At 43.0% G+C, this 142,476-nt stretch overlaps 8 protein-coding genes across 8 annotated transcripts; 7 read left to right on the top strand and 1 right to left on the bottom strand.

The window, feature by feature from the left end:
• Window positions 1–4,616: 4,616 nt before the first annotated feature.
• ctf1 (cardiotrophin 1) lies at window positions 4,617–19,026 on the bottom strand. Its single transcript, XM_062984481.1, has 3 exons — window positions 18,910–19,026; window positions 8,458–8,585; window positions 4,617–6,939 (listed from the first exon to the last, which is right to left on the bottom strand). The coding sequence occupies exons 1-3, from the start codon at window positions 18,923–18,925 to the stop codon at window positions 6,487–6,489; spliced, it is 597 nt and encodes a 198-aa protein (XP_062840551.1). The 5' UTR covers window positions 18,926–19,026; the 3' UTR covers window positions 4,617–6,486.
• A 16,080-nt stretch (window positions 19,027–35,106) lies between these two features.
• On the top strand, window positions 35,107–47,643 carry bcl7c (BAF chromatin remodeling complex subunit BCL7C). The gene is made up of 6 exons (XM_008115387.3): window positions 35,107–35,938; window positions 40,187–40,265; window positions 40,360–40,468; window positions 41,653–41,814; window positions 42,415–42,500; window positions 45,354–47,643. Exons 1-6 carry the CDS (start codon window positions 35,847–35,849, stop codon window positions 45,504–45,506), a joined length of 681 nt encoding a protein of 226 aa, XP_008113594.2. The 5' UTR covers window positions 35,107–35,846; the 3' UTR covers window positions 45,507–47,643.
• A 12,729-nt stretch (window positions 47,644–60,372) lies between these two features.
• On the top strand, window positions 60,373–91,025 carry LOC134292382 (uncharacterized). Its single transcript, XM_062957097.1, has 13 exons — window positions 60,373–60,705; window positions 61,311–62,554; window positions 62,976–63,102; window positions 63,901–64,014; window positions 65,727–67,255; window positions 68,852–69,238; window positions 69,611–69,706; window positions 70,051–70,284; window positions 71,049–71,071; window positions 71,159–71,283; window positions 71,929–72,318; window positions 82,877–82,978; window positions 84,520–91,025. Exons 2-13 carry the CDS (start codon window positions 61,430–61,432, stop codon window positions 87,690–87,692), a joined length of 7,425 nt encoding a protein of 2,474 aa, XP_062813167.1. The 5' UTR covers window positions 60,373–60,705; window positions 61,311–61,429; the 3' UTR covers window positions 87,693–91,025.
• Window positions 67,260–73,911, top strand: LOC103279561 (E3 ubiquitin-protein ligase TRIM69). Its single transcript, XM_008115385.3, has 6 exons — window positions 67,260–69,238; window positions 69,611–69,706; window positions 70,051–70,284; window positions 71,049–71,071; window positions 71,159–71,283; window positions 71,929–73,911. The coding sequence occupies exons 1-6, from the start codon at window positions 68,885–68,887 to the stop codon at window positions 72,477–72,479; spliced, it is 1,383 nt and encodes a 460-aa protein (XP_008113592.1). The 5' UTR covers window positions 67,260–68,884; the 3' UTR covers window positions 72,480–73,911.
• Window positions 91,026–93,383: 2,358 nt separating the features above from the next.
• On the top strand, window positions 93,384–99,383 carry LOC103279562 (zinc finger protein 3 homolog). The gene is made up of 2 exons (XM_008115386.3): window positions 93,384–93,558; window positions 95,224–99,383. Exon 2 carries the CDS (start codon window positions 95,248–95,250, stop codon window positions 97,396–97,398), a length of 2,151 nt encoding a protein of 716 aa, XP_008113593.2. The 5' UTR covers window positions 93,384–93,558; window positions 95,224–95,247; the 3' UTR covers window positions 97,399–99,383.
• Window positions 99,384–99,530: 147 nt separating this feature from the next.
• mapk7 (mitogen-activated protein kinase 7) lies at window positions 99,531–115,305 on the top strand. The gene is made up of 7 exons (XM_003223886.4): window positions 99,531–102,727; window positions 105,029–105,262; window positions 106,272–106,437; window positions 107,321–108,465; window positions 109,450–110,363; window positions 110,613–110,740; window positions 111,337–115,305. The coding sequence occupies exons 2-7, from the start codon at window positions 105,043–105,045 to the stop codon at window positions 111,488–111,490; spliced, it is 2,727 nt and encodes a 908-aa protein (XP_003223934.2). The 5' UTR covers window positions 99,531–102,727; window positions 105,029–105,042; the 3' UTR covers window positions 111,491–115,305.
• Window positions 115,306–127,432: 12,127 nt separating this feature from the next.
• LOC100553653 (zinc-binding protein A33) lies at window positions 127,433–135,661 on the top strand. Its single transcript, XM_003223885.4, has 6 exons — window positions 127,433–128,474; window positions 130,740–130,835; window positions 131,040–131,276; window positions 131,800–131,822; window positions 132,630–132,754; window positions 133,494–135,661. The coding sequence occupies exons 1-6, from the start codon at window positions 128,040–128,042 to the stop codon at window positions 134,042–134,044; spliced, it is 1,467 nt and encodes a 488-aa protein (XP_003223933.1). The 5' UTR covers window positions 127,433–128,039; the 3' UTR covers window positions 134,045–135,661.
• A 200-nt stretch (window positions 135,662–135,861) lies between these two features.
• LOC103279560 (olfactory receptor 10AG1) lies at window positions 135,862–139,581 on the top strand. The gene has a single exon (XM_008115384.3). It carries the CDS (start codon window positions 137,478–137,480, stop codon window positions 138,447–138,449), a length of 972 nt encoding a protein of 323 aa, XP_008113591.1. The 5' UTR covers window positions 135,862–137,477; the 3' UTR covers window positions 138,450–139,581.
• The last annotated feature ends 2,895 nt before the right edge of the window (window positions 139,582–142,476 follow it).

The following is a 142,476-nucleotide window of genomic DNA, read 5'->3' as shown; positions in this document are numbered from 1 at the left end:
AACCTGCATTACCTCTGCAGTGTAGATATCTGGACCAAGACCATGTTGGAATTTACAGGAACGTTACCAGATTTTTTGGAAGGAGCTTGAAAAGATCATGGAGCATTGGAACAACGAGGCTCTTTTGTATCCAACCCCAGTTAAAATTCTGGCTGTAGTTCTTTGGACCACACACATTGCTTTGTGATATTAATTGTCTATCACGCTCTTAAAGGAAGCACACGCTGACAGATTTAAGATGGGAGGATGTTTTCCGAGCTGAAGTTTCCGATCATTCTTCAAAGGCAATGTTACTGTAATTGCAATGGAATGTAATTCTCCGATGTTGCATCTCGAAATGTTGTCGTCATTCCTCCCAACTCTGCTTTCTCTAGAGTCCCGAGAAACGAAATTTCCAGGTGGCCACTTGATGCCAAAAAACATAAATGGAAAATACATGCCCGGGGGCCTTAAGGGGGTCAAGATAGGTTTGGAAATTAGTGAAACACAGTGTGGAAAGGATTTTGGGTGTACCTACACAGTAGAATTAATGACATCATGTGAACTGCCATTGCTTAATGCTGTGGGCTCCTGGAAGCTGTAGTTTTACAAACCCTTTAACCTTCTCTTCCAAACTCCAAATACTAAGGGCTCTGGCAGTGAAAGTGAAGTCCACTTGCATTAATTCTGCAGTTTGGGTGCACTGCTGTTTCCAACCAGGATTTTAGGAACCTAGGCTTCAAGTCCCCGCTCAGACATGGAAACCCATTGGATGATCTTGGGCAAGTCACTCTCTCTCAGCCTTGGAGAAAGGCAATGGCAAGCCCTCTCTGTGGGTTTGAATGCAGAATGAATGCAGTTTTTGCCCCCACTTTAACAGCCATGGCTCAATATTATGGAATCCTGGGAGTTGTAGTTTTACAAGTCTTAGTCTTTTCTGACAAAGAGTCTTAGTCTCTCACAAAACTATAATTGCCAATGATTCCATTACATTGAGCTATGGCTATTAAAGCGGTCATACATTCATTCTACAGTATAGATCAGGCATGGGCAAATTTTGGCCCTCCAGATGTTTTGGACTTCATCTCCCACAGTTCCTAACAGCCTACCAGTAAGCTGCTAGGAATGGTGGGAGTTGAAGTCCAAAACATCTGGAGGGCCAAAGTTTAGCCATGCCTGGTGTAGATGTATCTTGAGTGTCCAGAATATTATTTGTATTTCTGATAGTTGTCATTCACTCTTCAGTATTCGAATGGATGAATTTGGTCACTTTCTTTATATTGTTTAAACCATTGTTTATCTGCTTGATTTAATATATCATGAACCCATATTGTTATCCTATAATGTTTTTACCAGTGCAGTCTGATGGTTTGAGTATTGGACTAGGACATTGTGAGTCCAGGGTTCAAATCCTTGCTTGACTGTGGAAAGCTACTATGTGACCCAGGACAAGTCACACTCTCTCAGCCTCTGAGAAAGCCATGAACAAGAAAACACTTTAATAGGCTTGCCTTAGGGTCACCGTAAATTGGAAATGATTTGAAGGCACACAACAACATGGGCTGAAAATTTAACAATTGATGCAATACCCATACTGTTCTCAGAACTATCAATAGGATTAATTTCATTGTGTGTTTATTTGGTTGCATTCTGCAAGTCGCTTCTGGTATGACAGAATAGGCCGTCTATAAAGACGTTGCCCAGGGGGTGCCTGGATGTGTTACGATCCTACAGGGAGGCTTCTCTCATGCCCAGTGTGGACTACATCTCACCACATTAAAACAGTGGATGTGGCTCTTAATGAGACATGCCGCATTATCACAAGATGTCTACGCCCAACACCACTAGAGAATTTATACTGGTATTACACCACCTGACATCCATTGGGAAGTAGCAGCTAATAGTGAAAGGACCACGGCAGTGACATCTCTGGCCCACCCTCTGTTCAGATATCAGCCAGCATGCCAATGCCTTAAATCAAGAATAGCTTTCTAAGATACAGCGATACTGGCAGGAACACCTCAGCAAGCAAGAGTCCAAAAGTGGCAGGTTAAACCCATAACCTCAATCCATGGCTGACACCAGATGAGAAACTTCCTCCTGGGCACATAGAAGACTGGGAGACTTGGAAGGCGCTGAACAGACTGTGCCCTGGCACAGCGAGGTGCAGAGCCAATCCCAGGAAATGGGGTTACAAAGTGGAGTAACAAGTGTCCACTAAATGGAATAATAACAATGTATTAAATATCATTAAACATTGTATTATACACAATAAACGATTATAAATTTCAGATAAATGGTTACAAAAGCCAATCAAACTGTTGCATTCACAGTATGATAAATGGTAGTTTTATGCACAATGTAATCAACTTTCTTGGTTATCCACTTATTTCTTCATTAAAGAAGAGTAGACCCCTGATCCACAACTGGTTTCGACTACTTATAGTCTTTGTTTGGTGGTAGGGTCTGTAAGTATTGGGTAACATTAATACAATTGTACAAAGTGTTTTCTGGCTTGGTAAAATTAACAACTACTAATACATACTACTTACTTTTGTTATTTAGTTCAAACAATTCAAGCATGTACTCAATAAACCGTACAGTCATACATAGATACCGTGGAACCTATTGGGAACATAATGTGGCTTACAAATTGTTCTCTTGATACATTAAACAAAGAATGGATAAAAATAAAATAAGGAAAATATATTATGTCTATACTTACAAAGCGTTCTGTTTCAAATCAAAGATACACTGCATTCAGGTTTTATTCTACTGCGAGTATGAGCCTAAATGGCTCAACCTGTTGTTTAAATAGTCAAGAATCTCACACAGGTATTCTACAAAGCAGTGTGTAACATTGAACTCATGAGTTGCATTTAAAGAAATACAACAGATTTATAAAAAACAGTCATAAGAGTTGGTATTGTTTAAATCTTTAGGGAATTCTGTTTGGAGAGTGAAAATCCAAAATGATTCACATTGTAATAATTTGGTCTGAAAATCAATACCTTTAGAAGGTGTAACAACTTCTGGAATCTGGACCCAAAGTGACTCAGGGCTATGGTTCAAATCTTCAAAATGCTTGGAAGAATAGAATCAATTGAATGGTTTCTGACTTTACTTTTATGTTCTGTAATTCAAAGTTTGATTTCCCTGCCTGTCTGACCAATATACATTAGCGGGCAGGAACAAGTGATAGCATAAATAACCCCTTTAGTGGTACAGGTAGCAAAATGATGTATTTTATATTCAAAATTGGTGTTATGATTCTTGAAGAACTTGGCCTGTACAAATTGTGGGCATATGGAGCAGTGTCGACATGCAAAGTTATGGAATGTCGTTTCGGGTCTATATCAGAATGTATTAAAATATCTCTAATATTGTGTGTTCTCCTATGGGCAATAAGAGGGGGATTCTCACATCCTGGTACGTCACTCACCAAGTTCCAATATTTCCTCACTGTTTTTATTGCATGTTTAGATAGATTGGTCTGATATAAACCCGGAACAACATTCCATAAAATCCAATCTGGTGGGTAACTTTGCATGTCCACTGATCAGGAATCGCTCTCACCTCCAATAAAGTTCCATATTCGGATGGCAAAGCCATTCCAGGATAAAAGCCTTGTCTCAAAATATCCATAAATAATCTTAAGACTGGTGGAAAGTTGGCCAATATGTTCTTGGTATGTGGGCAATAGGCCAATAGTGGAGAAGTTTGTACGAGCTTTCAGTTTCCAGCAACTGCTGATATATCATTTAAGAAAGGATCACCAACTGAGTTCTTTGAGCCAAAAGCTGCCCCTCAAAAGGTTCTCTCCTGTTACAAATGGCAGGATATTTGCAGCAGTAGAAAGAGTTGATCTGTGATGTTTAAAGAATAAAAATATCACTTTTTATATTTAGCACATGTTGAATATTCCTTCTTCGGAACTCAGAAATCCAAAACAAAAATTATCCAAATGGGTTGCTGAGATAGTGACATCTTTATTTTTGGGTGGCTCTGCGTACATAGACTTTTGTTTCATCCACACTTGCTCAAAATGTTGTTTAATATTACCTTCAAGTAGCAGTTCAAAAGCATGTAAATGTGAATAGATTAATAGGCACCACTTTGGCGAGAAGATAATGGCGCTCCATGCAATCGTGCTGGCCACATGACCTAAGAGTTGTCTACAGGCAACGCCGGCTCTTTGGCTTAGAAATGGAGATGAGCACCAACCCCCAGAGTTGGACACGACCAGACTTAATGTCAGGAGAAAACCTTTACTTTTACTATGTTTTATAAGGTGTATTTGAAACTATAACTCCCAGGATTCCAGAGCAGTGGGCCATGGTAGTTAAAGAGATGCCAAACAGCATTAGTTTTAGTGTTGATGCACTCTTGATCATCCATCTGTTTTAATGTCACTCACTATTAGCAAGCCAGGTGCCAGTCTCTGCACTTCTGAGTGTAGCTTCAAAAGATTATTTCATGCACTACAATTCCCAGAATCCCTGGGCTGGAGAAAGAAAGAAACAAACTGATGATGTCTTAGTGAATTTGCTTTGGTTGCTTCCATAGGCATCATTAAATTAAATGCTTTGTGCAAAACATTTCATAGACCAGAGGAGAAAAATGATGACAACAACACATCCTACTATAAATAGCTTTATTAAGAATATTAATATAGTTTTTATATAATCATATTTATATTTTACTTTATATTAATATAAAACCAAAGCATACATTACAAACTAAAAGTCAACAGTACAGGAACAAATGCCCTAAGAGAGAGGCTATACAAACCAGCATCTACTTTGTTGACTTAATATCATTTTAACTGCTGTGGCTCAATGCTTATAGAATTTGGGGAGTTGTAGTTTGATGAGGTAAAACTAGGACTCCCAGGCTTCCACAGCATTGAGCCATGGCAGTAAAAGTAGTGTCAAACTACATTCATTTGGTGATATAGATGCGCCCAGAGGGTGGATCAAAGATGGATAGGGCAAGAGACCTCCCAACCTGCAATAAAATGGAGTGGCAACAGAGGTTTGCAAAGGTCAGAGCTGGTACTGAAAGAGACGTAAAGATGTCTTACATTCTTTTCAACTGAGTAGGCAATTCTGTAAAATCATTAATTCAGTGCTTACAGATGAGACTGCACACGGAAATGTGTGTTCTTTGTCCTAGGGTTCAATGCAATCATGGGAGTTGTAGTTTTCCAAGGTCTTTAGTCTTTTCTGTCAAAGAGTGCTGGTGCCTCACCAAACTGCAACTCCCAGGAGTTCATAGCATTGAGCTATGGCAGTTCAAGTGGTGTCAAACTGCATTAATTTTACAGTAGAGATGGGTTTTAAATTGAGTGAAAATAATGCCTCTTGCTCTTTTAGACTAATGTTCCACTCAACTTGCTGATTTTGTGTCTTTTGCCAAGGACGATAGGCCAAAAGGAACAACCCCTGTTGCATTTTTGAGTCTACTGCCCAAGTGCTCAATGGCACACAGACTAAACTGGAAAGACTACCAGCCATCCGGTGTCTGCTCCCAATCCACTCCATATAAAACCTATTCAGTGTCTTCAAATCAAGGCACCATGTCATGCCATTCAAGCATAAGATGGAGAAGGACTCTCCCTTCCTTCAGGAAGCTAGGATCTGTTTGAATAGTTCTGACTGACTGCAACCAGACACCTTGGCACCCTTGTCCCGTTCTTCATCAGTCAAAGGAATGCCATTTCCAGTGCTGGCATGCCTTCAAGAATGGAGCTGCTCTTCCCTTCCCGCACTGAGATGCCAATCTACCTCTCAAAAACAGCTGCTCTTTCCAAAGCAGCTGACCTCCCTCATCTTTCCAGTCCCACTGTCTATAAAGCCTGGTCCGTCTGAGTCAAAGGATAGAACTTTTTCATTGTGCACAAAGGAACAGAGCGGACTGGCAAGACACATCGTCCACTACATATGAGAGCAAAGTGACATCTTTAGAAAAACAGGATAACCTGTGCAACACACACTGGATACCCTTCAGTGGCATGGCCAGGGTTCAGCCATAAGAGCCAAGGGGTTGCTGTTGCTATCCACTCTGAGGCAGTTGCTTCAGGATGTCTAGTAGTATGAGTGATCCTATGGCAACCCTGTGAACAATTCCACTGAATACCCTTCAGTGGCACAGGCAGGAATTTAGGCAAAAGAACCAAGGGGCTGCTATTGCTATCCACTTTGAGGCAGCTGCTTCAAGTCACCTAATAGTATAACCAATCCTGTGCCACTCCTGAGAACAATTTTCCATTCATATTCAAAGGAAGAAAAGAAGAGAAGATGGAAGGGACCAGCAAGACAGAAAGTTCAGTTTTGCACCGGTAATGGCACAGTGTCAATACCATTTTTACCTCAAGGAAAGGGCTACCAGTGGGTACTTCCTTCTATTTACTCCCACACAAACCCCTGCAAAATGACAGCCAGCTTGGGCGAAAAACATGATGAAAGCCACCTGCCTCAGCTGAAGGATCAAGGGCAGAGAAAAAACTCAAGCAGGGTATTTGGCGGCCAGGAGGGCCATGTCCTTTTGGCAACGCTTGACCCAGTCCCGGTAGAGATGGCAAATTAGGTAACCAGTGAATTTCATGATGAAGGCGTCCTCCATTCCTGGCGGCTCGGCTGGAATGACAGGGCCAGGTAAGATGCCCAGGGGAGCCATGACGGCTTTCAGGTTGTTTGTGAGACCGAGACACTGTACGCTTGAAGTGTCGAGCAGGCGATGCAGTTCGGAGGCTTCTGGGTTCAGATCGGTTTGCTGGCGCTTCACCGCGGCTAGATACTCCGGCAAATTGGAGAAGGCCCCAAAGTTCTGCTGCAAGCGTTCGGGGTCGCTAAGGTCCAGCCATGCCACGGTTGAAAGAGTAGGCAGTGGCAGCCCCGGAAAAGGCTGGGGAGAAGGGTTAAAATCCGGCTCCCCAAAGGGCTCCTCTTGGTGAAATGCCTACAAGGAAGCAAGGAGAAACCCACGAGACAGTCAGAAGTGTTTGACCGATTTTTGACATTTGGACCCCACCCATCGTCCAAGGAACTTGGGAGTGGGTGGTGTCGGTGCCTGAGGCAGCCACATTTTTTCTCTGCAAGAGGCTTGTCAGATTGTTTTACGTTTGTGTGAAATACGGTGACCGACCGTTACAAGGTCAGGGAGGGTGGGGAACACAAGGCCTTCCAGATGTGCTTGGAACACTGACATCTTCCAGACTTCAGGGGACTATATACATGTGTATACTTGCTTTCAAACTATGTGTCAACTTCTGGTAAGCCCATTAATCATGTAGGGTATTTCTAGACAAAGAATACTCAGAGATGGTTTGCCATTGTCTCGCCGTCTGAAACATAGCCTTCAGTTGTGTCAATGGACTAGAGTTTGTGGCTAGATCCCAATACTGCTGTTTCTCTTCAAACCTCTCTTTGTGATATATCCACCAGCTCCAGTCTATTGACAGTGGGTTGAACAGAGACAATGGTTTCATGGGACATTACACATACTATAACATAAGTTAACAACCCAGCCTCACGAGGGTTCTCTTGCTTGTTTTATCACAACTTTCTGGTTCCCAGCCAGCATCACATTATATTCCAAAAACTCCCTCCATCATTGATCTGGTTATCTACCATAATCATCTTGGTTATAGTCATCTTTTTCCTCACCCTTTTCCCCAGAACAGCCATTGTTAAAACTGAGCTGGTTACCTCATCATCATACCCACAAGTTTTGTATTTCTATTTTCACAAGCATGACTGTTTATCCATAAATGTCCCTAGGCACTTTACTCCGTGCATCTGATGAAATAAACTCAGCATCTAGACTGTAGAATGAAAACAGTTTGAGACCACTTTAACTGCCAAGGCTCAGTGCTACAGAATGAGGGAAATGGTCTGCCAAGGAATAGTAAAAAGGTAAAGGTTTTCACCTGACATTAAGTCTAGTCGTGTCTAGTTGTGTCTGACTCCGGGGGTTGGTGCTCATCTTCATTTCTAAGCCAAAGAGCCAGCGTTGTCCGTAGACACCTCCAAGGTCATGTGGCTGGCATGACTGCATGGAGCACCGTTACCTTCCTGCCAGAGTGGTACCTATTGATCTACTCACATTTACATGTTTTCGAACTGCTAGGTTGGCAGAAGCCGGGGCTAACAGTGGGAGCTCACCTCGCTCCCCGGATTCAAACCGCTGACCTTTCAGTCAGAAAGTTCAGCAGTTCAGTGGTTTAACCAACTAAACTACGGGGTGCCATGGCATTGAGTCATGGTAGTTCAAGTGGTGTCAAATTGCATTCATTTTACTGTGTAGATGCACCCATAGAATCCATAGAACTCAACACAGACATTTCTGGAGAGGAAAACAACTATATTTTAAAGAGCTCAGAAAGTGGAATAAGAATTCAGGGCTCAATTGTTGCAAACACACATAAACACAAACACACACCTCTGTTAAAGAATTCGGCACACTTTGAAGACTCACATAGTTTGACAGCAGCTGTTCTGAGCCCTCTTGCATGTAAAGTGTCATGTTGCGTGCTTTTTCTATTCTGAGTGCTATTTCTTGGTGAGATCGAGAAGACGACGAAGAGAGGTTTTTGGGTACATCCACTGCAAACAAAGAAATGGACTAAAGGTTAAGATATATACAAACACCTGAATTTGCTAATAGCTCCAGGTTGTTTTTCATAGGCAAAGGGACTTTGGACAACTGCTGGTGGAGAAGAGTATGAGAACCAGGGAAAGAGTAGAGAAAACACAACTAAACCAATCTTTGTGCCTAACTTTTACAGTAGCTTTGATCTATTTTCCTCCACAAGTCCCACTTTCGTACCACTACTTACTGTAACAGTTTTCTTGCATATTTATTTGGGCCCGGGCTGTGGCGCAGGCGGGAGAGCAAGCCAGCTGCAATTAACTGCAATGAATCACTCTGACCAGGAGGTCATGAGTTCGAGGCCGCTCGGAGCCTATGTTTGTTTGTCTTTGTTCTATGTTGAAAGGCATTGAATGTTTGCCTATATGTTTAATGTGATCCGCCCTGAGTCCCCTTCGGGGTGAGAAGGGTGAAATATAAATGCTGTAAATAAATAAATAAATAAATTTCTAGTGAGACCCCAAAACATAATACTGTTATTTCCACTCCAAATGTTTCTCCACATTTGCGATTTTGACTTTTGTGGATTTGATTATTCATGGATTTGAATAAAATATCCTTTCTTTAGTTCCTGCAGTGTTCTCTCATCATGATGGAGGACTTAAGAGATTTTTCGAGAAAACATCTGTCCAGTGCAATTCTATGGTCATCATCCAGCAGAAGTCAACCACAGAGTCATGCTGGAAAACCTGGAAACTTCTAGTTCTACCAGCATGACTCCTTTGGAATATCCTTTGATAGAATCACATTGCAGAGCCTAGGGATTTCTAGGGTGCTTCCAGACAGCCTCATAATCTGGGACAAATAAGTGAGGCAAAAAAATCACGGTACTTGACAGCTGTCAGGTACACAGAGCTGTCAACTCCGGTCAATGCTCCTCCGGCATCCTGACACATTTGTTTGTAGAGAATTTTAGAAATCTGCAAGATGGACCCACCAGAAGTTTACTCTTAACTTTTTAAACTGATACCCTGAGATCTGCTGGACTTTATAAACATTGATTCAAATATCTGAATTTGCACACAAGCAGATTTCTTATCATCTCTCCTTAACCTCCTGCTGCCTTTACTTTTTCCCTCTTGAACACCGTTTCCCTTTGGGGTCACTTGTCTGCCATGCTGGTGCCCACTGTATAAATTCAAGTTGTGTTTAATTTCATAAACATCAGAACAAAGGAATGGTTGCAGAGAGTTCTCACAGGGATTGCTTTCTAATTGTGCTTCCATTTAGCCATCTGTGTGTCCATGGCTCCATTTGTTTACAGCTGTTTTGAAATTTTAAAAACATACACATTCACAAGAACAGTCCACACCAGTGTATAGGGATTAAGTCATGTGTCTTCCTTGATTGCAGGGATATACAGTAATGCAAATATATATATTTTTTGCCCAAAATCAGGTTATCAGTGCACCTTTTTAACCTGTGTTTTTTGGCTGTTAATGCGATGCAGTGTGCATTTTTGGCAAACATCATTTAGCCACTCTAGCTTTTATCCCAGTTTCTTCTTCATTTTAGGGCATGTGTAGAAGGGCCCTTAGAGCAGTGGTTCTCAACCTGTGGGTCCCCAGATGTTTTGGTCTTCAACTCCTAGAAATCTTAACAGCTGGTAAACTGGCTGGAATTTCTGGGAGTTGCAGGCCAAAACACCTGGGGACTCAGGTTGAAAACCACTGCCTTAGAAAGATGTTTCCTTTCACAATTCTGGGATCTTTCAGAATAGACTCACACTGGAGAACCTAGAGATGTCAAAGAGATAACATCAAACATGTAAATAATCAAATCTGCAATCCTCAGAACTACAAAATGTGGAGAGATAACATTACTTGACCAATGAATAAGTTGACACAGGTTTTGAGGATTGATTTATGAGAAAATGCCTAGGCTTACACATGAGTATGTACAGTACCTGTCATAAAGAAATATGACCCGGTTCTTTTCCAACCACTTGAATCTTTTCTTTGACTAGCTTTGCTCTATAACCTCCCCCCCCCCCCCCCGGCCAATCTTTTTTACTTTCAAATATTTAGTCTGAAGGGTTAAATAGAATTTATAGGGATCCCTTGAGGCTACGTGTGGGGTTTTTCACCCACTGAAAATGCTCAACTTGGAGAGAGGGCACGGGCATTGGGTTACAGTCAAGTCACACAGTCTTTCCATCTGCAACCGTCTTTATTTAGAGACTTCTGTTGCCCTTCAGCTCACAAGCTCCCAAGGCAGCTTTCAAAGTCATAAAACCAACTCCAACAATGATAACGATCTGTTAGGTTTTACGACAAACAAACAATAACAAAGTGCTTCAGATTTGCAGCCCACCACACAACATGTGTCATATGAGAGGCATGGGTCTGTATTCATTACACCAAATTTCAAAATACTTTAGAATTGAAATCCATCCCCTTTTCACCAAATGCCACCCAGCTTTCTCCTTAAAAATCTAGTTGAACAGCATGCTGCTTTGCCATACATACACATTTCAATAACATTTTAAAATATTATTTAAAAATGGTTTAAAACACAGCTGTCCCTCCATATTTGCAGATTTAACTTTTGGGGATTTGGTTATGTGATAATTGGATTCATATGTCCTCCTAGGAATCTCTAGGCTCTCCAATTTGACCTTGTGGTCAACTTCCAGTGTTAGATCAGCATGCAAAGGAGATTCATCTGATGGAGTAGATTTAAGTCCACCAAAGCTTATGTTACCAACTTTTTTCAGTTTCAGTAGTACTGCAAGAGCCTCTTGTATATTTATTAAAGTTACCGACAAGTCAAACTTTATAAACTAACTAGCTGTGCCCAGCCACGCGTTGCTGTGGCATTTTCTGGTGGTGTTGGTGAGAAATTGTTGAGTTAGTGGTGGTATTGAATGTCTGTTGTATGGTAGTCTTTATGTTTAGTATGTACACTGAAGTGGATTATATGGCAGTGTGGAGTCAAGATAATCCAGTTCAAAGCAGATAATATAAGATTCTAAATGGGTTATATAGCTGTGTGGAAGGGCCTTGAGTCTATACTGCCATATAATCCAGTTAAAATCTGATAATCTGTGAATTATCAGATTTAAGTGAGGCCTAACTGTGCCTGTCCCCTGGGCTGAGTAGGTTGCTAGGAGACCAAGTGGGCGGAGCTTAGCCTTCAAACTGGCAGCAATTGGATAAAAACTATTATTCCTCTCCCTGTAATTAGGACTTTATTTTTCTTTTCTTTTTGTTGTATCAACCTAGAGCCATGAATAATGGATTGTGTTGTTAAATTTCGAGGTTGGGGGGCCTGTAGTTTTGTTGTTTTGTCCGCTGCCCTGATGCCATCACTCTTTTATATATATAGATTAATGAAATGTTTTTGCTTCTGCACGCAAATCCAAAGGGACGCTGGTTTTCATTTCCTTAAAAAGGTTAAACAATGCCCATAACAACCTATTCCAAAGGATCATTGACACACTTGGATTCTTCCAGCAGAAACAATTGCTAATCCTTATTTTTGGCCAGAAAAAAAACAATAGTATTGGGAGCCTGGAGGGGCTGAGGCTAGAAAATCAGCTTTAGGGAGATGCCCAACATGCCAGGGCTTGTCCTTTGTCCTCTCCATCCTTATGCCCTGCTGGGAGATTCTTGGCTGTTCTGGGAAACCAAATGCTAGACAAGAAATGGACTTTGGATCATCCCCGGAAGCATTCTTCAGTGCCACTCCCTGAGATCCTTCAATTGGAAAATCCAAAAACTGCACCTGGCTGAGCATTTATGCAAAGCAGAAGCTTGGCATCTTGAAAATCTCTTTCAAGTTCCCAGTAAATAATTAACTCTCGCTTCAGGTGCCAGGGTGGAAAATACGTGCAGAGATGAACTTTTCATTCATGGAAAGATTGGGTGCGGAGAGGAAAGAATACAATATTGGACTTTTACGGTTAAGGAGCCAATGAGGTGGAGAAGGCAAAGGGATGGGTAGAGCAGTTTAGGCTTTTGTTGTGAAATGTGGAAAGAGAAAGAAGAGCTGAAGATTAAGGTATGTGAGTGTGTATCAAAGACAAAGGTAGCCCTTGGCAAGTTGCCATGGAAGAATAAGTCGCTGTATTCTTAATAACTATAGAACAGAGGTGAGAATGATAGTATTCTCAAAATGTTCTTGGACTGCCATTCCCAGCATTATTGAGCATTGACTATAATGTCTAGAGCTGCTGGGCGTTACAGTTCAATGAAGTTTGGGGGGCTTCAGGATCCACTGATGCATTTTGTTTCACTTCCACAGAATTCTGCACATTTGAATTCTTGTATTTTTTAATATCCATTCATAAATGTCCACCCAAGCAATTAAGGAAAAGCTAGATAATCTTTCTGTCAACTTTATTGCTGTTGTGTGTCTTCAAATTCTTTCTAACTTAAGGCAGCTCTAAGGTGAACCTATTACAGTAGTTTATTGCTAAGATTTGTTCAGAGAGACTTTGCTTTTGCCGTCCTGTGAGAGTGTGAGACATGCCCAAGGTCACCTAGTTGGTTTCTTTGACAGAGCAATGATTTGAATCCTGGTCTCCCAGAGCCCTTGTTCAATTCTCAAACCACTTCACCACATTCGTTCTTTGGTAAACTATAAAAAGCTGTATCTGTCTCTCCCTTCTCTGTTTGTTTGATGACTGCCCACAAGTGGCATTTCCTATTACAGACCAGGCAATTATGAGATTTTGTGGTTTCTTTGTGTAACAATGGGACTTTGTCTGACCTCTCAATGCTCTTTGAATTTTCACCGGCTTCAATTCAAACAAGTCATCATGGCATCAGCCACCTCGTTCCCACTCCAATGTATTCCTTGCTTGCTTATGCTTCTCTCCATTGAGACCCCGAAAGAGCTATTATTTACCTACATTTCCAACATGCTTCTAGCTGTTCCTATAACTATACCATGTGAATCTGGAGCAAGGGTAGGCAACTGTGATAGGTCTAGCAGAATCATCTTTTTTTTGCCTCTGGGGTCCTTTGAAGGCTGCATGAATGGCCAAAAAGGCTTCCCTTAAAGCCAGATGCAGCCAGAAGTCCACTTCTGGGTTTTGTTGTTGTTGCTATTGTTGCTATTGCTATTATTATTATTATTATTATTATTATTATTATTATTATTATTATTATGTTATTTATACTCTGCTTTTTCTCCCTAAAAGGCTATAAGCCCCACCTAGAATCATAAAGTTGGAAGAGACTGCATGGGCCATCCAGTCAAATACCCAGCCATGCAGGAAAAGCAGAATCAAAGCACTCCCGACAGATGACCTTCCATTTCAATGCCTCCAAAGAAGGGGTTTTCACCACACTCCAAGGCAGAGAGTTCCACTGCTGAACAGCTCTTATGATCAGGAAGTTCTTCTTAATGTTCAGGTGAAATCTCCTTCATTGTAATTTGAACCCAATGCTCCCAGTCCTAGCCTCAAGGGCAGCAGAAAACAAGCCTACTTCCTCTTCCTTATAGCATCCTTTCAAATATTTAAACAAGCCTGCTTCCTCTCAGCCTTCTCTTCTACTGGCTAAACAGACTCAACTCTTTATGCCACTCCTCTGAGGGATTCACGATTTCCAAATCTGGTTTGTGGAACATAAAATACGTGCTTTTCAAAACCCAGAAGTGGGCTGGATTTTGAAAAAAAAAACAGGCCAATTGTTGCTTCTGGAGGTAACTGGGAGAAACAGGTCAGATTCTGCAAGTCAGAAAAAAGTGGAAATCTAGCAGGCCCAAGGTCCAAAGAATTATCCTTGGAGAGGTCGCATGTAGTCATTGCTTGCATTTTACCCAATGTTGCCGTAACACAATGGTGCATGAAGGCTTTGTTAGCATAATCTGTGATTTTCTGAACACAGCTAGTTAGTCATGCAGGATGGCTTGATAAGTTTCCAGTATGTAATGATGCAGAAGCCAACTAATTTTTTTGAATGACTTGGGGGCTATTTGTACCTGGCTGGTTAGCTGGGCCACAGGTTGGACAGGTCAAACAACTTCTATTTCTGTTTAATTTTTTTGAAACCCTAGATTGGAATCCTCCATGTTTTTTTGGGAAGTATAAAATTGCACACAACTAAGTAGCAGAGGTGGTTATAACCTGGTTATTGAATTGCAAAGATGTGTAACCAACACTTAGGTAAAGGTTTTATCCTGACATTAAGTCCAATCATGTCTGACTCTGGAGGTTGGTGCTCATCTCCATTTCTAAGCCAAAGAGCCAGCATTGTCTGTAGACACCTCCAAGTTCATGTGACCAGCACGACTGCATGGAGTGCTGTTACCTTCCCGCCGGAGCAGTACCTATTGATCTACTCACATTTGCATGTTTTCGAACTGTTAGGTTAGCAGAAGCTGGGGCTAACAACGGGTGCTCACACTGCTCCCCAAATTTGAACCTGAGACCTTTTGGTTTGCAAGTTCAGCAGCTCAGTGCTTTAATACGCTGTGCCACCAGGGGCTCCTACACTTACCTGATACATACTGGGACCAACCTTACTGGTGTCTCATTGCATATTGAATTTTTTTGATGGCAATGCTATGTAGTTAAGAAGCAACAGCCCTTCACTCAATATGTACATTATACATCTTTGGCATTCTGTTTACTGCACTTATATATATATATATGCAATGCCTCAATAGTATTCCAATGCATCTTTTTGTTCCATAGGATTCAGGAAGGAATATAAATTTCTTCCCATTCATAGATATTTTTCTTTGATAAAGTCCAGTGCCAGCTGGCCATTTCAATGTTTGTGGGATGGACAATCCACATTGTGTTTTAGTGTGAACTTTACAGGAGCTGTATCAAGCACTGAGTCCTAGCTCCCAAACAGGTTCAGAAACCCAGATAGTTCTTTTAATGACCAGACTAAATCCAGAGCAGGTTCTAATGTCCCACTGCTATTGAAGCTGCCAATGATTCAGTTGAATGAGGAATGGAACCTTGTTTTGCACAGTCCTATTTCAAAAGCTCATAAGGCTTATCCTCTCAGTGCATATTCCTTCAACTTTCACATTCCTTTTGAAAACATGATTTTATGCTTCTGCAACAGAGTGGTGCAGTGGTTTGGGAATTGGACTATGACTCTGGAGACCAGAGTTCTCTTCTGGGTGAATGAATTATCCCACAATAGAGTCTCTTTAGGGTCAGAAACAACTTGAAGGCACACAACAACAAAGTATTCTGCATAGATATTCCCTTACAGGGTTGCCAACTGACCAGAAGACTTTCACAGCTTTTTTCTGTGCTTGGAGAGAGCAATCCCTTCTCATTTGAGGGTGAAATTAGGATCAGGAATTGATAACGCTCAACACAGAAGGGGAGCACTGAATGATATGACAATGAAAATCAATCCTAGGTTTCAAACCAACTTGAGAATTAAATGTTCAGGGTGGGAGAAAGAACTCTTGTCTGTTTGAGGCAGGCGTGAATGTTTCAATTGGCCAGCTTAATTAGCATTGAATAAACTTTCAGCTTCAATGTCTGGCTGCTTACTACTTGGGGGAATCCTTTGTTGGGAAGTGTTAGCTGGCCCTGATTTATTCATGTTTTCTGAGTGGCGTTCTTTATTTACTCAGTAACTCCTCCAAATAAAGGTTTCCCCCAGGCAGTAAGAAGCCAGACCTTGAAGCTGCAAGTTTATTCAATTCTAATCAAATTGGCCAATTGCAAAATTCACACTTCTCTCAAACAAGAGTTCTTTCTCCCACTCTGGATATTCTACAGATGTACAAACCCCACTTGACTGGTTTCCAACATACCTCACAACCTCTGAGAATGCCTGCCATAGATGCAGGAGAAACGTTAGGAGAGAATGTTTCCAGAACACGGCCACACAGCCGGGAAAACTCACAGCAACCCAGGATTATGATAATCAGGCAACAGTTACCATTTCTAATTTTTAAAAGAGGCTCAGCTCTTTCACAAAGTCGAAGGGGTAGGATCTAAAGTTCAACATCAGGGAAAGAAAATGTCCTTATTTCAGTTTCATGTACTTTGGCTTAGATATAGTTGCCGGAGCGAGTCCAGCAGTTTAAAGGGCATCTGCACACAATAGCTACTGTTATCCTTATGCCAACCCTGCAAGGTGGAACCATTTAGCTCCAGTTTCTTGTCTGCAACTGGGATCCCATCTACATTGCCACATAATGCCGTTTCAGAATGCAGTTTAGCTGCATTGAACTGGATTATATGAGTCTGCACTGCCATATGAAGCACTAGAATGCAGTTAAACAGCATTCTGAAACTGAGTTGTAGATGGGGCATACAAGGTTGCTATCCATGTCTGGGTAGGAAAGGCCTCCCTTTCACAACTTTGTCTCTTGGGCATTAAACTCGTCTATGATCTAGTCTATCCTGTCTAAAGTTCAACCCTGCTGAAAATCCTGAAAACTCCGGGATTAACCTTTGTTTTCTCTTACAAGTCTAATGCTTCTGATACCCTGCTAAAATCAAAATATTGCATAAAAGTGTCCAAGAGCCTATGATGTAAAATGTATTTATTGGATTGTTTTAAACTGATTGTTTTAATTGCTATGTTTTATTTTTGTACTGTATACCGGCATTGAATTTGCCAGATTGTGAGCCGCCCTGAGTCCCTTCGGGTGTTAGCTGGCCCTGATTGTTTCATGTCTGGAACCATGTAGAGCCAGCTAACCCCTTCCAACAAAGTATTCCCCCAGGCAGGAATCAGCCAGGCTTTGAAGGTGCAAGGCTATTCAATGCTAATCAAGGTGATTAATTGCGACACTCACACCTGCCTCCAGCAGACAAGAGTTATTTCTCCCACCCAGGACATTCCACAGATATATAAACTTCGCTTGATTAGTTTCCAATACACCTCACAACCTCTGAGGATGCCTGCCATAGATGTGGGCAAAATGTCAGGAGAGAATGTTTCTGGAACACGGCCATACAGCCTGGAAAACTCACAGCAACCCATTGATTCTGGCCATGAAAGCCTTTGACAACATATTTAAACATTTCCTGCACACTTCTTTGGCTGCATCTCTATCTGTATAAGTTACCTATCTTTACACCCTTACATTTGTCCAATGTTATCATAGGCTCTTGGACACTTTTATGGAATATTTTGATTTTAGCAGAGTGTATCAGAAGCACTAGACTTGTAAGAGAAAGCAAAGGTTAATCCCAGAGTTTGCAGGATTTTCAGGACAACACACTTCTGATACACTCTGCCAAAATCAAAGTATTGCATAAAAGTCTCCAAGGATATCTGTTGACATTGGACAAATGTAGGTGTGTGTGTTTTAAAAATAAGTAACTTATACAGAGATGCAGCTGAGGAAGTGTGCAGGCAATGACTAAATACAGTAGAGTCTCACTTATCCAACATAAATGGGCCGGTAGAATGTTGGATAAGCAAATATGTTGGATAATAAGGAGGCATTAAGGAAAAGCCTATTAAACATCAAATTAGGTTATGCTTTTATAAATTAAGCACCAAAACATCATGTTATACGACAAATTTGACCGCAAAAGTAGTTCAATATGCAGTAATGCTATGTAGTAATTACTGTATTTATGAATTTAGCACCAAAATATCACGATATATTGAAAACATTGACTACAAAAATGTGTTGGATAATCCAGAACGTTGGATAAGCAAGAGTAAGTGAGACTCTACTGTAGTTGGAATTCCTGCCTGATAGACTTCCATCAAAGGCAGGGAAGACTTAATGTGAAAAGAAGACATCTCTCACTTAGTTGGCACTGCAGCCCTACACTGTAGAACTAATGCAATTTGACATCTCTTTAAGTGCCATGGCTCAAAGTTAGTATCGAATGCACTTTGACATCGCTTTAAGTGCCATGGCTCAATGCTATGAATCCCAGGTGTTGTAGTTTGCTAAAGGCCTTGCACAACTCTCAGGATTCCAGAGAACTGAGTCAAAACTGCATTCATTCTCAAGTGCAGATGCACTCAAAGAGCGGTGGCATCCTTACAAAACTTTGGTCTTCCAGGTGTTTTGGACTTCAACTCCCACCATTCCTAACAGCCTCAGGCCCCTTCCTTTTCCCCCTCAGCCGCTTAAGCGGCTGAGGGGGAAAAGGAAGGGGCCTGAGGCTGTTAGGAATGGTGGGAGTTGAAGTCCAAAACACCTGGAGGGACCAAGTTGGCCCATGCCACAATCACAGCACTCCTACCTAGCTTCTGCATACAAGAAACACTTCCAGAGCAGACTCCAGACTACCCCCTTGCCCCCCAACAATACAAAGGGACAGCCCTGGCTTGGCCTAAGGGTTCAAGGGAAGGGTCGGGGGGCGGTTCGCCCTACCTGGGAGCACCTCCATCGCGCTGGGTCCGGCTTTGCGCCGCTTGTTGCGGCTCCTTCCCCGGCGCGGGAGTTTTATAGCGGGCGCCGGGCTTCCTCCCCTCCCCTCCCCTCTTCCTCCTCCTCCTCCTCCTCCTCTTGCCCGGGGACCAGGCATTCCAGGCGCCTGACATCACCGGGTCCTGGCCGCCCGCCTTCCCGGAAAAGGGAACCTAATCCCCTTCCTCCTCCTCCCGAGGCTCACCTCTCCGGAGCAACTTGGCACCCAAAGGCACCGGCCAGGAGCGCAGAAGAAGGGGCCGGCGGTGGGGATTAAGGGACAAAGCCGGAGGGAAGAGAAAGAAGCCCGTGTGACTCATTTGTATGACTCTACAGTGCTTTCCCTTCTTAACTTTAAGAGAAGCCCCCCCCCCCAACTACTTTTTTATTTATCGTATCAGAAGTTTTAATGTATTTAAAACTATAAGCAAAGTCAAAAACTTGCCATTATACTAAAAGTTCTTTGACCAAAAGCTGTCCACTTGGAATGCCTCTGGTGTTGCTATAACAGGCATGGGGAAACTGAGGCCCCGGGCCAGATGTGGCCCCCTGGGTGGTTGCCTCAGGCCCTCCTCATATTCCTTGTCCTTGTCACACCTCAGGTTAGCTACACCTTGCTAAATACACCAGGTTATAGTCTTTTGTAGGTTTTCCCCTGATGTTAAGTCCAGTCGTGACCGACTCTGGGGATTGGTGCCCATCTCCATTTCTAAGCCGAAGAGCCGGCATTGTCCGTAGACACCTCCAAGGTCATGTGGCCAGCATGACTGCATGGAGCGCCGTTACCTTCCCGCCGGAGTGGTATCTATTGATCTACTCACATTGGCATGTTTTCGAACTGCTAGGTTGGCAGGAGCTGGGGCTAACAGCGGGCGCTCATTCCACTCCTGGGATTTGAACCTGGGACTTTTTGGTCCACAAGTTCAGCAGCTCAGCCCTTTAACACACCGTGCTATCACGGACACCTGTAGTTTATTATGGTAAAGGTAAAGGTTTCCCCTGACTTTAAGTCTAGTCGTGTCCGACTCTAGGGGTTGGTGCTCATCTCCATTTCTAAGCCGAAGAGCCAGTGTTGTCCATAGACACCTCCAAGGTCATGTGGCCGGCATGACTGCATGGAGCGCCGTTACCTTCCCGCCGGAGCGGTACCTATTGATCTACTCACATTGGCATGTTTTCAAACTGCTAGTTTGGCAGGAGCTGGGGCTAACAGTGGGCGCTCATTCATCTCCCGGGATTTGAACCTGGGACCTTTTGGTCCGCAAGTTCAGCAGCTCAGCGCTTTAACACACTGTGCCACCAGGGGCTCCTGTAGCTTATTAAGGTAAAGGTAAAGGTTTTCCCCTGATGTTAAGTCCAGTCGTGACCGACTGGGGTTGGTGCTCATCTCCATTTCTAAGCCAAAGAGCCGGCGTTGTCCGTAGACACCTCCAAGATCATGTGGCCGGCATGACTGCACGGAGCGCCATTACCTTCCCGCTGGAGCGGTACCTATTGATCTACTCACATTGGCATGTTTTCAAACTGCTAGGTTGGCAGAAGCTGGAGCTAATACAGTAGAATCTCACTTATCCAAGCAGTGGCCGAACGTTGGATAATCGAATATGTTGGATAATGAGGGATTAAGGAAAAGCCTATTAAAACCAAATTAGATTATGATTTTACAAATTAAGCACCAAAACATCATGCTATACAACAAATTTGACAAAAAAGTAGTTCAATACGCAGTAATGTTATGTTGTAATTACTGTATTTACGAATTTTGCACCAAAATATCATGATATATTGAAAACATTGACTACAAAAATGGCTTGAATAATCCAGAAACTTGGATAAACGAGGCTTGGATAAGTGAGACTCTACTGTAATTCTTAAAAGCAAAAGTAAAGTTTCAAAAGATTGTTGCAAAACCGAAGCTATTGAGAATAATCCAAGAAAACATTAGGCATAAAACAAGGTTCCATGAATGCATGACAAGGTCCCATGAACTTGAATACACAAAACTGCAAGGAAATTCAGGAAAGCAAGAGATTGCTTCTTGACTCCAAACGAGACATTGCTTTTGACAAAGGTTTGTCTCTCAGCACACTCTTTAATATTCCCTGCGTAGCATGAACACATTTCTTTGGCCTCTGACCTCTCTATTTTTTGCTATTCTGACACTCCTGCAAAACGGCCAGCTCGGTCCAGAAATGCTGTTTCGGCAAGGCCAGACAGCTCGTTAGCAGCAGCCTCTGCATGCTATCTAGCTGGGAGCTGTCCTCCCTTTGCACCTGGCTAGCTTCAGTATCATCAACATCATTTCCTGCAGTAGGAATGCCTCCCTGCTCCTCATCTCTCACAGTAGGGACACTCTGAACCTGAATCCCATAATTCCCATCCAAGTCATCTTGAACCTGAATCCCATCATCTTGAACATCTGGAACCTGAGTCCCACAATCCCCATCAGAGTCACTCTGAGACTCCAGCTGAGTCACATCAGTCCTCTTGGCATAAAGACACGGTGGCCCACGGTATCCTTATGCCAAAAAGATGAGGGAGGACGGCACGCAGCACCCGAGAGCCTTCAGGAGTGCTCTCAGCCACCAAGTGTCTCGCTTCCTCCCAACAAAAGGATGATGCGAGTGGCCCTTCTTATGCCAGGGGGATGGCTCGAGGAAGGCATGAGGCAGCTGAAAGCCTTTTGGAGCACTCTCTGTCACTCTCAGCCTGCCTCGCCCTCCTCTTGGCATAATGCCAAGAGGGCAGCTCGAGGATCTGGAGGAGGATCGGGGCAGTTGCTGCGTGTCTTGCCTTTTTCCCAGAATAAGGATGGGGTGAACAGCCTCATCCTTATGCCGGGAGAACAAAGAGGGCATGTGGTGTTATTTGGAGTAGTTCATAGTTCGCCAGGGACACATCTGGATTGTAGAATGAACACTACAACTCCCAGGATTCCATAGTATTCAGCCAGGGCAGTTAAAGTTGGGCCACACTGCATTCACTCTACAATGCAGATGCAGTTTTAGTCAGGGCTGTAACTACAGGAGGTCTGTGCAAAATGAAAACATTCTCCTCTCCAATAAGAATTCATCCTTAGCTCCCAAATTTCTAGCATAACAGTCACTTGAGATATCAGGTGGGCATTTTTAAACAAGGTTGAGACATTTCAAAGAAAAGGAGCAGGCAAAAGGATGAAGGAAATGCAAATATATCAAAGACCAAAATTCTAGATGCTAGTGAGTTTCAGTATCTCACTCTCTGGCATAAGGTAGTGAATCTGTTCTAAGTCTAAACAGAGATGGGGCTAGCCAAGATGATGGACCTTTTTGAGGGGAGTAATAGTATTGTCACTTTGGACAGTTTTTTATAGTTCAGACTAAAACCAAGGGTGGATTCATTACTGCATTTATTTTGGAGGCAGCAGATGGCCTACCAATGTGCGTTGCCAATATGTGAATGAATTATCGCTTTGTTCTTTGCAGGTGAATTGATGCCTTGATGCAGGAAAACCAAGAACTGAGTCTCAGTAAAGCTGGAAGAGGGTGGGTGCTTTTCTTGCAAGAGAAAAATACTTATTTTGGAGCAGGGTTACCATTTGCCCCTTCTAAGCAGATGTGGGAATCTGCCTAGGGATGTGTTGTCGAAGGCCTTCATGGCCGGAATAACTGGGTTGCTGTGAGTTTCCTGGGCTGTATGGCCATGTTCCAGAAGCATTCTCAGAGGTTGTGAATGGCAAGCATTCTCAGAGGCTGTGAGGTCTGTTGAAAACTAGGCAAGTGGGGTTTATATATCTGTGGAAAGTCCAAGGTGGGAGAAAGAACTCTTGTCTGTTTGAGGCATGTGTAAATGTTGCAATTGGCCAGTTTGATTAGCATTGAGTAGCCTTGCAGCTTCAAGGCCTGGCTGCTTCCTGCCTGGGGGAATCCTTTGTTGGAAGGTGTTAGCTGATCCTGATTGTTTCCTGTCTGGAATTCCCCTGTCTTATGAGTGTTTTTCTTTATTTACTGTCCAGGATCTGGTTGCCAGTTTTAAAAAACTCTAAAACCGGGACAGTAAATATAGTACAACACTAAAAAAAAAGGGGGAGATTCCATTGTTTTATTCCTGGTTTAAAGAACCTGGCTTTTAGTTTGGGAACAGTGGAGTATTGAGATGGAGTATTGAGATATCATTGATGGCCCTATCTAGAAAGAGAGTCTTCAGATACAGTACTCTGGCAACTTCTTATCTGGGGGCTCTTCTACACTGCCATGAAATCCAGATTATTATCAAAGCAGATAATCTATAGTATCTGCTTTGAACCGGATTATATGAGTCTACACTGCCATATAATCCAATTCAAAGCAGGTAATCTGGTTTTTATATAGCAGTGTAGAAGGGACCTATATTAATGAAATCATACTTTTGAATTGTTTCAGTTTAACAATCCAGATTAATCCTCTCTCATCCCACTTTTTTAAGATGCTTCTAATATGTCCCAGTTTCTTTCTCCTTCCACTATTCCGCTTTGTTATCTGGTTACTTCGATTGCTGCAAGATGAGTTTAAGCTACCAAAATTGTTTGTATTCTATAAGTCAGCAGCAGGGAAGGGACAAATGCTTGCAATTTCTTGTGGAGTCAAATAAAAAATTGTAAACTACACCAGCCTCTCCTAGTTTCTAATAATTTTTGCCATCTTGAACGCATTTGGATGTTGCTTGGCCACACACGACAGTTTTTGCCTGAGGAAAGTTAGCAGCATGATGAAATCCTGGATGTTGCCTTTGAAATTGGTGTGCTTAGAAAACAGTTGGGAAGGATCCCAAGGATGATCTGGTATTCTAGTTCATTTTCCTGTCATATTTTAACTGGTCTAACATGGGGCTAGAACAGGCATAGGCTGTTAGGAATTGTGGGAGTTGAAGTCCAAAATACTTGGAGGGCCAAAGTTTGCCCATGCCTGTGAGACAGTATATGTAAAGAATGCTTTCCTGGAATATGCTTGGACTTTTGGAGAATTGAAACATATAAGTTTTGCATAACCAGTTTAAATATTGACCAAGGAATTTCCCCAAATTAAAATAAATATACGGAACAATATAAAAACTGCAGGTTGGAACGACAAAGACTAGTGTGAAGAGAGCCTGGATTTCCGCATTCCCTTTCATTAGCCATTGAAAGCCAAATAATGTTGGGGACCAATCATGTGTGTCTCCAAGTGTCCCATCAAATGATATAAATTTTCTCCCCTGTGATGACAGGCGGCTGGGAATTCTGCTCCTTGATTTTCACAAGGAAGTTGGTTGCATGCTTGGGGTTTCCCCTTCTAATTGCTTATACAATTCTTTGGGCGGAGGAAGAATGGAAAGTTTAGTCTTACATTTGCAAAGAGACAAAGGAGGGGCTGAATGAGTCTCGGTTAAAATGGACCCCCAGGGAGCAGGAGCCTCACACAGATTCTGACGTCAATAGGAGGCAGTCTCAGTGCAAAATGAAGCTTTTGTTTATTCTCAATTTAAAAAGAACAAAATCTTACCCTGAAGCAGGGATTATTATATGTAGCCTTCAGCTGTCCTGGAACTGTACTTCCCAGCAGCTATTCCTTGCATAGGCAGTGGTGGAGAATGCTAGGAGTTGCAAGCCAACCAAAGGAAAGATGCCTGGTGTCTAGCCTTCCTCTAAAGCAGTGGTTCTCAACCTGTGGGTCGTGGCCCAGCAGTGGCCCACAAAAACGAAAATCTGGTCCATGAACCTCCTTCCTCTTTATTTATGTATTTATTTATTTTATTTCTGCTCCTTTCCGTAGAGCTGACCATTGCATTGGATATACCACATCTAGATTATTAAGTATTATCTTGTGGGCATGCAGGTGGCAACTACTTGATGACATATGTTCTGTGTCAGAAACTAGAGCTGATGCAATTTTATGAATCAGCACCCCAAATAATCAAACTGAATCTAAAGTTGACCAAAAACTGATTCGTAACCCTTTTGGTACTATTGTTGGAGAATGGTCGCTGGTCAAGTGGGCCCTGGTCAAAAAAAGGTTGGGAACCACTGCTCTAAAGAATAAATACTTGGCAGTAGACAGTGATTGTGTTGTTGAAGGCTTTCATGGCCGGGATCACAGGGTTGTTGTATGTCTTTGGGCTGTGTGGCCATGTTCCAGAAGCATTCTCTCCTGACGTTTCGCCCACATCTATGGCAGGCATCGTCAGAGGTTGTGAGGTACAGGCGAATCAGCCCCATTGAGGCAGCAAAATGACACACAGAGCTAATTTGGTTTAATGCAGGCCAAGGTCAACTTAACGCAGTCTTGAATGAGCTTAACAAAGTTGTGGGCCCCAAATTCTCCCTGTGAATCTGTAGCAAACTGCAACTTTGGGCCTGTGCAAGTAGTTGGGCCAGTTCTGAGATGGAACTAACGACTGATGTTTATAATGCCATCCTGTATTCCTTGAGCTCATGTGGCCCAGGGACATGGGATGGCTCTCACCATCCTTCTCTCCTCCCATTGATGTGGTAACTAACGGATTGGTCACTCATTGCCTGGAGTGGTCTTAGTTAGAGTGACTCCCTCCACTTCTTCTCTGCCATTCTGCTGAGTTAACTGAGGGCACATCTATACTCCAAATTCTCCCCCAAAAATTTGGAGCATAGGCCCGGGGACATGGGGTGGCATTCACTGTCCATTTGTTCCCCGTTCTTGTCATCATCGCAGGGGCCAGAGGATGCACTATAGCTAGTGTCTGTCACTTGTCGCTTGGAGTGATGCTTTGAAATGGTTGAACAAAAGCTCTCCAAAGCTTTATGTCCTCTTACTGCCTATTGCAGGGGAAACCAGCTGATTCCTAATCTATCTAGCTAAAATGCATACGTGTGCTTTTCACCTTAAAAACAGACAAGCATCTCGAGCTCTGAGGATTACCTGGGAAAGAATCCCATTGGAGCATTGCATTGCAGCACACCAAAATACTTGGGAGTTACCCTAGACCGTGCCCTGATTTACAAGGAGTACTGCTTGATTATCAAGCAAAAAGTGGGCGCTAAAAACAATATCATATGAAAGCTGACTGACACAACCTGGGAATCACAACCAGACACAGTGACGACATCTGCCCTTGCTCTTGCTACTCTGCTGCTGAATACGCATGCACAGTGTGGAATACATCTCACCAAGTTAAAACAGCAGACACGGCTCTTAATGAGACATGCCACATTATCACAGGATGTCTACGCCCTACACCACTGGAGAAATTATACTGTTTAGTTAGTGTTGAACCACCTGACATGTGTCGAGAAATAGCAGCCAGAAATGAAAGGTCCATGGCAGTGACATCTCTGGCCTATCTCCTGTTAGGATATCAGCCAGCATGCCAATGCCTTAAATCAAGAAACAGCTTCCTAAGATCTACAGAGATACTCTCAGCAAGCGAGAGTCCAAAAGTGGCAGGCTAAAACCTGGAACCTCAATCAGTGGTTGATACCGGGCTCCCTCCTGGGCACACAGAAGACTGAACAGACTGCGCTCTGACACCACAAAATGCAGAGCTAATCTTAAGAAATGGGACTGCAAAGTGGAATCTGCAATATGCGAGTATGGAGAAGAGCAAACCACATACCACTTACTACAATGTGGTAGAAGTCCTGCCACATGCACAATGGAGGACCTTCTCACAGCAACACCAGAGGCACTCCAAGTGGCCAGCTTCTGGTCAAAGGAAATCTAGTATAATGCCAGGTTTTTAACTTTGTTTGTGTTTTTTAAAAAATACATTATAACTGTATCCTCAATTTGCCTCTGATACTATAAATAAACAAACAAACAAACCATCTATTGTGTTTTCAGGACACCTTATAGGGTAGATGTGCCCTATGCTTTAGTAGTAAGGCCAACCCTACCATTAGGCAAGGATTTTTGAGGTCCTGAAAGTATATTAGATGGTGAATGGGTTACTTTGCAACTGATGTACTCTTCTCACTGCCAGAAGATACAGAAGTGCCAAGGGGATTTCCCCCCTTGTGTGTCAAAATAATATGGACTGATTTTAAGGAGGGATCAAAAAAAAATCAGACATGGGCAGAAGGGTTTGGGTTGCAAAGTTCAGCCGGTAATAAGTTCAACTCCGGAGTCTGTAAAGTTCAAATTTGAGTATGACGGAGAGCTTGCGGCCACCACTTCCTCTCCCTCTTGTGGCAACAGTAGTTTGGCAGTTAAGCAGCAGAAAGAAAGAAATCCATTACTCAAAAGCAATACTGCCCAGCAAACACAGGCCAAGGGGTCCTGTAGCAGTTTGTGTTTACCCGAGGCTACTGGGAAGGCAACATTTTGCCTCTCTTGTTCTTGCCCTGCCACTCAGTTGAGTGCAAGCTACTATTACATTTTGAATTAGGCAGCAGTAACTGGGCCAGTTTAGAAATAGGTGGAAAAGTGAGATCATAGAGGATTTAATGGAACTCTCCCTGCAGAAACAGTATAGTATTTGTCTTGATGTTTGGATTTCAGTTCCTATATGTTCCAGTCTTCTAGGGGCCCTTCCAGATAGGCCCTATATCCCAGGATCTGATCCCTGGTTTTTTGTTTATCCCAGATTATCTGGCAGTGTGGACTCATATAATCCAGTTTAAAGCAGAAAACTTGGGCTTTAAGCAGCTGAGGGGGGAAAGGAAAGGGCCTGAGGCTGTTAGGAGTTGTGGGAGTTGAAGTCCAAAACTCTTGGAGGGCCAAAGTTTGCCCATGTATGTTCTACAGTATAGATGTGAACACACATCAGATGCAGTCTTAGAGCCTTTAATGGGTATGTCTTTAAAATTAGAGCTTGTGTTTGGGAATGGGAATGTTACATTTTGGGCTACAATTCCCCTTAGCCATGCTGACCTGGGATTTGGGGAGATGTGCTCTAAAGTGGAACCCTCTCAAGCTTTGCTTAGTGAAGGCACAATCATCAAGTTTGCAGACGACACAAAACTGGGAGGGATAGCTAACACTCCAGAAGACAGGAGCAGAATTCAAAACGATCTTGACAGACTAGAGAGATGGGCCAAAACTAACAAAATGAAGTTCAACAGGGACAAATGCAAGATACTTCACTTCGGCAGAAAAAATGGAAATCAAAGATACAGAATGGGGGACGCCTGGCTTGACAGCAGTGTGTGCGAAAAAGACCTTGGAGTCCTCGTGGACAACAAGTTAAACATGAGCCAACAATGTGATGCGGCTGCTAAAAAAGCCAATGGGATTCTGGCCTGCATCAATAGGGGAATAGCGTCTAGATCCAGGGAAGTTATGCTCCCCCTCTTTTCTGCCTTGGTCAGACCACACCTGGAATACTGTGTCCAATTTTGGGCACCACAGTTGAAGGGAGATGTTGACAAGCTGGAAAGCGTCCAGAGGAGGGCGACTAAAATGATTAAGGGTCTGGAGAACAAGCCCTATGAGGAGAGGCTTAAAGAGCTGGGCATGTTTAGCCTGCAGAAGAGAAGGCTGAGAGGAGACATGATAGCCATGTACAAATATGTGAAGGGAAGTCATAGGGAAGAGGGAGCAAGCTTGTTTTCTGCTGCCCTGCAGACTAGGACACGGAACAATGGCTTCAAACTACAGGAAAGGAGATTCCACCTGAACATCAGGAAGAACTTCCTCACTGTGAGAGCTGTTCGACAGTGGAACTCTCTCCCCGGGGCTGTGGTGGAGGCTCCTTCCTTGGAGACTTTTAAGCAGAGGCTGGATGGCCATCTGTCGGGGGTGCTTTGAATGCGATTTCCTGCTTCTTAGCAGGGGGTTGGACTAGATGGCCCATGTGGTCTCTTCCAACTCTACTATTCTATGATTCTATGATTCTATGATTCTATGAACCGTCATGGTTGATGTGCCTAACCTCATGTGATGAGTCTGCCTGGGATAAGGGAAACAAAAGGCAAAAATATCCCCAAATGCCATTACTCACTTTATACCCAACTGACCCAGCACTTGCATGAATGCCCCTCCGCCTGAGCCTATGGTCTTCCTGTAATCCCAAATCCTTCCTGCCCCAAAATCACGTGGGCCTCTCAAATACTGACTCACCAAGACCTTTTCCCCGCCGGACACCCCGCAAAAAGCTCGTGCTGATGGTGACCCCAACTAACGCCTTTGAGTCATCCTCCCTGTGAACGGAGACCATGGGCTGAGCTGCTCAGCTCAAATCCCCGGAAAGCTGCTTTCGAAGATTACGCGGGCCTGTCTCACCAGCTTTGTAAAAAGGGGGTGTGTGGGAAGGTGTTGTGAGATGCTGGGAACCAAACAAACCCTTAATTATACAAAAATCAAATAAACAACATTACAGATTACAGAATGCTTGTTACTGGAAAAGTGCTCCAAAGTGGTCCCATGGTCACGTCTCTGTTCCCTTAAAACAGTGGTTCTCAACCTGCCTAAAGCTGCGACCCCTTAATCCAGTTCTTCATGTTGTGGTGACCCACAACCATAAAATTATTTTTGTTGCTACTTCATTACTGTTATGAATCGTAATGTAAATATCTGATATGCAGGATGTATTTTCATTCTCGTAACTCAATTTGGCACAAATACTTGATAGACACAAATTTGAATACTGGTGGGGTTGGGAGAGAGATTGATTTTGTCATTCAGGAGTTGTAGTTGCTGGGATTTATAGTTAACTTACAATCAAAGAGCATTCTGAACTCCACCAACGATGGAGTTGAGCCAAACCTGGCACACAGAACTCCCACGACCAACAGAAAATACTGGAAAGGTTTGGTGGGTATTGACCTTGAGTTTTGGAGTTGTAGTTCACCTACATCCATTGTGGATGTAGAACATTGTGGATTCAAACAATGATGGATATGGGTTGCTGTGAGTTTTCTGGGCTGTACCAGAAGCATTCTCTAGTGAGATTTTGCCCACATCTATAGCAGGCATCCTCAGAGGTTGTGAGGTCTGTGGGAAACTAGCCAAGTGGTGTTTATATATCTGTGGAAGGTCCAGGGTGGGAGAAAGAACTCTTGTGTGTTTGAGGCAAGTGTGAATGTTGCCGTTGGCCACCTTGATTAGCATTGAATGGCCTTGCAGCTTCAAAGCTTGGCTGCTTCCTGCCTGGGGAATCCTTTGTTGGGAGGGGTTAGCTGGCCCTGATTGTTTTCTTCCCCTGCAGGAAGCAGCCAGGCTTAATAATAATAATAATAATTTTATTTTTATACCCCGCCGCATCTCCCCGAAGGGACTTGGGGCAGCTTACATGGGGCCAAGCTCAGGTCACAAACAATATAAAAACATAACAATAAAACAATCAATCAACAATAAAACAAGTCATAGGTCAAGATACAATAAATATACTATGATAAAATCCTGGGTCAGCTTTGAAGCTGCAAGGGCATTCAATGATAATCAAGGTGGCCAATGGCAACATTCACACTTGCCTCAAACATACAAGAGCTTTTTCTCCTACCCTAGACATTCTACAGATATATAAACCCCACTTACCTAGAGAAGGACAGGCGGAGAGATCTTCAACCTTCTCTGCCAAGGGGGTTCCTAAGACCATCAGAAATATGTGTTTTCTGATAGTCTTTGGTGACCCCTCTGACACCCCCCTCACAACCCCCCCCCCCCAGGTGTCTTGACACCCAGGTTGAGAAATGTTTCCTTAGTAAATATTGCTGAGCTTGGGCAGAGAGCATGTTCTTTCTTCACTGAATAAAGTATTTTAAATGTGTCTGAATTCACCTATACAGCTCATTTTGGGGCCCTTCCACCCAGCCCTATATCCCAGAATATCAAGGCAGAAAATCCCACAATATCTGCTTTGAACTGAGTTATCTGAGTCTACATTCAGATGTGGGATTTTCTGCCTTGATATTCTGGGATATAGGGCTGTGCGGAAGGTCCCTTAGAGAAGCAGGGCAAGAAAAGCTCTCACCAATTAAAAATATACAAAAAACAGAGTAGTTGTCCTTCCACACCTGAGGTTTAGACTTTTGCGGATTTGATTATTCATGGATTTGATAAACGTGTTCCCGTTAAGAATCTCTAGGTCCTCCAATGTAAATCAATGGTCAACCTCTGCCAGTTATGCTGGAGGACTTAGATATTTCTGGAAAGAACACATCTCTATGAATCTGTAGGTCTTCAAATGCAATTGTATAGCCAGCTTCCAATGGAAGTTGACCATATAGTCATGTTAGAAGACTCAGAGATTCCTCAAGAGGTGTTTTCTCAGGTTAAAGAAGGACCTGAGAGTGACTGAAGGCTGCTTCATCTGTTCAAGGTTTAGTACATTACTTTGCTGGATAAACCCTGAAGGATTTTCATTATTTCAGTACAAGTGTTGGCCTTGTGGAGCTCATGGGTGTTTCAGTATTTTTAGAGACAATTGCACTACGAGTCATCTATGAGAAGGATTATCTTCTACCACATGAAGCTGTGACTTCACTTTCTCAGGATTGCATGCACTACAGCCTATAGTCAATACTACAGGTTAAGTATCTCTTAACTGAAATGCTTGGGAACAGAAGTGTTCTAGATTTTGGGGAAAAAATTGGAATATCAGTACTTGCATATATGCCATAATGAGATAACTTGGAGACAGGAACCAAGGGCGCACCTACATTGTTGAACTAATGAAATTTGCTGCTACATTAACCCCCATGGCTCAATGTTACAGAATTCTAAAAATAGGAGTTTTACAAGATTGTTAGCTTTCTTTGCCAAAGGATATAAGGGGCCAGGTTTAGCACAGCAGGCTAAACCTCTGTGCTACAGAAAAATCCTGTCAATCGAAAGGTCACCAGTTCGAGCCAGGGTCGGGGTGAGCACCTGCCGTTAGCCCCAGCTCACTTGCCCACCTACCAGGTTGAAAGCAGAAATTCAAGTAGATAAATAGGTACCGCTTTTAGTGGGGAAGTAATAATTGCGCCCTTAAGGCTATTGATAGGAAGAAAGCTCCTCATCATGGAAGATGGAGCGATAGCCTCCAAGATGCCGGAAATAAGATGGGAAAAACTGCCTTTACCTCTGTTTGTGTTGTCTGTCCTTGTTAAGTGTATAATCAGCATTAAATATTTGCAGTATGTGTGTTCTGTACCCTTTGGGGTGAGAAGGATGGGGTATAAATATTATAAATAAATAAATAAATAAATAAATAAATAAATAAATATTGGTGCTTCCCCAAACTACAGCTCCCAGCATTGAGCCATGGTAGTTAAAGTGGTGTCAAACTGCATTAATTCAACTGTGTGGATGCACCCTGAGTAACTGCATATTCATCCACAAGAAATGTCACTAAGGCTTTGTTAGGGTCTGCGTAGGAGTAAATGTTTAATAATGGAACACTTTATCCCTGTCCAACCACAGGCAGGTTCCAATGGGACTTATTTCCAAGTAAAATGCATATAGGAAAGGGAAAAAAAGCGTATAGGAGTATAGTTTTTATAAGAGCTTCTGCATCACATCCTGTTTGAAACTCGACTTTGCAGCCTCTGATATAATTTTCCCTTTTTTTCTGCTGAGGGATGGCCTAACATAATTTTTAAAAGAACCTAATAGTTTCTGTTCACTATCTGTGCCCTTTGAAAGCAGTTATTTTTGTTGCATAAGGAGGATGTAAAGATGTGAGACTGCAAAAATCATTCAACAAGTAGGAACAATTCACTTTAGTTATGTGCTTTCAAGTCGTTTCCGACTTAGGGGTGTGTTTTCATGACCCAGCAGGGATTTGATAAGGTTTTTCTGTATGGCAAAACACTTATCTAGGCTGGCAGATGTTTTGTGACCTTGATGTAATTCTTTGTTACTATTGAGTGCCTTCAAATCATTTCCATCTTAAGGGAACTTGAAGGCAAACTTATCACGGAAATTTCTTGGCAAGATTTGCTCAAATAGTTTGCCATTGCTTTCCTGTGAAACAGAGAATGTAACTTGCTCAAGGTCACTCCGTGGGTTGCAATGGCTAAATGAAGATTTGAAACTTGAGCCTCATTCAAACCACAGAATTATAGCACCATGAATCCACTTTAACTCTCATGGATCCATCATATGGAATCCTGGAATTTGTAGTTTAGGGTGGGGCATTCAGCATTCTCAGTCAGAGATCTCTAGTGCTTCTTCAAACTACAAATCCTAGGATTCCATGGGGAATCCTTTGTTGGGAGGTGTTAGCTGGCCCTGTTTCCTGTCTGGAATTTCCCTGTTTTCTGAGGCAGCCAGGAAGGAAACTGCCAGGCTTTGAAGCTGCAAGACCATTCAATGCTAATCAAGGTGGCCAATTGTAACATTCACACTTGCCTCAAACAGACATGAGTTCTTTCTCCCAACCTGATCATTCCACAGATATATAAACTCCACTTGCCTAGTTTCCAACAGACCTCAGAACCTTTGAGGATGCCTGCCATAGATGTAGGCAAAACATCAGAAGATAATGTTTCTGGATCATGGCCAGACGGCCCAGAAAACTCACAGCAACACAGTGATTCAGGCCATGAAAGCCTTCAACAACACAAGAAATAACATTTCCTTTTGTTGTTATAAAACGTACACATCCAGTCTCAAAAGATTATACTGTGAAAACCTTACAATAACCTTTCCTGAATTAAATGGCAAAATCTAAGCAAAGAGGGTGCCAACATAAAGTATGTTGTTGTTGTTGTTGTTGTTGTTGTTGTTGTTATATCCCTGCTTTCCTGTCTTATACTGGCAAGGTTGAACTAAATGATCCCTTTAAACTCCACGATTCTATGAATAATGATTCAGTTTGAGTATCCTTTATCTGTAATTTTGAAATTGTAGATACTCCAAAACCATCCTTACTGTTTAATTCCCAATTACTTTAGGTATGTATAAAATTACCTTTGGGAGATGCATACAACAACAACAATAATAATAATAATAATAATAATAATAATAATAATAATAATAAATATTAATTAATATTAATATTAATAGAAAATTGCACAGACAGACTACAAACAGAGGCACAACTATGTGGGCCAAATGATTCATTGGAACTTATGCCTCAAGTACCACCTGCCAGCAGCAAAGAACTGGTGGGATCACAAACCTGCAAAGGTCATGGAAAATGAACATGCAAAGATACTGTGGGACTTCCGAATCCAGACTGACAAAGTTCTGGAACACAACACACCAGACATCACAGTTGTGGAAAAGAACAAGGTTTGGATCATTGATGTCGCCATCCCAGGAGACAGTCACATTGACGAAAAACAACAGGAAAAACTCAGCTGCTACCAGGACCTCAAGATTGAACTTCAAAGACTCTGGCAGAAACCAGTGCAGGTGGTCCCAGTGGTGATGGGCACACTGGGTGCCGTGCCAAAAGATCTCAGCCAGCATTTGGAAACAATAGACATTGACAAAATTACGATCTGCCAACTGCAAAAGGCCATCCTACTGGGATCTGCATGCATCATCCGAAAATACATCACACAGTCCTAGACACTTGGGAAGTGTTCGACTTGTGATTTTGTGAAACAAAATCCAGCATATCTATCTTGTTTGCTGTGTCATACAACGTCGTTGTGTCAATAATAATAATAATAATAATAATAATAATAAACTTCATTTATACCCCACCACCATCTCCCCTAGAGGACTTGGGGCGGCTTACATGGGGCAGAGCCCGAACAATACAATCAAGAGAAAACAGCATACATACAATTCACAGTATAACAAGATAAAAAACAAAATACAATATAAAACAGAGATATTATAATAGTTAATAATATGAGTGAACCACCAAGTACAGTTCTGTCATCTACATAGGTGGAGAAACTGAAACATCGATGTGTCTATGAAACATAAGTGTTGAGACTTGGGTCCCATCCCTAAGAGATCTCATTATGTAAATACAAAAATGCCAAAATCCGAAATGCAGAACACATCAGGTTCCAAGCATTTCGGGCAAGGGACGCTCAACCTGTAACAAAATGATAGACCTCGCTGTGAGATTGGCCTCCTCTTAAAGCCTGTAGTCTTAATGATCTCCCACAGCATTGTCACTTAGAATAGAAGAGAATTGTGTGGAGTCACCAGATTCGTATCTGCGGATTTGTTATTTGTTTCTCTCTCCCCCCCCCCCCCTTTTCTTATCTGCATCTCCACCTGCAGGATGCAATCCTAAAAAGAGTCAAGTCAGTAGACTTTTCTGGCTTCTCCTAGTCAGCAGATGGCGCTCCTTTAGTTACAAATCTCTATTGGAAAGAGAGAGAAAAAACCACAGAAAGAACTATATTATTTTCTTCCGATGGTGAACTGCCTTTTTTCCGTTCTCTATTTTTTGTCTTCCCCTTTTTGTGTGTGTGCAAAAGGCTGGGCAGGAAAAGGAGACAAAGAGGAGGAAGTCCAGACCGGCGGAGGCTCAAGAGGGACAGAGATGTGCAGGAGAAGGCTTGCATAAAAAAAAAGAAGAAGAGAGAAAGAGAGAGAAAAGAAGGGGGAGAGAAAAGGAGAAATTGTTGACACATCATTGACAGAGGAGGACCGCTTGATGGAGAAGCGGTGGCTAGATAGATGGAGGACCGAGTGACGCAGATGCTTTCCGGCACTGGGATTCCTGCAGTGAGCCAAAACAGGTAGAAAGGAGGCAGAGGAACAGGTAGAAAGAAAGAAAAAAGACAGAAAAGAAAGGGCAAGAGCAAGGCAAGTGTGAAATGGGATCAAGGGAATGGATAAGCATCAAACGAAAGATTGCAAAATAAATAAATAAAAGGTCTCAGCATCTGCTCCAAATCCAGCTGGAATACCATCACAAGCCAAAAAGTTGGACCAAAAGAAAGAAGCAAGAGTAAGGAAAGAGTGAAATGGGATAAAGGGAACAGGCAAGCATCAGCCAAAGGTTGCAATCCAGGTTGCAAGACAAGACTCCTGTTATCTCTCCCCCCCCTGCATCCACCTCCGACATCAACACACCCCAAAAGTTGGACCCCGATGTCGGGACGGGCGGTTCGAGCAGAGACGCGGAGCCGGGCGAAAGATGACATCAAGAAAGTGATGGCAGCCATCGAACACGTCCGGAGATGGTGAGGCCCACGGCTTGATAATAGTTTTTGTTGACCGTGGTCCGACTTTGGGCAGAAATGTGGCTAACATAGGCAAACCTATCTATTTTTCAGTCGGTCATGGAATCACTGCAGTATGGGTTTTGTTGGGACTTCACAGGGACCTGGCAATCTCTCTTGTTGTGGGTGTACTGTACACTGTTGGGCCTCCAAACCAAGCTTTCAAGGTGTGGGGCACAGGATTAATGTAATGGTTTTTTGTGATTCTTTGCCATAGCCCTGTCTACACTGCCATGGAATGCAGTTTGAAATTGCATTATATGGTCAGCGTAGACTCGTATAGGGAGCCACCGGTGGCGCAGTGGATTAAACCGCTGAGCTGCTGAACTTTGCTGACTGAAAGGTCAGCGGTTCAAAACCGGGGAGCGGGGTGAGCTCCTGCTGTTAGCCTCAGCTTCTGCCAATTTAGCAGTTTGAAAACATGCAAATGTGAATAGATCAATAGGTACCGCTCCGGCGGGAAGTTAGCAGCAGTCCATGCTGTCATGCCAGCCACATGACCTTGGAGGTGTCTACAGACAATGTTGGCTCTTCTTCTTAGAAATGGATGGAGATGAGCAGCAACCCCCACAGTTGTACACAATTAGACTAAATGTCAGGAGAAAAACCTTTACCTTTACCTTTGACTCATATAATGCAGTTCAGTGCAGTAAAACTGCATTCTGGATGGGTCTAGAATGGACTGGATCCAATTTTAATTTTTATCTTTCCCCCTGGGAACTGGTTATGGTTTAGAAAAGTCACTTTTTAAATTATACCTCCTAGAACTGTCATTATACAGGGAAAACATGCATGCTGCCGGATTGGGAGAGAGTTCTAGGAACCATAGTCCAAAAAAAGCAAAAACAAAAACAAAAAAAACCAACAACTTTTCAAGCTTTGTGTTAAATGACTAGGACTGAACTGCGATGGTGTAAAGTATCTGCTACGATCACATCATTCTTTCTGTAAGGAGAGGTAAATCTACCATGTTTGTAGGTGGGTTGTGATCTCTTTGGTGTGTGCGGTTTGTGCAGTTATTATTGTTGTTGTTAGTATCATATTTATTTATACCCCGCTTTCCTTTCTTAAATGAGACTCAAAGGTTGGGATTGTGTCTGGTTTAGTGTTGTGGTGTGCTAATCTGTTTGGTCAATATTTCTCATCTTGTCCGCTGAAAAGTCCCAGATAAGATGGAATAGGATTGCCTCATCTACTGTTTCTTTTTCAGAGAGGTTCACTTTACATGTAATAAAACGGGTGCGTGCAGTTGCACAATTGCAATTTCTGCCCACCAAAACATGACCCAGATGACACATGCGCAGTGAATTTGATGGGAGGAGGCTAATGCTCTGAATTAGTTAAGAGACTGTGAAAGAACCCGAGTTATCACAAACTTTAAATGGCAATATAGGGACTTTCCCCCAAGTGGCCTTTTTTCTTGGTTTTGCCTGTCTAGTTAGAAGAAAAGTAGAGTGGGAAATGACCCTTAAAGCCTTCTGTAGCTTTTCCAGCTAGGAGATATATATATATGACTACCACATTTCCAGATTGTCTTCAAAATAATAATAGTTGTAGTAATGGTGGGAAATAGTGGGAATTTCTACATTTCTCTTTTCAAGCCAACAAAGTTCCTATGTGAATTTAGTGTACATCAGAGTTAAAATTCCATAATTCTCAAACGTTCATAGAAAAAACCCCAGGACATATGTGGCCAACCAACATCAGAGTGTGGTCAGAATGGCAAAGGTTATTAATGAGGAAGAACACATAATCCAGGAGAGGCTGCAGCAGTTTGCTTTTGCCCAAGCCTTTTGGAAAGGGCACTGTTAAACCTCTCCTTCTTGCTGAGCGAATTGAGTCCTAACTATTTCTATACTTTGAAACACATTTGCAGAAGAGGGAAAGTGGAAGTAGGAAGAAGAAACTGGGTCATTTTAAAAGCATCTGAAAAAGTGGGAGGGCAGAGGGTTAGTTGGGACTCTTCCTGCCAAACCAGGACACTTGGAGGGTACAAGATGGATGAACTCCATCCAGACAGTTTCTGTCACTTGCATCAAATATCTATACCTTTCTGAAAGCAAAAAAGAAAGTTTGAAGATACGTCTTGGATTCTTAATGCTTACCTTGTAAGGTGCCTTGAGTTCCGTGCCAGGAGAAAAGCATAAATAAAAAGAAATAACTACCCTGCTCCATTCATACAGTTAAAGTAGGCAAAAGCCACGCTCCTCTACCACACCCTGATGGGCTCACTTAAGCATGATAAGAGGAAAAGTCATCTTTGAAGATCCATGCTCCAAACATACAGCTTCATAATTAAGGTAGCTATACTGGTTTCTGTTTGTTTCTGGGCTCATTTCAAAGAGCTGGCCGTAATCCCAATGGCCCCAAACAGTCTGGGTTTCTGATAGGCCAAAGGACATCTCCTTTTGCATGAGCCGGATTGAGCGCTTTGCTCAACAACAGGGCTTGAGGTTCAAAGAGGAGGAATCACCATTCCTTGATGTCCAGGCATTGAAAGTCTTAACGGTATATGGTGGAATTACCAGCAGGTCGGAAGGAATCTTGAGTACCTAAAAGCTTTTAGATAGGAGTGAACAAAGAGCAGCCTTGGTAATGGTGTCTATACATGTTTTGTCACTGTTGTGTGCCTTCAAGTCATTTCCAACTTATGGTGACCCTAAAGCAGATCTATCAAGGTCAGCTAGTGGATTTTCATGGCCAAATAGAGATTCAAATCCTGTTCCCGAGTTATAATTTATGCTCTAACCAAAATGAGGGGATTTCCTCCCAAATAAGAATTATATCCCTCCTCACAAAATTCCTCCTCAAATTTCCAGCATTGCAGTTTTTTATCATGCCAGAAGCGAATTGAGAGCATACTGCAAGTCACTTCTGGTGTGAGAGAATCGGTCATCTATAGAGACGTTGCCCAGGGAATGCCCGGATGTGTTACCATCCTGTGTGAGGCTTCTCTCATGTCCCTGCATGGGAAACTGAAACTGACAGATGGGAACTCACCCTGTCTCATGGATTCAAGCCGCCAACCTTCAAGTCAGCAGTTCAGCTGGCACAAGGGTTTAATCCATTGCACCACCACAGCTCCTATAGCATTGCAGTAACTATATGAGTTAGCACCTAGGGCTCCATTTGTGGAAACCTGGCACCTGGAGTTCCTGCTTAGAAATCAGAGAGCTCCATGGCTATGGTGCAGTAAAGAGTTCTAATCCCCCCTTGAACTACTAATCCCAAGAAGGAGGGAGTGATGGCCATTAAAATGTAATCTATCTGCCATAATGGTGCTTTGTTGTAGTCACAGTGATAAAAAAAAATTATGTCACATTTGTACTGATAAAAATGTGTCTAGATTTGTAAAAACAGTTTCTTGGTTAACTGCAGCCTGTCTTTACTATCTTTAAAAATCTTTTTGTAATTGCTGGGTCTTTGTGAGGATCTGCCAATTGGCAGGCAGGTGATCATTATTTTTCCAAAATGACTCCTACGGTAGGATAGTTTACTAATCATTAACCTCTGGCTCACAATCTAAAGACACAAAATATAAAGAAAAGGGATTGGCAGTGGGGATGGGGATTATATCTGGCATATAAATATGCCTCTTCTTCTTTTTCCCAGGCAGTGACAGTTGGGATGGAGAGAGGATCTTTCATCTTTTCATCTTCTTCTAGGCCTGGGCATGGTAGTGCCTCTTCTTCTCTCCCTGTGGGATCAGGACAGTGCAGTTGGGATGGAGAGATAACCTTTCATGTTTGTGTCTTCTTGTAGCCCGATCCTTTATTTTTGTGTCTTCTTGTAGTCTTAGACATGGTGTAGCTGTGCATGCCTCTTCTTCTCTTTGTGTGGGATTAGGGCAGTGGCAGTTGGGATGGCCTTTCATCTATTTACTTCTATAGTAAAGTCATGGGAGTTTTGTTATTGCCTTCGAGTAATTTCTGAACCTACCACAACTCTAAGGAGAACCTTTCACAGGGCTTGCTTGACACAATTAATTCAGAAGGGCTTTATGTTTGCCTTCTTTTGAGGCTGAAGGAGCATGAGTTGGCCAAGGTTACTTAGTAGGTTTCATGACCTGAATGGGGATTCAAACCTTGGTCTCCAGAATCACAGTCCAATGCTCAAACCATTACACCATGCTGGTTGGATGTTCAATAAATAGTGAGGTTCACATGGCAAGTCTCTGACTTCTATTGCTTTCTCTTCTCTGCTTCCTAGGGAAAAACGGTGGGTGACAGTAGGAGACACATCTTTACGCATCTACAAGTGGGTACCCATTGTGGATCCCCGGGATGAGGTACGTGGAGGAAGCCTCTGTGCTGTCTCTAGTCTCTTGTCTTTTCATCTTCCCTTATTTTCTTAGTCCCTTCTTCTCTTCACTTTTTCAACAGGAGAAAAGGAGATTGGCAGGCAGCAATGAGCAGCAGAGGGCGAAAGAGAGAAGATCCCAAGGGCTCAGTTCCCGGAGCAATCCTGCCTTGCTGATGTTGGATCTCAATGGTACATCTTGGAAAGTGGGGGACAGGAAAGGGGAATTCTAAATATTCCTTCCTAAACTACAAATCCCAGGACTCCACAGGATACAACCCCAGCACTTAAAGTGGAATCATAGTGCTATAACTATGGCTGGATTTACCTTGCCATATAAGACAGTTTGGGGCTGTGTATTATTGACACAAAGACATAGTATGACACAACAAATGAGGTATATATGTTGGATTTCATATCACAAAATCACAAATTGAACACTTCCCAAGTGTTTAGGTCTGTGTGTTGTATTTTCAGATGATGCGTTCAGATCCCAGTAAGGTGGCCTTTTGCAGTTGACAGATCGTTATTTTGTCAATGTTTATTGTTTCCAAATGCCGGCTGAGACCTTTTGGCACGGCACCAAATGTGTCGATTACTATTATTGCTATTATTATTATTATTATTATTATTATTATTATTACAGTAGAGTCTCACATATCCAAGACTCACTTATCCAAGATTCTGGATTATCCAAGGCATTTTTGTAGTCAATGTTTTCAATATATCGTGATGCTTTGGTGCTAAATTCGTACATACAGTAATGACAACATAACATTACTGCGTATTGAACTGCTTTTTCTGTCAAATTTGTTGTATCACATGATGTTTTGGTGCTTAAGTTGTAAAATCATAACCTAATTTGATGTTTAATAGGCTTTTCCTTAATCCCTCCTTGTTATCCAAGATATTCGCTTATCCAAGCTTCTGCCGGCCTGTTTAGCTTGGATAAGTGAGACTCTACTGTATTATTATTATTGTTTTTATTATGACACAGCAAACAAGATAGATATGCTGGATATCATATTATTATTATTATTATTATTATTGATATTATTATTATGCTTATTTATATCCTGCTTTTTCTCGCCACAAGGAGACTCAAAAAGGCTTATATGTTCAGCTTAGACCTATACAATGCAGTTAGATGGCATTATATGGGTCCAAAACGCATCATATGACAGTGTAGATCCAGCCATGTCATGTAGAAAGGTTCCTAGCAAAGTGGTGTATTACTGCAGAACCATTTCCCCTGGCCTGAACTAAATATCACATGAAGTTGTCAGTGCTCTGGTCTGTCCTGAATATCCAGCCACCAAAGGTCTTCTCTCTGACATCCTCTGTGTTTTTCATGGTTACATTTCTGCTTTTCCCAGATGAGAACAGTAACCAGAGCTCTATTTCGGAAACCTCCTTGCTGAAAGGTGGTGACACCAGCCCCAGTCCTACTCCAGACCGCAGCCAGACTGTCACCCCAACCCCGTTAGGGGAGCTAAAGACCGAGGATTCACAGCCTCCTTTGTTGGGGCAGGAAGGAGGTAGGTTCTACCAAGGAGAGAGCTGAAGGACAGGGGACACTAGAGTTTGGACTTATATATGACTTGGATACCGGGTATCTGAAGGACCACATTGTCCTATTTGAGCCTGCCTGTCTTTTAGATCAGGCAAGGGCAAACTTTGGCCCTCCAGGTGTTTTGGACTTCAACTCACATAATTCCTAACAGCCTACCGGCTGTTAGGAGTTATGTAAGTTGAAGTCCAAAACACCTGGAGAGCCAAAGTTTGCCCATACTTGCTCTAGATCCTTCCATGGAGGAATTTCCTTCAGTCCTTCTGATTTTCCAACCATATTTAGTGGGAACAAGAGGAAGGATCTTCTTTCATTGGAGCTGTAGTTTGGTAATGCACCAGCACTCTGATCAAGAAGGCTAAGGGCTTTTCAAAACTACAACTTCCAGGATTCGATAGCATTGGGCCATGGCAGTTAAAGTGGTGTTAATTCGATAGCATTGGGCCATGGCAGTTAAAGTGGGGGGGGGGGGGAATCTGAGTGATTGATAGTCAAAAGTTGAATCCAGTCACACCACAGTAACATGGATCTGCCAAGTCTGATCTCTTGTTTTCTTTCCTGGGTGTAGATTCTAGTGGGTTGCTTCTGGAGGGAACAGATGAGCCTCCCATGCTTACCAAAGAAGAGCCGGATCAGAAGACATCGGATACCCCGGTGAGTTTCTTTATGTTTGGAAGGGGAAAGACCAGGGGTCCTCAAACTTTTTAAGTGGAGGGCCGGTTCATGGTCCCTCAGATTGTTGAGGGGCCGAATTATCATTTGAAAAAAAAACCGAGCAAATTCCTATGCTCACTGCACATGACTTATTTGTAGTGCAAAAAAAAAAAAAACCATAAAAAACCCCAGCAACAATTATTTATTTATTTATTACATTTCTACCCCACCCTCTCTCACCCCGAAGGGGACTCAGTGCGGCTTACAAGTTGTATGTACATACAATATATTATATTATTAGCATAGCACAATATTAGCATTATATATTACTATATTGCACTATACCACTATACCGTAATATTATTAGTAATATTACATTTAATAAATAATATATAATTAATATTATTATATTATACAGTATTATTATATTGTATTATTATTATTATTATTATTATTATTAGCTGCCCTGAGTCCCCTATTGGGTGAGAAGGGTGGGGGTAGAAATACTGTAATAAATAAATAAATATTATATTGTATTACATTATAATATTTATTATCAATATTATATGTATACACAATATTTTTATTACAATATATTATATTATATTATTACCATATCATTCATTTACAATATTTCATTTACAATATTGGTAAATGAAAAAACAATACAATATTTAAAAATAAAAATAATTTTAACCAACATACTGTACACTTATCAAGATTTCAGTGGGACGTGTGGGCCTGCTTCTGGCCAATGAGATAATCAAGTAGGATTGTTGTTGTTGTGCCTTCAAGTCATTTCAGACTTTGGGTGAGCCTAAGTCTAAAACTGAGGCCGGGGGTCAGGTAAATGGCCTTGGAGGGCCGCATCCGGCCCCGGGCCTGAGTTTGGGGACCCCTGGGAAAGACTGTTCTGTTGTTTCCAAAGTGATTGGTGGGAGTCGAAGTCCAAAACACCTGGAGGGCCAAAGTTTGTCCATGCCTACTTTATACACATATCCTGATACGACATTTTGAATAATTTTGTGCATGAAACAAAAGTCTGCGTACATTGAGCAATCAGAAAGCACAGGTGTCTCTATCCTAACTACCCATGTGGATGATTTTGGATTTTGGAATTCTGGAGAAGAGATGTTCAATCTGTTCTATATACTTACATACATACATACATACACACTTTTAATAAGGAATATTTGTATTCCTTAACTATTGCAGATTCGCCTTTTCTACTGCTGAAAATATCCCGGCATTAGAAACAGGAGAGGCACTTAAATTTAAGCCCATCCAGGTGCCCATGAGCTCATGCTGAACACCATGGGCCTTCAAGGTCTTATCTCGGATTCTCAGAGAATATCTCGTTTGTCTATGTTTCACTCCTTGCGTTCTCAGGCCCAAGAACACTCCCCATCAGCCCAAGGCCTTTTCTCAAGGGAACTTGAACTTTCGCTTTCCCTCGTTGCCTGGGAAGGAGCACAGGAATTTCATCTGCCTGCAACTCGCTTGGATCACTCACTGACTTTCACACATTGAAATCCATCATTCCCTTCATTCTCTGACTCGTCATCAGAAACATCCTCTAACAGTTGCTGAGCTACAACAGTTGTGTATTTTTAATCTCGGGTGTCCTCTGAAACCTCCAACTCTAGGGTGCTTTGAATGCGATTTCCTGCTTCTTAGCGGGGGGGGGTTGGACTAGATGGCCCATGAGGTCTCTTCCAACTCTACTATTCTATGATTCTATGATTCTAGGGATGAGGGCTTGAAACTGTTTATGGTTTAGGTTACTTTGGCAACCTTCGTTTATAGGAGGTTTGCATCTTTTCTCCCTCTTGTTGCACTCCCCCTGAAATCACAGGTCCGCACTTTGGGGGTCCTCCTGGACTCAGCGCTGATGCTTGAGGTGCAGGTGTCGGCGGGGGCCGGGAGGGCTTTCGCACAACTCAAACTTGTGCGCCAACTGCGACCATACCTCGTGAAGTCTGACTTGACCACGGTGGTGCATGCCTTAGTTACCTCTAGACTGGACTATTGTAATGCGCTCTACGTGGGGCTTCCCTTGAAGACGGCCCGGAAATTACAATCGGTCCAGCGCTCGGCTGCCAGATTAATAACGGGGGTGAGTTACAGGGAAAGATCCACTCCCTTGTTCAAGGAGCTCCACTGGCTGCCGTTTATTTTCCGGTCCCAATTCAAGGTGCAGACCATCACCTATAAAGCCCTAAACGGTTTGGGACCCACCTACCTTTGTGACCGTATCTCCTATCATAAACCTGCCCGATCCCTTCAATCGTCAGGGGAGGCTCTCCTGTCGCCTCTCCCGATATCTCAGGCCCGCCTTGTGGGAACAAGGGAGAGGGCCTTCTCTGCTGTGGCCCCCCGACTGTGGAACTCACTGCCCGTTGAGATTAGGCAAGCTCCTACATAAGTAGCCTTTAAGAAAGACCTGAAAACATGGCTCTTCCGTTGTGCTTTTGGAGAGTAATTACTACATACATCTTCTCTGTTGCTCCCCTCCAATATCTATCCTCTAGATTGCACCACTATTTTATGACCCTGTTCTTTGTGGTTTTTATTCTTATTTCTTTCTCACCCCGAGTTTTTACTTAGTGTTCATGTGGCCCGCCCTTGTTTTTATTGTTCTTCTGATGTTGCGTTGTAATGTATATTATCATTTATTGTATTGTTCAATGTGTTATGATTTGTTGTTCTTTTATATTCTGTTATATTGTATTGTTCTGGGCATGGCCCCATGTAAGCCGCCCCGAGTCCCCGTTGAGGAGATGGTGGCGGGGTATAAATAAAGTTGTTGTTGTTATTATTATTATTATTATTATTATTATTATTGTCTTCCAGGTGAAGGATGCTGCCACCCCTTCGGAGCCTGCGAAGACCTTTGCGGAGCCCACATCTGAGGCGGAAGAGGTGCCGTCCCTTGGGGCTCCCCCACTGAAACGTATCCGTACCGAGGGGCAAGATTCAGAGTCTAGCCAGCCCTCGGAGGCTTAGGTTCAGATCTGTTTCTGTCCTCCCCACTTCTTTTGATTTGGTGTTGGGGAAACTTAGACGGAAGAGCATCTCTTAGCATCTTCTCAGCTAAAATATGGTACCAGCAGCCATTGTTCCGGCTCGTGTTGTGTCCCCCCCATCCCAATTGTCACCATTTTTCTGTCCATCCCTATAGAGGCATTATGCTACTATATCTTTGGATGCACAAAGGGAACATGTTTGTTTACAGGTAGCAGCCATGTTCATTTATGATCCGCAGTATTAAAACGAGGTGTGTTGCTGAGGACGAAGCACACAAAACTGAAACAAATGTGGGGAGGAACAGTCTTAGGGTTTGCTTTGTTTTAGATGCCTCGTTACTTTTGTGGAAGTGAATGGGAGAAGCAAGACCACATTTGCTAGAAGTAAAAGATGCTTTAAAAACACTTGCCAGGAAAGTCACAAGGTTTCCAGGTTCTGTGTTCCAGTCTTTATTGGGGAACTAAAGGGCACCTATTGGTTTTAAAGGCAAGGTGACATATAAGCCTCCTCTTATTCCAATTTTGCAGTCAGGACAAAATCCGCTTCCACATTCAGTGAATACAGCCAAATAGGAGAATTAAGCCTACCAGTTTTGCAACAATTTATTATTTTTGTGGTTTAGAGGAGGGGAGAATTTGGAAAGGGTTTTTAGTTTTTTTCCTGAATGATGAGAACTAGATTCTTGCATCTCAGGGGTGAAAATCCCACCCTGGTTTGTGGGCACGAAAGATGTCTTGAGCCTTAATGAATCTGTCATTGATCTTTTAAGCAACAAGTCAACGTTAAAGTTGTATATTGTTGTCCTTGAAATCCCGTATGAATCAGGTCTACTTTTTGGCTACTTTCTAGGAAGGAGAAAGGCACTCTTCACATACTGAAAGCATTAGTTGTTGTATTGCAATTAAAGCTTGCTTCCATATCATTGAAATGTTCTGAGGCAAAGGTTTGGTCTTTAGTCTCTGGCAAGGGACTAAGAATGTATCTACACTGTAAAATAAATGCAATTTGATGTCATTTCAACTATTATAGCTAAAATCTTGGGAGTTGTAGTTTTATCAGGTCTTTAGACTTCTTTGCCAAATAAGTCTAGTTCTGGCGTCTCATCAAACTCTAACTCCCCAGGTTCAACTGCATTTAACCATAGCAGTTTAAAGTGGTGTCAAACTGCATTGATTCTAAAGTGCGGATGTACCCTAAGATACACCTTCGCTCCAGAAGGTTAAGGAAATCTTAGGTCCCATTTATACTACCATATAATGCAGTTTGGAACTGCATTAGGACATCAGTGTAGACTCTTACAATGCAGTTTAACTATTCTGAACGGCATTATATGAATCCACATTTATCATATAATGCAGTTTCAAACTCAGCTGTAGAAATAGGAAGTTGGAACAGACCTTGTAAACGTTACTTTGTTTGGTGTGCAGCATACTTTCAACTGTCCAATCCCAATTAATCCCCTATCATTCCACATTATCAGTTGCTTTAAAATGTCCCATTTTTCTTCTCTCCACACTTTCCCTCTTCATCTTCAGCTCACTACCATTGCCACAAACTTCCATTTTTGCAGTAGAGGAATTTTGACTTTTGAAGCAATTTGTTTCAATCAGACAGAAGGAACATTTCACGAGGAGATCTGAATTCTTATTTGGAGGGCCAGGCCCTCATTTTGTCCCTTTTGTGGCTACACATGTTCTTAGCCCAGCTCTTTAGGCCTTTGCAAAAGCTTTTTATGTTTAGGACTCTGCAGTTCCATTGACCTCACACATATGCCACATATGGCTTGTTGTGACAAATCCACACGTGTGTACTTTGCAGCCTGATACCTGGCATGAAAAAGTCACAACCGTCTTGTTATACATGGTATTTGCACAATTTCTCTCACAGACACCGTTTCCGTGTGCAAGCAAGCTTTGCAGAGTCTGCCGCTGGCCTCGAGACTTCCATTCACTTTAGAGAATGTGCTTAGTAGTGGTAGCAATGTGCTTTTGTTTGTTTTAGCAATCGTAGGCTAACGTTACTCTTTTATATTCAATTGTTCTAGAAGCAAAACGTTTATTTTTGAGCTGACATTGTCATTTTCTGGGTCTATAAAGGAAGTTCTTCCTCATGTGAAGCCTTGCGTCTGTGTCTTTCCTGGATGGGGTAAAGGGAGAATGTGTTTCAAAGTAACTCAGAAGGTATTGTTCAGTCTCTGTTTCGTCAGAGCTACTCTGTAAATTAGGCAAATGGCATTTCATGGAGCCACATAGAATTGGAAGCAGTGTTGGTGTGACCCAGTCAGTAACTCATGGTGTCACCCCGAAGTACCTCTTCCTCTACAACAATGGTTCCCAACCTGTGGTCCGTAGACAACAGTAGTACCAAAGAACAAAAATATGGTCCGCAGCCTCACCATTACTACATCGTTGCAATGAGAACAACAAGTCTCGTGAAACCCTCTTGTAGTGCCGAGACAACAGGGATGTTGGGAAGGGAGAGGCTGACTACCCACAAAAGGTGCGACAAGCCTCCTGACTGCTGCTTCTCCTCCTCCTCCCTCCCCCTGAGTGGAGCCATTCTATGTAGCACCTGGAAGCAGGAGCGCTTTGGTGTCTTCGTTTTTAGGCCAGTTCCTGGGGTTATTTGGAGTGCTGATTCAGAAAATTGCATTGGATAGACCACATCAGCTCTAGATTATTAAATATGGTTTTCTGTGGGTGAGTAGATGGCGACTACTGGATGGCATATGTTTTGTAACAGAAACCAGAGCTGATGTGGCCTATCCAATACAATTTTCTGAATCAGCACCCCAAATAACCAATTTGAATCTAAAGTTGACCAAAACCAGATTCGTAACCCTTTTGGTACTAATGTTGGAGAGTGGTCCCTGGTCAAAAAAAAATTGGGAACCACTGCTCTACCAGATCATATCACAATGTTGTAGCTAAAATACCAGATCTTCAAGTATCCATATCATTGCCTCTCCTGAAACTTGAGATTGTGTGTGTGTGTATCCTTGTTGGTCTTTTGCTCCTGATGCTGTCCAGAAATCCCAGCACCAAAGGGCACCCATCTTGCAAGAAAGCAGGAAAAGACCCAGAAATTCAAAATGTATGGTTAGCCCATTCAGCAGCAGGAAATATGTTCGGAATTGCAAATTAAACCCATATGCATCTTCACCCATCAAAGCACGCCACACAAAAGCATGTGTTTTGGCATACCATGAGAAAAACACAGCTGTTGCTGGCGTCAAAAACTGCTGGGGAAGTGGTTGGGAGTAGAGAAGGGATGGGGAAAAGTGGAAACTGAAACTGAAACGTTTTATTATCATAATCGTCAAGATATTATTATAATCTGCAAACACTTTTGGCCAAATATGATTGTCTTCTAGAGGAAGAGTTTTGGTGGTGGATTTGTAAATGACTGTGAAGACCTCTTCTGGATCCACATCATCTTTCACACTGATAACACAGATTTCCAGATGGAAGCAGTCTTGGCATAGATTTCCAGATGGAAGGTCTTCACACATTATTTTCCTTTTGCCCTGTATGCAAGTTTCTTCAAAATCCATAGTAAAGTTGGTAACAGCTGATCTCCCAATTACAACACTTGAATGCCCACGCTTCCCAGGTCTAGGTGTTTAATGTTCATACCAGATTTTTAATGTTATATTCAAACATATTGTTAAATCTCTTTTACTGTCCACCAACATTCCGTTTTCCATTCTTAAACTGGGAATAAAGTAACTGCTTTGGAGATGATGATTGGGCATTCAAATAACGTGGCCAGTCAAATGGTTGGTAGTGGAGAATAATCGCGTCAGTGTTGGTGTTCTTTACTTCTTCCAGAACGTTGATGTTTGTCCACCTGTCTTCCCACGAGACTTAGAGTTTTTTTCCAAAGCAGCATTGATGGAATCTTTTCAGATGTCGAGAGTTAGGTTTGTAGATAGTCCATGTGTCGCAGACATACAATAGAATTGAAAGGACAATATCTTTGTAAACAAGCATCTTGGTGGCCCTACGAATGTCCCAATCCGCAAACACTCTTTGCTGCGCTCGCAGAGCTCAGGCTGTGTTGTATTTCAGCATCAATGTTAGCTTTTTGGGGGAGGTGGCTGCCTAGGTAGCAAAAACGGTCTACGTTTTCTAGCATTACACCATTAAGCTCTATCACTGGCATTGCAGATGGATTGGCTTGTGCCTGCTGGTAGAGCACTTTGGTTTTTTCAGTGTTAGGTGAGAAGCCAAGCTTTTCATATGCAAAGCTATTTAAAGTGACTCCTTTTTTTGTATGGTTGTTTAAAGAAGAGAGTGGGGTGTTGAAGAGGGGAGGTGAAGCTCGAAAACACTGTAAATTTGTGGGGAGAAAGGAGGGATTGGAGGAAGGCAGCCACTTAAGCACACACAAGGATGGTTAGCAAGAGGGATTTGAATCCAGAGTTTTCCCCTTCCAGATTCCAGACCAGTCTATTCAACCTTGAAAAAGCTCTCAGAGGCCTTTATGGTCCTACAGATTTGTGGTTACTGAACATTTTCCATTTTCTTTGACCTGTGCTGAGAGAAAAAAGGGAGGTTATGTATAGAGAACACCTCTAAGATTGATTTAGTTTAGCATGAAATTGTATGGATTCAATCCACTTCTTCAAATGCACTAATCACAATTCTATTTATAGTATTTTAAGTGGTACTCCAGATTAAGGCTAACTGCTAATATACTCAGGCTTTTCTCTTAACTCAATCAGAGGGCCCAAATCAATCTGAAGCTGAATTTCTACTCCCTTCCCAGTCAAAGAACTGTTATTGAAACCTTGGGATCCCAAAGAGAACTCCAAACGGCTTTAGAAAGATCTTGATAGCCAAGTCCAAGATGACCTTTCACCCAGAAACCTAATTTGGGATAACCTTCACAGATAACTTTTATCCTGGATGTACAAGTTTCACAAGCACTCATACACTCACCAGGGGAGAACACAGGAAAATTTAATCACCCTTCCAGCTGCAAGCATAATCCTAACAAGACCTCCATCTTCCTAACAGTGGAGTTAAGTCAAAGATCATGAAAGTCACCCAACACCCAGCCAAGCCCTCTCCATGGGAACCCATGCATACTTTGCTAACACCCTGCCACCCATTGTTAAGTTGGGCAAGACCCGTTCTCTTATTCTGGCCAGGCAGGAATGGAGTCATTGGCACCCATTGACTCAGACACTACCCGCATTCCTTTCCTCCCTGCAGCCACCAAGGGTGGACCAAGAAAACAGCCACAAGACTTCAAATTGAGCAATGACCATTTATTAAAGTGATCTTTAGACCAAGAAACCAACCAGCGGCAGCTGGCACATCTCAGCTGACCAATGCGCGGATCCTAGCCAGCCCCAGGTTGTGTCAATCAACACACAGAGCAGAATAAAGTCCTCCGTCTCAAACTGTTGTCAAAATCCTATACGTACTAGTCTTGTGCCTTTGTATAGAATTACTATCTGTTTCTTTTTGTTTCATTCGTATGGCCCTGTTTTTGTTTTGGAATTCTGCTTCCGAAAACAAGACCTTTCTGAATGAGCTGTTTCATTCTTTCGTCTGAATAAACAAAAATTTTAGTTCCATCGACCAATATGGGAGGGCTTCCCAAAATCCCCTCCCCCTCAGTTTTGGTGCTAGAGAATCTCACCATTTCACTGATCCTCAGGCTCTCTCCAGCATTCATTTGAGATGTTATGGTTGGTGGGATAAACCCGTCTCTGAATCCAGATAGGCAAAACGCAGTCTGTGGCTCACTGATGCTGTTTTTGCAACCCTTGGCTCTTCTTCGGGCTCTATTATCTTTTTAAATGGGTAGCAAGCCCCCACCCTCGTACTTTTTAACACACAGTAACTTGGAAAGATAGGAACCCTGGTGGCGAAGTGTGTTAAAGCACTGAGCTGCTGAACTTGCAGACTGAAAGGTCCCAGGTTCAAATCCCAGGAGTGGAGTGAGCGCCCGCTGTTGCTCCAGCTTCTGCCAACCTAGCAGTTCGAAAACATGCAAATGTGAGTAGATCAATAGGTACCGCTCCAGCGGGAAGGTAACGGCGCTCCATGCAGTCATGCTGGCCACATGACCTTGGAGGTGTCTACGGACAACGCCGGCTCTTCGGCTTAGAAATGGAGATGAGCACCAACCCCCAGAGTCAGACATGACTGGACTTAATGTCAGGGGAAACCTTTACCTTAACTTGGAAAGAAACTCTCTTTAAGAGTGTGTGTGTGTGTGTGTGGCCTGCAGGCCCAAAGCACTCGTGACTGCCAGGGCCTGCAGCTGAGCGTCGAGCGAAGTGCCTCTTACTAGGCACTTGGCGCTTGGCTGCAAGCCCTGGCAGTTGCAGGCTCTTTGGGCCTGCAGGCCACACATACACTCAAAGAGCCCGTGACTGCCAGGCCTTGCAGCAGAGTGCCAGGTGTCTAGTAATAGGCGCTCTGTGCTCCGCTCGGCACTCTGCCTTGTAGCCTTGTTGGGAGGTGTTAGCTGGCCCTGATGGTTTCTTTTCTGGAATTCCCATGTGCTTTTTTTCGTGTCAGGAGCGACTTGAGAAACTGCAAGTCACTTCTGGTGTGAGAGAATTGGTCGTTTGCAAGGACATTGCCCAGGGGACGCCCGGATGTTTTGATGTTTTTATCATCCTATTCCTGTGTGTTTTAATTGATCTTTATTTTACTGGCCAGATTTTAGTGTTTTTTAATATTGGTGGCCAGATTTTGTTCATTTTCATGATTTCCTCCTTTCTGTTGAAATTGTCCACGTGCTTTTTGTGGATTTCAAGGGCTTCTTTGTGTAGTCTGATATGGCAGTTATTAAAGTGGTTCAGCCTTTCTGTGTTACCAAATAATACAGTAGAGTCTCACTTATCCAACACTTGCTTATCCAACATTCTGGATTATCCAACGCATTTTTGTAGTCAATGTTTTCAATACATCGTGATATTTTGGTGCTAAATTTGTAAATACAGTAATTACTACATAGCATTACTGTGTATTGAACTACTTTTTCTGTCAAATTTGTTGTTAAACATGTTTTGGTGCTTAATTTATAAAATCATAACCTAATTTGAGGAGCCCCGGTGGCGAAGTGTGTTAAAGTGCTGAGCTGCTGAACTTGCAGACTGTAAAGGTGCCAGGTTCAAATCCCAGGAGCGGAATGAGCGCCCACTGTTAGCTCCAGCTCCTGCCAACCTAGCAGTTCAAAAACATGCCAATGTGAGTAGATCAATAGGTACCGCTCCGGCGGGAAGGTAACGGCGCTCCATGCAGTCATGCCAATGGCCACATGACCTTGGAGGTGTCTACGGACAACGCCGGCTCTTCGGCTTAGAAATGGAGATAAGCACCAACTCCCAGAGTTAGACATGACTGGACTTAAGGTCAGGAGAAAACCTTTACCTTTTACCTAATTTGATGTGTAATAGGCTTTTCCTTAATCCCTCCTTATTATCTAACATATTCGCTTATCCAACATTCTGCCGGCCCGTTTATGTTGGATAAGTGAGACTCTACTGTATCCTGTGTCCAGGTTGGTTCCTCAAGTGCTCTGCTATGGCTGACTCCTCTGGTTGCGTGAGTCTTGCAGTGCCTTTCTCGTTCCTTGATTCGTGTTTGGGCAATGCTGGGTTTGGCTGTAGCCTTGTCCACAGCTGTACGGTACACGGTAGACTCCTGCAAACCAGGCCGGGCAAGGAAGAGTTAACCCCTCTTCCTTCTCCTCCCCCTTTTTCCCATGTGCAAAGAGATTGAGAGAGAGAGAGAGAGACGGAAGAGGAGGGCAAAGAGAGGCGAGGACTCGCCTGGGCGCTTCGCTCATTTCCTGAGGCGGGTGTGTGAGTGTGTTTGGAGAAGGGGCTCTGACCCCATTCTCCATTCCCCGGAGCCGAGCGTGGAAGGAGGGGAGGAAAGGGGGGGCCGAGCCGGGGAAGCCATCGCGGCTTCCACCCAGCAAGCTCTCCGGCTCTTTGCATCCAAGGTGAGTCGCGCAGAGAGTGGCTTAGGCGCAGGTGGGAAGGCGCCTCAAGCACGGGGACAGGGAAGGGTGTGTATATGTGTGTGTGTGTATATGTGTAAGGGGGATTGGGGGCAGAGGCGAGGGCTGGACTCCCCCAACAACTGGGAAGCGGGTTGGGTTTCATTTGGTTGGAGAGGCGCGTCTTCATTATGGACTAGGCTGGGGAGACTTGGCTTCATTATGGACTTGGTTGGGGAGACTTGGCTTCATTATGGACTTGGTTGGGGAGACTTGGCTTCATTATGGACTTGGTTGGGGAGACTTGGCTTCATTATGGACTTGGTTGGGGAGACTTGGCTTCATTATGGACTTGGTTGGGGAGACTTGGCTTCATTATGGACTTGGTTGGGGAGACTTGGCTTCATTATGGACTTGGTTGGGGAGACTTGGCTTCATTATGGACTTGGTTGGGGAGACTTGGCTTCATTATGGACTTGGTTGGGGAGGCTTGGCTTCATTATGGACTTGGTTGGGGAGGTTTGGCTTCATTATGGACTTGGTTGAGGAGGTTTGGCTTCATTATGGACTTGGTTGGGGAGACTTGGCTTCATTATGGACTTGGTTGGGGAGACTTGGCTTCATTATGGACTTGGTTGGGGAGACTTGGCTTCATTATGCACTTGGTTGGGGAGACTTGGCTTCATTATGGACTTGGTTGGGGAGACTTGGCTTCATTATGCACTTGGTTGGGGAGACTTGGCTTCATTATGGACTTGGTTGGGGAGACTTGGCTTCATTATGCACTTGGTTGGGGAGACTTGGCTTCATTATGCACTTGGTTGGGGAGACTTGGCTTCATTATGCACTTGGTTGGGGAGACTTGGCTTCATTATGCACTTGGTTGGGGAGGCTTGGCTTCATTATGGACTTGGTTGGGGAGACTTGGCTTCATTATGGACTTGGTTGGGGAGACTTGGCTTCATTATGGACTTGGTTGGGGAGACTTGGCTTCATTATGGACTTGGTTGGGGAGACTTGGCTTCATTATGCACTTGGTTGGGGAGACTTGGCTTCATTATGCACTTGGTTGGGCAGACTTGGCTTCATTATGCACTTGGTTGGGGAGACTTGGCTTCATTATGGACTTGGTTGGGGAGACTTGGCTTCATTATGGACTTGGTTGGGGAGACTTGGCTTCATTATGCACTTGGTTGGGGAGACTTGGCTTCATTATGCACTTGGTTGGGGAGACTTGGCTTCATTATGCACTTGGTTGGGCAGACTTGGCTTCATTATGCACTTGGTTGGGGAGACTTGGCTTCATTATGGACTTGGTTGGGGAGACTTGGCTTCATTATGGACTTGGTTGGGGAGACTTGGCTTCATTATGCACTTGGTTGGGGAGACTTGGCTTCATTATGGACTTGGTTGGGGAGACTTGGCTTCATTATGCACTTGGTTGGGGAGACTTGGCTTCATTATGCACTTGGTTGGGGAGACTTGGCTTCATTATGCACTTGGTTGGGGAGACTTGGCTTCATTATGGACTTGGTTGGGGAGACTTGGCTTCATTATGCACTTGGTTGGGGAGACTTGGCTTCATTATGCACTTGGTTGGGGAGACTTGGCTTCATTATGCACTTGGTTGGGGAGACTTGGCTTCATTATGGACTTGGTTGGGGAGACTTGGCTTCATTATGGACTTGGTTGGGGAGACTTGGCTTCATTATGGACTTGGTTGGGGAGACTTGGCTTCATTATGGACTTGGTTGGGGAGACTTGGCTTCATTATGGACTTGGTTGGGGAGACTTGGCTTCATTATGGACTTGGTTGAGGAGGTTTGGCTTCATTATGGACTTGGTTGGAGAGACTTGGCTTCATTGTGGACTTGGTTGGGGAGACTTGGCTTCATTATGGACTTGGTTGGGGAGACTTGGCTTCATAATGGACTTGGTTGGGGAGACTTGGCTTCATTGTGGACTTGGTTGGGGAGACTTGGCTTCACTGCGCACTTGGAATCCTAGAGTTAGAAAGAGATCCCAGTCCAACCCCTTCCCATGGAGGAAAATCACACCAAAGCATTCCCAACAGATGGGCATCCATCCTCTGTTTAAAACCCTCCAGAGAAGGAAGGACTACACTGACAGCATTTTCTTCTTGGAGAGGCTTGGCTTCATTAGCACTTAGAACCCCAGAGTTGGAGAGAGACCCCAATTGCCCCCCAGCCCAGTTCCCTGCCATGCAAGAACACACAAAAGATAGTCACTCATCCTCTGCCTTTTTTTAGCCTCCACACTTCTAACCAGATTGGGGAGATCTGGTTTCATTACCCAGACCTCTTAGGTTGGGGTCTTCTCTGTCTGCCTTCCCCTCCCTTCTTTCTGCCTTTTTATTTATTCTTCCAACAGTTTCCAGTCCTCCCAGCCTTGGAGGGAGAGGAGGTGCCCTGGCTTGCCATCCCCCACAGTCCTCGCCCTTGCCTGCCTTCCTTATTTTTAAAAACTGGGGAGGGCGGAGGAAGGCAAGCATCTTTGCTCCTCCTCCCAGCCTTTAGCTTGGACCTCCCTTCCTAATTGCTGCTAAGACTTTAAGTCCTGCCATACTTCTTACAACTATACTGTATACCAGGCCTGGGCAAAGTTTGTCCCTCCAGGTGTTTTGGATTTTAACTCTCACAATTCCTAACAGCCGGCTGTTAGGAATTGTGAGAGTTGAAATCCAAAACACCTGGAAGGACAAACTTTGCCCAGGCCTGCTGTGTACATATTGACCTTCATATATATATAATCCAAAATATAAATAATAGAATCACAGATTTGAAAAGGACCGTGGCAGTCATATAGTCCAATCCCAAATAAACCTAAAAATAAAAAAATGCAAAATAAAACAAAACTTCCAATAAGATGGAAAATAATATTTACTTTTTATGATTTTGCTTTATATTTGAAAGCAATTCTACTGTTGTCAAAGGCTTTCATGGGCGGAATCACTGGGTTGCTATGAGTTTTCTAGGCTGTATGGCCATGTTCCGGAAGCATTCTCTCCTGATGTTTCGCCTGCATCTATGGCAAGCAGCCTCAGAGGTTGTGAGGTCTGTTGAAAACTAGTCAAGTGGGGTTTATATATCTGTGGAAAGTCCAGGGTGGGAGAAATAACTCTTGTCTGTTTGAGGCAAGTGTTGATATTGCAATTAGCCGCCTTGATTAGTATTGAATAGCTTTGCAGCTCAAAGATTGGCTGCTTGTTGCCTGGGAGAATCCTTTTTTTGGGAGATGTTAGCTGGCCTGCTTGTTTCTTTTCTGGAATTCCCCTGTCTTCTGAGTGTTGTTCTTTATTTACTGTCCTGATTTTAGAGGGGTTTTTTTAAATACTGGCAGCCAGATATTGTTCATTTTCATGGTTTCTTCCTTTTTGTTGAAAATGCTTGTGGATTTCAATGGCTTCTCTTGCCTAGTTTTCAACAAATCTCACAAACACTGAGGATGCCTGCCATAGATGCAGGTGAAATTTTAGAAGAGAATGCTTCTGGAACATGGCCACACAGTCCAGAAAACTCAAAGCAACACAATTCTTCTAATTTTTCTATATAGGAGACTTTTTTTTGAGCATATGGTTCCTAGTAAATCCAGGAATGGGAAAAAGTGGTGCTGTGTACCATTAATGCCCTTAGCATGGATTTATTTTGGTTAATCCATGAATTGGGGAAGTGGGAGAAGACCCTGAAAAATCTAGGGAATGCTGCCCCTCAACAAATGTTGTGAAAGGCCATATATTATTTGAATACTTGTAGATCTGTGATGCATATAATACTCACATAAGTTCTGATACAAACATTGGTGTAAGTTATCTTAAACAATCCTTCTTACATTAGGTCAGTTTATTTCCTGAAGTAAGTGAGCCTATATCTGATGGTCTTTATGTTGCATCTTCAAGCCATTTGTGAGATGGCTTTTGTCAAGAGTCAGATGCCAATTAGCGAACAAAAATAGAGTTTATTCAGCAGATAAGCCAAAAGGTAAAGTTAACACAGAAAAAACCTTGAAACACTTCACTATCAGTGCTTCAAGAGCAATTCAAACAAAAATATAATTCAGCAACACAAGCAGGTAAAAACAAAGCTAAACAAACTTAGTGCAAACTGCACTTTCTGAGTCCAAGCCCTGCCAGCCGGCTCTGTAGTTTTCAAAGGAACAGTTCCCAAAAGAAAACACCAAATTGGTCAGGAAACAAACAAACAAACTAAGAATGCAGTAGACTGCTTCCACAATGTGGATAAAGCCGAAGGCTCCAAAAGGATGGTGAAAAGACGTCGTCCGGGATTCCAAGGTCAGGTCAGGAGATAACAGCAGTGTCCAAAGAGCAAGCCAGAAGTCAAAAGCCGATAGTAGTCATCAATCACAGGGCGAAGGCAGTAGCAAGGTCAAATTCCGATCCAAGGTCTGAAGAGGGTGCAGTCATCCAAAACAGGTCCACGATAAGACACAGCGAGAGCCAAGCTAGGTGATAACAGCAGATTCAAATCATAGTCCAAGTCCAGTCTTCATGGAAACACAGAGATCCCAATGGCGCCTCAGCAACACCTTGCCACACGCAAAGTGCAGTGGCCAAACATTCCCATTTTATTCCCCTTCCTCCTGGGTGACCAAACACTCACACCCAAACACCAGGTGTCCCAAATCTACTCAGAGTCTGAGCTCCACACAGCTAGAGCTCGTGGATCTGGAGTACCTAGCAATTCGTCGGAGTCCCAATCATCCTGCCCACACTTAGCCCCATGAACACTTAAAGAACCATCCTCCCTTCTCCAAGCATCCCAATTGGGATCAGCTCCTGCAGAAACCCCAGGTTCAGAAGTATCCATAGACCCCAAATCCCCAGACATCTCCGGTGGCTGTGCCCATTCAGTGCCCGCTTCCCCAGCCACCACCTGTTCCTCAGCATCCATCTCCCCATCTGAATCTTCCTCAGAAGATCCCCCATATAGCTCTCTAAGTCGCTTCCTGCGCAACTCCTCCAGTGAACCCTCATCACGAGGGTTTTTTCTTCCTCTTCGAATTCCATCCCCATCAACCATAATCCCCGAAGGCGCAGTCACAACAGCTTTTCTTAGATAAGAAATTCTTAGAGGTGGTTTTCCCAGTTCCTCCCTCTGAAATATAGTCTATAGCAGGTAAATACCTGGATCTCTCCCATCCAGGTATTTACCAGTGGTGACACTATTTGGCTTCCAAAATCAATCTGGTACCTTTAAGGTATTCTTAGGATCATCATAAGTCAGAGTCATCTTGGCTGCAGTTCAGAACAACAAGCCACTCTATTTTTCACTCTGGCAACCCTAGTGGATAAACTGAGGCTGTCTTCCCCTCCCACGCATGGGAATCCTATTGTTTGCATTCTTCCTTCCTTCTTTTCCTCCCCTTCTAATTCCAGGCATACTTGACTCCCTTGAGTCCCCCATACAGTGGGAGTAGGGAAACTCCAGGGAAGTACAATTTCATTGATTTTCTAATTAGAATATTGAGCTCTGCCTCTGTACCCAAAGATCTCAAGGCAAAGCGCACCACAGTCAGTTTAGATCAACAAGTTGGGGCTCCATTTTTTTCTGTATGGCACTTCAATCAAAATGTTCTATATTTTGTGCTAGTGTCATGTCCCGTAGTTGATGGTGGTTGGTGTCATACCTAGGAGTTGGTGATGGGTAAAACAGGATAATGACCAGCAGGGTGGTGATGTTGCAAAAGGTAAGGAAGGGGTTAATCTCAGTCCCAGGTTCTAAAGATCAGAGTAATCTGTGAAAACTCACAGGCATTGCAATTCAGGGAGGATGCTTTAGAGGTAGGACACATCTGTGATTAACTTCACAAAAAGAGCTAGCCTATAGATTGCTCTTTGGAGAGAAAAGTATCTGCCATACTTGGCTGTGGATGGTGGTGGTCTCTCTCTCTCTCTCTCCCCCCCCCCCCCCCCCCCTTTGTGTGGATTGTGGTATCCTGACCTGTCTCATGAAGTCTTGGAACCTTGTACTTTGAAGAGCTTTGAACTACAAGAATCCTGTTACTGCTGTATCTTGTGTAGAACCTTGATGTACTTTGATTCTCTGGACTGACTCTTGACTATGTATTTTGGATCACCCTTGAACTCAGGACTTTCTGGCTTGACCTTTGGAATGATGACTACGTTTTGTTCTCTTGAATCTTGGACATCAATCAGTGAACTCTTGGACTCAACCTTTCTCCTGAATTGGTGTTTGTAGTACGCTCCTTGTTATAAGTCTTTGCTTTGTATCTGTGGCTGTGTGCTATCTTTATGTTTTGAACTTGGACTTTGAAAACAGCCAAATGAGTAAGTGCTGCTTTAAGTGAAATAGTATTTGGAGACAAGCTGGGTGTTGTTTTTGGTTCATCTCTGCCTACATGTGTGCAGAGCTCTGGATCCTGACAGCTAGCTGTGAAATAGTCTTCAAAGACAGTCCCACAAAGAGTGCAGTTGTCCAATTAGGAAGTTGCTATTGTATAGTTGACTGTGGTTCTGCTATCCCTGAGCTTTCTTTTTTCCTCCTCTCTCCTAACCCATGGCATGATGATGGCGAGCATGTTGGAAATAGCAACCTTCTACACGCCTCCTATACTAGTTATTTGCTATATATATAATTGAGATTGCTTACTATAGTTTATGTATATATTGGTATGCAGTTTTCCCTTAACTCTATGTTGTTAGAAGTTGTGGGAGGGACTACAGACCATGTGACCCAGATCTGAGAATGTTCAAAGTGAGACTCTATTTTAGAATCTATCTGAATCAAGTCAGTTGGAAGTCAGTTGATGTCAGTTAGAGTATGGGTTTGTTTGCATCAGAAGTAGTATGACGTTAGTTGAGTATAGTACAGTATGCTGTAGTGAGTAGTCAGTTTATAGTAAGTCAATGTTCAGTACTGTATTAGACTGAAGAGAGTGTTAGTTAACATGAAACCAGTAGGCAATATATTTTATGGGAGAGTAGATGTTCTTTTTGGGCAACTGAAATAACACCTCTGAAGATCTATATATTTTATGTATTGGCATATCTTTGTTCCTAACAGTTCAAAGAGAAAACCAGGGATATCGGTCTAACAGCTGAGAAACCTGAATTGCCTCGCATGAATACGAGTAGATATTTACCACTAAGGAGAAGATTGACTCAAGCAACTTTTTAACTCTTCACAGGAAGGTCATGCCTTTCCAAAAGGTTACAGTCTCTAACAAGATCATACTTTCCAAAAGGTTATAATTATTTCAAATAGTGTCGATGCCAATTAATCGCCAAAAGGGTCATGCTTCCAAAAGCCTGTGGAGATTCCTGGTTTTCCAAAAGAGAATGGGTCCTGCCATGTTTATTCTTCATTCATTGTCTCCACTTGCTTGAATTAGCTATGCACATGTGCACTGAATGGTGGGTGGTGTTATGCTTTAACCATGCTGGTCTTTGCTTGCATTTAGAGGGCTGCTGGAGAATCTCTCGTTACCTAAGAATTTTTTTTAATCCATGCCTGTTGGATTTATGGCTGCAGCTTCAAAAGGGAGTTAATAACTGGTGATCAGCTCCAAGGTAGAACAACTCCAAGGTTATTCTGCTGCCATTCTGAGAAGGACTACAGGAGAAAATGAGACCTTTAGATTTGTAGTTTGTGGGAGTGTAACCAGGATGGGAGGGAAGTGACCCACACATAAAATGCTATAGAAATAGTTTTGGTTTCTCCTGAGAATTTTCATGCCACTTGCCCGAGATTGTGGTTTATACACATAGGTGTTTTGTTTTTGACTGAATGGCCTTCTTTTTTCTCTTTTGTTCAGCTACCTGGTTCCAAAGGAGACACTGCACTGAGCACCAAACAACAAGAGACGATTGTCCACACATTTAGGCTCTAGACAACGACCACAGTCTGCCTCCTGTCGTAGAAGTAGACTCCAAAATGGCTGCTGAGCCAGGTGGGCCACTCACTTGGGTTCTCACGTTCCCTTCGCCAGTGGAACCCGGGGCCCAGTTGAGTGTTGGAATGGAGGAGAATTCATCTCCTGTCAGTGGCATTCAGGAAATCGTAAAGCGCTCACGGTCTCGGAAAGATCGGAAGGGTCTCAGTAAAACTGGTGTGGCACCCCAGTGTTGGGAGGTTCGCCAACAAATGCTTCTGCCCACACCAGAGAATGAGGAGACTGGCAATAAAACATCTGGAGAGATCCTGGAGGATGATATTGAGACTTGTGTGGTCTCTTTTGAAGATAGAGGCTCCAAAGAAGAAAGAGGGACTAAAACAGAGGTGATTGTTGGGCCCAATTGTGTAATTACTATTGAAGAAGAAGAGGTTGGCCTTGGAGAACGGGATTCACGAAAACCCGACTCTGTGTCAAAAGATGACATTGAAGCCTGTGTGGTATGTCCTCAAGAAGTCAGTGGCACCAAGAAAAAAGAAATTCCATCTATGGTCATAGATGGAGGTAGCATTGAGGACTTTGTGGAGTCCCTTGAGGACACTGGCCTCCCAAGAATAGACAAGGCCACTCAGACTGATGTTATGGAAGAAGCCATCTCTAAGGTCTGTAAGGTTTCCAACCAGAAAGCAATTCACTTAAAAGAAGAGTTGAAAGGACTTGAGAAGAATAACCAGATTGGTGTGTCTTCTCCAGAAAAGTCAACAGACTTTAAGGGAGAAGAAAAAGAGACACAAGGGTCTTGTAAGTATCCGGAAGTTGGAGATAAAGGAGGTGATGAGAAAACTGAGCCGGCCATCTTTGAAGAAGGTGGAATTGTCATGGAGACGGCGCGCCAGGGCTTCCGGTGGTTCCGCTACCCAGAAGCCGAGGGTCCACGAAACACTTACGAGCAATTGCGGGCACTTTGCCACCTTTGGTTGAAGCCAGAGAGCCGTACCAAGGAACAGATTTTGGAGCTGCTGGTTCTGGAGCAATTTTTGGCCATTTTGCCTCAAGAGATACAGACTTGGGTCTGGCAGCAGCATCCGGAGACTTGTGCTCAAGCCGTTGACCTGGTAGAAAACTTCATGACAGGTCTTTCTCTGCTTAAGAGACATGGGGAAAAGGTAAGACACTCCGAGCCTAGCCACAAGGCACATTTAAGGTCCTGGCATGGCATCTTGGGATACCAGGGTTTCAGAGGTTGTGGAGTTAAGCAGCCAGGTGCTGGGCGTTCAACATTCGTAGGGCCAGGTGGCAGGCCCTGGCAGGGCCTACAGTTGAGCATGCGGCATCCTCGGATGTAGGCCCTGGCACTTTGCTGCCCATGGGCCGAAAATCTTTGGTTTTTCGGACCTTGGAGGGCAAAGCTCATTTGGATAGGTGCCTGTTTTTGGAAGGGGAGGATGAAAATGGAAATTGGGCCCTATGAATGGGACAAACAGATACGGATAGTGATTCCATGCAAATGCATGAGACTAGTAGATACTGTTTTCCAAAGGAAGCACCGTATGGGTTATATGTCTTTGCAAAATTGCATTGTTTCAGGCACTGGTGACTTTTGAAGAGGTGGCTATGTCTTTCACTGAGGAAGAGTGGAGACTCCTCAGCAAAGCCCAGAGGAAGACCTACCAGGAGGTCATGCTTGAGAATTACGAGAATGTCAAGTCACTAGGTGAGAAATGTCATGGGGTTTTCCCTAAAGACTTCAGTGGGGTTGGCCTTGAAGACTGGCTAGTGATTTTAGATGTGCAGAAAGTTAGTTTATGACTCCACAGAAGGCTTGGACCTTAATGAGGTAAACCGAATGCAAAAAGGCTAAGCTGGTTGACCCACATCTGGGGCTTACCAGAGTTTAGAGAAGTTGTTTTTTGGCTTTCAAATCTCAGCTGTGATCCATTGTGTTGTAGTGGCTTGAGCATTGGACTAGAATGCTGAAAAACCAGAGTTCAAATATATGCTTGGTCTTGTGTAATCATTTTGTCATGGAGGCCATGAAGGTCCCATTCAGGAGAAAAGCAGAATATAAATCTAATTTTCAAAAATTAAAAATCCTTCACAAAATATTTATTATACCTGAATATCGAGTGACTACGAGTAAGTCCTATTCTCTCAGCCTTAGAAGAAGACATGGGCAGAGCCTGTTCACACACATAGATTATACATATATTCAGATACAGACATTCCAAAATTCCAAATCTTTCTGGCCCTAAGTGTGTCTTATAAGGTATATTCAACCTATAACAAATGGAACCCAAAGAGAAGCACAACATGCTCTTCTGAAATAACTTTTTTTAAACACTTTGGGGTGTTCTACAATTATATTTCAAAGTTTTGAGTTGATCATTATTTAATTTATTTGGGGCTATAATTAATTCTGATGGTTGAAAACTTGAGCAAAGAAGTTTGGTTTTTTTTATGTCTATGTCCTTCTGTTAAATGTTCTTTATTTGTTTCTCCCCTTTATGGCCAGGTTTTCCAGTTCTCAAGCCAGACCTGATTGTCAAAATGGAGAGCGGCAGGGATCAGGACCTGTATTTACAAGAACCCAAGAATTTTCCAGAAGGGACACCCTTGGGAGTCATAGGTGAGGGAAAAGTTATCCTGTGATCTCATTAGTTTTCTTTTGGTACTGAGACATTCCAGATGACATAAGTGTCCTCAGAGGAACAGTCTTCAACCACACATCACTACCAGTTTTCTCTTGCAATGTCCAGTAGCCAAAGTGAGAAGCAAATTCAAGCATGTTTTAGGAGGTGGCACAAGGGTGGATTGTGGCACTACTCAGAAAGCTGTTAGTGGCCCACTTAGTGCCTGATGGTTGTTGGCATCCCTGCAAAGTGGGGCCTTGGCTTAATGTAGCAAGAGGTGTCTGATATTCTTAAGTAATAGTGCAAGGCATGGCAAGGTTAGGAGAGAAATATAGCTTTGTTTGTAGGTATGGTGGTAATGCCTGTTTGAAATTGCTCCTCCAATTGAACAAACAACAGGCATAGATAGAAAGCAATTGGAACAGCATGCCAGCCCTGTTACACTGCTTCTTTTCTAGATTTTAAAAACTGTAAAAAAAACAACTGAAACAGTCTGTAAATAAATATGTAAAGTTTCTTTTTTAAAAGTTACGTGAAAGTACTGAAGACCTCAATATGGTTGAGGGAGTGCTAAAGATTGCACTTGACCATTTTGTTAATGTAAAGAACAGGGTGCCTTTGAGCATGTGTTGAGTCCAAGTATTTGTTTTCAGTACCAGAATTACACTTGTGGCCCTTCCATACACACAAACAGTGGCTGGGTCCCCACACCCCAAAATTTTCTTCATTTGAATGGCCAAAACAAACAGGAGAGAGAATAGTCAATGAGGCAGCAAGTGATTAACAGCAAAGGATGCAACTCCATCTACCAATGTCCTCTAGTTTCTCCTTGAAGCAAGTGGTTGAATTTGGCCTTTAAGCAATGAATTCTGCTTTGACTCTACCAGCATGGGCATCTCTGTCAGAAATATTAAAAATTAACTCGGTATTTTTAATTACAAAAATGTGAGTCAAGTACTGAAAGGGTTAAATGGATGCATTGACTCATCAAAAGCTGCAGTTCAATATAAGCAGGTGTGCCTGTAGCTTAGTCAGCTTCAGTCTGAGAGAGGCCTCAGTGGGAGAAGGGCCTCAGTGTCAGAGAAGCCTCAGTGAGACAAGGCCTCAGTATGAGAAGGCCTGGTGTGAGAGAAGCCCCAGGTTGAAGGCCTCATGTGTAAAACTACTATGTGAAGCTCCTATGTAAGTTCGGTGTGAGAGGAGGCTCTGTGAGAGCGAAGCTGTTTATCTGCATGAGAAAGAAGCCCAGCATGGAAGCAAAGAAGGAAGTATAAAGAACTTTATTTGTGTTATGGAAACCTTGTTTTTGTAAATAGTGCAACCATACTATTCTATGACAAAGAAACACCTCTTAAAGAAGATAAAACATTGGTCTGTGTATTTTTGTTATTTTTATCACTTTTGGCTACTGGTGTTGCATCACACTGCTGCTAATAAGTTACTCTGCTGTACATTTATGGGGAGGGTCTTTTATTAATAAGCTCGCTCACCCAACAATCTCAATCCCTGTGACTGTGGAGCCCTTCCAGTGGAGCAAGACCGAGTCCCAAGATCTATGTAGTAAAGAAGCTAACAGGGCAGTGACACGCACAAGCGTGATCCATCTCCTGTTATTCAAGTTATGCGCAGAATATCAAGTCACTTAACACTGAAGCACAACATTCACCCCATAATCTTGCCCACCTTTCTTTCTCTTCCTCTTTCCCAGGAGATGCTGTGCTCTCGAGTGAGTCCAAATGTGAGGAGGTGGCAACCTGGAAGGAAGAGGAATCTACTGACAGATTGGCCTCTATAGTGGGACCCCCAAGCCCGCTCAAAGGCTGGGAGGCCACGGTCCAAAGTAGCCCTCCCAGCAAGCAGGAGACCAAAACCCGCTGGCTTCGAGCTGGGCCACGCTTTGCCTGTCCTGACTGTGACAAGACCTTCCCCTGGCAATCAGCCTTGACTCGGCATCAGCTCTCACACTCCGGGGAGAAACCTTACCCCTGCCCAGAATGCCCCAAGAGGTTTGATCGGCACTCCAGTTTGGTCCGGCATCAGCAAGTCCATACTGGGGAGGCCTCTCGCAAGTGCCTGGAATGTGGGAAGATATTCTGCGACCGCTACAAACTGGCCCGCCACCAGAAGATCCACGCCAAGAAGCAGCCTTACCGTTGCGAGATCTGTGGCCGTGGCTTCTGCCTCAGCTCCAGCCTGCAGCAGCACCGGAGGGTGCATTCGGGTGAGCGCCCCCATGAGTGCCCCGAATGCGGACGGTTCTTCAGTCGCCGCTCCAACCTCAACCAGCACCTCCGGGTTCACCAACATCAAAAAGAGAGAAGGCAGGACACAGGGCTCCATTCGGGTGACTCTGAGTTTGGGCCAGGCTCTGATCTGTGTGAAGAAGAGTGGGAATACGAGTGGATTGCAGACACTCAGGAAGGGGAACTGGTGCCTGAGTTCCCCATGGAAAGTGGCAAGGAAGAGATGGCTGAGCCACCTTTGGAAAATGGCAAGCCAATTTCAGAGCACCATGCCCTGAATCAGGAAGACAAGGAGATCCTGGAGCTCTGTGTTGGGGATTATGAGCACAGGTGGACTAAGGAAATCCATGAGCATGGTGATATCATGGCACTCCATGCTCGGAACCATGAACACCAAGACAATCTGGATCTCAGTGCTGGGAATCCTGAGAATGAAGAGATAGTGGAGTTTCATATTGGGGATGGTGATGAACAGGGCTGGAATGAGAAGTTGGACGCTAAGGATGATAGCTGCTTCTTGGTTAGCGACAGAGGACTGCTCCACTCCGACAGTCAGGAGAGTTGCCCCAGTCCAAGTCCCTCATCTGATCAAACACTTGTGCCAGGAACTGAGATCCCACAGAGCTCAGATTGCCAACGAACATTTCCCCACATCTCCAGCCTCAACCAACTCCAGCTAATCCATGCGACTGAGCGCCTCTATTCGTGCAAGGAGTGCTCCTGCTCTTTCCCCCAGTCAAGCCTGCTCTTTCAGCACCAGCTCACCCATGCCCCTGGAAGGCGCCACCCGTGCCCTGACTGCCCCCAAAGTTTCACCCAACGCTCCAAATTACTGCACCATCAGCGCATCCACACAAGGGAGCGGTCTTTCCAATGCATTGACTGTGGAAAAAGCTTCAGGGACAGTTCAGTTCTCCTCCGACACCAGCGCATGTACCACAATCCCCTGTCTTCGGGATATGCGCCTGTGGCAGAACAGAGTTCTTTCCTCCACTGATCCTGTGGTGCTCATCTTGTGAATATTGTGTTGGGCAATAATTAAATTCAAAAGTTACCTACTGGGAACACTGAGTGGAATACTTGATATGGATTAACCACATTTCTGTCTGCTGGTTTAACAGTTCATTTAAACTGTTTGGTGACCCTGCAGTTGTTTCTTTTTATTGCTGTTTTGGAATAGTTTGGAGTCATTCTGAGAAAGGACCAAAGTTATGTTTGAAAAATGGCAGGGGTTCATGTCAGAGTGAGGAAAAGTAGCCAAGTTGGAAATCCTAAATGCTTCTGACTGGCTAGGATCTGCAGTGTTACTGTTATCTGTGCTGAACAGTTGTTAGCGCTGATTTTGTGTTACCCAACCTGGGCTTTATCTACTGTGAATCCTCCCTTCCTTACTTCACTTGAGTGGGGAAGGTGGCGGTGCCCTTGGAAATAAGGGCAACTCAAGAAAGTGTGTTGCCGGAAGCAGAGAAGCCAATGGCACATTATAAGCTAGTAACGTGACTATGGTATAAGCCACAACATCTCATTGTAAATACCACTCCATTTGTCAGAAAAATACTTTCCTCGCTCTGGCTAATGATAGGTCTGTCCCTGCTTGGGAGACTCAGCCTCATGAGAGGAATTAATGGTGGTTGTGGGTTGGTTGTACATAAGGAGAAATAAAATCTATTTTTTGTTGTTTCCATGGCTTTCCTGGTGAAATCAGTCAAGTCAATTTTGCTCTCCATAATACTCAGTACAGTTATTTTCACGTGGCCAAAGCACATCACATCATAAAAGGTAAAGGTTTCCCCTGATGTTAAGGGCAGTCGTGACCGACTCTGGGGGTTGGTGCTCATCTCCATTTCTAAGCCGAAGAGCCGGCGTTGTCCAGAGACACCTCCAAGGTCATGTGGCTGGCATGACTGCATGGAGCGCCGTTATCTTCCTTCCGGAGCAGTACCTATCTATCTACTCACATTTGCATGTTTTCAAACTGCTAGGTTGGCAGGAGCTGGGGCTAACAGCGGGCGCTCATTCCGCTCCCAGGATTTGAACCTGGGACCTTTTGGTCCGCAGGTTCAGCAGCTCAGCGCTTTAACACACTGTGCCACCAGGGGGCCCTTTTATGCTATATTTTATATTACTATATCGTTGCTGGGGAGTGGGGCTTTTTAAAAAGATGAGTTCAATTATTCTCCGGGCTATGGATTTGCAGTCTGTTTTTAGAGAGAAAAAGTAGGATTTGTTATTATTATTGATGGTACTATATTTCTGCAAGAGATGTAGCTCTTAAAGGTACAGGAGTGGAGCCAGGAAAAAGAACAAGCCTGAAACTCCCACTCTTGCTAAGGTAAAGGCCATATGTGCATAAAGGGTGGCTGGCTGGTGTGTTCTTACTTCCCCGCCCCTGGTGAGTGATACATCCTAGATCAATTGGGTGTTTGGAGCAAAGTCCAGCTCCCTAGTTTGGTTAAAGTCAGACAACGCCTGGGTCAAGAGCAATGCCACAGGAAAGTGCTGTTTTTGACAACTGGGTTTTCTGATTCTGGCTTTGTGAGCAGGTAATTGGAGAAAAGGGTAAAGAGATTGAACTGCTGATATTGACCAGCCAAAGTTCTCGAAGACCTTCGAGCGGGCCCCTATGGCTTCAGGTACACTGTTTGAAGATCTGGTTCCAGATTTCTCCTGCCCAATTTGCCTGCAATGGTTCTTGGAGCCAGTTGCCCTCCCTTGTGGGCACCTCTACTGCCAGGCCTGCATTGAGACTGCTTGGGGAGCCCATAGCAGCAAACACGTCTGCCCCCAATGTCGGGAGGAGTTTCTGGAGAAGAGATACACCCCTTGCAAGCTCTTGGAGACTTTGATCCACCGAATCAGGAGAATGAATCCCAAGGAGACTGAGGAAGGCCGACGCAGCAGTGCTAATGGCAGGGAATGTGCACTGGAGCAGAATCATGCCAGGCTCCCTGTCCACGAGGCAACCGAGTGGTGTAAGGTGAGACTGGGTCCAAACTTTAAAAGGGGAGAAGTGAAAAACTTTTAGGTGCCATGGCTTGATTCTATGGAATTCGGGAATTTATAGCTTGGTGAGGCACCAACACACTTTGACAGAAAAGGCTAAATACCTGATGGGAATACTCAGACTGCAGCCCTCCAGCTGTTTGGGCCTCCAACTCTCAGAATTCCTGACCATTGAACAAGCTGGATATGTATTTGAGGATGACTGTATGTAAAACTTTTGAGTGCCTAGCATTGGGCCAAGGCAGTCAAGGTGATATCAAACTGCATCCTCTCTACAGTGCAGATGTAACTAATGAAACCATGGTTACATTGAACTATCATAATTCCCACTTGCATTCCTGAACAGGGGGAGCTGGGTTTGGCAGTGTCTCAGATGGAATCTAACTTGGCCAAACTTCTTGTACTTAAGAGAGAGGAAGAAGAAAAGCTCCAAAACCATCAGGTAAAAGAAAAGTATGATTCTTAAAAACTAGAGAGTTGGTGTTTGATTTTTTAAGCTACAGAGGAAGGAAATGCTTAAAACAATACACCCTGCTTTATCCATGGTTTCGATACCTATGCTGTCACATACCCATGCTCCAAAACTCATTTTGTTTCTCTTGGAAATGTCTGAGCCTCTCAGAATCTTCCAATACAGTCTTATGGAATGCTTCAGGCCCAAATATAGTGTAATCAAAATATGGGGTTTGCTATTACCCTTGGTTTTAGGTATCCACAGAGGGAATGTATCCCTGGAGGATATGGGGGTTGTACCGTACTGTACATAAACACATGCCTGTTTTCCAGGCAGTTATGCTGAGCCTGGATGACCACATCTCCACTGAATTCAGGCAGCTCCACCACTTCCTCAATGTCCAGGAGAAAGTGTGCAAGTCAAGGTTGGCAGAGGAAGGAGGTGCCCTGCTCCAAGAGACAAAGGAGAGGCTGAGGCTGTTGCGGGAGGCTTGCCGCAGTTGTCAGGAGCTGCTGTTGGAAGCCCAGGATCATCTGGAACTACAAGACTCTTCAGATTTCCTAACAGTAAGAGGAAAATTTGGAAGCCACCATGATGCAGTGGTTTGAGTGTTGGATCATGACTCTGTTGACTAGGGTTTGAATCCCTATTTGGGTAACAAGACCCACTGAATGACTGTGGGCAAGTCACAGACTCAGAGGAAGGGAAAGGCAAATCTCCTGTGGATAAATCTTAACAAGAAAAGTCTATGATAGGTTAACCTTAGGTCTCTGATAAGTTGGAAATCATTACAAGACCACATAACAATGGCAAAGGGGAAAGTGGTATCCATAGAAAGAGAGAGATTGTGTTACAGCTGAAATGACACCCAAGGTTTGGCCCAATTGTGTTGCTTCTGTTTTATGGACAGAAAGTCCCAAGTTATGTCCCTCAAGATCTCCAAGAAGGGGTTGATAAAGCCCTATCGTACATGAACTCTTCGCATGGTGCTGTCTTGCAAATTCTCATATTCACCATTGGCCACTGGCTGCTGAAATTTGTCATCTAGCAAAATCTGGAGGGCTATATGATTTCCACACCTGTACTTTCTAGTTATACCATAGTTATTAAATTTCATCGAAATGGAGAGAATATGTGTTAACATTATGTGACATTAACAGCATTTTGGTCCATGGCTGAATGATAAAAGACTTGCATAGAGGACATATGTTATACTATTAAATATATAAGATATTAATGGCAGGGCTTTTGGAGTTAAATATTATTTAAGAGAATCACAAATATTCCGGCTGTTAATTTTGCATCCTCATTTATTTTCCTCTCTTAACAGGGCATACACTCTCTCCTAAACAGGTGAGTGTAATGAAAAAAAACATTTTCTTAGAATAAACACTTGTTTTGATATTTATAAACTCATATTTCCATATGTCTGTGGCTAAGGGTGAAGCAGCAGCAAACCACTCCAGCGTTTCCTGTTGTGTCACCGACATTAAAGGTCCTTGGATCATCCAAAGGACCTTTGCAATATGTTGCCTGGAAGGAAATGAAATCTGCTCTCAATATAGGTAAGGCAATAATCTGGAAGAACCACCAAGGGATCCTTCTTACTTTTCTGAATGCCACATGTGGAAAATAAAGAACTAGACTAATTGGCAGGTATTTCCCTTCTGCTGCCTATGGAATATGTATATGGTAAAGGTAAAGATTTCCTCTTGACATCAAGTCTAGTCATGTCCGACTCTAGGGATTGGTGCACCTCTCCATTTCTAAGCTGAAGAGCCGGTGTTATTTGTAGAGTCCTCCAAGGTCATGTTGCCGGCATGAGTGCATGGAGCGCCATTACCTTCCCACTGGAGTGGTACCTATTGATCTACTTGCATTTGCATGTTTTTAAACTGCTAGGTTGGCAGAAGCTGGGGCTAACAGCAGGAGCTCACCTCGCTCCCCAGATTTGAACTGCTGACCTTTCAGTCAGTAAGTTCAGCAGCTCAGCTGTTTAATCTGCTGCGCCATCAGGGGCTCCAAATGGGTGATTTCAACTGCAAAGCATCTAGCACCTTGGGGATTAGAGAAATTTGGTTGATGAGATGTTTGGTTGTGTTAAATTCCATCTGAGAAACAGCCAGTGCTGGGATATGGGCTCAACAAGAGATTTACAATGTATTGTCTTGATTTACAGAATGATTATTTTCTCTTACTTCATTCTGCAGATTTCCCCCTGATAACCTTGGATCCTGAAACAGCTCATCCTTGTCTCGTCCTTTCGGAGGATTGCACCTCTGTCCGCGACGGCCATGTGCGCCGGGATATCCCTGACACTCCTCTGCGGTTCAACTACTGTGTAGCAGTCTTGGGTTGCAGAGGTTTCTGCTCTGGAAAACATTACTGGGAGGTGGAAGTTGGCAACAAGCCCTCTTGGACTTTAGGCCTGGTCAGCATCTCCATCAACCGCAAGGGGAAAATCTCTGCCTCCCCCAGCAATGGATTCTGGGTGATCCGGTTTAGGAATGGGGTAGAGTTAATGGCAAAGGACACTCCACCTCAAAGGCTGTGCTTCAGCTCCTTTCCCAAAAGAGTTGGTGTTTATCTGGACTATGTCGGTGGGCTGGTGTCCTTCTATGATGCCTTTACCATGGGCCATCTCTATTCCTTTGTCACCCCAAGATTTGCCGGGAGGCTGTTCCCCTATTTTTGCCCTGGGCTCTACAATTCAGGGGAGAATGCATCCCCCTTAAAAATATGCCACCCTTCTCTTTTGTAAAGGAGAACATTCCTCACTTCTCCTGTTTTGATCTGATTTTATGTTGGGATCCTTATTCCTTCTAGTAAAATCCCCTGGCCTGCTCACTTATTCCTGGAAATAGATCCTAGCTCGGAGGATCTACATAAAATGACTCACAGATGAATAAAAATGCCATTAAATTATGCAATTATCTTAAAATTACTTGTTGATGTAATTTGTTTATTTATTGTGTCGGAAGAAAATTGAGAATGCAGTTATAATGTATAGAACAGGGGTCCCCAAACTAAGGCCCTCCGAGGTCATTTATCTGGCCCCCGCCCTCAGTTTTATAATATAATATATTGTATATACATATATTGATAATATTATAATGTAATACAATGTAACACTAACAATAGTACCATATAATAATATTAATTATATATTCTATATTACATATAATATTACTAATAATATTACAGTATAGTTCAGTATAGTAATATATAATGCTAATATTGTGCTATGCTAATAATATAATATATTGTATGTACATATAATTTGTAAGCCACTCTGAGTCCCCTTTGGGGTGAGAAGGGTGTGATACAAATGTAGTAAATAAATGCAGTAAATAAATAAATAATAAATAAATACATTTTAGACTTAGGCTCGCCCAAAGTCTGAAATGACTTGAAGGCAAACAACAACAACAACCCTAATTAACTTGACTATCTCATTGGCCAGAAGCAGGAACACACTTCCCATTAAAATCCTGATAAATGTATGTTGGTTAAAATTGTTTTTATTTTTAAATATTGTATTGTTCTTTCATTGTTCTTCTTGTTGTTGTTTTTGCACTACAAATAAGACATGTGCAGTGTGCATCGGAATTTGTTTGTATTTTTTTTCAAATGATAATCCGGCCCCTCAACAGTCTGAAGGATTGTGGACCGGCCCTCGGCTTAAAAAGTTTGAGGACCCCTGGTATAGAAGGACCACAAACAAAGTTAAAAACTTGTCATAATACTAGATTTCCTTTGACAAGAAGCTGGCCATTTGGAGTGCCTCTGGTGTCGTTATAAGAAGGTTTTTGAAGCTGTTTAATCTCATAACTCAAGTTCTTACTTGGATTCTTTTGTAGCATTTTTCTTTACCATAAATTTTATTCTGAATGTTTTAATTTTTCTTCTTTTTCTCTTCATATTTGTATCTTGTTGTATAAGGAAAAACATCTCACGAAGGCTTTACGAGCATCCCAGACAATTCTAATATTGGTTCCTTTATTCAAATGTTCTTCAAAAATTGTTTTAGCCAAGTCTTAGCTTTCACAGACACTTTTTCATTGTGTAGCAATGCTTCATTAAGCTTCCTCTTCTTTACATACATATAGATGTCTCTGTGCTTTCCTTATTTGCCTCTTTGTTGCACTGGAAGACTTTTAATGCTCTAAATAAACTAAATGTAAATTAACTAATCTTTAGGTATTTATTGTGTCAGAAGCGAATTGAGGGTACAGTTATAATGTATTTAAAAACACAAAGTTAAACTTGGCATTATACTAAATGTCCTTTGATCAGAAGCTGGCCACTTGGAGTGCTTCTGGTGTCGCTGTGAGAAGGTCCTCCATTGTGCATGTGGCAGGGCTCTGAATGCATTGTAGTAGTTGGTCTGTGGTTTGCTCTTCTTTAGGTGACTTTAGGTTTGGAGAATCTTAAAAGATTGCCGTCTCTCTTACACCAGCCTACCTGAATATGGTTAGCAGAATGTTGCCTAATATTATATATAATTGGGCATATGTGATGTGTGTGTCTGTGGATTTAATTGCATAATTAAACATTAATTTCTTCATTAGCTTGGGGAAACACCTGGCTTATTGCAAGAGGAATCACAGCTGCCTTCTATGAACACTGCAGAAGAAAAGCCCAGGAGCTCTGACTGCCTCAGAATGCCCTGCGCACTGCACCTAGCTGGATTCTGGCTTCTGTTCCAGAGACACAAATGAAGCCATTTCCATAGGGGAAGCAACTGTACGATGACAACACATACCTAGCAAGGCTCAGATTCAGTTTCTGGCAAATGGCTAGCTAGCAAGAATTTCGCAAACAGGGAAGCTTGACTGAGTTTCATGAGATGGAAAAACTCAATACAAATAGCCAGTGTTAGATTACAGACACCAGTGATAGTTGTTTTGCCTTCTTTTCTCCCTCCTTAGGCTGTAGTATGACAGCTAGAAATCCACAGCCCTTAAAGCAGTGCTTCTCAACCTGAGTCCCCAGGTGTTTTGGCCTACAACTCCCAGAAATCCCAGCCAGGTTACCAGCTGTTAGGAACTGTGGGAACTTATAGTAAATAAAGAACAACACTCTGAAAATGGGAATTCCTGATATGAAACAATCAGGGCCAGCTAACACCTCCTAACAAAGGATTCCCCTAGGCAGGAAGCAGCCAGGCCTTGAAGCTGCAAGTCTTTTTAATACTAATCAAGGTGATTAATTGCAACATTCACACTTGCCTCCAACAGATAAGAGTTCTTTCTCCCATCCTGGACCTTCCACAGATATATAAACTCCACCTGCTTAGTTTTCAATAACTTTCTTGTAACTTGAAGGTTGGGTTGCTGACCTGAAGGCTGCCAGGTTCGAATCCCACCCGGGGAAGAGCGCGGATGAATTCCCTCTATCAGCTCCAGCTCCATGTGAGGACATGAGAGAAGCCTCCCACAAGGATGGTAAAAACATCAAAACATCTGGGCGTCTCCTGGGGAACGTCCTTGCAGAAGGCCAATTTTCTCACTCCAGAAGCGACTCAGGTTGCTCCTGACACGAAAAAACCCCAAAAGTTTCCAATAAATCTCACAACCTCTGGGGATGCCTGACATTGTGTCTGTCTATATATGTTATTTGTCTGTTGGCATTGAATGTTTGCCATATATGTGTTCATTGTAATCCGCCCTGAGTCCCCTTTGGGGTGAGAACGGCGGAATATAAATACTGTAAATAAATAGATAGATAATGGTCGAAACGTCAGGAGAGAATGCTTCTGGAACATGGCCATACAGCCCGGAAAACTCACAGTAAGCCAGCCTACTGGCTGTTAGGAATTGTGGGAGCTGAAGTCCAAAACACCTGGAGGGAGGGCCAAAGTTTGCCCATGCCTGGTTTAAACTTTAGCTTAACCATCTCCAAGAGAGGAACCCAAGTCGAAGCCCCCTCCTGGCAAGGAACCCAGGAGTCTTGGCTCCCCTAAATCCAAGCAGCAAATCTAAACCCCCTCCAGATGGGAACCCGGGACTTCTGGTTCTCCCAGATCCCATTATCTTCCAGCAAGGAACCCAGGAAGGAGTCCTGGCTTTCCAAACTGGCTCCGTTCCTTGTGCGCCCTGGCAAGGCTGTGCGTAAAAGCGCGCAGGGCTGACTGAGCCCCTTCCATGCTTGCCGCCGCTCTCTTCTTCTGCCTCTCCCGATGTGAAACGGTTAAGCACCATAGAGGGAGAGGGAGAAAGAAGAGACCTTTCCCTCCCCACTCCTTTTCCCAGCAGCGGAAGGGGAGCCCGGCCAGGGAGGCACTTCCTCTCCCCCTCCCAGCCAGTCACCCTGAGCCTTGGGGGCTGGAGGCGCAGCCGAGGTGCCCAGGGCGCCTCCAGGAGGGCAGCTCCCTCCCTGGCTCGGTGGGGAGAAAGAGGGCTCCCCGAGGGATGGCTCTCTCCAGATCCCAGGCCCCTCCCTACTGGCAAGGATGCTTGCTTGCAAAGGTGGGTGGAGAACGGGGACAGACCTGGGAAATGGGCGCATTGCTGTTGTTTTGTTGGTACAGATTTCCTTGCAGACAAAAGAGGGTTGTTTAGTGATTGATATTGATTTGCAAACAAAAGGGGTGGTGATAGCTTGGTAGGAGGGACAGATTGTCATGAAGGCGACCTTCTCGTGATCATGATTTTACATTTAAAAAAAAAATCGATTTCCCAGCCTTGTGCTGCCAGACTGCTTGCACGGATTAACGTTGCCTTAACCTGCTTGTTATGGTCTTGAGCCAAAACGAATAGCAAAGCAAGCACAGCCCCCTGTAGGTGAATGCAGTTTGACTCCGCTTTAAATGCCCTGGTTCCATGCTATGGGATCAAGGGAGTTATAGGTTGCTGTGAGTTTTCCGGGCTGTATGGCCACGTTCCAGAAACATTCACTCCTGAAATTTCGCCCATATCTATGGCAGGCATCCTCAGAGGGTGTGAGTTCTGTTGGAAACCAGGCAAGTGGGGTTTATTTATCTTTTGAAAGTCCAGGGTAGGAGAAGGAACTGTTGTCTGTTTGAGCCAAGTGTTAATGTACCAATTGGCCACCCTAATTATCATTTAATAGCCTTGCATCTTCAAGGACTGGCTGCTGCTTACTGCCTAGGGGAATCCTTTGTCAGGAAGTGTTAGCTGGCCCTGATTGTTTTTTGTCTGGAATTCTTCTGTTTTCTGAATGTTGTTCTTTATTTACTGTCCTGATTTTAGAGTTTTTTAAAATATTGGTAGGCAGATGTTGTTCATGTTCATGGTTTCCTCCTTTCTGTTGAAATTGTCCACATGCTTGTCAATTTCAGTGGCTTCTCTGTGTCGTCTGACATGGTGGTCCAGCATTTCTGTGTTCTCAAATACAGTAGAGTCTCGCTTATCCAACATAAACAAGATGGCAGAACGTTGGATAAGCGAAAATGTTGGATGATAAGGAGGGATTAAGGAAAAACCCATTAAACGTCAAATTACGTTATGATTTTACAAATTAAGCACCAAAGGATAATGTTTTATAACAAGTCTGCCACTTGTTTGAGAGCGTGGCTACACTTGTGTTGTTGTTGGGCATGTTGGCCTGCTGCGTGTTACTGCCTAGAAAAACAGTTGCGGATCTGGGTGGGCGGCAGAATGTGTTGGATAATACAGAATGTTGGATAAGTGAAGGTTGGATAAGGGAGACTCTACTGTAATATGCTTTGTCCAGACCCACTAAGGAACATGAAAGGCACTGCAGACTAACTCAACCAGAGAAGTCAGCCATAGCAGAAGACTTGGTTCATCAAGTGCTCTGCTATGGCTGACTTCTCTGGTTGAGTGAGTCTGCAGTGCCTTTCATGTTCCTTGATTCCTGTTCGGGCGATACTGCGTTTAGTGGTCCCTATGTAGACTTGTCCACAGCTTCATGGTATATGATAGACTTCTGCAGAGATAAGAAGATCCCTCTTGTTCTTTGCTGAATGCAGCATTTGTTGGATTTTTTTAGTGGGTCTGCAGATAGTTTGTAGGTTGTGTTCCTTCATTGGCTTCCCTCTGCGGTCAGTAGTTTCCTTGATGTATGGTAAGAACACTTTTCCTCTGGGTCAATCTTTGTCTTTACTCTCATGGCTTGTTCTTGGCCTTGCAGCTCTTCTGATGTTATAGTTTTACAAGGTCTTTAGCCTTCTGTGCCAAAGAATGCAGGTGCCTTATTAAATTACATTTCTGTGATTCCATAGATCGAATGATGAAAGTTAAAGTGGTTTCAAACTGCATTAAATTCTACAGCATAGGTACACCCTGAGTCTACCTGGGCTTACTTTTGGGTAAACAATAAACATATATAAGGATTGTAGTTTAAGAAGTGGGTTTTCACCTTCCTTCTACCAAGGATTATAGTTAATAGATGAAGTGATGCCTTTAATATATACCTATTCGAAATCTGCACCTGAATGTGTTGCAGTATTTGAGGAGGAGTGACTGCATGTGGATGTCATCAGAAGAGGATCCAAAAGTTAATGGGGAGCTAAGTGGGGGAAAAACCCTGTCAAAAACAGGATAACCTTTGGAACGGCTTCAGTGAGAATCACATACCTTCTTAGATCCCTCTCCCATCCTACCCATGTAATCTTTTGTGTCCATTTTCACTTCCCACAAATTTGCATAAGGTTTTCTTTGTGGTTTTATATTTATATAAGAGTAGGAGCCCCCGGTGGTGAAGCGGATTAAACCACTGAGCTGCTGAACTTGCTGACTGAAAGGTCGGTGGTTTGAATCCAGGGAGCGGGGTGAGCTCCCACTGTTAGCTTCTGCCAGCCTAGCAATTCGCAAACATGCAAATGTGAGTAGATCAATAGGTACTGTTTCAGCTGGAAGGTAATGGCGTTCCATGCAGTCATGACGGCTACATGATCTAGGAGGTGTCTACAGACAACGCTGGCTCTTTGGCTTAGAAATGGAAATGACCCCCCCCCCCTCAGAGTCGGACATAATTGATTAGACTTAATGTCAAAAGGAAGCCTTTACCTTAAGAGTGGGAACATAATTCAGTGTGCAATATATTTCTAAGGAGACCTTTTAACATCAAAACAGTGTTCCACTTGGATATTAGCTAGCCTCCAAAGGGTAGATGTTCATTATCCATTTGAAGTCTTTTTGCTCTCTTGACTAACCTCAGGTTTTCTTTCCTTCTGCACCTTTCACCCCTGCAGATTGTGTCAGTGCCACAACATGCCCGGGTTGTAAGGATAGCATCAATTCAGTGTGTGTCTTGCTTCCAGGCATGAAGAAATCAGGGAGGAGGACTTTGTATCTGGACTCGGCTCCCTGGGAGTTAGCAGCTGCTAACACGTCCCAGTTACAAAAGCTCAGTTTAACAGTACAGCCAGCCTTCTACATTTTCTGGGAGTTAAGGGCACAGGATCCTCACAAAAGTGAAAAACCACAAACATACTATTTTTTTTAAGCAAAGAGTGCACCTTTAGGAATATCTAGTTTCTCCAGCATCACTCTATGGCAGTCATGGGCAAACTTCGACCTTCCGGTTGTTTTGGACTTCAACTCCCATAATTCCTAACAGCCTGGCTGTTAAGAATTGTAAGAGTTGAGGTCCAAAACACCTGGACTTCATGCCTGCTTTATGGTCAACTTCTGTTAGATTTTGTGCCAGAGGACTAAGAGATTTTTAGAGATAACATATTAATTACATCCCTGAATAATCAAATCGGCAAAAGTCTAAATTGCAAAGGGAAATCTCATTAGAAATGGGCTTACCAATATTTCTAGATGTATGTGTGTGTGTGTGTATAGGGAGCCCCGGTGGCAAAGTGTGTTAAAGCACTGAGCTGCTGAACTTGCAGACCGAAAGGTCCCAGGTTCAAACCCTGGGAGCGGCGGGAGCGGCCGCTGTTAGCTCCAGCTTCTGCCAACCAAGCAGTTCAAAAACATGCCAATGTGAGTAGATCAATAGGTACCGCTCCGGCGGGAAGGTAACGGCGCTCCATGCAGTCATACCGGCCACATTACCTTGGAGGTGTCTACAGACATAACTGGACTTAACGTCAGAGGAAAACCTTTACCTATAGGGATATAATTTTGTATTCTCTACAAATACTTCAGGCAGGTGAGATCTATCTGACAATAATTGTCTGTCTCCAGTTGTTTACAACTTGTGGCAAACCTATCATGGTGTTTTTGTGGCAAAATTTATTCAGAGGGGGTTTGTTTTTGCCTTCCTCTGAGGCTGAGAGAATGTGATTTGTCCAAGGTCACCCAGTGGGTTTCCATGGCTGTGCATGCATTCAAAACCTGGTCACCAGAGTCATAGTCCAGTGCTCAAACTGCTGCACTGGCACTTGATCGATCTGTACTAATATTGATCTGTGTATAGTTTCTATGCCACACCTCCTCTATGGAGGATTATACGATTATGTCTCAGTTGTTTTATGAAGTGAAAAACCCAGATGCAGCTATGAGCTAGGGCCTAGGCATTGAAAGCAGAGGCACACATTCCAGCCTTGCATTTCTGATCTTACTTCTTGACTTTGCCTCAGGCAAAACAGGTTTGAAACTGAGTCAGCAATGAAAAGACAGGGTTAAAAGGAGGCGGATGAATGTTTCTTAGGAAAACCTTGCATTTAACTTTGAGGAGGAGAGGACAGAAGACTTTTTAAGCAAAGCAAAAAAGCCATTGTACATGCAATACTTTAATAAAGTCTATATCCTGATAGCAGGGATTTCATGGGAACTAAAGGAAATAATTCAGGCTGTCAAAGTAAAAACTGGAACGGATCTGGTATCTTTAATGGTTTAATGGAAGATAGAGTTTCAGTAGATGTTGTTTGCATGGAACAAAACTATCAAAGGTAAAGCAGTCCTCTCCGGCTTTCACTCTGGCAACCCAGCAGGGAAAGGCAGGAAAAAAAGGCATGAAGAGGCCAATTCTGAGGTTATGGCCAGTTCCCTTTATTGTTTTGCCCAAGGGCCCTGACCCATAAAACATAATATTTCATTCTCTCTTCCATTCAACTATGATAGGTACAAAAACCCTCTCCAGTTTCCACTCTGGCAGTTACTAGGCAGTCATAACAAAAAGTGTCATCTTGGGTCATTGTGGGTTTTTGCTAGATGCTTGGCTGGAACCAAAACGAGATGCCAAGATAAACATTTGGATAAGTTAGAATGGTCTGAAATGCTCTCCAGGGCCCAGAAAGGCCCCAAACCATGATAAGAATTCCACCACATCCCCAAAAGGGTATTTAGAGGCAACAGTGTTTTGATTTGGGGGGAGGGAGAGGAACAGTGAAGACATGTGGCACTCCAAGGTCTCCTGAGGTCTAATGCACCTCCTTAGTCTTCCATAATTATTCCTGTTTTGGAAACACTATGTGGCATTCCTGTAGGTCAGTGGTTCTCAACCTGTGAGTCCCCAAATATTTTTGGCCTTCAACTCCCTGAAATCCTAACAGCTGGTAAACTGGATGGGATTTCTGGGAGTTGTAGGCCTAAACATCTGCGGATCCCAGGTTGAGAACCACTGCTGTAGGTAGACTGCTATTCCAACCTTTTTTCAACCGAAGGAACAATAGTGACACCTTTTCTTGTTTCAGATGCTGTTGATGCTGCCTACCGGAGCACTGTAGACTGAGGATCCAGCGAGCTTGCACACGGAAAAAGCCATGCAGGAGAACTTGGAAACAGATACCATTTTGTGTATGTCCATAAGTCACTTCTGTCTAGATTTTAGGCTCTATCCAAATTTCAAGTCTATCCAAAAAGATAAAAACTGTCATGACAGTAAGGCTGATATCTAAAGGAAGAGGATTCCACTTAGTAGGGAATGCCATTGGTAAATATTGAATGAGGTAGACTTCAGGAGCATGTGTTGCCACATCTGGTGGCTTCTCCAGATGACATCAGCTATTAGAGGCATTTATAGGCAACAAGATGGTCTTTTAGTTAACCAGGCCTCATGATCTCTCAGAATGTATGGACTACAAAGAAAGCCTTAAACCTCATGTTGGTATGTTGTACGGTTGTGAATTATGTGTCTTTCCAGATGTTGTTGAACTACAACTTCTAGGGTTCTTACCATGAGCAATGTTGGCTAGGGCTGCTAGGAGTTGCAGTACAACAGCAACTAATGGATTGTTTGATTACCACTTCTACTGTGTGTGGAAGAATGATAACCATAACACGTTTTGGACTCTAACTCCAATACTTAGCCAGCATGGTAAATGGTTATGACTTGTAGCCCGAAATGCCTGAAGCTCAGGGAAAGTTGGATCAGGGCTTCTGAGGAGGAAATTGGTACTATAAACCCTTATCTTTGTGACTGTGTGGCCACCTCAAAGGAGGAGTGACATCTAGTGGAGAGTGGTTTGCAGCAAAAGAGGCTCTTCTCATAGGCTGAAACCTTGGATTTAGTCATTGCTGGCATAAAGACTCACTATAGAGCAGTGGTCTCAGATGTTTTTGGCCTACAACTCCCAGAAATCCCATCCAGTTTGCCAACTGTTAGGATTTCTGGGAGTTGAAGGCCAAAAACATTTGGGGACCCCAGGTTGAGAACCACTGCTATAGAGAGAAAGGCAGTCAAATGCTTAGTAGAGATTGGTGATTTTTCCACTTTCCTGGCTTTGAGAAATCAGTAATTTTTCCAGGATTTTTTTCATGTCTACTGGCCAACTAGAGTGCTTCTCAGCCTTCAGTCCTCTGAATGTTTCATCCCAGACCTCCTCGAATCTCTGACAAGGTGTCTTCTGGCAGCTGAAGTCCAAAACTTCTAGAGGAACAAAGACTAAAACTACTGCACTGGAGGAAAAGCCTTGTTCTGAACTTCTGCATGTTGATAGGATGCAGGTGCCCCATACGTTTGCTGCATAGAGCTCAGATGTAGTCTGTGCAAGGCACCAGCTGATCCTGCAACTGAGAGAGAGCAAGTCTTCCCTCTGCCTTACCATGCTCTCTGTGGGCTTGTGGCTAAGTGTTATGGAAGATGATGATAATCTGTAGTATCTTTCAGACACGTTTCTTGACTGTTACAAATCTCCCCTAAATTGAAGAACTGCAATACTCCCCAGAACATGATGTGAAAGCTGTTGACAACCCAAATAGGATTAGAATTCAGGTTGTTCTGAACCCTTTGTTAGCTTGGCCACTCTTAATGCCATATTTTCAAATTACCTAGAAAAGGCTCCTGCTGCTGCCTTCCAGATGCCAGGAACAAAGGAGAAAGCATGTGACTCTAAAGTTTTGGAGGAAGAGGAGACACCGGGAGTCACATGTGCAAGTAAGAAATATGGAAGTGGGGTGACTTGTCTTCATAGAAGAAGGCTAACAAACACTTATTGTCTGGCAGAGATCGTCAAAGTGATGTTGCTTGCTCCTATTGCTACCTGAATGTATAAATAACATCAGCCTCCGGGACGTCTGGAGGACCATTAACCCATTCACTAAGAATGCCTTTTACTTTATGTTCAGTAACATGAATATAGCTGGAGTCTTCCCTGCCATCTTTGATGTCCATTGAGTTTGGGATGAGCAGTGTGAGAGAAGATGTGACATATATTTGCCCAGTGGAAGTTCATGCTACTTCTCCCAGATCTAGGATTTTGGTCTGTGTTCTCCATTGCCTCAGTACTCTTGTAGACTTATATACAATATTATATACGAGCACTTTAGAGAAATGATTTTTTTTACATAAATGGAGGGATAATTGTGGGTTCCATTAAAAAAGTAAAATGTTGTCTTAAATGGAAGGGTGATTACATTATTTTTTAAAAAAAAGAGAATAGCTTAATAAGGGGAAACAACCATCAGATAGATAGTGGGAAGTTTGCAGATTTTTTCTTTAAAAACCCCTGTTTTTTATTTGTAATCTAGTTGTGTAGCTTTGATAGTTTTATATGACTAAAATATCTGTTTTGTGTTTTACTTTGCATTTTTCTTATATAAAAATTATTTAACAAAACCTTCTCCCCTCGTTGACTTCTAGATGAGGTATCTGTTGCACAAGCCTTGAGATGCCTTTTCACCCATCACCACACCAGAGTTCAGTAGTACTATCTACAAAAGTTTATTAAGAAAAGCATGTGCAAAGGGGAAAAAGGGCATTTCCCAAAAGTGTAGTAGAGTAAAAAATACAAAATAGCAGCAATCTAAGAATGTCAAAGTACAGGAAATCAGTGAAGCCAAAATCTCAAACATAAATCCATAAGCATGAAAACAGGAACCTTTTCCAAGGCAAACTCTTCAAGAAATATAGGCAAAAAGAGGAAACTTGAATCATGAACTTGAGAGCCAAGACAGGAAACGTTGTCTCCTCTAAGAGGCACAGAGTAAACACCACTTAATTTAAGCCCGACCAGGAAGCCATGAGATCATGCCGAACACACCTGGGCTTCAAGGACTTTTCACAGATTCTCTCAGAACATCTAATTAGTCTATTTTTTACTCTCTCCATTCTCAAACCTAATTTGGCTGCTTGAGAAAATTTCCCATCAGCCAAAGGCTGTTTCACAAGAGAACTGAAATCTTCACTTTTTGTTGTCTGGGAACGAGCACAGGAATCCCAAACAACAGCTTCTTCAGCCTGCAATTCTCTCTGATTACTAGCAGACTCTTCACTTTGTTTCATCCTCTGAAACATCAGAAAAATCCCCTGCCGCTTGCTGAGCCACAATAGTACCAAGCATTTTCACACTTTAGTTCAGCAACCTTAAGCTTTCAGGTTTTTTGGGTCACGGAGAGGCTGAAAATTTACTATGTCAATAGATAAATAAATGCATACCAGTTTCTTCCCTGATTCGTTCTTTCTCTTTCCTTTGCCAGGTGATGGTGAAATGGCAGAGCACTTGAAGGAACAGGAGGAGGAAGAAGAGGAGGAAATGGAGGCCTTATATATCGAACCCCAAAACCATCTTGGGAAAGTGGGCTTGCCATCAGCCACTGCAGCACCTCCACTCCGTGGGAAGGGAGAGCGTCCGTATCCCTGCAGCGAGTGTGGAAAGGCCTTCAGTCAGTGGTCCAAGCTGGTGCGCCACAGGCGTATCCACACAGGGGAGCGGCCCAACACCTGCACTGACTGCGGCAAGTCTTTTACACAGAGCTCCCACCTGGTCCAGCACCGGCGGACCCATACAGGGGAGAAGCCCTACGTCTGTGGTGACTGTGGCAAGGCCTTTTCCTGGAGCTCCAACTTGGCTCAGCACCAGCGCACTCATACGGGGGAGAAGCCCTACGTCTGCCGGGAGTGCGGCAAGGCCTTCTCCCAGAGCACCAACCTCATCAAGCACCAGCGTAGCCACACCGGCGAGAAGCCCTACCGCTGCCCAGAGTGCCCCAAAAGCTTCTACCGTTCCTCTGACCTCATCCAGCACCAGATCACTCACACAGGCGAGCGCCCTTTCAAGTGCGATGAGTGCGGGAAGGGCTTCACCCAGAGCGCTAACTTGGTCAAGCACCAGAAGATCCATGCTGGGGAGAAGCCCTTCCGGTGCAACGATTGTGGCAAGACCTTCATCCAAAGCTCTGAGCTCATCCAGCACCAGCGCACCCACTCAGGAGAGAAGCCCTATCAGTGCCAGGAGTGTGGCAAACGCTTTGGTCATGGGGCCACCCTAGTCAAGCACCAGCGGCTCCACATGGGGGTGGAGCCTTACCGCTGCGACGACTGTGGCAAGACCTTTGGACTCAGCTCGGCCCTGGAGCGCCACCGGAGGTGCCACAGCGAGAGTCGCCCGTACGCTTGCACTGAGTGTGGTCAAAGCTTCTCTTTGGCCTCCAACCTCACCCTCCATTCCCGCATCCACCGGGGTGAGAAGCCCTACCGATGCGCCGACTGTGGCAAGTGCTTTGGCATGAGCTCCACCCTCATCCGCCACCAGCGCATCCACACGGGCGAGAAGCCATATGCATGCCTTGACTGTGGCAAGGCCTTTGTCCGCAGCTCGCACCTCACCCAGCACCGCCGGACGCACACCGGAGAGCGGCCATACCACTGTGAGGAATGTGGCCGCCGCTTCTCCCAGAGCTCCAACCTCATTACCCACCAGCGCATCCACATGGAGGAACGACCTCACGTCTGCCATGGCTGCGGGCAGCGGTTTGCGCAGGAGGAGGAACTGAAGTGCCACCAGAAGGAGGAGAAGGGAAAGTGCAGCATGGACAGGGGAGACTCTAAAGAGCTAGCAGGTGACACATGTGGGAAGAGTGGCAAGGATGACCATGCGGTGGCACTTTGTCGGGAGGGCAGTGTGTTCAGTTCTGTATGTGGGTTGGACTGCAAAGATGCTGCTGAACTGGAGCAGCATCAAGAGAGCCATGCATCCCACTTGTGTAACCTTTGTGGGAAGAACTTTCAAGACCGCGCAGGTTTAGTGCACCATCGAGAAAGTCATACATCTTATATCTGTACCGAATGTGGGAGAACCTTTAGTGATGCACACGCCTTGGTCTGCCATCAAGAGACTCACGAATCATGGATTTGTGGCATATGTGGGCAGAACTGCAAGGATAGGTTGGCTTTGGTGCACCATGAAGAGACCCATTCCCTGCCCATCCGTGGGGCAATTGGAGGGCGTTTAGTCAAGAGCAAGGTCCATACATTGCACAACAAGAGAGGGGGGTGCTTTAAGGAGAATCCAAAGCTTACGTTTGACCAGAAATCTGTGGACCTTACACAAAGCAAGTCCCAGGAAAGCGTTGCAGCTGGAGCTTTCCTGGTGCAGCATCAGGAAACACAAGAAGCTTGGACTTGTCTGGAATGTGGAGAGAACTGCCAGGATAACTTGGCACTGGTGGATCACTACCGGAGCCATGGGAGATCTCACTCATGTTCCAAATGCCGTCTGTCTTTCAGTAAACACACAACTCTGTGCCACCACCAACTCAGCCATTTGAAGGGAAAGTTGTACAAATGCTCTGGGTGTGATCAGAGCTTTGGGGACATCCTGGATTTCACTCAACACCAGAAAGAACACACTGGCAAGGAAGTACACCAGCGTGCCAAGTGCAGGCAAGCCCTTGTGGACACCACAACCCCTAAGCTCCAAAGAAACAGCCACAAAGGGGAGAAAGCAGATGAATGTCTTGAACCTGAACACTCTTTTAACACTGACTCAGATTTTGCCTTGAGCCAGAAGAATCACACAGGGAAATTAAGCCCAGGAATCTTGCCCAGTGATGAACCCTCCACTGAAAATTCACTTCCTAGTTCTCATCAGATCAATTCACTGGAAGGCCAGCCATTTCAGAGTCACTCAAGTTTTACTACACACAAAGGAATCCCCCCAGAAGACAAAGAGTCTTCAGGTGGACCTCATGAGGACAGCTTTGTTCTTACATCCCAACAGGGAGCTCACCAGGGGGACAAGGAAGAAATCTCCCCTGCCACTCCCCCACCTAAAAGATCCCCTGCTCCGGTTTCCACTGAAATGGCTGCCCTCTTCCAGCATCCCAGCCCCAAGCCCTACAAGTGTCACAACTGCGAGTGGAGCTTTGTGGATGCCGCTGGCTTGTCTCAACATCAAATCGACCACACGAAGGAAGGGCTGCTGAAAGGTCCTGAGTGTGGGAAAGACTTCCCAGAAAGGCTGGCTTTGATCTGCCCCCAGACAGAACACGCGGCAGAGAAAGCCAAGGCCAATCAGCCGGCCCTGCCGACAAAAAGCAATTGCAGCAAGGAGAGGGACCAGGGGAGTTCTCTGGAATTTGGGGAGAGTTTCACAGAGATCTCAGCCATCCTTTTGCAGAGGGGGGAACACACTTACAAAAGGGGCAGTAGGCAGCAGCTGAAGAAACATAGGCCAGGCTCAGGAGATGCGCTGGAGCCCTACTTCCACCTTGGTTTGGACAAAAAATCCAGCACGGGTGGCGGGTTGTCTCAGCGCCATGTACAGCAGGACAAAGGGAAATACTTTGCATTTTCTGATCCTACAAAGATCTCTAGGAATAGCTCAATATTGTTACAGCATCTCCAGAACCACACGGCAGAGAAACAGTGACACCCAGAAAATGTGGAATATGTGTCAGTTCCGGAGAGGTAGTGGGTTTGGCCCATGACTTTTTCCTCTTCCCCCGCTGCTCAGGGTGTGTTAAGTTTGGGGGCAGATAGATGGAGCTTTTAGGCCTGCCAAGTCTGGAGATATAGAGGAGATATTGACAGACATTGTCGTTAGATTGGGGAGTGCAGATGGACAGATTGAAGCAGAATGTGTAGCAAACAGTGCAGAATGAGAAACCCTTGCTCTCTTTACCAGCAAAACATAGTGTATGCCACTCTGTCCAGGATAACCTTTTGTTTTTTTTTCTGATTTCTTCCCACATTTTCTTCCTCTCCTGGCCCAAAACATCCCTTAAGGTACTGTGTGAATCTCTTGTATTGTAAAATGAAGAGGAGGTATGCTTGTACAGGATATGATTTATATTACACTGAGGTGGGCTAGTGTACTTGTATTTGAAAAGACATATGAGAAGAAGGGGAAGCTTCCGAAATCTCTCTCCCTTCAGTCACTGCATGTTAGAACATTTTCCATGAACGGTATCCACCCTGGGCATATTTTTAGAAGGATGAAATGGCTGCTTTTGCCACTTTTCTGTGTCTGGGAGATAGAAAATGAATGTGAATGGATAGATCTACTTGGCAATTTTAAAACAGTTTTCTAAGCCTCCAAACACTCAAATATATTTCTGACCTCCTCTCTTTTACTCTTTCTTTGGTTCTAATTAGATTTTTTTTAAATGTATTCCCTATCCTAGTACAGGTTGAGCAGCCCTTATCTGGAAATCTGAAATGCTCCAAAGTCGAAAACTTCTTGCCTGTTGCCTTTGAGTGGCGGTTCCCTCTTGTTGGTACACAAAGTAGAAGCGGGACTGGTGGGCTTTCCAGAAATCTCCTATATACAGTAGCATTGTGTATATATTTTTTTCTTGAATATAAGGTCCCTTATATCCTCGGTCTCTCAGATCTTCATTCTTTACCTAGCCTTGTGTCTCCTACACAACACAAGTAGCAAATGAATGAGACTGAGGCCAGAGAGAGATGTAAGGATTTGTAAAATGCCGAAGGCTTTCACAGCCAGAATCACTGAGATGTGTGGTTTTAAGGCTGGAAACCACAAACCACCATACAGCCCAGAAACCACACAACACTCCAGATCTGAAATGATGGGAGGCATGGATTTATGCCAGGCACTATACTTGGATTCCCACCATTTTAACAAATATTCCAAAATTCAGGGGAAAAAATCTGAAATCCAAAAAACACTTCCGAGGTTCCAAGAATTTCAGATAAGGGATGCTCAACATGTATAGTTTTATTTAAAGAGCCATTCATTACCAACATCTACCTCACCTCTCCAAACTGGGTCATGTCAGGCACTTTTTACACAAAATAATCCTGACAGAAAGCAACACAGCCTGTTTCCCAGTGGAACTTCATGGCATAGTCTTCATAATAGGTTCTTAACTTGTCATGTGAAAAAGATTTTCTACATCTTAAAAATTATCTTTGTAGTTGTGAATCTTTCTTCACCCCCAACCTCCAATTTGAGTTGGGGGGGGGGGAGGATATCTGTGTTGCTGTTCCAGCTTTGTAGTCAAACTTCTTTTCAGTGTTAGTATCTACCTCATTCTCTTTGTCTGGATTGTTTCTCTATCATGGGAAACACTCACACATACATACACATATAATAAATCAGTACAGGTTGAGTATCCCTTATCCTAAATGCTTGGGATTGGAAGTGCTTTATATTTTGGATCCCTCCCAATTTTGGAACACTTGCATATGCATAATGCGATATCTCAGAGATGGGATTCATGTCTAAACACAACGTTCATTGATTTTTAATTTATAACTTACGTGACTTGACGGAGAACAGAAGAGAAGGTTGAGAAGAGACATGATGGCCATGTTTGAATATTTGAAAGGATGTCATGAGGAAGAAGGAACAGGCTTGTTTTCTGCTGCCCTGGAGACTAGTATTCTGAGCAATGGGTTCAAATTATAGAAAAGGCGATTCCACCTGAACATGAAGAACTTCCTGATTGTAAGAGCTGTTCAAGTGTGGAACTCATTGACTCGGAGTCTAGTGGAAGCTCCTTTGTGGGCTTTTAAACACACTAGATGGCCACCTCTCAGGGATTCTTTGATTGTGCTTTTCCTACATGGCCCATGTGGTCTCTTCCAACTCTACGATTCTATGACTCATAAGAAGTACATATAAAATTCACAAGGGAATCGCCGAGAAGTGGGAATCCCTGGCTCTTGAATGTTCTAACTGGAAGTCAGCTGTTACCAACAGTGCTATGGATTTTGAAGAGGCACAAATACAGGGCAAAGGGGAGAAACATGCCGAGAAGAAGGTGCCTTAAGCAAACCCTTGTTGGGACCACTATCCACTTGGAAACCTATGTCCTCATTGTGAAAGACAATGTGGATCCAGAATATGTCCCTACAGGCACTTATGGACTTACTGCCAAGACTACCTTTGGAAGGCAATCCTACTTGGCCATGAAAGATCATCTATAGCAGGCATGGACAAACTTGGGCCCTCCAAGTGTTTTGGACTTCAACTTTCACAATTCCTAACAGCCAGTAGGCTGTTAGGAATTGTGGGAGTTGAAGTCCAAAACACCTGGAGGGCCCAAGTTTGCTCATGCCGATCTACAGCATAGTAGGACACATTATAGCCTGAAGGCAATGTTATACACAATATGTTAAATATAGTGTCCATAAAACAAAGTTTGGACACATCAATCCATTAGAAAGCAAAGGTCCCACTATCTCAGCAACACACATGAACGATTCTGGGGAATATTTTGGATAAAGGTTTTCAACCTGTACTTCTCTTTTGTATTTTTTTCACTGTTCTTCCTTCCTTTCAACCTTGTTACACTAATATTATTTTTAGGGCTGGGTTTCTGCCCTTTTATATAAAAACCATGTGATCCTATGCATCTTTACTCAGAGGTCAGCCCCATTGTGTTGGAAGGGGATTACTCCTAAGTATTTGAACATAGCATTGCTGCCTTAAGCGCTTGTCTTTGGTAACTCAGGGCTAACCTCTTATTTCCTTGGTGTGTCCCCCATCCGACCTTCTGCGAGAAGAACAAAAGGAAAATTTCTCCTGTAGAATCCAAAATATTACTGTGTAGGATCTCTCCATACATTTGTGTCTGTGTTTTTCCCCTCCCAGGGGTCAAATTTATAGTGGTAGTAAATAAAGAAATTACCTCGGATAATGTCTGCTCGATGGTTTGATTCTGCATTTCCCCCTGTAATTCTAGGAATGTATACAAACGGAGACTAATAAGAAAGCAAAACTGGTTTATGCAAATCCTTTTGCGTTGTGTCGTTTTCTTTACTATCATCATCTGAATGTAAAAGCTCATTTTGCGGAGCTACAAACATCAGTGGATACAGAAGGCAAAAGATAGGCAAAATCCAAAGCGAAGGCTGTATCTACGCTATACATTTAATACAGTCTGGCACCACTTTAACTGCCATGGCTCAAGGTTATGGAACTCTGGGATTTGTAGTTTGGTGAGGCATCAGCACTCTGGCACAGAAGGCTTAAGACCAAGCATGGCCAAACTTGGGTCCTCCAGGTGTTTAGGACTTCAACTCCCACAATTCCTAACAGCCGGTAGGCTGTTAGGAATTGTGCGAGTTGAAGTCCAAAACACCTGGAGGGCCCAAGTTTGCCCATGCCTGCTTAAGACAACTCCCATGATTCAATATTATTAGGCCATGGCAGTTAAAGTGGTACCAAACGGCATTAAATCTACAGTGCAGACGCACCCTAAGAATGTTTTCTCTTTAATGTAGGAATATATCCGTTAATGAAGTTAATGTGTTCCTATAAGAGAACATTTGGTACCAGAAGCAGGAAAATATGTTTCGGTAAACGTTTGATTTGCAATTGAAGATAGGCACATGAAATACAACAACGAGTTTTAAGTATGCTGTGCAAAAGTGAACAAAAACAGTTTGAACCCTCTACTTGAAGACTTCTTTTAAAAATCTATCCATGTGTGACTTTTTTTCTTTCACCAGTCTCTACTTGTATCCCATTTCCATTTTTAAACATTCTGCGGGGAAAGCCAGATGCATCTACGCTGTAGAATTATTACAGTTCGAAACCACTTCAACTGCCATGGCTCAGTGCTATGGAATTCTCCGAGATGTAGTTTTACAAGATCCTTGGCTTCCCTGCCGTAAAGTGCTGGAGCCCACCAAACTACAAATCCCAAGATTCAATAGCATTGAGCCATAGCAGCTAGGACCCCCTGGTGACGCAATGGGTTAACCCAGGCAGGGGCAAACTTGGGCCCTTCGAGTGTTTTGGACTGCAACTCCCACAATTCCTAACAGCCTGCCGGCTGTTAGGAATTGTGGGAGTTGCAGTCCAAAACACCTGAAGGTGTCAAGTTTGCCCCTGCCTGGGTTAAACCCTTGTGCCAGCAGGACTGCTGACTGAAAGGTTGGCGGTTCGAATCCGGGGAGCGGGGTGAGCTCCCGTCTGTTAGCTCCAGATTCCCATGTGGGGACATGAGAGAAGCCTCCCACGTCAAACATCCGGGCATCCCCTGAGCAACAACCTTGCAGAAGGCCAATTCCCTCACACCAGAAGCAACTTGCAGTTTCTCAAAAAAGAAAAAAAAGCCATAAAAGGTAAAGTGACTTCAAACTGCGTTAATTCCATAGTGTAGATGCACACATAGGGAACAAATCATGACATGTAGCTATGTCCTCAATGTCGATACAATAGCATTGATCAGATTGGCTTTATCGTCCTTTGTATCTTGGTTGTGAGATCAAAGAAGGATACAAACAAATATGTTCTCCTTGGAACAGAGATACAATGAATGGCCCACTTCTATGCCAGGGAAGAAAGCATCCTTTACAATCTTTTAATCCATTTATAATGTTTATGTCCCACCCATCTTCTAATTATGATGGTTGGCCCTGAGTCCCTTCGGGTGAGAAGGGTGGGATATAAATGTGATTGATGAATAAATAAATAAATATACCCTGCTTTTCCTGCCAAAACGGACAGAATTTAAATTAAATATAGCATAATGAAAAGGCATAAGTGTTTAACACTGCAAGGCAATAAAGTACCAAACAGTTTAAGCAAAGCAGGCAATATGGCAGTTTTTTTAAAAAGCACAACTAAAAATGGTGCAGCACTATTACACTGAGCCCTGACAGTTAAAGTGGTGTCAAACTGCATTAATTCTACGGTGTAGACCTTTTGAAGATGGTGAGACTGATATAAGTTAGGGTTATTTAAGGTTCTCTATTGATAGACTGAAAGCACAGTGGCTTTGATTCTTCTACAGAAGCACTTTTGCTGAAATCCCATAGCTGTTGTGCATCTACACTTAAGAATTAATACAGTTTGACACCACTTTCATGGCTCAGTCCTGAATAATCCTGGAAGTTGTTGCTTTACAAGAACTTGAGAACCTGCTGTTATGTGTCAAAGAATGCTGGTGCCTCCCCAAACTACAAATGCTGATTCTAAGAACTATGGCAGTTACAGCGGCATCGAACTGCATAAATTCTACAGTGTAGATGCACCCAGGTTAAGAGAAAACCGCAATGGAGAGACATGTATAATTTATTATTACTATTTTTTAAATGTTTCTTTAAGGGGAAAACTACAGCTCCCAGAATGCTCCTTGCTACTCCATTTCCCAGATTCGGACGCAAAGGAAGCCGTCTCCAAAGAGGAGGTTGCTTTCTCCCCTGTCTAGCTTTGCAAGGTGCTGTTCATGGAGGAGCTGTTATTGCAGATTTATTATTTCTTTGTGTTATGCAATTTCCCCATTTAGGGAAGATGGGATGGACCAGGAACCCCTCGGGTAAGTGGTAACGTGAGAACCCACCAAACGCGTGTCTGGGTTAATCCGGAGGAGGTTCAATTAATGCCGTTGCTGTTATTTGCAATTGCAGGATGGTTAGTGCATGTGTCTAAATCTGCAAACAGAACGTCCATGTGATTTTAATAGAGATTGAGCGAAATGCAAAAAGGCATCAGAGGGAATGGGAGGCATTAAAATCCCCAAAAACTGGTGTTTTAGAGACTAAAAGGACATGTCTTTATTTTTCCCCCAGGTTGCTTTGGATATTTCCAGACGTGGAAACTCCTTTGCAATGGCTGCCACGCATTTATTAACAGAAATGGGCTGGATTTATTTTAGGGCTATGATGCAACCTTTTCTGAATCCAGTGTTTGTGCCTCCTGCCAGTCTTTGCAAGGAGGCAGGGCTCTGGGGATGGGGTGCATCTACACCAGTGGTTCCCAACCTTTCTTTTGACCAGGGACCACTCTCCAACATTAGTTTTTGGTCAACTTTAGATTCGGTTTGGTTATTTGGGGTGCCTATTCAGAAAATTGCATTGGATAGACTACATCAGCTCTAGTTTCTGATATAGAACATATGCCATCCAGTAGTTGCCGTCTGCTCACCTACATAAAACCGTATTTAATAATCTAGAGCTGATGTTGTCTGTCCAATGCAATTGACAGAATCAGCATCCCAAATAACCCCAGGTACAGGCTTAAAAACGAAGACACCAAGAAATTTTTTTTGGTTGTGCCGTGTTATTATCCATGGATTTTGTTAATGCTCATGTAAAAAAAGAAGGGGAGGGAGCTGAGGTTGAAAAAAATACAAAAAAAGGAGTGCTAGACCCAAGAAACTGTTTCTAACGGCTATAATAATAATAACAACAACAATAATAGTTACTTTGGGGGATTAAACAGGGTCTTACAAAGGGCTGCTTTCCCATTACAATTCTTGTGTTTGGTAATGGGAGCTAATAATAATAATAATAATAATAATAATAACAACAACAACAACAACAACAACAACAACAACAACAACTTTGGGGGAATAAGCAGGGTCTTACAAAGGTTGCTTTCTCATAGCTGCTACGTGGCAATGGGAGCTAATAATAATAATAATAATAATAATAATTACCTTGAGGGACTAAACAGTGTCTTACAAAGGTCTGATTTACAAAGGTCTGATTACAACTGATGTGTGGCAATGGGAGCTAACAACAACAACAACAACAACAACAACAACTTTATGGGACTCTCCTCCTCTCGTTGAGAGTTGTCAGATATTCCCATACTACCTCTTTAGTACCTGTTCTGTGCTGCATTACCCCTTCTGTATTCTCTGCCACATTTCTGCAGATTGAAACTCTTTTCCTTTTGGAAGAAGACCGAGGTAAAGATGGTGCTGAGTAGGTGCACTTTTTCTGTTGTCTTTTATTAGCATATTGCTCTCTTATTATTATTTATTTTTGTTTGGAAGCGTTCATTTCTGCTTTGTTATATCTATTTACTGCCTTGTGTGATAAAAGAATGGGATGGATTTTTTTTTAATGTTAGTAATCATAATAGTAATATTTTGAATGATCTTGAAATAGTTTTCGATAGTTTGTTTTTCTCAATTGTGAACTCACCATAAGTGTGTTTCTCTCCTTTCTCTCAATTTCCTCCCCTATCCCTGCAGTGGAAACTAAGATCCTGAACAAGAATGAAGAGGACAATCCCTGGTGAGAAGTGGAGTTTGCAAAGAGTGTGCTCTCCTTCTATGGAGAAGCCCTGTTTATCTGGAGCATCCCTTTCCAAGGAACTGAGACAGATGAAAGGCCAGACAATGTCTAACAGCTCACAGTGGTTGAAAGGATGCCTACAACCAGAGTCAGAAGACCATGAATGGGACGAGGCCTCTGACAGTAGTTCAGTTGTCTTTATTGAGGAGAAGGGAGACATTGGATGTGTGTCTGATCTCATGGATGCCAGAGATATCTCTGGCCTGATGGAGGCTGCCATAGAGAAAAGATCCTTGATGGAAGAAACAGAAATGTTTCTTTATCCAGAGAGCGGTCAACCAAGGGTTGAGCTTCCATCAGAAGGATCAGAAGAAATCACTCACCAAAGAAAACACTGCAACAAAGCTGAAATGATATGTCCAGAGGCAGCTTGGCTAAGCCAGGATTCTGAAGAGAAGGAAACTGGAGACTTTGGCTGTAATGGTAGATCACCACTTGGAGTTGAATCCGAGATAAATCTTGATCCGGAAGGATCCAGTGGAGATGAATTGGAAGAGGTCTCATATTGGGGAGGAGCTGGTATGGATGAAACAGACATTGGGGGACATTCGGAGTTAGTTGTTTATCAGGATGGTTCTCCTTTAAGGGCCATATCTAGTGGGGATGAATCAGAAGAAATCCACTCACATCAAGGTGCTTTTTCCAGGAATGGATCCAACAAGAAAGCAATGAATACGTGGGCTGTCCCTGTACAGGAACTAGTCACTGAGCAACGACCACCCAAGCCGCGTCATATCTGCAGCGAGTGTGGACGTAGCTTGGCCAGCCACTCAGCCCTTGTCCGCCATTGCCTTATCCACACCGGAGAACTTCCTTACGAATGCCCAGAGTGCGGGCGCCGCTTCCGACAGTCCTCTGCCCTTGTCCGCCACATTCGGGCCCATCGGGGTGAGCGTCCGTACGTTTGCGGTGAATGTGGGAAAGCATTTGGGGTCAGATCAGCTCTGGTTCGCCATCAGCGAGCACTGCACACAAGCGAGAGGCCCTATGTCTGTGCTGAGTGTGGGAAGGCTTATGCAGACCTTTCCATCTTGACAAAACACCAGTTGATTCACATCAATGGGCGCCCATTTTCTTGTCCTGACTGCGGCCAATCATTTGGGCACCGCACCACCTTGATTCAGCACCGACGCATCCACACAGAGGAGCGACCATATCGTTGTGCGGAATGTGGGCAGACTTTCCGTCAGAATTCTGCCCTCGCCAACCACCGCCAAGTCCATTCCGGCAAACGTCCCTTTTCTTGTCAATACTGTGGCAAAGCCTTTGCAGGCAGACCTACTCTAGTCCAACATTTGCGTACTCACACGGGGGAAAAGCCATACACTTGCCAGGAGTGCGGCCGCCAGTTCAGCACCAGCTCCAACCTCCTGCAGCACCGGAGAAACCACCTGGGTGAACGTCCCTTTGCCTGCTCCTTGTGTGGCCGGCGTTTTGCTCGACGGCCAGATTTGGCTCGGCATTATGTCACACATGCCGAAGGGAGCATCAGGCCTCATCGGTGTGGGGATTGTGGGCGACGCTTTATGGAGCTGGTGGACTTGGAGCAACATCAAGCCACCCATCGTGGAGAGCGTCCCTATGTTTGCAGCTACTGTGGCAAATCCTTTACGGAGGCCGCAACCCTGGCCCGCCACCGACGGTCGCACCTTCCCACTGCCAAACAGACCTACAAATGTGACGACTGTGGGCTGACCTTTGGGCAGAGCTCTGACCTCTTAGCCCATGGACGGATACATAGCGGGGAGAGGCCATACGCATGTGCGGACTGTGGCAAAGCCTTTGGCCGTAGCTCGAATCTGTCTCGCCACCGGCGGGTGCACACCCACGAGCGCCCTTATGTTTGTGGAGACTGTGGGAAGAGCTACACCCAAAGCACCCACCTCATGGAGCACCAGAGGCAGCACACGGGCGAACGGCCCTATGAATGTGGGAACTGTGGACGGTCCTTTGGCAAGAAGGGGCATTTGGACTCCCACCAGCGTGTTCACCGCCTCTTGCCGGGATCTCCAGAGAGGCATGATGAGTCCCTTGTGGAATGTGATGATTCTGGAAGTCCACAAGATATATAAAAGCATCTAAGGTGGCATGAGTTTTGGGTCGGGAAGTGGGTTAAGGGGTTAGGGAAGATCTAATTGCAGCATGACTTAGCCCTAAAACTCTTCTAAATGTCACAGTTCTGCTCTAGTCACTAGGATAGAGTTCCTTACCATGAGTGACCCTACACAGAGCTTCACTGTTGCTCACATGTCTTGACAAGTGAGAAGAAGGTATTCCTGGAAAGGTGATTATTTGTGGATTCCTGTACCAGTAGAAATGTTCTTGACTGGCTATTGGCGCTTCTAAACTGCTCATAGACTTTCTAACAGCTGGATAGGTTGTTGGGCACAAGAGAAAACCCAAGATACGTGCTAAATTCCCAGTCTACAGTCTCTCTCTCATGCCATTCCTGCTAACATAGGTCATGGTAGATCTTACAAGTGACTCTAACCATTAGATTCCACTTCCCTTCCAAAATGGGGAAACACGGTCTCTTAGGCTTTGCCCCACTGCTTCTATCTGATTCTTTCAACCCCAAATGAAACTGACAAAACTGTAGTTCACGTCTTCCATCATGTAAATGTTTTGTCCCCTGTATCCCATCTCAAAAATGTTGGGTCTCAGTAGCTAAAATTCAAGTGCTATCCTGCAAGGTTGAGCTGGATCTCTCCAGAGAAAGCAGCATTATAATTGGGCTACTTGTCTGTCTCAAGAACCCCTCCTCTACCTCACCACCCTTCAAGCTGCTAGGTTTTGCTTTAATTCTGCTAATAAGAGAAAAGAATATTCTTGTTTATATATTCAATATGAGTGTGATGGTTGGTTTCTCTGTCTGTGTAAAAGTGTGATTTTTTTAGAAGTTCCTATTCAAATAGGCAGTGAAAATACATATATAAAGAACATTTTCCTGAGTTTGTGTTTTTAAGCCTCTGGGAAGCTCAAACATAATACATAAGAGGCTTTGAGTCCAAGGATTTCTAGAGAAGGGTATGTAGGGAAGCATGAGGAGAAAGAACTTATGCTGGTTTTTGCATTGGGATAGCCTTATCCACTATAAGGAACAGGTTAGTTTATGGGTCACAGCACAAATGACATGGCATGTATAAATCTGGACTTTCAACAGCGAGAAAGGCTGTTGTATTCAGGAGGAGAGGATGGTAGGTTGCCATTACATCCATCTGAAGCAATTGCTTCACCATGGCTAATACTGGTTGAGTTTCCCTTATCCAAAATGATTGGGGCCAGAAATGTTTCGGAATTTGGATTTTGGAATACCTATATTTGCCGCTTTGAGTCTCAGAAGCTGCTTTAGATCTCAAATAAGAAAGGAAAGCAGGATGATGATAATAATAATAATAATAATAATAATAATAATAATAATAATAATAATAATAGATGTACATGTTGAGATATCTCAGAGATAGAATCTAAGTCTAAAGATGGAAGTTCATCTTTTATAGATAATTTATACACATATCTGAAGGAAATTAATATGCACAAGATTTAGAATGATTTTGTGAGTGAAACTAGGTTTGTGTACATTATACCACCGGAAAGCAAAGATGTCAATATCTCAGCCACAATTTGTTTTTGGGATATTTCTGATTTTGGAATTCTGGATAAATGATGCTCAAGCTGTAATAGGGCTGGTCTGGGTGGTAATACATCACATCCAGATGCTGAACTGCAAATATTCTTCACAATTGGCTATACTCTTAGGGTGGATGGGAGTTGCAATCTAATAACATCTGGAAAACTTTGGTATTCCTTGCTTTAAAGTGTAACATACCTGTAGGTATGAGGCATGATGCGTCAAACTTGGTTTATTGGGGAGAATGACATCTATTTTATGGAAATAATATTCCCCTCTCTGGTGTTGTATATTATATTATCAGCCATGTACCTGATGTGCTCAGTATTATAACGTTATAGTGATAATATATCATTTTGGAAATAAGTTATATTTTGAGTGTGAGGCATCATTTCTTTTAAGCGTTTAATAAACTCAATAGCAGCATTTGTTGCATATTTTTTGTGTGTCCAAGGAATTTCTGACTTTTGGTGAACCTATCATGGGGTTTTGTTGGCAAGATTGGTTTTCCTTTCCCTTCATTTGCGGCTTAGAGAGTGCAACTTGGTTCAAGTCCACTTGGCTAATTTTCATTTATGGGCACAGATTTGAACCCTGGTCTCAAGAGTCATCCGTTCAATGCTAAAACCACTATATTACTGCTTTTTTGTTGTTTGCATAGATCTACCTGGACATGCAGAGCTTTGAAAAGTCCTTTTTTTTGAGCAAGTTGCAGAATCCTCTTGCCAGAATAGTGCTGTTCCAAAAATGGTAGGTTTTTTAAAGCTTTGGTTTCATGACATAGAGTACATTGTATATTGTAGAATTAACGTAGTGTGACACCACTTTAACTGCCATGTCTTCATGCTATACAACCATGGGAGTTGTAGTTTTACAAGGTTTTTAGCCTTCTCTGCCAAAGAGTGCTGGTGCCTCACCAAACTTCCAGCCCCAGGAATCCATAGCATTGAGCTATGGGAGTTAAAGTTGTGTCAAACTGCATTAATATTACAGTATAGAGATGCACCCATAGACTGTAATTAATTCTGGCCTTGGAAGCATGCCTTCTCTTAATTCAAATCAAATCCATACAACACTCTTTACCAGACAGATGGAGTATTTCTCTTTAAAATGGTTGTTTCCAAAAATGTTCCCCTATAAATATTTTCTACATTTTTAATAAATTATCCTGCTGCCAAACTTGGAATGAAACTTTAAAGCCATTTGGTTTAAAGGGACCCTCCAGTTTTAAATAACTGACTCTGCTATGTGCTACAATGGTGTTTTCCTGTTTTAGAAGTGGAATAAACAATTTTTTAGAGTCTTGTTTCCAAAGCTATAATGCTAATCAGAAAGAGATGCCACGTGTGGAAGATGTATGAGAAACCCAAAAGCGTTGCTGTTAATGCAGAGGATCCAAATTATTTTATTGTGTTTTAATCTTAGGGCTATGTCTTTTAATATATGTGTTTTCATGGTCTCGTGTATTTAATCTTATGTATTTTAACAGTGTTGTAGCCTGGTTCGAGTCTTGAAGCGAGGCGGGCAAAAATAAAATTTATTCTTCGTAATATTAACATTCATTTGAAACTTGAACTTTGTCTTATGGGTAAGCAGTTGGAGAAAAATCATAGAAGACTACTGTAATACAGTGATTAGAGCTACAATATAGTGATCACAGTTTTATGCACAGAGATGGAAGAATACATCTCCACCAACAAATGAGCTCCTGCCTGGGGGAATCCTTTGTTGGGTGGTGTTAGCTGGCCCTGATTGTTTCCTGTCTGGAATTCCCCAGTTTTCTGAGTGTTTTTTTTAATTTACTGTCCTGATTTCAAGGTGGCCAATTGGAACATTCAAACTTACCTCAAACAGGGTTGTTGTATGTCTTTCGGGCTGTGTGGCCATGTTCCAGAAGTATTCTCTCCTGACATTTCGCCCACATCTATGGCAGGCATCCTCAGAGGTTGTGAGGTATGGATAAACTAAGTAAGGAAAGGAAAGAATATATATCTGTGTATAGTCCAAGGTGTGGCAAGAGTCCTTTGTCACTGGGAGCCAGCATTAATGTTTCAGTTAATCACCCAAATTGGCATTGGAAATGTTTTGTCCCTTGCCTGGGGGCATCCTTTGTTCAGTCAAGTCCTCATTGTGTTGGTTCCCGTTCTAATGTTTTGATTTTGGAGTTTTGTAAAACTGGTAGCCAGATTTTGTTCATTTTCATGGTTTCTTCCTTTCTGTTGAAGTTGTCCACATGCTTGTGGATTTCAATGGCTTCTCTGTGTAGTCTGACATGATAGTTGTTTGAATGGTCCAGCATTTTTGTGTTCTCAAATAGTATTCTGTGTCCAGGCTGGAATTCCCCAGTTTTCTGAGTGTTTTTTTTACTTACTGTCCTGATTTCAAGGTGGCCAATTGGAACATTCACACTTACCTCAGACAATTGGCTACCTTCATTAGCATTAAATGGCCTTGCAGCTTCAAATCCTGGCTGCTTCCTGCCTGGGGGAATCCTTTGTTGGGAGGTGTTAGCTGGCCTGATTGTTTCCTGTCTGGAATTCCCTAGTTTTCTGAGTGTTTTTCTTTACTTACTGTCCTGATTTCAAGGTGGCCAATTGGAACATTCACACTTACATCAAACAGACAATGGCCTCGAAGCTTCAAAGCCTGGCTGCTTCCTGCCTGGGGGAATCCTCTGTTGGGCAGTGTTAGCTGGCCCTGATTGCTTCCTGTTTGGAATTCCCCAGTTTTCTGAGTGTTTTTTTTTTTTACTTACTGTCCTGATTTCAAGGTGGCCAATTGGAACATTCACACTTACCTCAAACAGACAATTGGCTACCTTCATTAACATTAAATGGCCTTGCAGTTTCAAATCCTGGCTGCTTCCTGCCTGGGGGAATCCTCTGTTGGGCAGTGTTAGCTGGCCCTGATTGCTTCCTGTTTGGAATTTCCCAGTTTTCTGAGTGTTTTTTTTTTTTTACTTACTGTCCTGATTTCAAGGTGGCCAATTGGAACATTCACACTTACCTCAAACAGACAATTGGCTACCTTCATTAGCATTAAATGGCCTTGCAGCTTCAAATCCTGGCTGCTTCCTGCCTGGGAGAATCCTTTGTTGGGAGGTGTTAGCTGGCCCTGATTGTTTCCTGTCTGGAATTCCCTAGTTTTCTGAGTGTTTTTCTTTACTTACTGTCCTGATTTCAAGGTGGCCAATTGGAACATTCACACTTACATCAAACAGACAATGGCCTCGAAGCTTCAAAGCCTGGCTGCTTCCTGCCTGGGGGAATCCTCTGTTGGGCAGTGTTAGCTGGCCCTGATTGTTTCCTGTCTGGAATTCCCCTGTTTTCTGAGTATTGTTCTTTATTTATTGTCCTGATTTTCGACTCTTTCCTCTCCCAACGCAGAGGCTTAAAGCGGCAATAAAACTTGTTTGTGTTCTTTGCTTTCCCCATCTCCCCTTTTTTCATTGGCTCCGGACCTCTCCTAAAGTTTACCTATTGGCTCAGATTAGGGAGTGGGGTGGGACTTAAATAACATCCAACCAATCAAGCATAAGTAGTCTCCTTGCCACGCCTCGCCGCTTCTCCTCCGTGGCCACGCCTCCCAGTGTTGTGATTGGCCGAGGAGGATTCGAAGCCGTAACATCCGGGTCCCTCAGAGGAGGAGCCCTAGACTAGAGTTGAGACAGAGATAGGGAAAGGGAGGGGCGAGAAGAGAGAGAGAGGCAGGAGTAGCGGACCAGAGAGGGAACCGCCCCAGCCCTCCAAAGGGATCTCCCATTGTAGCAGGTGAGAAGCCCCTTCCCATTCCTTATCCCAAAGGAAAGAAACACATATATTTAAATTTTTTATCTTTCTTTTTCTCTGCTCAGTATATTACCCATCCTTGCATTACAATACAGATTGTTCCCCATTTCATAATTCATTCCCTTTTCTTCTTCTCCATCTCCTCTTACGGATTTCTCTTTATCCTCTCCCCCATTGACAAGACTCCACCCTTATCTCCAACCCATAACATCTCCCATTCTTTCCCCTCCCTTTGTATTCCATAATATTCCCCATCCCCCCCCCCCTTTTAACCACCTGCCAGTCTCTTAAACCCACTGCAGTCTATTTCTTCTCAATGTGTTGTCGAAGGCTTTCATGGCCGGAATTACTAGGCTGCTGTGAGTTTTCCAGGCTGTATGGCCATGTTCCAGAAGCACTCTCTCCTGACGTTTTGCCCACATGTATGACAAGCATCCTCAGAGGTTGTGAGGTCTGTTGGAAACTAAGCTGTTAGGATTTCTGGGAGTTTAAGGCCAAAGTATCTGGGGACCCATAGGTTGAGAACCATTGGATTAGCTGGAGTGGTCCAGCATTTCTTTGTTCTCAATAGCTGGTAGGCTTTTAGGAATTGGGGACTTTTTACCTTTGTCAACTTGATATAGACACAGGGTCTATTCCCATCCCAATTTGCACTTCCAAGAATTTGCAGCACTTTATCAGTCACCTCGTGTTTACAATATTTATATGGTGCACCTTACCCAGTCTACTTTTACAACCTCTCCGTTTTAATCCATGTTTTTATTAGTTCTTGTCATTTGTTTCTATTGGCTAATGTTTAAATTTTTATAATTGTGCATGTCTTTTGTCTATTGTTGTGTTTTATATTGCTACTAGCTGTGCCCGGCCACATGTTGCTGTGGTGTTGTCTGGTGGTGTTGGTGAGAAATTGTTGAGGTAGTGGTGGTATTGAATGTCTGTTGTATGGTTGTCTTTATGTTTAGTATGCACACTGAAGTGGATTATATGGCAGTGTGGAGTCCAGATAATCTAGTTCAAAGCAGATAATATAAGATAATATAAAATTCTAAATGGGTTATATAGCTGTGTGGAAGGGCCTTGAGTCTACACTGCCATATAATCCAGTTCAAATCCTAAGTGAGGCCTAACTGTGCCTGTCTCCTGGGCTGAGTAGGTTGCTAGGAGACCAAGTGGGTGGAGCTTAGCCTTCAAACTGGCAGCAATTGGATAAAAACTATTATTCCTCTCCCTCTAATTAGGACTTTACTTTTCTTTTCTTTTTTTTTGTATCAACCTAGAGCCGTGAATGATGGGTTGTGTTGTCAAATTTCGAGGTTGGGGGGCCTGTAGTTTTGTTGTTTTGTCCGCTGCCCTGATGCCATCACTCTTTTATATATATAGATTGTTTTTATTCGGGCTTGGCCCCATGTAAGCTGCCCTGAGTCCCCTTTGAGGAGGCAGGGTATAAAAATAAAGTTATTATTATTATTATTATTATTATTATTATTATTATTATTATTATTGAAATCCAAAGAACCTGGAGGGCCGAAGTTTGCCAATACCTGGTATCGTTGCACTCCAGCACTAGCAGGTTTTTTTTATTTTATTTTACTTCATGACCCAGTTGAATTCCTCATCCCAGGACTTTAGAAGTAATTTATTCCTTCTTGTCTTTATTGCTCTTTCTGGGTTGTTATTGTGCCCTTTTAAGTCATTTCCAATGAAGGCTTGATCTACACTGCCATATAATCCTGATTAACAAATAAGATAATCCAGATTATCTACCTTGAACTGGATTATATGAGTCTACACTGCCATATAATCCAGTTCAAAGCCGATAATCTGGATTTTATATGGCAGTGTTGATGGAGCCCGAGTGTTGATTACTTCTTCTGTATCGGTGGATCCAGACCCCAAATTAATCCCTCCAAGATCAATGGTGTGGTCATGAACAATTTGGCAACAGTGAAAGGTTTCTGAAAGCCACCATTTACACAATTCTGTTAGCTATAGTGTGCAGTCTTTACAGTGGACTCTACAGAAAATGCTTCAGCTGTACTCCACAAAAGGGAAGGGCAGCCTACTTAACAAGCCTTGCAAATGCTGGTTAATTATCATAAATATTTGATTTTTTATATCTGTTTTGTATACCTTTATACTTGGAGTCATGTAAGGATGTTGGAGGTGCAAAGGGATCACGAGTGGAAAAGCTTTAAAAAGCTGTAGTGTGGATGAACCAAGTCAGAAATGACTTGAAATGACACAATTACTAGCATTTGTTTTTTTTATTGTGTTTTGTGACAGAAAGTTACGGCATCATGGCAGAGCCGCCGATAGAAGATGAAGGGGATGAAGCAGCCCAAGGCCAAGCAAAGCAGGAGTCAACTCACCAGGCCACGGTGGCAGCCAAGAATCTCGCCATCTTGAAGGCTCGATCCTTTGACGTCACGTTTGAGGTGGGAGATGAATATGAGGTCATTGAGACGATCGGCACCGGAGCTTACGGTGTGGTCAGCTCCGCACGTCGCAAGGATACAGGTGGGTGAGGACAGAATGGTTGTGGATGGAAGTCAGGATCTGCTCAGGTTTGTTTCAGGGCTGCAAGAAATAGAACATGGAAAACATGTAATAGGTTTCCCCTGAGGTCGCCTATAAGTCATAAACAGCTTGAAGGCACACAAAAACTATTGGAAATAACTGCACCCAGTATCTGGGCACATATCCCTTTGGAAATAAATGGCAATCATAACCTTATTGAAAAAGGAAAAATGTTGTCATATCTATTTGGCAAATGTGAATCTCTGTAAACATATGGAGACCATCTTTTGTAAACCACTAGTCAAGAAGAGCATGACCTTGTTAGAAGTCAATCCTTTGAACAAGTGATATTCATTAGCATTCATGTAATGGCACACAGGTAACTCAGCTGTTAAACTGAAGACCCATGTCTTTGAACTGCCAAGGACAAAGATATGCCACTACATACATACATACATACATACATACATATATATATATATATATATATATATATATATATATGGTTAACAGAGGATGGTTGCTTCTTTGAAGTTGAAATTGTAGTTGTTATTGTTATTGTGTATCTCCACCCATGTTTTGGATAGCTTAGGGAATGATTAACTTGACATTTATTTTGCTATTTTGATTGGTTTGGTCGTCTGTGAAACAGTTGCTGACTAAAACAGCAAGCCATGGTTAAGATGAACCATGTTTTAGTACAAAATATGTGTGTGTATAGATAAATAGTAGAATGTAGGGTTTTAAAAATTATCTTTAAATATAAAGAAACACACTACATATTCAAATCATATTATCAAACAAACTAAACTATAATAATAAAAATAACACAGGTAACAGAAAAAATGGCATGTTTTCCAATCACGCAGATAGCGTCAACAATGTTATTGTCACTTTTCCTGTAATAAACATATTATTGCACTTTATTATTTTTAATGTCTCAATAACCTAATCACTTAACTGATTAATACACCAAATTCTTTTTTCCTGTTTTTTCCCCTTTTATCAGGCCAGCAGATGGCCATCAAGAAAATCCCCAATGCCTTTGATGTGGTGATGAATGCGAAGCGCACTCTGCGGGAGCTGAAGATCCTTAAGCATTTCAAGCATGACAACATAATCGCTATCAAGGATATCCTTAAACCCACTGTGCCTTATGCTGAATTCAAATCTGTGTAAGTGCCTCTCATCCTCAAGTCCTGTAAAGTAAAGAAGGAGTAATTTATTTATTGAAAAAAGTCCCTTAAATATGGGACTTGTATTTGTGTACATATGCACATACAGTATATATTCTTGTATTTCTGTATATATCTTTTTAATCCTCAGTGGGTTCCATTTATTTTTTACCAGAGAGTGTCTCCCTTGCCTGACTTGAGCATCACGAAGTGCTTAATGTTAGGTGTAGAAATCCAGGACCTGCTGCCAACTTCGGCCGTTTTTTGACTCTCATTTAGACTAACTTACCTCAAAATATTAGCTGCAATGACAATATGGAATGAGAAAGCCAACCTTGAACACCTTGGAGATACAACAGGGTATGAGGGCAATTAATGAATCCCACGACCAGTCTATTTTGTTCTATTACTTTCCTTTCAAAAAGGTCTCTTCCAACTCTACGATTCCATGATTCTATGATTTTAAGACTACTAATCTATATTTAGATATAAATGGTTCCTTTACTCCATCACATTTCTATCTTACCATACATAATTATGCCAGCTACATGTACGGTCTCCTCCAAACAATCTGAAGAAGTCGTTTGGCTGTATTGTTTGTTTGTTTATATATTGCCCTTTTCCCATTGAGTTCAAGGCATTTTTCCTTCCTTCATCCTTGTAACAACTCTGTGTGGTAGTCCAGACTGGGAGTAATAGGGTCAATACCATATAGTAAATATTCATGGCTCTGAAGGGACAAGCACCTTTACTCCCAACTTATGTCTAGGTGAGAGAAAGAAAGAGTGGGTGTCTATCTGAGAGTGGATGTCTGGCCCATTGAGCACCATGGTGAGCACTTCCACGTGTTCTTTTCCTAAACGTCTTGCTCATCTCCTGGCAGGTATGTGGTGCTGGATTTGATGGAGAGTGACCTGCATCAGATCATCCATTCTTCTCAGCCTCTTACCTTGGAGCATGTCCGCTACTTCCTCTACCAGCTTTTGCGGGGACTCAAATACATCCATTCGGCCAACGTCATTCATCGGGACCTCAAACCCAGCAATCTGTTGATCAATGAGAACTGTGAACTTAAGATTGGGGACTTTGGTATGGCCCGAGGTCTCTGCACCAAGCCGGACGAGTACAAGTACTTCATGACAGAGTATGTGGCCACCCGCTGGTACAGGGCTCCTGAGCTGATGCTCTCCCTCCATGAGTATACCCAGGCCATAGATATGTGGTCAGTTGGGTGCATTTTTGCCGAGATGCTTGGGCGGAAGCAGCTCTTTCCAGGGAAGAATTACATCCACCAGCTTCAGCTCATCATCACCGTCCTGGGCACTCCTCCGGCCAAAGTGGTCCATTCCATTGGAGCTGACCGGGTGCGGGCCTACATCCAGAGCCTGCCTTCGCGCCAGCCGGTGCCATGGGAGACCCTCTATCAGAATGCCGACCGGAAGGCCTTGTCTTTGCTTTCAAAGATGCTCCGCTTTGATCCCCGTGAGCGAATATCAGTGGTGGAGGCCCTGAATCACCCCTTCCTGGCCAAGTATCACGACCCAGATGATGAGCCCAACTGCGTCCCGGCTTTTGATTTCGATTTTGACAAACAGGTACTCACCAAGGAGCAGATCAAAGAAGCCATAGTGGCCGAAATCAATGACTTCCATGAGCGCCGGGAGGGCATTCGGCGCCAGATCAGCTTCAAGCCAACCTTGAGGCCGGCTGCTATTGGCGGGGGTTATGGGGATGAAACCTCCAGCCAAACTCAGCTTCTGTACTGTCATGACGTGGATATGCCCAGTGCTGGTTCACCTAGAATGGCAGATGGTGACTATGCAATGGCGTCTCCTGTCCTATGCTCCCTGACGGAGACAATAGATCTCACCTCACCCCTCACAACCACAGCTGTGGTACAGCCCGAGGTGAAGGCTGAAGCAGAAGTCCCCGCAGCTCCTCCCAAGAGGGAAGGGGCCATCTCAGATGACACTAAGGCTGCCCTCAAGGCTGTTATCTTAAAATCCGCCCTCCGAAATAAGAATAAAGGTAAGGTGGAAAGGTTTTGTGGGCCAAGTGGTTGATGTATTTAAAATAGAGAGCAGGTGTAGCCCTGCAGTTAGGGGACTGGGATTTGGAAACTGACTTCAGTCTGTTGTTGTTGTTGTCGTATTTATATCTTTTCCCAATGATTAGAACTAAAAGTCATACTTTCTTGTTGTGTGGCTCCAAGTTAAACTTATGACTACTCTTAAGTAGAACCTATCATCCTTTTTTCTGGGCTTGAGAGTGTGTAACCTACCCAAGGTCATCCAGTGGGTTTCCATAGTCAAGTAGGGCATTGAACCTTAGTCTCCAGTATTGTAGTCCAGCACCCAAACTGTTGTCTCTCTGTTCTTCTTCAGCTTCACCTAAATCACAGGATTGTGAAGAGGCAGAGAAAAATGTATACTTGCATTTTTGGTTGCTATAGCTCAAAAACAGTAACTTTTCCAAGCTCCGGTGATGATCTTATCTTTGTGCTTGGTGGTTTGCAGAAATTTTCTATTGAAACAAACTTGGATTTACTAATTCGGGTGCTGGTGGTTTGTTTTTATTTGAAAGACTTTATTTGAATTTGATATTGTTGGGCACAGTTGAAATTTGGTGATTTTTTCTTACCAGCAGTAGACATTTCTAGGTATTTTAATGGAAAGGAGAAATAGATGGAGAAAATCTGTTCACTATTCAAAACCGACAGCATAGGTGGGGCATGTATCACTCTGAAGCAGTGGTTCCCAACCTTTGGGTCTCCAGGCGTTTTGGACTTCAGCTCCCACAGTTCCTAACAGCTGGCAAGCTGGCTGGGATTTCTGGGAGTTGAAGTCCAAAACACCTGGAGGCCCAAAGGTTGGGAGCCACTGCTCTAAAGCAAGGGTTGTTGCTTTTGCAGAAAAATGAAATTTGGGAGTGAGCCATTGATTTTGAAGGCCACACCTTCACGTATCTACTCCATAACAATGTATTTTTAAAAAGCACCTCTTCATTCCACAGATACGCCATCCTGTGTCCCAGAGACTCCTGATATCCGAAGGCCAGTGACGGCAAAGGAGCGCCAACGGGAGCGAGAAGAGAAACGCAAGCGGCGCCAGGAACGAGCCAAGGAGCGGGAGAAGCAGAAGAAGGAGAAAGAGAGAGAGCGCAGGGACATGCTGACAGAGAATGACCGCAACCTTCTGGAAAGGTGGACCAAAATGGTGGACCGAACCCAAAGCAAGCCAGCCCAGAATGGGTCTGCAGCCCTTCCGCAGACAACCGCACCCAGCCACAACCTGCCTCAAGCCCCTTCTAGCAACCACTTGCCACCTCAGGTGCCCCCTGCTTGCCATATCCCGGCTACCCCTTCCAGCAACACACCTGCACCGGCTGACTTTCTTACTTTCTCAGACAAGGGAGTGCCTGCCGTGGGACCCAAGCTGACAATTGTCCCTGTGGGTTCAGTTCAGAGCTCCAATACAAACGTGGTGCATTTTTTCCCAGCGCAGACTGCCCCGTTCCTGGTGGCCACCCCAGCTTGCCAAAAAGCCACCCCCTCAAAGCCAGAGTGCCTCCTGAGTGTCAAATACGCCCCCAGCCAGATCTTCCAAGCCCCTTATGGTGTTGCGGCACTGAACGCTTGGAGCGGTGTCCCCTCGCCTGAGAGCTGGGCTGCGTCAGGTCAGCTGCCAGTGACCCAACCAGAGATAGCATCTTCCAGTAGCGCCCTGCCCGAACAAACAAGTTTTGGGACCACTATGGAGCAGCCTCTGTTCCTGGCAGAAATGGGCAAGCCTGAGCCTCCACCATCAGGTTTTGCTGAAGAAACATCATCAGTGGCAAAGGGGCCTGCTCAGCACCAGATAACCTCAGGCCTGCCTTTGGAACCTCCAGATATTAATGTGGTAACACAGCAGCTGTCTAAATCCCAGGTAATGGCTTATGACCAGTTCTTATTTGTTCAGGGACTATACACAGGACTTTCATTCAGCGTTGGGCAACTGCTGAGTTTGGAACCAATGTTGGCATCTTATTGCAACCTGGTGGGTTGTTTGTGTGCTGTATCAGAACGGATGCCATTTAAGGGAGTGTAGTAGATTAGACTACCATGTAGGTCTTTGTTGGTGTTACCATGTGATGACTTATACAAAAGGAATGAGTTTACTGTGTCTTATTTCTAGGTGGAAGATCTCCTGCCTCCTGTTTTCTCTGGCACCCCAAAAGGCAGTGGTGCTGGCTATGGGGTTGGGTTTGACTTGGAAGAATTCCTGAATCAGTCTTTCGATATGGTAGGAGAGAACAGAGAAAGGTAAGAGACCCGCATTTTGTTGATTTTTAGCTAGAATATTTTTTAAGATGGTGTGCACTGTTTTATTTCTTTTTTTGTATTACTTTAAAACTATGTTTTTAATTGTGATTTTTTTTTAAATGATGACTTACGTTTAATTTTAAAAAGTTTCGTTAAGTCATCTTGGCAGGAGAAAGGCAGAATATAAATTGAGTGAATACTGTATATACCAAGCATGGGCAAACTTAGGCCCTCCAGGTGTTTTGGACTTCAATTTCCACAATTCCTATCAGTCATTAGGCCGTGATGGAGACAATAGAAGGTGTTAGTGTTTCTTTTAGGTGTTTACAGGACAGATTAAACTCTTGCCTTTTGCCACTGTACTCAGAGAAGGAGATGGTTCCTTATTTTTGTTAAATGTTTATGCAGAGTACTTATATTGATCCATAGATAAGTCGACCCAGATTTCTTTACTCATTTTTTAATTATAATTTCTAGACTTTTACATGTGTGTATACAGTAAATAAATTTTAATCAGGAGTAGAAAAGAAAAGAGGAAACTAGATGAACAGCTCATATTTTGTTTTTCCCTCTTTCTCCCGCTGTGAATGCATTAGCCAAGGAGATTCTGCCCCTCTTTCGGCCTCCCTTCTTGCCGACTGGTTGGAAGTCCATCGGATGAACCCAGCCGATATGGAGTCCCTCCAACAAGAACTCCAGCTGGGCTCTCCCATGATCCTGTCCGACATTCCCGACCTCCAGGATGCATGAAAAGCTGGAATCCTGTCTGCCATTTTCTTCTATTCCAAAACCATTGCTTGGAGGTGGGAAGGAAAAAAACAACAACAACAAAAGCCCAACAAAGGCTGAACTTGGAGAGTTCAAAACTGATCCATTTGCCTTCTCAATTACTCCGGCTGGGAACCGCAGTGCCTGTGTCTTTGTGTTGAAGCAAAGGCTGAACTGGGCTGGTGTTTGGACTGAAGGACTTTCCCAGAAAGGTGTAAGGTGATGGTGTGTTCTACCTATGTCACCTTGTGTTGGGTGTGTTTTGGCAAGCAGGAATGAAAGCTGTCCCAAGACTGCAGGGACAATACTAAGGGCGTGTGTGTGTTTGTGCATTGCTTGTTGCCTCTGAAACAGGTGTCAAGTAAATTCCTTCCTGACCCCTCACTGTGTCTTCCTTACCTCCTAGCCAATATTGGTTTTTATGCATAGGGTATCGAGAGGTGTTTGAAGGGGCAAATATCTGGAGAAAAACTTCTCCAGAAACAGTAAATACAGCTATAGCTTACTTTGTCCTTAGCCTTGTGAAATAGTTGGATTGTAACAGAAGAGAGATAAAAAGCCCTGCCAGTTGGTGTATTCTATTAGTTATCAATTTAGATTGATTCTCTGTGTTTGGACTGGTTGCAGCAAGTAACCAGTCTCTTCTTGAACTACTTTAACTGGAAATGCCAAGAATTAACCTTAGGGCATTCTAAAGATGGCTGGATGAGGGAGGGATGGGGCATTAGGTGCAACTCTTATCAGCTCGTCAGTATAACCAGGGATGATGGGAGTAGCATTCAAAGACACTAGAGCGGGTACAGTTGCCTAGTCCTGCTCTGTAATATGTGCTCTGCTTATGCTATAATGTCAGTCCCTTATATGGCAACTACTGTGATTTCCCAAACCCAGTGTTCAGGAGAACCTGGGAATGGCTGGTGTTGGTACTTTGGGGACTGAGTAAAGTTTCTACTCTCACACGTATGTATGTGTACATGTGAAGTCCACATGGAAATGAGCTTTACCTTTTCAGGACTCACTTAAATCCAGAGTTGTCATATTGTCATCCAAAAGAAGTATCCTCGATACACAGCCCCAGTCAGTGTTACAATGACTTTAATTGTTTTGTAGGAAAGGTGGTGGGCATTCTGTCCGAAGAAGCAAAAGTTCCATCTTGGATGTAATATGGCAACCCTACCAGACTCCCGTTTTGTATTGTGGCAGTAGCTTGTTCCTATGCATAGCCTCATTTCTGTGGACAGTTGTTGCCATTTGCAGCTAGTCAGCTTTGACTTAATGGTGACTCGTTCAATGTGTTGAGGTTGTAGAAGTAAATAAATAGATGCTTTACCACAGTTTCTGAATCAAGATAAACCCTGCAGTATAATAAAATGCCACTCAGGCTTGTGTAACAAGTAACAGTATCTTTACTTCAGTTCAAAAGTTCAAACAGGGCAACAATATATATAGTAACCTTTCTGAATTCACACAGAGAACATAGGGAATAAACAGTTCCTTTAAATATGCCTTATTTGCCTTATAAGTAATCAGGCTTCGGAGAGTATGGCAGCCATTTCCTTCCTGACCATTTTCCAGTCAGCTGCTCTCCTCCCTCTCCGAGATGAAAGTGGCAGTTAAAACCGTTTGTCTCAGCACCAAGCTAGAGACAGCAGCCAATTGGAATTCTGGCTCCTGACTGGCTCAGCCAATCAGCTGTTCCCACATGCCCTTTCCAGTCAACTCATCACATCGTGGTGCCTCTTTTACAAACCCTCACACAGTGAAAGGTCGCCAAGACACAACTTTGCCCAGATCCTCAGGGCTGTGGCTAATTTGATAGAGCCTATCTACTTGTAATACAGTCTTCCTCTTTTCCTACTGCCTCCCACTTTATCAGACATTATCTTTGTAAATGTTGTCTAATGATGTGGTCAAACTACAGTAGCTTTCATTTAGTCATTTTTGGCTTCATGCTTGATTTGTGGCACTGCATGCATCCGTAGAACCCTTTTCCAGGATCACATTTCAAATGTTGATTCTCTTTTTCACACTTTTTTTTTTTACTATCCAGCTTTTATACCTATATCAAAACATTTGTTCCGGGCTTGAATTCATGCAGAAATTCAGCCCATTCAACATCTTTCCCCTGTTCTTTGTGGGAGAGAATCCTTTGCTTCCCGGCATCCACACTGACCTCTCACTCGGTGCCTTGAAAGCTTATTTTCTTGCAGGTATGACCTGACAACTGGTGCCATTTTCTGCCGGGTCTGCGGTTGAAAGGAAATGCCCATGTATTCTAAGGATATTATGGATCTCCTTTCTATAAAAGGGGCATTCTGTGTTTCTCCACTTACGACTTGCAGAACTCACTTTAGTGTGCCCATGGGTCATTCTCTGCAAGCTGTACATTGTGCTGTCACTGTGCCACCCCAAAGTCCCCTTCATACATGACAGCAATCTTAGGAAGTTTGTGGTGCAACATTATTATCTTGAAATGAAGAAATATATTTCCATTGAAATTATTGGACAAAAACTCCCAGAAACGTTGACCATTATGACCAATAAGAAAGGAATATGGTAGTTGTAGTCAACAGCTCTGTCTAAAAGCCACAAAGGCACCTGTCAGATTAAACCTAAGCAGGGTCAGTCCTGGTTCACACTTGAATGGGAGATTGCCAGCAAATACAGGGTAGCGTAGGCCATGTTTCAGAGGAAGTGGCAAAACCACATCTGAGTATCCCTTATCTAAGAAAACTCTATTGAATTCATGGGGTCCCTATAACTTGACAGGCAACTTGAAGATACATAGTCAACATCTGAAGGGCCAAAGCTTTCTAGATGTTACTGTATTTATTTCTGGAAATAACATCTGCAATGTAATAAAACCGCAATGTGTTCCATAAGTTTTTCTTTGGCAAGGAATACTCATAAGTGGTTATGCCAGTTCTTTTCTCTGAAATACGTCCTACATTGCTTAATACTGGTTGGTGGTCCCCAATCCAAATACTAACCTGGGCTGACTCTGCTTAGCTTCTGATATCAGATAGAATCTGGTACCTTCAGAGTATTTATTTAGCATTGCTCAAAATATGAGGTTTCTCCCAGCATCCAATAGCACCTTTCTTAGGGCCTGTTTTGTTGCCTGCTTTTGTTCCTATAGGCCAGTGGTTCTCAACCTGTGGGTCCCCAGATGTTTTGGCCTACAAGTCCCAGAAATCCCAGCCAGTTTACCAACTACTAGGATTTCTGGGAGTCGAAGACCAAAACATCTGGGGACCCACAGGTTGAGAACCACTGCTAAAGGCTGTGATGATATACTTCAAGGTCCAAAGGATCTTACTCTTAATCTTCTACTTTCCAACAGAGAAGATGATTTCAGAATCTTTTCTCATTTTTTCTGGAGTTGTAGGAAAGAACATCTGTATCTAAGAGGATCTGTGTATATTTGCATAGTAGAGGTGAGGTATCTTTCCCTTTGTGTTCCTAGAAGTACCCTAATAAAACTATTTACTGTTGGGCAGGAGTGAGCAAAATGCAGTTCTGACACAGCTCCCAAAAAAGCTGTTTATGTGGCTCTAAACTTCACTAGTCTCCACAGACCACTTTATTTCTGAGATCCAGAGGTCAAATTTGAAATGGATTTTTGGCTGTGTTCTCAAATGTCTCTGTACAACTGGTTGGAAGCCTTTGAGTGCTGCTGTCCTTAGGCTGGAATGTGGTGGTGTATTTTTCTCAAAAGTGTTTGTGATGTCTTAGAATGGTTTTTTTTTTTTTGGTCTTGCCATTTCTATTAAAACCATGATTTATATATTTAAAAACCATGTAGTCCTTGTATCATGTGTCATATTACTTAGGGTGGGACTTAGTTGGTTGAGGTGTTTTGGGACATGTTTGACACATCATGAACTTAGGTGAGGCATGGAGTCTGCTGGTTGGCAATCTCCCTAGAAAAACATTTGGGCGACTGCAGAGCTCTGGTTGAATATTTGATATGGTAAATATTCTCAACAGGGATGCATTGAAGCCTTTTGCCTCTGGCCAAAACTACATGGTGATTTGATCCAGAGCTAAAGTCTTGCCCAGGATATTGTTACCTGGCCAAGAAGGGACAAAGGAGGGACAAAGTTCACTGCTGGGACCTGATATATCCCCCAAAGCTTTTTTCCACATCCCAGACACATTCACCAAGGTGTTTGCCTTTTTCTGAGTAAAACTTGGGTGAATGCTATCTTGGAAGCCTCCAGGCATTGTGATCCACCTTTCATTGCATGATATTAAATGTATACATTTTCAAGATCATGTCGGTACTTGTATTCTGGGGGCTGATACCTGTGATTTTTCGTACCTTCATCCAAAAAAATGTTCTTTCTAGATATTTTCTAGGCACTCCAGTGCAATACTGTGGTATGCTTCTTGAAGCTGCGGATATTGTACATCAGAAAGTCTGAAAACCACTGCTTTAGAAGTTGCGCCTCAACCTTTAAAATGGTAATGAGTGGAAATCCACACAAGTTCCTGGAAACCATTCAATGCTGGTATATGGGGAAAGCCCGGTATAGCCTGATTTGGCTCCAGGATTTGATGCAATAAATTTGATTTATTTAAATAGCTTGCATAATGTGAGTAACAAAGTTGTTTACACTGAAGTTTGCACATCTCTTAGGCGATGCCCATACATACAGGGAAAAAATGGTGTTGGTTTTTCAATGTGAGGCTTAAGTAAGGCTGGTGCATAAATTAAGGGACAGGGCTCCTAGTTGTTTAATAGTTGTGTAAAAGAGGAATTTCTGCTTGCATCACAGGACAGACTTAAAAGATGTTTACTCTTGTACACAAAGAGCAAACTTCTGTAGGTCTGGCTTGTGATGTATGCAGAAATTCCTTCTTATACACAACCTGTCCCTTAATTTATGTACCAACCTTATTTCACTTGGTAACTCTATGCCTATATGACAGAGGATCAGATGCTGAAGTTGGGATTATATGAACAGAATATGGTTGCGAGGATAGCAGAGCTGTAATGCACACACACACATATACACATACACACACACACACACACACACACACACACACATATATATATATATATATATATAGAGAGAGAGAGAGATATGGATAGTTAGATAGATCTTCAATGTTCCCTGTTTTGCAAAAAAAAAAAAAAAGGTGCTGAAACAGATCCATCTCTTTGCTCCAGGCCTCCTAGTATGCTCTGCTGCAACCTCTTGTTTAAGACAATTCCAGTACCAAAATGATGACTTTCCATTATCTTTACCTGTTTGCAAAGATTTGTTGGAACACCCATAATCAAAAGAAGCCTGGACTCCAATATTGTGCAATTCTGAATGTTGTACTGAAATGATCCCAGTCGGAAATGACTTATACTTTGCAACTTGATCACCTCGGAGGGAGAATGAGCATCAACATGACACAACACATCCGAATGCCACTCCAAAGCCGCAAGCAAACTTGCCTTCAACTTCTATGGGGCACATTGATTTGAATTATTGTTCAAATACTTGGAGATGGGTGTGTTAGGCTGAAGAGAAAGAGAGACTGATAAGTAGACAGGAAAAACTTGTTTTGTCTACAGCACGCCAATGGAGTGACACTGATATGTCTGGGCAAAGGTGAGGTGGAAGGGAGCTTCTCTTGACATCCTTGGCTGGATCTGGTGTTTGAAGGAGAAGGTAGAGAAACAGGAGAAAACCCATCTCTCTAGGAATGGAAGGCTATGTCTTGTTAGTATAATGCAGCCTTTCCCAATTTGGTGGCCTGTGGGATGTGTTGGGCTGTCACTCGCATCATCCCCAGTCTACATCATGTGGGCTGTGGATGATAAAAATGGCAGTCCAACACATCCTGTCAGCCACCAAATTGGAATTAGTAGATATAAACCTCCTTTAGACAATGGTGGCCAGCATATTGCCATCCAAATGTTGCTGAACCAAATCTTTCAGGAAGTCTAACCAATACTTGCAGAGTGAAGGTATGCTGGGAGTTGTAGTCCAACAGCATCTGGAGGTCCACATACTGTATTTACTTGAGCCTAATGTGCCATTGAATCTAATGCACACCTACATTTTCAAAACCCTGAAACCAAGTTTTTGCTGGCAAATGTAATGTGCAGTGGCAAAAAATGCACTCTTTGTTATACAGTTGATGCCTGCTTAGAATTTCTCCTTTAAAAATAAAAGTGTTAGAACACCAATGCTTCCAGCAATGGAAAATAATACCTTGGGGTCATCGCATTGGCTCAATGCTATTGAATCCTGGGGGCTGTAGTTTTACAAGGCCTTGAGTTTCTCTGCCAAAGTAAGTAAGCAAGTAAGTAAAAGTTTATTTGTATACCGTCCTCTCTCCCGAAGTGGACTCAGGGCGGTTTCCAATATAAAATCAGCATAAAACATTGTACAATAAAACACTGAAAACACTATAAAACGCTATAAGAATTAAAAACAAAAACAAAACATAACAATTGACTAAAACAATCACATAAACAGAAGGAGTATGCTCACTCAAATAACATATGAATCTGCAAAGAAAAAAGAAAAAAGACCAGTGGGATGGAGGAGAGGATGGCCTGGAGGGACCACTAGAACTAAAACACAATGTTATATTCTAAGATGCTTTGGGGCAGAGGAATATAGTGCAGTGTTTCAAGTCAAAGAGATGGCCTGTGCAACTACTATAGCTATGGGCTCGGTTATCCAAAGGCGCAGCGGAAGAGCCAGGTTTTAAGCAGCTTTTTGAAGGAAGCCAGGCTGGGTGCTTTCCGGATCTCCTCCGGAAGGGAATTCCAGATCCGGGGAGCAACAATAGAAAAGGCCCGCTCCCTCGTCCCCGCCAACCGAGCCTGGGATGGTGGCGGGAGCGAAAGAAGTGCCCTACCGGATGAACGAAGAGGACAAGTGGGTTCACAGAGTGCAGATGTCTCACAAAACTACAAATCCCGGGATTGCACAGCATTGAGCCATGACAATTAAATTAGCGACAACATCCCTTAGAAGCTCCAGGTGTTCCCGAAGCAGCTTCCCCATTTGCTTTGGCTCAACGCTATTTTTTGTGTGTCAGGAGTGAGTTGAGAAACTCACTCCTGTTGGTTTTGGTGTGAGAGAATTGGCCATCTGCAAGGACATTTCCCAGGGGACGCCCAGATGTTTTGATTTTTTACCATCCTTGTGGGAGGCTTCTCTTATGTCTCCACATGGAATTGGAGCTGATACAGGGAGCTCATCCGTGCTCTCCCTGGGTTGGGTTCGACTTGCCAAACTTCAGGTCAACAATCCAACCTTCAAGTCATCAGTCCTGCCAGCACAAGGGTTTAACACACTGCGACATCAGGGCCTCAGCACTAAGATTACTATTTTATGCTAATCTAATGTGCACCCTAATTTTGGTGAGGTAATTTAGCCAAAAAAGGCTTGAGTAAAGAGAGTAATTGCCATCACTTGATGTCTTTGCTTCTGCTACTTTTTTCCCTGGATCTGAAATAGGTTTCTTTGTACCACCTTGGACTCCTAGTCCTTGCTAGAAAATACTAACATTAACAACAAGTGTAAAAATCGATATTTCTTTGTAAACCCATCTTTACAAAAATATATGTTTTTCAAGTTTCATTCCCAGAATTCTGATGATTTACTTGTATAAGACCCTCTGAATTATTTTACTTGATACTCTGAGACATATGGAGTACCTGTATGATTTTCAGTCCTCAAAAATGGGATTGCAATTTTTCATTACTCCCATCCACTTATAGCTGAAATCTGATTTTATGTGGAACAGAGATACCTGTTTCCTGGACTTTGTGCCTTTCCTTCCTGCATTTGTTCTCCCAAACCCTTGCAAGAGGAGCTTAAATAAGGAAGAGTGGATTCATCCCAAAAGCAATATTAAAAACAGCATCCCACGAAAGAATTTCCTGCCATTTGTTACTGACTCATTATACCTCAATGGATGAATGCTTGGGCACTAGACATGCAAACCCATTTGATAATCTTTGAGTTGATCTGCTTTTAGAATGCTCCACTTCATAGATGGCTGCATCTCATCATCATAAAGTCTCTGTTTGTCATAGACGGTTGCTCAACTACAGTTCGGGTGTGCCAGAATTGCCCAACCGATGCAATGGATATGCAGCCTAGTAGGATGGTATTTCTCACTTTTTACTAAACTGAAAGATAAATCAGAGATGGATGAATAATCTGACGTCATTCCAATGTATGACATTCAATTTTCTCCTTCCAGAAAGCGGGGTAGGGAGTCAAAAATTCTTGGGGTCTTAATTCTAGGATATTTGAAGCCACCGAGGGTCTTGTTTGCAAAGTTGTTCCTCTGCATTTCACTTTTCTGCATTTGACTGCTCACAGATTTGATGATGAAAATGATTTAGTTTATTTATATCCCCACAAACCAAGGTGGCTAACAATCACACACTTTGATCAATTTAAAACAAAGTGAATGCAAAAATTAAAGGCAATTAAATAGTACTGTGCCTGGTTAAAAATACAATTAAAACATAATAAATAACATGCATTTTAAAACTGATTAGTATGGGATCTTTAGGGATTTCTAGTTCTTCCAGAAAATCTCTGTAGTCAACAGCCAGCATTTTTCTTTCTTCTGTTTTATTTGGAATTTTAAAAGGGGGGGGGGAGCACAAATAAAGGAAACTACAATGCCTACATATGCACAAACACACTTGAACAACATCTCTTAACATTTACGTACATAACTACACAATTTTTCTCACTAACCTACATCTCTAACTAAACATAAATCTAAAATGCAAATATATATATACCGTATATATATAAATTAGAATTACAAGCTGGGTAGATGCAGGGAATGCCGTGAATGGAGTGTATTTCAATAAGGGTTTCGACAAGGTCCCCCATGACCGTCAAATGTTGGCTAGGCAAAACTATGGTTAGGTAGATCTGTAATTGACTAAGTGAACAAACCCAGAGGGTGCTCACCAATGTGTCTTCTTCATCCTGGAAAGAAGCCATAAGACGGTTTTGTTTTGGGTCCAGTCTGTTCAACATCTTTATTAAATGACTTAGATGAAGGATTAGAAGGCATGATCATCAAGTTTGCAGATGGGACCAAATTGGGAGGGATAGCTAATACTCCAGAAGACAGGAGCAGAAGGGTTAGAAGGCATGATCACCTGTTCCTCTTCATTTAATAACTTTTGCCATTTTGACTGTGCTTGGATGTTGTGTGGCTGCAAGTATCCTGGGATGTATCTACACTGTAGAATTAATGCAGTTTGACACTACGCTAACTGCCATGGCCTAATTCTATGGAATCATGAGGCACCTGAAATCTTGTGCAGAGATGGCTAAAGATCTTGTGAAATAACAACTTGCATCATTCCTTAGCACTGGACCATCAAACCTCTTCTCCACTTCCTGCGACACTGAATCACCTCTTAAAGAAACCAGGTTTATGCCTAGAGGGGTCAAGAGGGAGGAATGAAACCCTTGCAAAATTGCAAAACCAGAGAGGATGGGCAACAAGCTTATTCATGAGAGAGAGAGCAGTGGAGCATGTGGCATGTAATTTATTGACAGGGGACTTCCCTTTCTAAAATGAGTGCCATGACTAATGGCTTAGAAAAATACGTATTAAAATCAAAAACACCTTTCTTCCTTGTCTGAAAGTAAGCACGCCTTTCCTTCTAGTCCTGCTAAAGTGCTTTTGAGAATATTCTTCTGCAAAATGTTTCCAGGCTGTCCCTCTTTATGGAAGCTTTTCCTTGTTTGATGTTTTGGGGAAGGGAAGAATAGAATGGAAAGGATTGGACTGTGACTCCACATATTCCTTGCTATTTGCTACCCTCCAGGTGATGTTGGATTCCAACTCCCAACATCCCCCATACCACATTGCATTGGGCTTGATGTGAGTTCATTTGGAAGGCCACTGATAGTTCATGCATTTTGAAATATATGAAAGATACATTTCATCCATATTTAATTTTAGAATTCATGATGCTTTGAATTTTGAAGAGTTCTTTTAAAATGTGAGCGAAAGTTTTACTATATGCTCCCTACATTTCTAAGAAGTGCCTTTTGATTTATGGAGACCTTATAACTTTTCAGAGGCAAGAAATACAGATGGGTTTGCCAGTTCCTTCTTCTGAAATATAGCCCACAGCACCTGGTTTTCATTGGGTGGTCTTCCATCCAAGTATCAGCTAGTGTGACTCTGCTAAGGTCAGATGGAATCTGACATTTTTAGGATATTTAAGGTAAAAGTAAAAGTTTCCCCCTGACATTAAATGGTACTCATCTCCATTTCTAAACCGAAAGGCCAGCGTTGTCCGTAGACACCTCCTAGTAGAAGCAATACTTATTGATCTATTCACATATGCATGTTTTCAAACTGCTATGTTGACAGAAGCTGGGGCTAACAGCGACAGCTCAACTGTAGCGGAAGCCAGATTTCCCCTCTTCCCGGCTTCTCGTGTGTCTGTGCGGACGCAGTGGAAGTAGGAGACAGACAACTGGAGGTTTTTCCAAAGAAAGCAGTTTACTATAGTTCCTGCAGCTGCAGAGGTTCATCCCACGCACAACTAGATGCTGAAAAGGGAGAACCCCGCAGACAGGGTCGAGTGTCTATTTATACAAGGCAGTGGGTTCAGTTTACGACCGCCCACATATCAAACCATTGGTGCATATTTGTGGTGCAGTATTACATTTCTTCATTACTTTCGTTTCTCTCAAAACACATGATTTCAGGGAAACCATGTGATAACCCATCGGCTGTGTTCCTGGCCTGCTCGTACCTCCTTATATGGCCATTTCCTCCTACCCCTTCATTCCTGCCTTATTCCCCCATTTTTTTTTTTTTGCGAAGCGTGTATACAAAAGCTGAAGCAAACTAAATGAGCAGACTTATGGGTTCCTCCAATCCCTTCTAGCTTGCAGCCAAGCTATCTTTTCAGTGGAAAATGAGCGCAGAATAGCATTTGTACATAGTTTCATCACCAGAGGTAAACAACACATGAGGATTAAAAATATTAATCAGGTTTTAGAAAGGACATAGTCCACAGTAGAATTCTGATCTAGCCCAGTCATTTGGCTTCTTCCGATGATGGATTTGTTGCTATGGCCAGAGGTGGCCATTCACATGCATGTCCAACTTTCAGGTCTTTTCAGTCTTTGGCATAAAGTCAAACTGGGGGTGTGTTTCCTCTTCCTTGATCAAAGGAATAATGTTCAGTTAATTTGAAGAAAGTCTCTTTGTCCAATCAAGTCTCTAGTCTCTAAGAATTGTCTCTGTGTAAAGAAAAGTCTGTAAAGAAAATCTCCATCTCTCACAGGGCTTTAGCTGTCATACCCAGTATGTGTGGCGTGGGGTAGACTTAAACTCCTACGGGTTTTGGATTCCAAAACAGGCCTTCCAGTAATAATGCCTTATGGATCTCCATTTTGGAAAACAGGCCTCTCAGTAACAATGCCTTATGGATCTCCAATTTTGGAACAGGAGTCCAAAAAGCTGAAAAAGAAAGCAGGAAGACAGTGAGAGAGAATGGGGGAGGGGGAACGGATTACCCATCTGTCGATCATCCTGTTCGGCATCACTTTTGTCTCAGCCAATCTTGTTGAAATCCCTTGTCTCTCCACGGGTGGGGCAGGTAGGCCACTATTCAGCTCCCAAACGACCCCTCCATGGCCTCTTGAGAAATGATTCCTCCATGGGCCTTCTTTCGCGATCTGCAGTAATCCTTTTTACTCTGGTCCTGCTGCAATGGTTAACTTATTTTATTCTTTGTCACATTGTCTCCGTGCTATATCCTCCTTTTGGCTTAAAAAGCAAGGTTGTTAGATGGCATATGAAAAAGTCCCTCATTGTCTCTCAAATCCGTCAAAAATCCGAATTATTTGCAATGTCCCATTACAAAAGGTCCTATCCAGGAGAGTTGGGTCAAAATAGAAAATTGTATGTTGTTGAGTTGGTCAGCCCTTACAGCCTCCAGCCTGATGCCACACTCCATCACAGCCTTAGCACTCAGCAACACCTATAGGCCCTCCCAGGCCTCTCAATAAACATGTCTCATAGACTTCTGGGTTTATCCCATACAGGAGTTCAGGACCTGTAGCAAAAAACAATGAGAGGGAAAAGAAGGGGAGGGAAATACTCATCCTTCCAGGCTGTATGGCTCTTGAAGCACTCTCTCTAGTCGTTTCGCTCACATCCAAGGCAGGCCTCCTCAGAGGTTGTGCCTTTGACAACACACTCATCTGTCTTGAAATCCAACAAAATCTTTCTTCTCCGCATCTTTTTCTTTTCCTTTCCGCAAACGATTTAACAATCGTGTATCCACTTGCTGCAATGCAATCTTCCACTCCAGTCCTGCTGCAGTGTTAAACTTACTCAATTCCCCTTTTACACCGACTCGTTGAACAGCTCAAAATTTGTTAGTAACACACGTTGAAAAGCCTCCTGCCGCTTCTCAAATCTGGCAAAATCCAGGCTGGGGGCGATGGAAAAAATGCCCCTATTTGCATGATCTAATGTCCCGTTTACAAAAGTCCTAGTCCTTCCTTTCCGTAACCTTTAGAAAGAGTTGGGCCAAAATCACAAAGTTCAGAATCCAAATCTCACAAAATTATTATGAAGCAACATGAGATGCAGCCAATTATATCATGTCTTTGGTTCTCAAAAGGATAACTTTTTATCACTTGGGCACTAGCTCCCTTTTTGAATAAAATGTCAATCAAAAATTTAAAAATCAATGTCAGTTCTTAATCCTTCTGTGTCAGGAATATGGGATCAATTTTTTTTTCCAAAAATAAATATATATTTATTTATTTTTTTGCACTGCCAACTTGTGACAGTTTTCCATACAAAGTCTCCACAACCAATAACTCCTCTCCTTGTCCTCTCCTTTCCAAAACATTCATTCACATTCCTTCTCCTTCTTCTTGACTCACCAAGATCACCTGTATTCCAAAGTGCTGCAAAAAAAAGAACCTCCAACATTTCCCTATAACCTGTAAGGGGTTTAAAGTCTGTAGAACAGGAAAAAGGGGGAGTAGCCCACAGAGGCTTGAGTTTTCAAAAGTACACTTGTTCAGGCTCATTTTTTTTTCCCTTGAGATTCAATTTCTGGGCAGATGTCCAGCTCTTATCTGTTGTATCACCATGTTCTCTAAAAACACTGAAGCATTGTTCTTTCAAAACAAGGATTTTTTTTTTCAAGCCTAAGACCATTTTTTTTTCCAAAAAAAAAAATATCTACAGCTTCCGAATTGCTTCTGAACAAATCTACTAACATTGTTTATAACTCTTTATGCATTTTGAATTCAACACATACATCTCATTCACACAAGGTCCACAGGAATTCTGATTAGTGGTTAGTTGTTTAGATAAAATCACACACTCTCTCTCAGCTCATGAAACATTCTCACCTAGTTGTCCCAAAACAAGTTCAAAGCAAGGATTTAAGTTCCAGGTGAAAGACAGAACCCCAATAATATATATTATATATATATATATATATATATATACACATTTACATCATCATTTTCTTTCTTTTTTTTTTCATATTAGATTCACATTACATTTTTTAAAACTTCACTAGTTCACAGTGGCTTTCATTGACCTTGGCTGTCCACTGGAATTCCATTTATCTTTCTCTGGGCATTTCGCCTGAGTTTAACCAGAATGACAGGGCGTTTTTACCTTGGACTGTCTGCCAAGATTTTCCCACTATCTTTTTTGGCATGAGGCCCAGGTGCAAAAGAAAACTTTTTAAGAAAACAGCTTTTGTTTCTCAGAAATAACAAGGAAAACTTTCTGAGCTTCAACACCACTTTAACAGCCTCAACACCACCCTCCCTTTTTCTCGCCTCTCTGCAGCTTGTCAGCAAAAGCAAACTAACACAGACCCTCTTCGAATCAGATTTTTTCAACCGTAATAAAACATTTCTAGATATTTGTGCTCAACATTTTTTGTGTAAATCTATAGACTCATTTTTCATTTTCACTTCAATATTACCACGAAACATGCAGAACTTGAAACTCATTATTCCCCACACATAACAAAGAAATCAAACAGTTTTTTTTTTCCCCCCGGGAGTTGCGACTCCTCATGAGCCCTGCACGACTTGGTCTTGGGGCACCCTCACAAGTCTTGTTCTCTGGGGAATTCCTTCTACGGCTCTACTTGCAACTGAGCCGAAATTGTCTAACATACACTGTAATGGGGTGGTGGATTTGAACCCACTGCCTCCCATCCTGCCTAATAGAGGGGACTGCCTTGGACTGGGCACCTGGACACTCAACGGTGTGTGTCAGGAATCACAAGACAGAACCCCTTTATATCTCCCTGGGAACCTTTGTGTCCCTCCCGGCGCTGTTCCCTTAGTGTCTCATTTAACCACTATACTTGCCAGATTGCTGTAGACGTCGGACCAACCTTCGCCCCTGGGCTTTTTCCCTGGATCCTTTTCCTCCTAGCTGGTTTCTTTGGAACCTCGCTGTCGTTGCGGCTCCCACCGTCGGCCGGCGTTGGCATCAGAGGCAAGTACCGCAGCCGGTCTTACAATATTCAGGGGCCCCTTCTCGTCTCACGGTAGTTGCCTCTGGCCCCCACCGCTGAGTTGGGACCGTCCCGCCAACGGGATCCGTCTCCGATCTCCTGGCCCGTCTTATTGTGGAATCACGTCGGGGTCACCAGAAAATGTAGCGGAAGCCAGATTTCCCCTCTTCCCGGCTTCTCGTGTGTCTGTGCGGACGCAGTGGAAGTAGGAGACAGACAACTGGAGGTTTTTCCAAAGAAAGCAGTTTACTATAGTTCCTGCAGCTGCAGAGGTTCATCCCACGCACAACTAGATGCTGAAAAGGGAGAACCCCGCAGACAGGGTCGAGTGTCTATTTATACAAGGCAGTGGGTTCAGTTTACGACCGCCCACATATCAAACCATTGGTGCATATTTGTGGTGCAGTATTACATTTCTTCATTACTTTCGTTTCTCTCAAAACACATGATTTCAGGGAAACCATGTGATAACCCATCGGCTGTGTTCCTGGCCTGCTCGTACCTCCTTATATGGCCATTTCCTCCTACCCCTTCATTCCTGCCTTACAACCTGCTCTGAGAATTTGAACTGCCAACCTTTTGATCAGCAATTTCAGCAGCTCAGTGCTTTAACCCACTGTGCCATAATCCTGCTTGATTTCTGGAAGTTGTGGTCCAAAAAAATAACCTTTCCAAGCTCTAACCAAAGCGTCTCGGTCTGTTCCTAGTTAGGCAAAATTCAGAGCTGTCTCCCTAATTTCAGTTCAGGTTGCAACTGTTTTTTTTGGCTTGCCTCTTCCCCTCACTTCCAGAGGAGAGACCTTTCCACTGGTGAAGAAACACTGAAGAAACACCAGTGAACCTTTTGACCAAATTTGCTTCTGTTAGACCCTCACAACAAAGACTCTGTCTTTTAATGCATTTCATCCAATCCTTTCCAATGGCTCATCAAGATCTAAGGGTTCTGGCTGTTGGCATCTGTTGCTGATTGTACTCTGGCTTCTTTACCAGAAATGGAAACTATTTCTTTTTTGCCACCTCCTCCTTTCTACATCTTATAAAGCTCCTCCATTCAATGATATGGCTGCCCTTGTGTTTGATCTTGAATTGCATTGTGGGGGGGAAGCAATACGGATTAAATGTGGATCACACAACTTTTAAGATATTCTAACCCAGACATGGGCAAACTTCAGCTCTCCAGGTGTTTTGGACATCAACTCCCACAATGGAAAACAACTGGAGGGCCAAAGTTTGCCCATGCTTACTCTAATTCAATGTGGGAAAAATTATAGGTGCTCTGCCTAACCTTTTTGTGGCTTCTGGATACCCCAGAATTGCCCACATCTGGTTTAGAAATGCTTGGGCAGCTGGATGCGTCAGGTCCTGCTTTCCTGAGTGAGTCATCTGGAGTAGACCAAAGAGTGGAAAGGTGGGGCTTCAAAAGGTAATGAGAAAGATTTCGGAGAGGCATTGAATAAGAGGCAAAGATGGGTCATGCACTGCTGTTGCATACCCTTTTAAAAGCAGCTGTTATTTGAAGAATTCATCAGAAGCTGTGTTGAGACTTGTAGCGTCTGGGCAGGGCCCGTTTTGAAGAAGACGGAGAAGAGAATATTGGATTGAGAAATGCATAGAAAATACTGTGAAGAAACCTAGCCGAGCAGGAAACAATGGGCAAGTGAAGAGTCCTATAGCAGAAGAGTATTTAATCCAAGGGGTGTATGTATTTCACGAGGTAACTTGGAAAAGGATATAAGAAATTTGAAAGAAGAGAAAGGAGGAGGGCATCTGGAGTTAAAATACTTCAAGAGAACATTTGTCCTTTTTTTCTGGAGAGAGGAACGTGGACAAAATAAAAAGTGAGGATAATATTTGGGAAAACCAGATTGTGAAGAAGTGTTTTGGATACACAGAGGAAACAACTGCAAATTAGGAAGGGGAGGAGAGGAATACCGCCAGGGTTGGTGAGAAGTTTTGAAGTTATTTGCAATCTGCCCGGTGGCACTGTGCACTGTCATGGCGGTCCCAACCGGAGTGGAGGATTTTGCAGAAGACCTGCGTTGTTCGATCTGCCTGGAGCTCTTTCTGGATCCTGTCATGCTGGAATGTGGGCACAATTACTGCCAAGCTTGCATTACCCGCTACTGGGCAGAGATACCCGTCAACGGTGGAGCGGACGTGCCACATCCCACTTGCCCGGAGTGCCGGCGTGAGATCCCAGAGGGAAAATTCACAGCCAACCGGGTGCTGGGGCAGCTGGCAAGGAAGGCCATGGAGTCTCTCTCCGCTCATGCTAGTGATGAGGATGCCGAAACGGAGCAGAATGACGATGAGGAGTTGCAGGGGGACAGACTCTTTTGCACCGACGACGGCTGTCTTGTGAGGTCGTTGCAACTGGAGCATTGGGGACATCCATGTCTTCCTTTAGATGAGGCTGTGGAGCACTATAAGGTCAGTAGGAGTCACTGTGAAGGTCTGGATTAGGTGGGCAACACAAGGCACAAGTATACCACCTGCTTAGTTTTGCCCATACAATTTGGAGTCACCCCGTGAAATTGATGGCAAATTGTTTCAGATATAGATGAAAGGAATGCTGAAGGCAACATTTAACAAATGTATGGAATTACTAGCTCTGTAGTATGAAGGTCACATGCTTTAGAGGCCTTTTGAAAGTGGGATTAAAAAACTTACACGAGGAAAAGCATATTCAGGGCTACTAAAGGCATCATAGATAATATTCGACTGTGGAGCCACCCTATGAAATTGATAGAAAATGGATTCAGGTGTATGTGAAAGGAATGTTGAAAGCAACTTCAGTATGTGGAATTCATTGCTGTGTAATGTGAAGGCCATATGTTTTTGGAGGCTTTAAAAAGTAGTATATGGTGGCTTCACAAAGAACAAATATACCTAAATTCTCAGCCCAAGCAGTGGCAGTTGGGAAGGCTTGTGCTAGGTCATACAATGACTTTATCCCATACTTTAAAGGACTTATCTATGATGCTAAAGGTCTACATCTTGGACTAGTTCCTCTAAAATTGGAAAATAAAAAGCCCAAGAGTGCTCTCTGAACCCTCTGACATGGAAGTTGCTAGATACCAGTAAACTTGAGATGTTCCTCAAAGGAAGGATAAGACGAAGTCCTCTCCCCTATCGAAGTCCAGAAGATGATTGGATTAGTTGTTGACTTGAAGCCCTTGAATGCCAGCAGTGGGATATAATATCCTCCATGAAATTAGCGACAGTAGACTAGTGAAAAAGACTCACGACAGATAGTGTGTGATATACACTGCTCTGTCTTCAACACAAAATAATTTCTAGGAAGTCTGGAGGAACCACCAGGGAGCTGACATAGGAAGGTGTCTCATTCTGTTAAATTGTAGTTTTGGTCCTGGCCAACCATGATGGAGATATCACCATAGTCAGACTCAGAATGAGTCGTGAAAATGCAGAAAGTCATCATGCAAAAACAGAAAGCCAGATTGTTATGGTTTCCAGGTTTTAGCATCCTCAAAGTATTATTTAGTCATTATAGGAAACCAGATATTGGACAAAGTGGGACCTTGGTGTGGCTGACTACTCTAATGGGAGAAACTCTTTGGTCAGCACCGATTGTATTACTACAATACACCACCAGAGGGCGACATGTCACTTTGGAATTCCCTTTTTTAGTCTCTAAGATGTTGCAAGATCCCTTGGTATACTATAGGCGTTATCTTCTGTGTCAATGCAACTGGGGATCCTGTTCCTCTGAAAGCCCAAAATAACTTTTGTATGCCACTCTTGATTTTGCATTTTTTTTCCAGTTCTGGCTGATGTCCCCCATGTTAGTGAATCTGATCTGGGTTTTAGTCTAAATTTTAGTTTGAACTTCCATTTGGTGATTGCAAACATTTCCGTGGCGCAAATCTTTTAAGAACTTAAATGCAACGGCTTTCAGTGATGTGATGTGCTATGTTATGCTTGGCATTGTCTTTTAATGAAGATTGATGCTTTTTATTGTTTAACTATTTAACTTTATAAATTGTTTAGTTGCCTTAAAGTAATGTTTATATTACGACTTTTTTCAAAGTTTTTTTGTATAGCATTCAAATATGTTGCTTGGTACTATGGTCCCCTTATTTGAAGAAAAGTAGATCAATAATACTAATAATAATAATGCAGATAGAGCAACCCTTTCCCTTGAATTCCAAAATCTGAAATACTCCAAGCTCTGAAAATATGTAGAGCAGGCATGGGCAAACTTTGGCCTTCCAGGTGTTTTGGATTGCAACTCCCACAATTCCTAACAGCCTACCGGGTGGATGTAGAGGGTGGATGAGATAAAGTCCCTCTTGCTTTCTGGTGGTTCAACTGCACAAATGTTATTTCATGCATGATTTAAAATAATTTATAAAATTCAAGCTATGTGTATAAGTGTATATGAACCATAAATGAATGTTTAAACTTCAGTATCATTTCTGTGGGTGCATCTGCACTGTAGAATTATTACAATTTGAGAGCATTTTAACTGTCGTGGCTCAATGCAATGGAATCCTGCAAGTTGTAATTTGGGGAAGTACCAGCATTTGCGCAGAGAAAGCTGAAGGGCTTGTAAAATTCCAATTTCCAGAATTCCATAGCATTGAGCCATGGCACTTCAAGTGGACACTGGATGCCCTGCAAATAAATATATGTTAGTTTTGGCTTTTAAAAAATGTCTCTTCTTCTGTCTAGGAGATCTTAACAGCTGCTCAAGCATCACTGGAAACAAGAGCCCAAGCAGCAAGACTACTGCAAGAGCAGAGTGCCCAGAAAATTCCAGAAATTACAGTAAGTTTTTTTTCTAGTTTTATGGAAAATGTAATAGTCCCCTGTATTGTGTGAGGGAATTCATTCTTGGACATTTTGTATAATTTTTGCATATACCATTTGGTCCTCATGCACAATGCTATGGTCTGCTTCAGCGAGACCAAGCGCTGCCTAGAGAAGTATGCATTCATACAGTCGTCTTCTCTGTCATTTTCCCCTTTTTAGGCTCAGCGGCTCCGTTTGGAGCAGCACCTCTCGGCCCAGTTCATTGAGCTTCACCAGTGGCTCCAGGAGAAGGAGGCGGCCATGAAGAGGACACTCCGGCACGAGGAGGAACTCCTGGTGAGCGAACTGGAGAGGAACCAGCGCAATGGGCAAGAGCAAATGCACATGGCAGAGGAACACATGGCTAAGATCCAAACTCGGCTTGAGGAACACCAAGACCCTGAAACTTTCCTGAAGGTGAGAGCATATCTCAGCAAAATTGTTTCTCCATATGTTTTGGACTGTCTCATCAGCTGGCACAGTTAGTTCTCAGGAATCCTGAAATTTGGACTCCAAGGCTATATCTATACTGTAGAATTAACTGTCTTGGCTCAGTGCTATTGAATCATGGAAGTTGTAGTTCTATGTCAAAAGATGCTAGTGTCTCATCTAACTACAACTCACAAGAATCCATAGCATTGAGCATGGAAGTTAAAATGATATAAAACTGCATTAATCCTATGCACTGTGAAACATCTGGAGGCCACCAGGCTGGCACAAGGTGGGGCTGAATATCGAAATTTGTTGAAGTTCTCTATCCATCAAGCCATTACATTTTCTCTGTGTTACTCCAAACTTTCTTCACTTTAGCCATATAATTTATGGTGAGGACAACAATGGGTTAGGAATAAAAAATATGGAGAATCAGAAATGTTTGTTGAGCTGGCAGTGTCCTTACAACAGCTGCCCCTTGACTAATTCCTGCTATCTTTTTCCACAGGACATCAAGGTCTTCACAGAGAAGTAAGTAGAGCTGAGCTTTCCAAACATTTCATGTTGGTGACACACCGTTTATATAGACGCACAATTTCATGATGCAATAATTCAGTTTTACTAGCAAATCGAAGATTAAACCAACCCCTTATAAAAGATATGGATACATGCATAAATTGAAATTATGAAATGAATGAGGACACAACATATCCCATGAAAACTTTTCATTTATATATTTTAAAATATATGATTTATAAAATAATGTACATCTCCAAGATGTTTGTCGTTTCTCGTTATGTTCATATGACACATTTAAACACTGAAGCCAACACACCAGTGTGTCATGACACACTCTTTGGAAAATTCTCAAATTTTGAACCTGTTTGTTTATCCCCTCTTCCCTATTTTGTGTTTACTTGGGCTACTTTCTGGGAAATATCTAGAGTGGAGACTACTTTCCATTTTTTGGTTCAAGAGCCATTTCATGAGCTCAATAAGCTTTATGGAGATTTGGAAAACTTGAAACTCTCTGAACCTATGAACTAAGATGGGGCATGGAAGTTGGACCTCTGAATCCAATGATGCCTAGGGTGAGGCATGAGGAACCATCCTCAATCTATATCTCAACATCCACACAGATTCCCCCCTTTTCTTCTAATATTGAACCATATATAACCATGTCAATCAGCAAGGTGAAAAGTGTTATTATGTACATTATCAAATGTACATGTCCCCAGCTGTCCCCATCTTGTAGCTTCATCAGTCTCATACAGAGTTGAGATCATCCCTATAAAATCTGCTTATAATGAAGATTCAATGATTTATTTATCTTCACAGGTATTGTCTCAGTGAAGAAAAGTGGTCTACCTTGCCCACAGTTTCTCGTGGTTTCAACTTGGGCCAGTTCAAGGGCCCAATTCAGTACATGGTGTGGAAAGAAATGTTGCCAGCCCTGAGGCCTTGTAAGTATTGGAGGAATGGTCAAAATTATAGTTCAGCTCCCGTATCCACAGGGGATAGATTTCCAGACTTTGTGTGGATATGCAAAACTTGCTGAAACGAGGGGAGTTCTGGCCCAATAATAGTATCAAGTTGCACTGGGGAAAGGGGAGGGAGGCTAGACAACAACTAGATGAGGCCCTCCAGATGTTTGGGAATCCCAGAGGCTTGTTAAATGGTCAAGCTGGATTCTGGGAGGTGAAGTCCAAAATACCCGGAAGGCTACAGGTTGCGCAGACTTGATTTAGAGATATGAGGAGGAGCCACAATTTCCCAGAGTGGATAAATGAAATTACCGAAATTGGTCCTGTGGATATGGGGGCCATGCTGTAACTGGCATTGTTAGCAGAGGAGTGGACACAAGTAATGGCTGGAATTCAGCATGGGATTTACATCTTCGCAAAGTATGCATGCAGGACTAAGTATTCCAAAGTTTGAAGTTTAACAGAGCTTTATTAAAGTTTAGGGTCCAGTACCTTGTAGTTGAAGTTCAGACTGAAATTCAGACCAAAGTCACAACCAGTTGACATTTGAGCCATTTGCCTTTGGAGATGGGGATAAATGATATTTTAAAAAAAGTATTGGATTTGGGTTGCCAATTTAGTACACACATGCTCTTTATTTCCTTTGAGTTGGGGTTAGAGAGGATGCTTAAAAAGTTGGCAACTATTTGGTGACCGTGTTTTGCTCTTTTCTCAACAGCTCCTTGCTTTATAACCTTGGATCCTGCCACCAACCACCCCAACCTTGTGCTTTCTAAGGATCTTGACACAGTACGCCTGGAGGACAACCCTGAGGAGGAAGTCCCTGATGGGCCAGAGAGGTTCAGCAAGTCTGTTTGCGTTCTGGGTGCCCAGGGGTTCACTTCAGGGCGGCATTACTGGGAAGTCAAAGTGGGAGATAAAACCAGCTGGGACATTGGTGTGGCCAAGGAGTCGGTCAACAGGAAGGAAGCCAAAGTAACGGTCAAGCCCAGCAATGGATTTTGGGCCATTTGGTTGAGGAACGGCAATGAGTACAAGGCCTTAGACTCTCCATCCAAACAGCTGTATCCAAAGGTCAAGCCCCAGAAAGTGGGGGTCTACCTGGATTACGAAGGGGGACAGGTCTCCTTCTATGATGCTGACACCATGGATCACATCTTCACCTTCTTGGACATTTTCACTGAATGCCTTTACCCAATGTTCAGCCCAGGTGTCAACAAAAATGGACTCAATGGTGAACCCATGTGTCTCCTGACTCCTCTGGTGTAACAGGAACTAACAGGAACCAAGCATAACCCAGATTTGACTTTATTTCAGTTGGGAACCATTGAGAAGGGGCTTAATTCATGGCACATTTGTGGAGTAATGTGGCTGTAGAAGTCCCTTTCTAAAAAGACCCGACTGGCTCCCTCCTTGATGTCATTAGATCAGCAGCTGGAAACATCTTTATTGTATAGGCTTTTGAGAACTAATTCTTTATAAGGATAGGACTTGTGTAAATACACACGATTACATTTGCCATACCATTTTTATAAGTTATACATTGTTTTTCATCTTCAGATCATTTAATTATATTTTAACAATATGTTTTTAATTTTTTTACCCAGTTTTTTTTATCTGTAGTGGTTTCCATTTTTCTATAAGCTTCCTTGTGTTATACGCAAAATATATATAGATAAAGGGGGTAAAGACAGAACAAGAAGGGGGAAAGAAGGTCAAAGCGAACAATCTGATGGCAACTGGATGGGAGGCCATTTTGGAAGAAAAATAAGGAATAGACATGCAATAACAATGTTAGAGATACCTCTCCTTCAGAAGAGGAAGGGGAGCAGGAACATGTTCATGAATCTGATGTTGAGTTGGAACCTGAGGAGGAGATTTTGCATGTACCCACATTTCAGGAGAGGTGAAAGGAAACAGAGCAGAGACGTTGTTCAGCTAGAATAGCTGCCAGAAATGCAGCTGAGTGATTGGGAACTGCCCTAGCAGCTGCGAGGGGACTCAGGGCTATAAAGCAGAAGCAGGTGCAGCCAGCTTTTGCTGGTAACAAACTGACTCTTCGCTCTCCTTGTGCCTGCTTTGAGTCTGCATCTGGGAAACTGCTCCTAAAGATTTATTGCTGTTTCTTTGTCTAAAGTAAGACTGCTATTTGATTTGAGAATTTATCAGAGACTAAGAACTGTGTTTGCCCTAAGACTTCCTTGCTTTCGTTTGCATTATTTCACTGAGTGTGCTGTTCTTTATGTTTTGCTGAAGTACAGCAGTGTTCATTTACTTACCACAGTGTTTTAAGGCTGTTCTTGAAAGACAAAACAGGACAAACAATTCGTGTTTTCAAGGCAGAAACAACTGCAGTTTTGCAAGACTGAGTTATGAGGTGACACTGCCTTGCAATGAGGTCTTGAGAATGTCATCAGCTCTTTTCCTATCTGGTCTTTGTGATACTTGAATATGTCAATAAACTTATTTGGCCCTCAACAATTTGCTGGAACCTCTCTCTAAATACAGACTATCTACCTACTCCCTTCTATTTACTTTATCTCCAAGTACTGATAATACATTAACAGCTGCACTTCCAAATGTATATAAGCACAACACATAGGCAGACAATTTTAAAGCTGCATTTTGAAGAACATATGTCCCAATCTATACCCTTGGACAGTACCAGTTAATCCTCTACTATCCCATTTTACATATGCTTTTAAATTTTTCCAATGCCTTCAGCCGGCAGGAGAGGATAGAAGAGGGCAGAATCTTGTCCTTCCTGATAGGTTCAAACAAAAAGAAAAGTTTGCAGCCTACTCTACCTTGAATGTCCTTCCTTATTAATAACATGCTTGGCTAATACAAAACGTGGTATATTATGCTTTCAGAACCAGCATAGTGTAGTGGTTTGCAAGTGGACTCATTAAGGCTAGAATCCATATTCTCCTTCATGGAAGCACACTGTTTCACATCGATTGTGTATTCCTTCATGGCAGAATGGGCTTGGACTCGATGGCCTTTGCAATCTCTTCCAACTCTACGATTCATAGTCACGAACTCTTAGTATCAGAGGAAGACAGTGGCCAACCAACTTTGCCAAGAAAACTCTGTGATAGAATTACCGTAAACTGGACTTGACCTGAATGCATGAAATGACAACTCCTGTGTTTTCTTACTAACCAGCAATAAATCAATGATGTTCATATTTTGGAAAACATCTAGGCAAGCTAGAAACAAGATCTTTCTCGAAGCTGTGCCCTTCGAGATGGGAAATCGGGAGGGAGTTGATTTACTGCTGAAACCTCTTGGGCAATGAGATGATGGTAGAAATATACTCATTGACTCAATCTTGTTGAAGTCTTTCTTTAGATGAGTGATAGGGTGGCGGAGGTAAGTGCATGATTTCTTTTAATGCAAACAGTGAGATGTGGCTTACATTTCAAAGAAAATCAGTCCACCTTGAAGAAAAGGCAAGCCTTTTGTCTTTCAAAATGGTTTCTTGAGCAGATCATGGATGTTGCTACTGCAAGTCAGTTTAGATATTGCTAGTTTGCTAGACATGAATATATCTATTCTTTCAAAAACAAAATTTTAAAATATGATGTATTCAGAGTAATTATAGCTTTGGAAGCTGAGAGCTAGGAGGTGATGGTTGATATGAAATTCTGTAGAGATTGGAATATAGTACAAGTTGAGCATCCCTTATTTGAAATGCTTGGGACCAGAAATGCTCTGTATTTCAGGGTTTTAAAAAAGATTTTGAAATACTTATATATACATTGAAATATCTTGGAGATGGGACCCTAGTCTAAATGTGAAATTCATTGATGTTTCATTTATATTTTATTCATGTAGACTGAAGGTAATATTATACACAATATTTTAATTTTGAGTTTCAAACAAAGTTTGTGTAGACATTGACAACCATCAGAAAGCAAAGGTGTCATCTTAGCCATCCATGTGGATAATTTTGAAGTATTTTGAATTTTGAATGAGAGATACTCTCTCTGTCTCTCTCTCTCTCTCTACACACACACTCACTCACACACACACACACACACACACACTAACACTATGCATGCATCTGAAGGTCTCTTTTCTTTCTAATACAGTTCTGAGATAGAAATCTAGAGCTTTGTGGTTTGAGCACTGGATTATGACCCTGTAAAACAGGACTTGAATCTCAGCTTGACCATGGAAACCCATTGGGTGACACTCTGAACCTCAGCCTCAGAGAAGACAAGGGCAAATCTTGCCAAGAAAATCCTGTGATAGGTGAGTTTTTAAATCATAAGTCAGAAATTATTTAAAGACAGCCAACAGCAATAGATCGATAGGCAGGCACACAATACAGATAAAGTATTTTGCTTCCCAAGGTCAAAGGAAATTACCAGTTTCTATTGCTTGAGTGTGTAGACATTTTAATTACTTTGTTTTGAAGATCTCAAATATCTACGTTGTAGCTTTTAATGAGATTTTAGTGGGTCTGTTCTTTGAACATGTTATATATATCTTAATATATTTAGTTGAAACTAACAGTGAGCAGTTGCAATCAATATCTTAAAACTCGATGGCTGAGATCCTACATCCAAGTCTTTAATAAGTTTATGAATCCATAGCTATGTAGAGAGAATTAAGATTTGGTAGAGTAGGGAAGGGGAGGGAAATGTGCATCATTTCTGACTAATGATTCTTCAATGTTTTCAATTGATTACAGATGACATGGGTCATGCCTAATCACTCTTCTCTCGTGAGCGAGTTCATCTTTGTTGGGTTTTCCGAATTGCCACAGATGCGGACCCTCCTCTTTGTGCTGGTTCTCTTCATGTACACTGCCTCACTTGCTGGAAATGCCATCATCACCACAGTGATCAAATTAAATGCCACCCTCCATACACCCATGTACTACTTCTTGATCAACTTATCCCTGTTAGAAATATGCTACACCACTGCCATTGTTCCCAAGATGCTGGCAAGTCTGGTATCAAAGAACGGCAAGATCTCACTCTGGGGGTGTGCCACCCAAATGTACTTCTTCACCCTCTTCGGCATCACAGAATGCTGTCTCCTTGCAGCTATGGCCTATGACCGCTTTGTGGCCCTATGCAAGCCATTGCACTACAATGTCATCATGAACCGGAGTGTCTGTGCCCAGCTTTCCATGGTCTCATGGTCAGTGGGAGTGATGGTGGGGTTAGGCCAAACCAATTATGTTTTTAGCCTGTCATATTGTGGGCCCAACAGAATCAATCACTTCTTTTGTGATATCCCACCCCTCTTGACACTAGCTTGTGGGGCCACCTCAATGAACGCCATTGCTGTATACATGGTGGCCGTCCTTTTCATCACTGTACCTTTCCTTCTGATTCTCACATCCTATGTATACATCATCATCTCCATTTTGAGGATGCCATCAGCCGAGGGTAGGCGTAAAGCCTTCTCCACCTGCTCTTCACACCTCATTGTGGTTTCCTTATTCTATGGTTCAGGCATAATCACATATCTTAGGCCAAAATCCAGCTACTCAGCGGAGAGTGACAAATTCCTGGCCTTGTTTTATACAGTTGTGACGTCTATGCTGAACCCTATAATCTACACTTTGAGAAACAAAGAGGTCCAAGTCGCTCTGAAGAGAACAATGAGAAACAAACTATATGTTAGAGAATGTAACAAATGCTTATTGCTTTAATAGAACTGATCTATTATGTTGTGCATCTTTTTTCAATAAAATATTTTGTGAGAGAAAACTAGTTTCTGCTTATATCTGCATGCTAATTGGTTATCACCACAGGATTTTCTACTGAGCCATTGTATTTTAGCAAAGTGACAATAACTTAGAAGATTTCTATACTCATAAAAAGTTGTGGAATTTGTAATACTGCGGAATTCCTCTATATGCATGTCTGATATAATTGACCTTTACTATAAAATGTTGTGTAATATATTAGATAAAAAGGTAAGGAACTGGTGGGATACAGATGAATAAATGAATAAGAATGTGATTGCTTGAATACTGGAAGGGATTTTAATAAGGTTGATGGTTGATAATCTGGTGACTGAAGTTGGGAGATTGAGTCATTGAGTTGGAAGAGAATCCAAGGACTATCAAGATTCTACCATGCAAGAATGAACAAAGCACTACTGACAAGATGGCCATCAAGCTTCTGATTAAAAACAGCCAAAGAGTGTGACTCAATCACTCTGAGGCAGCGTATCTCACTACCTTAGTATCATGAAATTCTTCCAAATGTTTAGGTGCAAACTCTTTCCCTGTAGTTTGAATTCATTACTCCATGTCTTAGTCTATGGCAGAAAACATGCTTGCTCCATCTTCAACATGACACCCTTTCAAATATTTAAGCATGGCTATCATGTCACCTCCAACCTTCTTTTCTCCAGGCTAAACATGTCTAATTCCTTTCTCCTAGGGCAGTGATTCCCAACCTTTTTTTGACTAAGGACCACTTTGACTAGAGACCACCTCAACATTAGTACCAAAAGGATTGCAAATCAGTTTTTGGTCAACTTTAGATTCAGTTTGGTTATTTGGGTTGCTGATTCAGAAAATTGCATTGGATAGACCACATTAGCTCTAGTTTCTGATAGAGAACATATGCCATCCCGTAGTGACTATCTGCTCGCCTACAGAAAACCATATTTAATAATCTAGAGCTGATGTGATCTATCTAGGGTAATTTTCTAAATCCCAGATAACCCGAGGAACAGGCCTAGAAACGAAGACACGAAGAAAAAAAAACATATTTTTGGTCGGGCTGTTATTATCCATAGTAGTAGGTGAGGCTGCGGAACATATTTTAGTTCTTGCGGACCAATGGTGGTCCACAGACCACACGTTGGGAACCACTGTCCAGGGGCCTGGTTTCCAGACTTTTTGCCATTTGATTTTCCTCTTCCAGACACATTCCAGCTTGTCAATGTCTTTCTTGAATTGTGGTGCCCAGGACTAGACACAGTATTCCAGCTGAGATCTGACCAATGCAGCATAGAGTAGTACTATTATATCCCCCAGAGTAGGCACTATACTCCAGTTGATGCAGCCTAGAATCACATTGGTTTTTTTGGCTGCCACATCATACTGTTGACTCACATTCAGCTTGTGGTCTTATAAAGCTCCTAAGCTGAAGATTTCCATATGTATTATTGTCAAGCCAGGGGTTACCCACCCTGTATCTGTGGAATCCTGGGTTTTATAGTTTTTAGTCAGAGCTCTACAGAATTTGAAGTACCTTGCTAAATTACAAACCCTTAGAATCCATAGGATGGAGCCACTACAATTAAAATGATACCCAACTGATGACAACGATGTGGTGCAGATCTATCCCCAGAAAAGGACCTGGCTCCCATTAAAACAGACCCATTGAATTAATGGGATTTAGCTATGTGTTGAATTACTACATCTCAAAGCTGGTAGATATGTTTTAAGGAGAAGGTTGCCAGAATGCTTCGGCCTGAAATACTTCTTTCTCTATGTGGAAGAGAGTTTGTTTTCCATGAAGCAGTCAATCTTTTAAGACCTAGTAGTAGTTTGATGTGGTACATCATAGAAATATGGAACCATATTTAATTGATGCTTTGAACTAGAGTAGATTTATTACATCAATGAGCACATACAGTCATAGGATAATAGAGTTGGAAGAAAGCACATAGGCATCTAGCTCAACTTCCAACCATGCAGGAAAAGCACAATAAAATGTTTACTAACTCTTAATCTGTTGATTCAATGAGCCTACTCTAGTTAACACTCCCAGTTGGACTTAGGCCAGGAGGACCATTACTATAAGGACTGTGCCATGAATCCTGACTTGGAACTTTTATGCATTGAACCTTGTGGGAGTTCCAGTACCTTGCTTAGAATAAGAACATAATTACTGAGAATATATCATCTGAGGACCTTAGAGGTAGCATTTTATCACTGGAGGAGAAGAAGATGGCACCACCATCTTCATTATACTTAACAAGGCCCTTGGAGACTTGTTTGTGAAAGAAAGAAAAAACTTCTTGGATAACTTCTGCTGTTCTTTCATATTAGTGGCTTCTGGGATGTAGTCTTCTTCTTGTGGGTCTAAAACTTTTGTACAATGGATGTGCAGTACAACTGTGTTGGTCAAATTCTGTGAAGTCTTTAAAAATTGAAAGTATTCCCCAGCACTGCACCCATGGTATTTTGCTGCCTGAGGCGAAGGAGGAAATAGTGTTCATTCCCATCTCATATAAAGGAGCTGCCTGACAGCTCAATCCTTTTTCAGTCCTGATGATGAGGTTTTACTTTATTTTATTGCATTTCACTCCATAATATGGGAACAAAGGCAGGTAACAATAGAAATTAAAAATACAGTTAGACACTCATGCAGGGGATGCGTTTTTGGTTGAACTATAGTTATGTGAAACCGTGGATATGACTGAATGACACTAATTTATTTTAGATTCCACCCCCAGCATATTATAGATGTGTGCCAGAGAACTGAGAGATTCCCAGAGAGGTATACTCTCTAGGAATTTGCTAGGCTTTCCACACAACTCTATGGCAACTTCCAGAGAAGTTGGAAGATCCTGCAGATTCTTTAAAAGGCCATTTCACATGCCCTGGTTTTCATCTGTGTAAAGTTTGAGAACATTATTTTGGGCAAAATGGGAAGTTTAAGAAATCAGGTGTGGTGGATGTGGTAGGTGGTGGGCTCCCCAAGAATGCAGCCCCTGGCCAAGCCCTGGCCATTGCTCACCCTGCTACACAAGATCCATGTTTTATGGGTGTTTTTATTAGATAATAATCAAGCAATAATACATTTTTATTTATTGCCCGCTTCTCCTCACAACTAAGGTGGGGCACAATACAATTAAAACACATTACCACAAAATACATATATTAAAATACATAGTGCAAGGATTAAAATACAATACAAATACATATATGAACATATAAATAGGCCGTAAATTTCAAATTCACTGTTTAATATTGACCTGGTAGGCTGCTGGAAGAGATAGGTCTTTAGTTCTGTCTTGAATGCTTACAGCTTGTTTAGCTGTTGGAGCTCTTCTGATAGGTCATTCCACAGTCTTGGGGCGGCTAATGAAAAGGGCTGCTGGGTGACAGTGGTCAGTCAGGTTCTGGCTGGTTGGAGTAGCTCCCTCCCCCACCCAAAGGACTAAGTGTTTGGGGAGGATTATATGGAAGAAGATGATACTGTAGGTAACCTGGATCAAAACCACGTCAAAACCTTTTTACTTTGTCCAGAAATTAATTGGCCACCAGTGGAGAGACCTTAATATTGGTGTTATATGCTCACTCCTGGATGCTCCTGAAACATTCTGGCTCCCATATTTTGAACAAACCTGAATTTCGGAACTTCATACAGAGCTATCCCCATATACAGTGCATGGCAGAAGTGCAACCTTGAATTGACCAGTGCGTGCACTACCATTTTAGATCCTCCAATTCTAGGAAGGGATGCAGTTAGTGTTTCAGCCAAAGCTAGTAGTAAGCACTCCTGACCATTATAGCTATTTGAGTTGACATTTGGAGAGACAGATCCAGGAGCACTCCCAAATTGTGAACAGTCTTCGAGGGGGGGGGGGTGAGCCCATCCTGAACTGGTTGACACACCTCTACCCCTTCTCCTGTCAAGGAAAGCTCTTCTAGGCGAGTCATGAGGAATGGCACCAAAATTAATCTTAATGGGGATTTCTGATCTGCCAAC

Source organism: Anolis carolinensis, chromosome 6 (assembly GCF_035594765.1).
Source record: "Anolis carolinensis isolate JA03-04 chromosome 6, rAnoCar3.1.pri, whole genome shotgun sequence".
In the NCBI taxonomy this organism is placed as follows: Eukaryota; Metazoa; Chordata; class Lepidosauria; order Squamata; family Dactyloidae; genus Anolis; species Anolis carolinensis.
The sequence above is the reverse complement of the archived record's forward strand: the minus strand, read 5'-3'. Positions and strand labels throughout refer to the sequence as shown.

What these genes read in the sequence shown, in the direction of transcription:
- ctf1 (XM_062984481.1), bottom strand. An exon ending in AACAGCTGCTGTCAAACTAT is followed by an intron (nt 6,940 to 8,457) that starts GTGAGTCTTCAA and finishes GCTTCCTTGTAG; the next exon opens with GCATTTCACCAAGAGGAGCC.
- bcl7c (XM_008115387.3), top strand. Translation starts at nt 35,847, where the DNA reads ATGTCGGGACGGGCGGTTCGAGCAGAGACGCGGAGCCGGGCGAAAGAT. An exon ending in ATCGAACACGTCCGGAGATG is followed by an intron (nt 35,939 to 40,186) that starts GTGAGGCCCACG and finishes TCTGCTTCCTAG; the next exon opens with GGAAAAACGGTGGGTGACAG. An exon ending in TTTGTTGGGGCAGGAAGGAG is followed by an intron (nt 41,815 to 42,414) that starts GTAGGTTCTACC and finishes TCCTGGGTGTAG; the next exon opens with ATTCTAGTGGGTTGCTTCTG.
- LOC134292382 (XM_062957097.1), top strand. Translation starts at nt 61,430, where the DNA reads ATGGCTGCTGAGCCAGGTGGGCCACTCACTTGGGTTCTCACGTTCCCT. An exon ending in AAAAGCTCCAAAACCATCAG is followed by an intron (nt 69,707 to 70,050) that starts GTAAAAGAAAAG and finishes CCTGTTTTCCAG; the next exon opens with GCAGTTATGCTGAGCCTGGA. An exon ending in ACCGGGAGTCACATGTGCAA is followed by an intron (nt 82,979 to 84,519) that starts GTAAGAAATATG and finishes TTCCTTTGCCAG; the next exon opens with GTGATGGTGAAATGGCAGAG.
- LOC103279561 (XM_008115385.3), top strand. Translation starts at nt 68,885, where the DNA reads ATGGCTTCAGGTACACTGTTTGAAGATCTGGTTCCAGATTTCTCCTGC. An exon ending in AAAAGCTCCAAAACCATCAG is followed by an intron (nt 69,707 to 70,050) that starts GTAAAAGAAAAG and finishes CCTGTTTTCCAG; the next exon opens with GCAGTTATGCTGAGCCTGGA. An exon ending in ATACACTCTCTCCTAAACAG is followed by an intron (nt 71,072 to 71,158) that starts GTGAGTGTAATG and finishes TCTGTGGCTAAG; the next exon opens with GGTGAAGCAGCAGCAAACCA.
- LOC103279562 (XM_008115386.3), top strand. Translation starts at nt 95,248, where the DNA reads ATGAAGAGGACAATCCCTGGTGAGAAGTGGAGTTTGCAAAGAGTGTGC.
- mapk7 (XM_003223886.4), top strand. Translation starts at nt 105,043, where the DNA reads ATGGCAGAGCCGCCGATAGAAGATGAAGGGGATGAAGCAGCCCAAGGC. An exon ending in CGCACGTCGCAAGGATACAG is followed by an intron (nt 105,263 to 106,271) that starts GTGGGTGAGGAC and finishes CCCTTTTATCAG; the next exon opens with GCCAGCAGATGGCCATCAAG. An exon ending in AGCAGCTGTCTAAATCCCAG is followed by an intron (nt 110,364 to 110,612) that starts GTAATGGCTTAT and finishes TCTTATTTCTAG; the next exon opens with GTGGAAGATCTCCTGCCTCC.
- LOC100553653 (XM_003223885.4), top strand. Translation starts at nt 128,040, where the DNA reads ATGGCGGTCCCAACCGGAGTGGAGGATTTTGCAGAAGACCTGCGTTGT. An exon ending in AGGCTGTGGAGCACTATAAG is followed by an intron (nt 128,475 to 130,739) that starts GTCAGTAGGAGT and finishes TCTTCTGTCTAG; the next exon opens with GAGATCTTAACAGCTGCTCA. An exon ending in GTTGCCAGCCCTGAGGCCTT is followed by an intron (nt 132,755 to 133,493) that starts GTAAGTATTGGA and finishes TTTTCTCAACAG; the next exon opens with CTCCTTGCTTTATAACCTTG.
- LOC103279560 (XM_008115384.3), top strand. Translation starts at nt 137,478, where the DNA reads ATGACATGGGTCATGCCTAATCACTCTTCTCTCGTGAGCGAGTTCATC.